The sequence below is a fragment of the Capra hircus genome, chromosome 10 (genome assembly GCF_001704415.2).
Source record: "Capra hircus breed San Clemente chromosome 10, ASM170441v1, whole genome shotgun sequence".
In the NCBI taxonomy this organism is placed as follows: domain Eukaryota; kingdom Metazoa; phylum Chordata; class Mammalia; order Artiodactyla; family Bovidae; genus Capra; species Capra hircus.
The window spans coordinates 34,150,134-34,294,312 of NC_030817.1; the positions used below are offsets into that span (position 1 = coordinate 34,150,134).

Below are 144,179 nucleotides of genomic sequence, written 5' to 3' on the forward strand. Positions count from 1 at the left end.
TAGGATGTTTTCAGATGTAAGTCTCAGAAATCCCACCTCACACTGGCCTAAATAATAAAGAAATGTGATTTCGCTGGTTCAGCTGCTCAGTCGTGCTTTCCCTGAGCTACACCACCACCACTATTGGCTCCATCCTCAGGCTGATAGCAATATGGATGCCGCAGTTCCGGGAGTCATACATTCAGGATGACCTTCAGAGCAAGGCAGGAGCTCATGTCTTCCTGTGACTTTCACTTAGGAAGGAGGGAATTTTTTATTGCTGCTGTCCCCACCCCATTCAACAGACTTCCTTTTTCATCTTACTGGCCAGAATTGGCCCACATGCCTGTTCTTGATTCAGTCCTGGCAAGGGGGATAGGGCCACCCGTAGACCAAGTAGGCCACTCCTAGAGTTCTTGGCCAGGAGGGGAAGGAGGATTCTGGATCAAAATTGGGGTTGTATTAGGTAAGAAAAAGGGCAGGGGATTAATGGTTGCTGGAGTAGACAGCTAACACTGCCATTTTGGTCTTTAAATGCCCCTCCCTTGATGTCAAGATTGCTGTAGGTGAATAGTTATCAAGGCTGTTGGAAGGTCTGTCTGCTTGGCTTTCTCAGAAAAAGAGCATCCTTACTATGTTCCATATTTTTGAGTCACATTAAACATTTCCCATACCTTCTGCCTTTACTTACTTCTCTCAGGTCTTTGCTCCCACTTGTATACATTAAAAAACAAAAACAAAACCTGACTGGTCTTTTTCCGTCCAATTTTACTCAGATAATAATCCATCTTCCATACTGGTAGAACAATCTTATTAAAAAATAAATGTGCTTTAAGGCTCCCTGGTGGCTCAGTGATAAAGAATCTGTCTGCAAATGCAGAGGACACAGGTTCTATTCCTGGTCCTGGAAGATCCCACATGCTGTGGAGCAACTAAGCTCGTGTGTCACAACTATTGAGCCTGTGCTCTAAGTCTGGGAGCTGCAACCCCTGAGCCCACGCAACTATGAAGCCCATGTGCCCTAGAGCCCGTGCTCCACCACAAGAGAATCACTGAAAAGAGAAACCTGTGCACCATAACTGGAGAGCACTCCCACTTGCTGCAACTAAAGAAAAGTCTGAGCAACTGCAAAGACTCGGCACAGCTAAAAATAAATAAATAAGTAAAAGTATTAACAAAAAAAATAGATGTACTATATTACTCCTTTGTTTAACAACTTCTTCAACTTCCTATTGTCTACCACATAACATTAACAATCTTTGCATTAGCACATAAAAATGAAATATTTAGGTATACATTTGACAAATGTGTATAAGATCTGTATGGGAAAAGCAAAAAACTCTGATGAAAGAAATCACAGAAGCTCTTACTCAGTAAATTGAGAAATATTTAATGCTCATGGCTAGGAAGGCTCAATATTGTCAAGATGTCAATTCTTCCCAACTTGATCTATAGAGATTTAATGCAATTCCTATCAAAACCACAACAAGTGAATATTAACAAATTGATTAGAAACGTTGTATAGAAAGGCAAAAGACTTGGAAGAGTCAATGTAATATTCCAGAAGAGTGAAGTTTGAAGACTGATACTCCCTATGTGTCAGACCCATCAAAGTCCCTATTTTAGAGAAGCCCATAGTCTATCGGAGAAACAGCAATTATAAATATAATTATGAATATAAACACCATTATAAATATTTCACTAAAGAATTCAGCTTCTTTGTCTTGCTGATTGTAGTCCACAGGGTCAGAACTCTCCTTGGGATGACCCCTGGGATGGCTTCTGAAAGCTTCCCCGTTTTCTTCAGATGGTAATGTTGCCACTACCTAATAGTAGAGAGACGAAATGGCTATTGCAATATTAACTGCCATGTGTATTTCCAATGTATTTTTCCATGTAAGTAGTGTGCCCATTCTACAGGGTAGCAAAAGAGACTCAGGGAAGTTCAGGAATTTGGGTAAGATTGTTCTACCAGAAGATAGCAGAGCTGGTATTTGGGGCTTCAGAAGGGAGAACAGAATTCCTACCACCTGCTGGTGGCTTCAACCCACACAGAGACCCCTTAGCTGGTACGTGAGAAGGGAGGATGGCATCATGAATTGCCTGGGCTCAGAGCTCATGCTCTTGATCACATGCCACCTGCCAGCTCCTCACCCAGGGCTAGTGCTCCTGGAAGAGGTGCCTGGAGACGCAGACCAGAAGCTGGAGTGGGCAGTCCCGACTCCATCCCCATAATCAGGGAAATGCATGGTGATCTCAAGAAAGCAAACAGATTATGGTGGTAAGGTGTAAAGGTGCTTTGGGTAACGGCCTTAGTGAGGAATGTTTGAAGGCTCAGTGTGGTTCACTGACCTCTGGAAATGCCTCAGGTTACAATAAAATTACACCTGTCATTCTGAATGTGTAGGTAGAGAGCTATGGGAAGCTTTCTGCCAGTCTCTGAAGCCAAAGAAAGGGGATGGAGCCAGAAAGCAGTTCTGGGTAGGGTGTCCGTTTGTAGAGACCGTGAAACTGTGGACGTTGGGGATGTCCTGCCTCTGTCTCCAGCAGTGAGAGGGAGGAAGGCAGTGTCTACCTTATTAAGTACAGAGCCTGAGCCTGAATGGCCTGGAGGCTGTGGGACAACACTGAATGACCTGTGCACCTCTACATGGAACTCTGAGAGGAAGGGCAACAGCATACGAATGATTTAACAAAGGAAGCAGTGTTGTGATGCTGAGGTCTTTTTATCTTTCCTGGTATTTATCAAATTTCAGAACATGCAGAGCAATGTTAAGAGGTGACCCTGTGATGAGGACTTTCAATTACTACCAGCCTCTGAGGGCTCCAAACTTTCCAAAGGGATCTGTATGCTAAACAACTGAGGCTCCAATGTGTGCTGTCTGAAAACACTTAGGAAAGATGGAGAGAGATGAAATACTTCTTCCTTTCTGTAAAGTAGGGATAAATTGAAGGTCAGGTTGAAGATCAAGCCTGTGTTAACAGGTCCTAAAAGGATAGTCCATGATTGCCACAGGCAGGAGTGAAGAGGGCAGTGCAAGGGTTGATGCAGCCCACGCAGCATGGGGACCCCTCCTATCATCCTGGGAGATGCCAAGGACAGAGGCTCCAGGGACTGTCTGGCAGTGGGGAAACTGCTAAGTCATCTCAAAGATCCCCTTTCAGGTCTGGGCTGAGACATGCTAACAGGGGAAGCAGGCTGTAGGATGGCCTGGGGCTCTTGTTGTATCTTCAATACTTGACTGCCCTTTGGAGGGCAAATACCACCATGCAAGACCTGGAGAAGAAACATAAAGGAGAGGCCCTTCCACCCCAGATGTTTCTCTAACCTCATCTCATCCTCATTCCCCGATAAAGTTTAAATTCCTGCCAACTTCAGGAAGTGGCTGCAACGAACCACTCCAGGCTATCTCCTTGCTACTTCAGTTCTCACACCTGCATGGGCATCACACAGACCTTATCCCCTAAACACAGTGCATTCCTTCAAGCCTCTGTGCCTTTAACCCATGCTGTCCTCTCAGCGTGGACCACCTCACCGTTTTTTAGGGTTCAGTTCAGTCTCTCAGTCGTGTCTGACTCTTTGCGACCCCATGAATCACAGCACGCCAGGCCTCTCTGTCCATCACCAACTCCCAGTGTTCACTCAAACTCATGTCCATCGAGTTGGTGATGCCATCCAGCCATCTCATCCTCTGTCGTCCCCTTCTCCTCCTGCCCCCAATCCCTCTCAGCATCAGGGTCTTTTCCAAGGAGTCAACTCTTTGCATGAGGTGGCCAAAGTACTGTAGTTTCAGCTTTAGCATCATTCCTTCCAAAGAACACCCAGGGCTGATCTCCTTTACAATGGACTGGTTGGATCTCCTTGTAGTCCAAGGGACTCTTAAGAGTCTTCTCCAACACCACAGTTCAAAAGCATCAATTCTTCAGTACTCAGCTTTCTTCACAGTCCAACTCTCACATCCATACGTGACCACAGGAAAAACCATAGCCTTGACTAGGTGGCCCTTTGTTGGCAAAGTAATGTCTCTGCTTTTGAATATGCTATCTAGGTTGGTCATAACTTTTCTTCTAAGGAGTAAGCGTCTTTTAATTTCATGGCTGCAATCACCATCTGCAGTGATTTTGGAGCCCCCCCCAAATAAAGTCTGCCACTGTTTCCGCTGTTTCCCCATTTATTTCCTATGAAGTGATGGGACCAGATGCCATGATCTTCGTTTTCTGAATGTTGAGCTTTAAGCCATCTTTTTCACTCCTCTTTTACTTTCATCAAGAGGCTTTTGAGTTCCTCTTCACTTTCTGCCATGAGGGTGGTGCCATCTGCATAGGTAGCCCCAGATCAGCCAGCTCTGCCTCTGGAAAGCCTTCCATTTCCTCTAACCTGGGGTGGTGCCCTCCTGTGAACTCTCCATGCCCACCCCTAGGGCAGCATTTATTGCATTGTGATTACCCATCGCCCCATCTGTTTGTGTACTCCACTGGAGACTCGGCAGGGGCAGCACTCTCCCAGGTTTCCAATAGGCACGCAACTCCTGGTAGGAGGCCAATCACATATTAGTTGGTTGACAAACGGAGGCTGAAAAGAGCAAACATTTGCTTAGTAAATGTGTAAACAAGACGTATTCATAATTCCAGTCACTATATTTAAGTTCCTATGTAATTTAGTTTTTGTTGTTATTGTTGTTTGATTGGGCTACACTGGGTCTTAGTTGCAGCATGCATGATCTTTTTAAAAATAAGTTTTTAAATTTAATTAATTTATTTTTGACTCTGCTGTGTCTCTGTTGCTGCGTAGACTTTTCTCTAGTTGTGGCACATGGGTTTCCTTATTGCAGTGGCTTCTCTTGGTTACAGAGCATGGGCTCTCAGGCACATGGGCTACAGGCGTATTTGACCATATTGACTCCAGCAATCATCCTGTCTCTTCTCAGTCTGATTTCTTGGAGACTTGTCCAAATCATCTGCTGAACTCCTGTCTGCATATCCTCCCTCTGACTCATTCTTCCACACTGAAATTGGACTGTCGCCTCTACCATCTCAAGGCTACCATTCTTTGTCCGCTTCCTCTCAGTCGTGTTTGACTGTGGATCACTCCTGTGGAATGCTCGGTACCCTTGGTGGTTTGACACCATACCAGCTGTTGCCTCCTAGTCTCCTTTGAGGCTACCACTTTCTTTGTCCTTCTCTTGAAGGTTCATGGGACTTGGTCCTAACCCCCTTTCTCTCTCATTTTATGCCCTGTTCATGGGAGACCACATCCATTCCAGGAGCTCTGTATATCTATTATCCATCTATCCACCTAACTATCTGTCAGTGGCTTCCAATCCTCATCAGCCCAGAACTCACTCCTTAGTGCCAGACCCATAATCTGAAGTCTTAATGGAATCTCATTCCTTTGTCCAACAAAACATTTTACTGAGCACCTCTTATCTGCCAGACTGTTGCAGGTGCTGGATATATATAGTGAACAGAACAGACAGAAAGTCCTGCCCTCATGAAACAAATATCTTACTAGAGAAGTCAGAGAGTAAATTGACCAGGAAAATAAATAGTATGTGGAAACCACAGGCTTCCCTGGTGTCTCAGTAGTTAGGAATCTGCCTGCCAATGCGAGTGATATGGTTTTGATCCCTGATTCAGGAAGATCCCCTGAAGAAGGGAATGGCAATCCACTCCAGCATTCTTGCCTGGGAAATCCCATGGAACCTGATGGGTTACAGTCCATGGGGTTGCAACGAGTTGGACACGACTGAGCAGTTAACACATACACACACATGAGGGCCACCGGAAAGTGGTAAGCAGAGAAGGGATGTCAGCTGCCAAAGGCTCAGCCTGGCTGCTGTGTTACAAACAGACTGGGGGAGGTGGAGAGGCAGAAACAGGGGTGCCAGTTAGCTGGCCTCTACTTTTGAATGACGCACAGGCTCCTCAGACTCAGAAATCCAAAAGCAAACATTCCCCGAACTTGCTCTTCCTCCCGTGCTCTGCAGTTCAGTGAATCCACCAAGGACTGGGGTGGGAACCAGGAATCCCTGACCACTCCAGCCCCTTCCCCTCATACCTAACTAGTTACAAATCCTCTTTTTTCTAGCTTATGAGCACTTCATTCATTCCTTCGTTCATTATTTCACTCGGTTACCATGTATTTACTGAAACTTATGCTTCAGGCCAGTAAGGGGAGGTAAATTGAAACTGAAAATGAAGTCGCTCAGTCGTGTCCGACTCTTTGCAACCCCGTGGACTGTAGCCTATCAGGTTCCTCCGTCCATGGGATTCTCCAGGCAAGAATACTGGAGTGGGTTGCCATTTCCTTCTCCAGGGGAATCTTCCCGACCCAGGGATTGAACCCAGGTCTCCTGTATTGCGGAAGACGCTTTAACCTCTGAGCCACCAGGGAAGCTAAGCAATCAGATACGTTCCCTGCCCTCTTGGAGCTTTGAGTTTACTATGGGAAATAAATAATACAAACAAAAGTAAGCCAATACTCACATGACTTCCTCTCATGATAAAGACTATAAAAAAATAAACTTGTTTCAACAAAGAAGAAGGTGGCCAGTGAAGAGCCCCACAGGGAAGGCTCTGGGCTAAGGAGGGATGGGTCATGTGAGAATGGGGCTGTAGCAAAAGGCACAAACTAGGAGGCTGAAAACAACAGAATTTTATTCTCTCCAAGTTCTGGAGGCTAGAGGTCAGAAACTAAGGCATCAGCAGGGCCGTGCTCCCTCCAAAGGGAGCTCTAGGGAAGAGTTTTCCTTGCCTCTTCCTGTTGCTTTTGTCCACAGTTCTTGGCTTATTGACACACCACTCCAACTTCTGCCTCCATCTTCACAGGGTCCCATTCCCTCCATATCTGTATCTTTATGTGCCTCTTCTTATAAGAAACCAGTCACTGGATGTAGGGCCCACTTTTACCCAGTATGACTTAATCTCAATTAATTACATCTACAAAGACCCTATTTCCAAACAAGGTTACATCTTGAAATTCTGGGTGGACATGAATTTTACAGCCCAAAATTTGGGGCCATGATTCAACCCAAAACAAATGGTGAGATCTTTTCCAGGCAGGTGGAATAGCTTTCACACAGGCCCTGCATGGAGAAAGATGCTTGGAGTGTTTGGAGCCAGTGTGGCTGAAGTAGGCATAAGGAGCAGAATAGACCCAGAGAAGCTTGGCGTGAAAGGCAAAGCCAGATCACAGATGAAAGGAGGGAGGGGAAAGGGAGAGAGAGAGGGAAAGCCTGAGGCACCAATGGTATGGAAGAGAAGTCCAAAGGATCCGCATCCTGGACAAGGTGGCCAGCACAGGATGTCACAGTTGGGACAGGGTTGGTTTGTGATAGCAGGAAGGTTCAAAAGTAGAGAAGGGGAAGATGGGCAGAGGCAGGTGAGTGAGATGGTGAGGAAAAGAGAAATCCTTTCTAATGGCTCCTTTTTGCTCAACTAAATAGGAGATAGCCAGAAGGTGGAGGAAAGGGAGCTGGAGTTTGGAGGAGAGAAGAAACTTGTGATGGTTATCTTGGAGAGAGGGAGATCAAGCTTACCAGGATGGGTAGGCAGAGTTAAGGGCCTTTCCAGGTTCAAGGTTCTCTAGTATATGCCCATTTCCCTGCCTTTCCACAGTCACTCCCCCAGCTTATGCCACATTAGATGGGTGACTGTGACCACACCCAGCTGACAGGTTTCTATTTCCTGCCTTGCCCCTACTCCAGTCTGTTCCCAACATCGCTGTCACTCTGATCATGCTACGCTCACATGGCCTCATGCCCCAGGGTGGACTTCTTTCAATAGTTTCCCGTCACCCTGACATACAACCTGAACTCCTCCATCTGAGTCTTCAGCTCCTTCATGGACTGGTCCACTCTTGCTTTACATTCGTCTTGCCACTTTCATTTCAAATTCTGCATTTCAAATATCCAGAATTACTATAAATTCCTTGAATGTGCTGCACACTCCGAGACTTTGCGCTCACCATTCCTTCTCCCTGAAATTCTCTCTCCCCTCTGCTCTCCCCTCCTCTCCTGTTTGCCTGGCTAACTCTTCTCCCCTTTCAGTGGTGCCCTCCTCATGCAGCTTGCATCTGTCATTCACCCACTCTGAGTTTGGGTAGGTTCCTGCATAACCCTCTACGCTTCCCTTTTCTTTTTTTTCAAAAGCAGGTACCATATAACAACGTAATTGCTTCCTTATGTCTATTTGGCTCTCATAAAACAGCCTCCCTAAAGTACCATGCCTGTTTTTCATGTTGCTTTCTACATAGTATTTTTTTTTAACTATTAAAAAGGTAAATAAATGAAAAGATTAAGATGAATTAACGTTTGTGCTGAAGGTTGTGAGTAACTCAAAGCTTTCGAGCAGATGACTGCTTCCCCTCAAGGCACGACAACGCAACTGAACTATATGCTGGTGACATCAGGGAACCGCACTCTGCACGGCCATTGCAGCTCAGCTTCCTGTCTCACGCTCTGGTTCTCAGTTGGACTCCTGACTTTCCATCACAAATTGCACGCGGCTTTGTAAGGGTTCCCCACAGGATAATCTCTGCTGTGTCTTTTTGCTCTTTCCACCTCCTCCTGCAATCTGAGGTCTCTGTTGTTTGGTTATAGGTTATGCTTTTCTTTATAAGTGGTCTTCCGGCTTCTTAACGCCTTGGGACAGTGTGTGTATTGTAGTCTCTTGGGTCATTGGATTTTGAGTTCTCAGAAATTCTTTTTTTAAGCTGCTTTTTTCTTTTAGCAAAAACAGCTTTGTCCTCGTTCTAACTCTTGAGTAGTACTTCCTGCTCTGCCTCCCAGCAGTGGCCCAAGGATATACTCCCACTCATGCCCAAGTTGTCCTCAGATGGCTTCTCAAGTGACAATGGAAAAGAAGTACGTGTATTTCTCTGTGATCGGCAGGCTTTCTGATCTTGTTGGAGGCATGTTGATTCCACTCCTGCGTGCAGATGGACCACGACCAGTTTACATCTTTAACCCTCTCCACTGATGATGCAATGGTTTCCTTTCTCAGCTGTAGACGTCACAACAGGGCCGTCTATACCAGTCCCTGTGCCATTACTCGGTGAAATAGGCTACTATTTGCCCTTCTGCCCCATCTTCTAATAATGTACTGCTTACCATGTTCCAGATAGCACATAAACAGATACAGTGTACTGACCTTTGTGGATTCCTCTATTGGTAGGATAGAGGAAATAAAAGAATTCCCATCCCCTCTTTCTTTGTGTGTTGACCTCAATACCTGTACATTCTTGTTGGGACAATCCTGCTTTATGAATTTGTCCATTTCAGAATGCTCAGAAGAAACCATGTTCTCTTGTGTAGAGTTTGTAAATAAGCCTTTTCCAAAAAAAGCACTGCAGTCTGTTTGAAATGTAGTAGACATAGCGTATTGATGTTTGACATTTACTCCATTGCCTTCTGGAATGCCCTCCATACTGCAGAGGCTGGGAAATGAGACCTATGTTTCCAGACACCAACCTTGCAGCTGGGGTTCTGGGACTGAGCTCTGTCCAGCCATTCAGATGCATGAGGTTTGGAAGGCAGGAGTGAGACACAGCCCTCACTTCTGCCCTTTTCACTCACATTCAGTTTCACTGTGTCTGACCGCTGCTCTGTGTGTTGAAAGCTATGGTGGGTCAGCTGTTTCTGGTATGGATTCTAGTGGACACTTGGGTGGTTCTGGATGCAGCAGATGCACGGGCTTCCTAACCATGATGGCTCCCCGAAGGCAGCAGTGGTGTTATGGTTCTGGGGCTGGGGCAAGATGTAGCTCGCTGCTTTGCCGGAGAGCTTCCTGGTGGTAGAGGCTGCAGCTCTGCTGGTGACTGAGCTCTGCAGAGCAGTGTTGAAGTCATCCTAGTAACGATCAACCTAGAGACCCAGGTTTGATTCCTGCGTCGGGAAGATCCCCTGGAGAAGGAAATGGCAATCCACTGCAGCACTCTTGCCTGGAAAATCCCATAGATGGAAGAGCCTGATGGCTACAGTCCATGGGGTCGCAAAGAGTCGAACACGACTGAGCAACTTCACTTTCACTTTCAGAGGTTGTCTCTACTAATTCGTGAGCCATTTAATGTCATGTACTAAGTCCCTTTCTGCTGAAGCTAGTTGGAATGGATTCTGGATTTTGCAAGGGGACTCTGACTGATATACAAATGGGAGTAGTTATTTGCAATATTAAACATAGCTTCTGCTTAGAAAGATTTTCGGGCAAGAGAAGCAGCTAAGGAGAGAGGCAAGAATCAGGCTTTTTGTTGGCAGCTACAGCTATGTAGGAACCAAATCGAGGCTCTTGCTGTTTGGGGTTTGTATATATCTCTCTGTGCCAATAGGATTTTGAATGATGGATGGGTGGGGTGCAGAGCTCTGGAGACCCTAACTTTCACATTAAGTTGAATTTATCCTGAAACTCACCCCCAAATGTATAAGCTTTCAGGTCGAATCCTCCTGCCACAACCTTTCTAATGTTGAGCAGCCCCTCCCCATTCTCTCCCAGTCATCTCTCTCTTTCCTCCTCTCCCATCTTGCAGGAGTTCTTCAGCGCCTCCACCTAGTCACACACACACAAGGGAGGAGTCCATTTGTAAAGAAACAGATGATATAAACGACAACGTTTCCGAAGACAAATGATACAAGATCTGCAGTAGAGTTTGCTCCTGGGAGAAAGGATCATTCTTCCTAAGTGAAAAGCACGAGGACGGGGAGGAAGTAAATGATGTGGCAAAGAGAGAGTTAACAAGAGCAGGTCTAGGAGCAGGCAAGCTCATCTATCTTAGGTTCAGGTTCCGTTTCTCTGCAATTTTAAGATTAGGCAATACCTGCTCAGGGTACAAAATTCGAAGCAAAAAATAAAAAAAGGGCACATGAGAAGTCTCCTGCCAGCCTGGAGCCCAGACTCCTGGTTCCCCACTCAGAGGCCAGCTCTGTGGTTTCTTCTCAATGGGCACCTCAGATCTGGGGGTGGCATGGAAACCTCCAAAATGGTGCAGGAAAGCTCTGGGGTCAGGGAGGTGAGGAGGAAGCTCTGGGTTGGAGGCAAGGAGGGGTGATGACAACCAGGATTCCACACCCAGCTGACTGGTGCCTGGCCTAGATCTGATCCCACAGTGTGGATGGTACACCTGCGGTTGCCCCCTCCCAGCCGCCCGATCCTCAGGAAATAGCCAATTCGCTGGCAGGAGGCTGGCCTGGGACTTTTCCTTTTTAGCGTTCTTGTCTGTTAGGCTTATGTTGTGGTTTATTCCCACAGCTTTCCCTTCAGCTGAAAATTAGAGTGCTTCTGGATGAATGTTTGTTTATATATGTCATGTTGCTGTCCTTTCAGGGCCAGGTACGTGCATCTGAGGCAGGAGACCATGTTTGTTTTTTAAACTAAGTGGAACTGCCAAGCACCCTCCCCTAGATTATGGAAAGTTACCCTGCTAGGAGTTTACAGAAGAAGAATCTCTGCCAGTTACAGCAGGTCTTGAGAAAGAAGGAGGGAGGGAATGAGACAGAGACAGAAAACCTGAATAATCCTTGGCAATTCTGAGTGTGACACAGGATTCTCTTCTTTCTTAGCAATTCTGTGCCTCGTTCCTGATAATTTTAGGGTCTGCTATGTCTCTTGCTATGAGAATTAGCATCAGCAGCTTTCAAAATGACTTACCAGTTAACCCCTCCAGAAATCTTAAGACATTATTCTTTTCTTCTCCAAATTTCCCATCCCTAAGCCTTCTAATTCTCCTTCAAATTTCCATCTGTAAAGTTAATACAATCCAATAAGAAAAGAATGTGCTCTTGAGACGTTGACATGCTCAGAGCCATTTTATCCTGCCCTAAAGCCTGGAAAGTTTGAATTTTCTTTAGGATAAAAAAGTAAGAAATAATAGAATAATTCACTGTACTGTAACAATTAAATCCAGCAATTTAACATTATGCATTGGTAAATATAATGCTCACAACGACCTGAAGTCTCCCATGTATTGACAGACAAAAACAAAGTTATAAATCTAAACCTCCTATTCCGAACCACATTCCTAAATGTAAATAAGCATCCAAGCATGCTGCTACATATCTTTACAGAAGCAATTACAAACAAGCCTTATCAGTCGCTAAGTCACCAACGCACACAACGCTTATCTGCTATGCCCTCTACTGGATAGAGTACACAAAGCAAGTCACATTATTTCCAATTAATTTTTGGCATCCTCTCTCCGCATCTGCTTTAGGAATGCAAGGCGTGAAATTTATAGTAGCAGGTTTAATATTCCAGCCAGCCAAAATTATTTTGCTACAAGGACTTACCTTCGGTAGAGTATTTTGGGTTGGCACATTTTTTTTAATGCATAGATTGCTTCTCCTCTTCTTGCAACCCACTGTCCCAACTCTCAAGCTGTCACCAAACTCAGTACGTGGCAGGAATAATTTCATGCTGAGTAAAATGTGTTTAATTTCACATCCTGTAAGAATAATTACTTAGCATAATGCCACTTAAAATGTATTTCTATCTGCAAATGCTAATGAAGCTACAAAAACCTGAATCATTTTTGGAAAGAATTAGGGAATTAAGGGTGCTTCGCCTTCAGTCCCTCTTCCCGGAGAAGGACGCCTGAAGAGAGAAACCCGGACCACAGCAGTAATCCGAGGCGAGACCCTGCTGTCTTCAAACTGGGTTTGAGTCCAGTGGCTTTTCGGGGAAATTAATCTCACAGACCTCTCCTGAGCTCCCCCAAGGTGCAGAACCAGAGCTGCAGGCTCCCTGTTGATGCCCAGTCCTCACCCAGGTCCCAGTGGATGGCCTCTAGAAGGGGGCTCAGGCTCAGGGCCAGTGAGGACCACCTGCCCAAATGGCAGGTCTGTGGTCTTTGCCCTTAAAAATCTTGTCCCTTTGATCATCGGTGCACCCAAGTAGTAAAGAACATGGTGTTAGCTATTGCATGTCTTGAGGTTTAAAGCTTTCAATAAGGAACGAAATGACAAGGACTAAAATAAAAAAGGACCACGTTGCATTAAAAATGTTCTTTAAACTGTTTTATTGAGAAATCATCTTAGAATTATAGAAAAGTTGCAAAAATAGCTCAGAGAGTTCCTGTGTACCTTTCCCTCAACTTCACCTAATTTAATATCTAACATGATTTCAGGGGCTTCCCTGGTGGCTCAGTGGTAAAGAATCTGCTTGCAATGCAGGAGCCAGAAAACATGCTGGTTCGACCGCTGGATCAGGAAGATCCCCTGGGGGAGGGTATGGCAACCCACTCCAGTATTCTTGCCTGGAGAATTCCATGGACAAAAGAGCCTGGTGGGCTACAGTCCATAGGGTCCCAAAGAATCGGACACAGTTGAAGCAACTTAGCGCACGTGACTGCAGTACAACAAAACCAAAAAACTGTGCAATATTATTAACTACACGGCAGACTTGGATTCCGATTCACTAGTGTTTCCACTAACACTTCTGTTCTAGAATCCAACCCAGGATCCCATATTCCATTTAGCTGTCACAACTCCTTAGTCCTTTCAATCTGTACCATGCTCTTGCTGTGACACTTTTGAAGTGTCCTGGTCAGGTATTTTGCAGAGTGTCCTTCCATTTGGGCTTGGGTGCTGTTTTCTTGCGACTACGCCGAGGTTATACATTTTTGGCAAAACTGCCATGGAAGTGTTGGTTCCTTCCCATGGCTTTGTGGATGAGGGGCCTGTTCTCTTCCAGCAATGGAGTGAAGCAATAGCATGTGCTGAGGCCTAAGGGAGCCACTGAACCTCTTAGAACCTGGGTGGTAGGTCCCAGAGAGTCAGGCATTGAGTCTAAAAGCACTCAGCATACTTCTGTTACCTGACTTCTCCCTTCTTGGTTACCAAGCTAGCAATGCAGAAGTGAGGTTTCTTCTGTGTAGGCAGACAGCACTAGTGTTTTTTTTTTTAATCCAGTACTGTTGAGACCAGCAGAAAAACAAGGTGTGGCCAAGGAAGGCAGAGCATTCTGGACTCAAGGGGGAAAAGAGGTGTGGGGAAGGAGGACCAAGGGGAAGTGTGGGGAGAGGGACTGCTCTGCAGCCCAGTACAGCCATGTCTGGGTTCATCAGGGTTCTCTATGTCCTAAGAATGAGACTTGGACATCAAATGGGTGGGAAGCTTGTTAAACTATGTTGAAGCAGTGGCGGTAAACATTTTTCAGTCAGCATTTGTTAACAATGAGAGATTTTCTCCGTGGGGTTAAATGTAGTGGTGGTGCAAAAGGAGCCTCTGTAGATTTTCAGTGCTTGCGTTTGGTTTTCTCCCTGTAGATGGGAAGCTCCCTAGGGGACAGGCTCCTGTCTCTCTGGTTCCTTCCTCTCCCTACCCCTCACCCCTCACCCCGCCCCCGGCCCCTCTGAAAACCTATTATCCAGGCCTGGAACACAGTAGGAACTCAAAAAGTGACTATTGATGAAATGAATTTTAAAAAATGAGTTGTAAAGCAGTGAGTGGATGAGGTCCTCATTTAGGAATCACCCTGATGGGCACTCCACTCCTCCCTTATTGGAAGTCTGTGGCCCTGCCCCCAAGATTCATTTCTTCATCCATCCAGCACTTCTTGATTACACTCGTAAAATTGCCAGGTTTCCTTATAATTTAAATGACATATTTATAATCATTATAAAATGACACATTGTAATTTAAATGGAATTGCTTTTCAGATGCATGTTTAGTGAGAACTTTTTAATTATTCTGGAGAGAAGCAAAGCAACGGGAGGCTTTGAAGACTTGTCCTTGGTGTGTAGAGTGGATGAGCTCTGCTATTCCCATGCATTAATGAGGACAGGCAGCACCGTGAGCAGTTGCTGTGCGCCGGGTCCTCTTCAGAGCATGCCGTCTGCATCAGCTCATTTCGTCCTCACAGACGCACCATGCGGTAAGTGTGTTATAACCCCCTTCTACAGATGAGGACGATAAGGCACGCAGACACTTGCACCAAGTCATCCAGCTACCGAGTGTAGAGCTGGGAGTCCAGCGCTATCCCCTGGGTGTCTAGTGCTGTCTAAAACAGGCCTGTGCTTTCTGGAATAGCCTGTCTCCTGGACATGCGAATGCAAGAGTTGGGAAAGATTAGGTTTCTGCTCTTTCAGGCACAAGTGTGCCCGTGTGTGTGTATGTCCATGTGTATGTGTGGGCGCGCGCTGCTTCATGCAGGCAAGGAGATCTTGAGTTGTCCCTCCCTCTATGGGAGGTCCTAGTGAGTTCCTGCAGAGATTGCACACCACCGGGAGAGCTTTCAGATGAGAGGAAGGTGTTAGTTAAGGTATTTCTTTAATCCAGCAGCACTATAATAAAAAAGAACACAAAGTATCTATCTTACAAAATTTCAAGCAGGTCACATTTTTCACAAGATAGTTATTATTAATAAGCACAATTATTATGAAATCTTATGAAAGTGTTTTAAAATAAAGTTCTAGTTTTGATTCTTATATAGGCTCCCATATTTACCTTTGGACTTCCCTGGTAGCACAGCTGGTAAAGAATCTGCCTGCAATGCAGGAGACCCCGGTTGGATTCCTGGGTCGGGAAGATCTCATGGAGAAGGGACAGGCTACCCATTCCAGTATTCTGGCCTGGAGAATTCTATAGACTGTATAGTCCATGGAGTCTCAAAGAGTCAGACACGACTGAGCGACTTTCACTTTCACATTTATCTTGTACAAATTAGCTCATAGTTTTCGACAAGTTTAGCCTCTGTAGATGAACTATTTCATTGTTCACAAGGGGATATGTGAAAGGAGAAAAGTATTGTCACATAAATTCGTGCAGCGTGGCTTGTGCGGTCACATCAGGAGTCTTTGTCTTATGAGCACCACTAAATGTCTTTGCCTCCCAAAGATGAAAAGCCAGCCTACTTCCAATACTGACAGTAAATGCAGAAATGAAGCCATTCAGTGGCCATTCAGTGGCTATTTATTCAGTGGACTTACTTGTTATGACAATAATTATTGTTATCATTTTTACAAATCACATACATGACTTCAGAGCCAAATTTGAAATAAATCATTATCATCTAGACACTGAATTGGTAAGGCTCATATTTAGGAAACCAGATATTTAGTTCTTCAAAGAGGCCTCTGACTTCATGGACACTGGTTTTTAATAGCGTGGCTGAACCAAATAGAATAATCATGAACACTGGCTCTAGCTGGTTTTAGTTTCTGGGAGGAAAAGTATAATTCCCAATGAACACTCCAGTGGAGCTAAGACATAGTTCCTTCTGCAAAACATAGAAATACTATTATGTTTGGAACCCTGCATATGAGTGGGAAGGAATATATAAACTACTGGGACATTTTTCAAATGGAACTTTTGTAGCTGATTCAGCTGGAATGTAATTTATGCTAATAAGTTCCTGGGTTTCAAAGTGACTTTTTCTTATCACACTAAAACCTTTTAATTTGGATATATATTCCTAAGTCCAGAATGGTAGAAAAATTCTCTATCAAAAGCCAGGGATACAACTGGCCCTGTGTAAAAAGGAAGGAAAAAAAAATGAAATTATATTCCAGAATTTTGGAGGAGGGCAAGAAAGAAGTTCGGTGTATGGCTTTTAAACAATTTCTTATGACATAGTTCTTGATTTCACACACCATTTACTGCAGGAAAAGTTTATCATAATTTTAATATGACTGCATAATTTGGGGATTTCAGTGTGACACAGAGTTGAGAGTAGAATGTAACTAGTTTCATTTAACTGTGATGGAAGAAGGGAAAGTATACCAGATTGAGCCAAGAAGCTTGTGCTCTGGTTCCTAGCTAGGTTAGTTGCACTAGTTACATTAGATGATCCCTTCACCAGTCTTTTTGGCATTAACAGTCAATGAATTTGGATAAATTCTCTGAGTCCAGTGGTTTTCAGATTTATTCTTTACTGTGATCCACAATAAGAAGTACATTTTATATTATGACCTAATTTACCTACCTTTATAGATTTGTATGTAAATGTTATATCTACATCTCTGTATATTAATATCACTCATAGTAAGATATGCTGGACATAAACCACACATACATATATGGGAAATGAAACAAAGTTTTATAAAACAATAGTTACCCTCCTTACCTCTGGTGCATTATGATATCTTTCACTAAGAAAAAGCTTGTCAGTTTCCACTAAACTGACTTTGTGACCCAGTTTGACAGTCACCTTAACACACACAATTGGTGACAGTCATAATCTCCTTAACTAGGCAGTCTTGCACTCCGAAGAACTGCCTCCAGTTGAATGCAGGTAACTCTGATTACTGAAAGAGAAATTTTAAAATTGTGTAAATACCAGTCTACATATTGAAGGAATATGCTCTAATTTTAGTGAAAAATTATGACACACTAAATAAAAACAATGCCTAACTACAAGTACTCTCTATTAAGCTCTGCAGAACTGAACTTTGGTTTTTCATTTTTCTATAAGTGAAATTATTTTTGAAACTTCTTTTCACCTGTTAGATTGGCTTTTAACTCCTCAAGCAAAGGAATCTAGTGTTTTGATAAATGAATCATATTTTTTAAATTAATTTTTATTGGAGTAGAGTTGCTTTACAATATGTTTATCATCTTGTTTATAAACAACGCTTTTAAAAGTTCCTGTGGCTTTTGCCAGAGTATTTTAAAAGAGCCTTTGATTTTTTTAAAAATATTAACTTTTAAAGGCACTGTTAATAATAAAACAATTGTAGGGAATTCCCTGGTGGTCCCATGGTTAAGACTCTGTACTTCTACTGCAGGGGGGCCTGAGTTCGATTCTTGGTCTGAGAGCTAATTCTGCAAGCTATGTGGTGCAGCCAAAAAAAATTATACAATGCTTTCCTTCTACTTTCAAAACCCATTTGGGGGAAGATACCATAGCAAGATTTTAGTCCTTGCATCTTTTACCCTGTCCTCTAATCCTCTGTTGCAGTTTTTGAGTTCAAGTGTTAGAATGCCAGGGATTTCTTGTGTTTCAGACAGTACACAAGGATGTAGGGTAAGAAGTGATTTATTCAGGTTCCCTCACACTACAGTCTAAGGGAGGGAAAATTGAGTCTAACTTCCCAAGCATTGTTCCCTTTGTGGCTTTAGTCACACATTAGTTATTTAGTTGCTAAGTTGTGTGCGACTCTTCGAAACCCCATGGACTGCAGCCCTTCAGGCCCCTCTGTCCATGGGATTTCCCAGGCGAGAATGCTGGAGTAGCTTGCCATTTCCTTCTCCAGGGCATCTTCCTGACCCAGGGTTTGAAACTGTGTCTCCTGTATTGCAGGCAGATTCCTTACCACGGAGCCACGAGGGAAGCCCCTTTAGTCACACATACTTACGCATGTAAGTGACAACCACAGGTATTAAGGGTATTTCCAATGGTTCAACCATTAGGGAATATTTTATTTATATGCGAAAAGCTCCAAAAAGATTTTCTTTAAAAGGTTACATTATTTTAAAACACTCCTTAAACATTTATTTATTTGGCCGTGTTGGGTCACAGTTGCGACACTCAAGATCTTCCGCTCTGTCATGTCAGCTTCTCTAGGTGTGGCACCTGGGCTAAGCTGTCCTGCAGCATGTGGGAATCTTAGTTCCTCCACCAGGGACTGAACTTGCATCCCCTGCATTGGAAAGTGGATTCTTAACCACTAGACTACCAGGGAAGTCCCCAAATAACTCCATTTCAGATAACATTTCTAAAATAGAAGATGGTGATGGTTTGCATATTTTAAAAAAGGACAATCTCCATTTATTAGTTTATCATATATAGTATATAAAGAACTTGCCAATATAAGAATTATACCTCATCTATTCTTACCATTTCATACTACTTATAACGAATTCTAAACAACATTCTGAATGGGTTAAAACTTAGACATGGCTTATTTCTATTTATCTTTTATTAGACCTTTAACATAAACCTCATCTAATGGCACCAAAAAGACCTGTGACTACTTGGGTGCTCTGTGAAATTGGAGCACGTGGATGGCAGCATGGTCCATTTATTTGCCTTTGTGTTCGATCTCTATTTTGAAACTTTCCTAATCTTATCAACTTAAAAAAAAAATCATCACATTATCTGTACTATTGAAAATTAACCCTCACCAATAACACTTGGGATTGGTGGAAGAGATCCAGATAATTCCATTTACAGGGCAACAATTTCAGGCCCTATGTTTACAGTTTTGGAACCTCTACCTGTCTTTCCCCACCATCTTTTTTTTTGTTGCAATATGATATAAGCTAATCTTTCCAGTATATGCAAATATATATTACATTGTTGAAGAGCAATCAGAATTTTTTCTTCAGAAAAATCCCTTTCTCAAGATATATTCCTATTAGTTTACTTTCCAATATCCAGGTGAGCACATCGTGCTATTCCTGAGGCTTCTTCTATATCGTCCACGCTGATCCAAATCAAACAGACCTTTAGAGAGCACTGACAATGACGTCTTCATTGAATATGATCGCTGCTAGGCTTCAGCTCCCTGTTTGCTCTGTAAGGCTGTGCCAAGATCTTGGCCTTTAGATGTTCCCAGAATCCCTGGAAACATTAGTTACTTGTTTGGAAGTGTAAGTCTTAGGATGGGCTTGCATCCACAACAAGATATGAGGATGAACAAAGCAGTGTGAATCTCCTACTGGGTTAGAATTTCTTTACCGTTTTACCATAGGGCTCGGAGCCAGTTAGAAGAACGGAATTTTAAGTATTACTCCTCACTGGTGCTTTCACAAAATATACCAGAATTAAAACAGAATAAAAGGATTTGCTTTAATAGGATCCATTTTTTTCAATCTTTGATGTTAACTTTTTTCGTAAATATTAAAAGTATTAATATTTCTAAATTCTGAAAGATATTGATGGGAACTCTGAAAAATGACTCACATTGTTTAACTTTCAAAATATGAATTTAAAAAACTACTCTTCATATCCTAGTCTGATGTCTTAAAGAAATCAGCAGGGTATCATACAATAATCCTAATACTCAAAAAGAGCTTTATTTAAGTATCATAATGGGTATAAACATCCTGGTTCTATCATTAGAAAGTACTAAGAATGCAGGCAGAAATAACATTTCGCTTCTATTAGAAGACTCCAAAATAGGACACAAGTCATTGATTCCCTTCTATTTTGGCTACATTTTGAATCACAGAACAAAGGCATTAAAAAAAAAAAAAAAGGATCCTTTGGAAAAACAAAGAGGAAAGTCAACAGCAAGAAGCAAGTATATCTCCGATCAGCGGGAAAAGGGCTGGGGAGGTTTGTTAGGGAGCACGGAAGCCACTACCCCCTTCTCCACTGGCCCTCTGGTGTGTGCCAGCCTTAGTGCTGGGCATGAGGGCACTGCAGCCTGTGGAGAGGCAGACAGTGCTTCTGGCTCCAGCTTGCTCCTTAGGCCAAAGTCCAGGCAGAAGTTGGCCTTGTGGGGTTCCTGTCATACTGCCAACCCACGGCACTCTAGGGACACTGCTAGGGGAATGCTGGCCAAATCCTGCATGAGCAGTCACCTCCTTCACATTCTCTTCCATGTCAGGGGTTAGACTGAAGGAAACCCCTTCTGTCAGATTTTATGGTGTTTGTGCACTAGCCCAGGAGAAGGAAGGGAAAGAAAAGAAAGCAAATGGTTTAACTTCACAAAACAGAAAGGAAAGAATTCTTCAAAGTAGTTGATCTTGGAATGAAGCCCAACATCCCCAAATCTCAGCTCAGTTTGCTCTTTTTCCATTCACTGCTGGTTTTTAGAAATTCAAATAATTATGACCCCATCTACAGTGGGCCATCGTATCACTGCTTTCTCAAAGAGAGTGGTCCAAAGTCACTGTTGCACAAATACAGAATAATCTATGTACCATCTGACAACAGTCAATATACAAAGCATATTCAGATGTATATGAGGAATCATACCATAGACAGACATTTAAAATGCAGATATTTTTTAAAAAGAGGCCTTCATTTGCCATACTTAGGGCCATAAGTAGGAAATATTACTCTAAAACAAGATGTGTAGATAGATGCTAAAATGAATATTTACATATCATTCCCTATACAGAATATACATTTCAAAACTCAACATGATCATCTCACACACACACAGTGTCTCTTCTGAAAAAATAAAGACAGTGCATTTCCAGGGAATGAGTATATGAATTTTATTGCACTGTTTAAAAAGAAAAGTAGAAATCATAATCTTACATAATTCTTTCAAATGGATCAACTGAGACAATTTCTCAATGCTTCCTTAAATTTTTACACCACACTGAACTCCAACAGGTTTTTTGTTTTAAGGTAAACCAGGTTTTTGGTTCTTCCCTGTGGAGAAGTTACTTTCAAGTCAGTGAAAGTTCTTGGCCCATGATTAAAAGTCTTTGCCAATTAGTACTCAACAACTTCAATTCATTTTTTTCTGGTTCAAGATGAGTAGGAGCCTAATAAGGCTGTGATAAAAGGGCAAAAGGCACTGAGAGCCAAAAGCGGATTAATGAGCTCCTCCATTTATTTGTCTTCCTAACAGCTGAACTGTTACAACTATTGACACTCTTCAAAAGGTTCCGCTCTGAACCCTGTCCAGGCACTGCAGGCTCCGATGGACATCTTCAAATCCAGAGAATGGAGGGGCAAGGGCTTCCCCTGTGTGGTGCCAAAACCAACAAAGCCCCATGGATCAGGTAATGAAACTTCAGCTTTTCCCCCTTTGAGATTTATTTACTGGCAGCTGACAAGGGGCAAATTCAGCTCGAATTGTGCAGTCAAGGCCCTGTCAAGCTTTTAGAGGCACCCTTGTCTTGAAGCACCTTCATGACTGGCATTTCACTCAAAAGCCCTCGGCACTGGTCCTTAACAGCTTATGACATCACAAAGGACACTCCAGACAGATGCCTACATGGCATCCTGCAGCATTTTAAAAGAGAATTAGTGGTTTTAATTATGGTCGTAGTATGAAAGGGAACCATGCAAGCTCCACAGGAGACCTTTGATCAGACCCTTTCGCTAGTACAATGCCACGGAACTGTGACTATTCCTGGTAAGGGGCCTTTTCTTGCTGAATGACTCACCAGTGATCTTTGAATGCAGACAAGCTTCTAGCCCTCCCTCTTCATTAGTGAGCATTTCTATACAGGGGCCTATATAGTGCTTGGAGTTTAGGAGCTATACAATTGGGGGGAAAAGAATCCCTACAGATTCAGGCCTCTACTTAGGAAGTGCTGAAGGACTCTGAGTGACTTTATTCATTAAAACAGGTTGCTATTAATTAACTGTCATAATAAAATAAAGAACTATTATTTGCATTTCTTACTATGTTCTCTTTAGTAATATGTATAAAAGATGCTTGTAACAGAAATGAATTTATTGAGCCACTTCCCCACACCCCTGAACACCCCCTGCCCCGCTTTTTGGCAGCAGGAAGCCTCCTAATTATTGGGTACAGATTTATGAGCCCAAATAGAAGTAAAACATGAATATAAAATTAATTAAGGAAAGACAAAATCCTTTTTACTTTCCAGTTTAAGCAACTGGAAAAAAAAAAAAGCAAACAACAATTAGCTTACTTTTTTAGTGATTTCAGAGAATGATCGAACACAATAAAACTGTAACTTTTTTCCAAAATATCATCTGGTTGGTATTTAGTTTGAAGTGTGAGATTATGTAACAACTACAGCTACTCAAAAAAAATAAGAAAGAAAGAAAACCAATGCCCCCCCCATCCCCCGTACCCCAAACAGTACTCTAGCTTGAAGTGTAACAAGATTCATTAAAAAAAAAAATAATAATTTCATTTCTGGGAGCCAGAGAATGTCTTTGGTCTGGTATTAACATTTTAAGAATTTAATTTTAATACCAATCCCAATAAGCAGGTCCCTTAAGATTCATGGTTGATATTTTAAGTATATGAAAATAGTTCATTCTCTTCTAGAATTTAATCAAGCAAGTCATTTGATGAAAGGTTGTGGAAGTAGGAAGATTTTTCAAAATATTCTCACTGAAATGCTAATTCAGTAACACAGGCTAAATAGAATTTGTGGAAATAGCACATCTCAGTTTCTAACTCTGCCGTAAAACAGTACCATGACACCATGTTACTTATATCTGGGAGATGACCTAGTCTTCCATTCTTTAATGGCATTTCTTTTCTTAGAGGAAAGCGTCTGGACTTGGGAATTTTGGAAGCTGAAAGCCGAGCCAGTTTTTCAGTTTGCTGTCTCAGCCATTTTTCATATTTCTCAGACTTTGTAGTTCCTTTCTTAGGTGCTTTAGAGCAACTGAAATATCGGCCAGCTGGGGATCATTCTGGGCCTTGCGAGTGTAGAGACGGAAGTGTCTGATGGTTTCAGATAACAAGACTTCAGGGTCTGCACTTCTTTCCTGAAGGCGCAGCATCCGTTCACAGGAGATGGCGTAGTTCTTGTGCCAATTCACCGGGTGTTCCTTTCGTAAATAGACAATCTCTTTATAAAGCTGGAAGACAGCAAAAACATTGGCATTCCATTGTTATCCCTTGACTTTTTTAAAAAGAATAGAAAACACAGAGGAATTAATAACACAAGGGAAAAAATAATGCAAGCAGCCTGTAGTAAAAATCTAATCATTGCTAGGCCATGCAGAAAATGCAAGGATGACACTGTAATTATTACAGTAGCAGGAGGCAAATGCACTTCATATAAAACTGTTTCTGGGGGTTTTGTGGATGTTGCGGAGGAAACTTAAGACACACTATGTCAGGACAGAATGCTTTTCCTCCATAAAGATGTTCTGGGAAAGGGATTTGGTTCTAATTCATGGAAAGCTATTTATGCAACAGGCAGAAAGGTTGAAACTCTAAATTTAGCTACTGAAGAAAAAAAAAGTAACTTTCTTTAGAAAACTGCATGGAAAAAGAACTTGAAGAAATTTAAATTTTGTCCCTCATTTTACATAAAATTCTCTCTACATTATAAACAACAGTATTAACAATAGCAGCAAGAGAAAACGTCTAACAAATCCAGCATCCAACAGGCTGGGCATAATATAATTTAAGAGACATCCTTAAAGTGAGATGTTGAAAATCTCCACAGTGTCCTAAAATAACAATTTTCATAGTTAAAACTCTGCCCGCAGGAATTCAGAATTTTGTTTTTCAATATCAGAGATAGTGTTGATTGGATAGAATTAGAATCTTTAATATTGCGTTTTCTAGAGGAAAAAGATAAAAATTTAACAAATAAACCAAAAAAGTAGATGCAAATCTACAAAACAATATTCTGCTTGCTTATTGGGGACTTTCACAGCCTTCTTGGGGATTATCAAATTGAAGTCAAATCCACAGGCACTTGAGTTAACCGGTAGCTCCCGCCATGAGAGCACAGGACAAGTAATGATGCTTTCTCCAGGGACAAAGGCTTTTTGAATTAGAACTATGCTTACTACATCATTCAGTTGAAAGGGACCCAATTATATTATCTATTTCCCCAACTCCTACTCTAGAGTAGACAAATGCATACCCAATCTTTTTCAAAACAACATCCCCATGAAAAGTTCCCCAATCTGTATTTTTTATGTCATTTTGATATTTAATAACCCTTAGTCCTGAAGCTGCCTTTTAAAGCTCTTTTCCCCTTGCCTTCACTCCATAAAATAGGAAAGAGTCACCTCGTACTTTTCATAGACTTCAAAGCTATTAAGTCAGCATTTTATTTTCTAGGTAAAATGTTCAAAGCTTCTCTACTTTTTCTCATAGGCTTTTTTATTTTCCCTATCTGCTGCTCCTCTTCTTGAGCCTCCTTCCAATGAGGGACATGCATAAAATGCATGGCGGGCTGCCCTGCACAAAGTCAGTGCTCAAGAACTGCTCAGGTTCTTTTCTTAGCCGTTTTCAAAATCCTGATTAGATTTTGGAGTGCAAGATGGATGCCAGTAGCTCAGTAAGCACTTTCCAATGGCTCAAGAGAATAAAAGGCTCCTTCGTGACCTCCCTGCTACGTCTTTGGACATCAGAACAGCCACACTACCCTTTTCTAAAACATTCTGATCCTGATGTCTTATCAGCTCATTCTGGATGGCCAATTAGTCACCTGTGCTGTATCTTAAGAAGCTGCATCTTACCATTTTTCATCATGTGAGAATTGTATTTCCTCCTCTAAGCGTGAATTTTTGTGACATTAAGTTTAGTGGAGCTTAGTCTAGTTTGGGGGGACATCTTCAGTGTATCAACTGTATTCCTAAAGATAACAGATCATTCTTGCTTTCCCAGTACACCTGAACTTAATGTTCTGGATAACTATTGAGCAGGACAATGTAAATAATAACAAAAATATCTTCTATACCTAATAAGAATGTTCTCGAAAAACCTGTACAAGGAGGTGATTTGTGTTGACCCATCAAGTATTTGAGCTGCTTTGTCTTGCAAATGATGTCACACACCTGGAGACATACGTGAAGGAGATACCTATAGACTATGCTATAGACTTGTGTTCACTGAACAGAGTAATGCCTGCAGGCCCAAAGGGACAATAAATCCATGAATTGGCTTTAGTGGTGGCCTAAAGACTGACCATGGAACGGATCACTGATGAGAACATAAAATATTACTAAGTCTCGGACTCCTCCCAACTAAATACAACTTGTTTTTCACAGAATCACAGGGTATTAGAGATGAAATGGATCTGACGTGGCCAGGATGTGAGAGATAATCTATAAAGTTTATAATCCACTTTTTTTTTTTGGAAAGAAAAAATAGAAAGGTTAATTGGCCCACAGTTAACAATGAATGGTGGAGCAGGCCTTGAACCGGGACTCCCTGACTGCCAGTCAGAACTCCAGAACACTGCTTCCTGTATCTAGTCCCTGGCTGTCCTTGATGGGCACCTCAGAGGTGTGTACCTTTATCCCTGTGGTCTCCTGCACCACATGTGTCTGGCTGGCTTCCTCTGATCTTTCAAGATGACACTGCAGTGACACCTCCTCTGGCAGCTTTCCCTCCTTCCATGCCACCTCTCCCCTGGAGGCTGTGCTCATATGCCTCTCTCTGTCCTGGCACCTCTGCACACCTCCTGAATCTCTCACTACTAGCTGAGGACTTTATCTTCTATCTCCCTCTCTGGCATGTGCCCATTTGACAGCAGGGCCAATGCCTGATCATCTCCATCACAGTATTTGGTACAGACTGGGTGCTCCATAAATGCTCTGTGAGTAAATGCATACATGAGTAAACCATGGGCCAATAAGCACACAATTGAGGAGTGAAATCTGTCACACTAATTGGTCACCATGCTATTTTGACTCAGTCCCAAACAAACGCCCTGGCTGAGCAGATCCACAGCAGCCCAGAAACAACCACTTGCTTAGACATACAGCTCCTGGGCTCTGTTCTCATTGGCTTTTCCCAGGAGGTCTGTTTCCTATACTGCAGGCTCCAAGACTATCTCAGAAGGTGGGGAAGAGTCCAGTGCTATAAATCACAGAAAAGCAGGGCCTTGTTAACACAGTGCTACAGCAAAGCAAGCCTCTGGTCTGTACTCTCGTTCCCATCACAGAGGACCAGCTAAGCAAGAGCCTTAGCATGGCTGGATGTGAAGGCTGTCTGGCTTCCTGGGGTTATTCTCCACGACCCTTTATCGCTCTCATGAAATCTCAACCAGCCATGGTCCAATCGTTTCAAGTGTTGCCAGGGTCATGACTTTTGTATAGAGGGCGACCCATCAGAACTGCTTTTTAAGAAAATAAAGCCATTGTATTAGTTTCCTATTACTGTTGTAACAAATCACCACAAATGTAGCGGTTAAAACATAGCAGTTAAAACAATATAAATGTATTATCATATATTTTTAGAGGATCTAGAATCTGTTTGGTTTTTTTTTGCCTTTCCTAGCTTTCAGAGGCTGCCTGCACTTCCTAACTTGTGGCCCCTTCCTCCATCTTTCAGGCCAGCTACCTGGCAATCTTCAAATCTCTTTCTGACCTCTGCTTGCAATGCCATGTCTCCTTCTCTGACTCTGACCTTCCTACCTCCTTCTTCTAGGGACCCCTGTGATTACATTAGGCCCACCTGGATAATCTAGGATAATCTCCCCACCTCAGGATCCTTAATCACATCTGCAACGTGCCCTTTGCCATGTAAGGCCACATATTCACAAGTTCTGGAGATGAGGACATGGACTTCTTACATTATTTTGTCAACCACGGTCATTTACTTTGAATATTATTTGAGAGACACATGATTCTTTTTCCATTTGTATTGTTTTAGAATGCCAAATAAAGCTGGAAACAAAAAAGTAAAAACTCTGTGATACACTCTCTTTACATCCCAAACAGTCACCACTACCCTCCCACCAAATGTATTTATATATATAAAAGTGCAACATACGTTATAGGCGTGAGTGTAGAGTTGAGCTTTCACATTTGAAGGCAAACTTGCACTTTCTGCCAGGTTGAAGATGAAGAACGGTGTTTTCATCCTGGGAGTAGGAGGGTGTTCGCGTCAATTTCACATTCAAAACTAAATCAGCCAGACTTTTCCGTTGATGAGGATCATACAGAATCCTTTATTATACTCTTTTCACTTCTTTCATACTCACAGAAGTTTACTCTGAACCAACAGTAACCCTCCCCCCAACCCCAAGACACTGCATTCTGTTCATCATCACTATTGTGCATCACCTTCCCTCCAGATCTTCACTGTGCAAGAGCAGCTGGGAACGGGGCCGCGGGGCTGGGGGTGGCGGGGAGACTTGCTGAGTCTGTCAGCACATCCCTGAAGATACCCATCACGACGGCTCATGCCGTGTGTGACCAGTTCTTCAGAGGTGGCTGGACTCTTTGACCACATGAACTCATCCAAATTGTATTCAGCACACCAATTAAATCAATACCTGCCCGAATAATGACCTGCTTTCTTCCTTTATGTGATTTCTCCCCCAGCTTTCCCACACTGTCACACTGAAGAATCATGCAAACATTTGGTATATCTTTGATTAGTCCCTCAAAGCAAGCGTTTGTTCTTATAACAAATTTTCTGACATTTCCAATGTCAGAAATGCAATTTTCTGACATTTCCAAAATACTACTACAAAGACTATCTTTTTTGTAATTGTTATTTTGTCAAGAACCATATTCCCTGACAATTAAAACAAAAACCCTCTTTAAATGTATTACACCCTAACTCAATTCCTGGTGCACTCAGCCCCTGGCCCAGAGTGGGCATCAATCCATTTTTCCTGGAGGAAGTACTTCATACTTGGTACCCCTGTCTGCATCACTTAGGCCTTTTACATTTTAGGCCAAAGTCTGTTAGTGTTAGATATTTTGAATATTTTAAAATAATGGCAGGAACACAGAGAGACAAGAGCATCACTGTGAAGTGCTCATTTCACATAGGAACAGGGAAGTCCAGCATCTAGCACATGAACAGTCAAACCTCTTGGAATATGTCTGTCTACTCCACTGACAACAGGAACTGTGTCATATTCCTACGTGTAGCCAACAAGCCTGGCATGGTGCCTGGTCTCTAGGAAGTTTTCAATAAGTGCTTAAATAACTAGCTAGCACATTACACATGGGTCAGGGCGGTAACTATCAATTTCTCCTCAATCAATTACACTGACTTTGGTTCAGTGGAGGCAGGAGAGCACAGGAGTGAATGTTCCAGTCAGAGAAATGGGAATTTTGGACTCTATTGGTAGAGCTATGTGGCCTTGGACAAGTAACCTCTCTGCTTTCAGTTTGTTCTTTGTGTAAAATGGGGTAAGATTGACTTCTTCACAGGTTATTGTATGGATGAAATGAGATTATGCCTTAGTAACAATTAGTACAATGCCCCAAACAAAATAATTGCTCACAAATATTACTTTTATTGTCACCATGCCCCCCTGCTCCCCAAATGAAAAGCGCCACAAGCTACTTCTACTACATTAAAAATAAACTGTAAACCGAAAGCATAATTAGTCACCTTGCTTGCCACATCTCTTCATTGGCCACAGATTCCCAGGAAGAAGGATCAAACCTGTAGTTAGAAGAAAATGGTAACATTTTCCTGCCAGTTATCTTTATTGTTATGGACATGTAATTTTTCTTTTATAATCTTACAAGGCAAATAAAATATGTTGCATCTTGAAGTACGGATAGAAACCAAAATAACAAACTTATTCCCCTAGAAATATTTGATGGTTAGGAATTTGAGGTTTTGGTAAATGTATTCTTAATCTGCATAGTGAGCCCCACTGCCTCACAGGAGCACACGAAAGCTCAGTGGGAAGAGGCTGGAGGCTTCCCGAGATCTGTCAGGTGGGCAGTGGGGTGGGGGTGAGGCCTGGGTCCCTCTGTGGGCACAGCTGAAAGCCATAGAGCTGTGAGGAGAGGGGACTCCTGGCTTTGATAAATCGTTGTTGGAGCTAGGATACTGCTCAAAGAGCACTGGCTAAACCATTCACTGATTTTTTTCCCACTTAATTAAAATTTCTCTTAGCATGTGTCTACTTTGATAAAATGGAGGCAGTGAGTGATGCTGTGTACCTGTACTGTATCAGCTGTTGGGAGAACAGGGGATTTTCCAGCTTTTCCTCACAATGATCACAGAGTACTTTGATACACAACTACTTATCCAGCTCTGGCTGGAGCACAGCAGCGGGGTCTGTTTGCTCACATTGACTCAGAAAACTTTGGCAGTATTTGTTCATTTGATTTTGAGGGTTGCTCTTGAATTACAGGCTTCCCTGATAGCTCAGTTGGTAAAGAATCTGCCTGCAATGCAGGGGACCCCAGTTTGATTCCTGAGTCAGGAAGATCCTCTGGAGAAGGGAAAGGCTACCCACTCCAGTAGTCTTGGGCTTCCCTTGTGGCTCAGCTGGCAAAGAATCTGCCTGCAATGCAGGAGACCTGGGTTCGATCCTCGAGTTGGGAAGATTCTCTGGAGAAGGGAACGCTTACCCACTTGAATTATAAGCAGTAATGATCTAATCTTTGCATAATTCATAATTTAATTTTAAAAATGGGCAATAGAGAGCCTATCTTCAGATGGTGACTCATTTTCCATATGGGAGAGAGTCAACTATAGGTAGAGATGCTTCCAGGAAGACTAATCAAAACAACAGAACGAGGCTAACGCCAAACAGTTGTGAAGAAAAAGTTACTTAAATCCCAGTCTTCCTACAGAGAAGTGATCCGCCATTCTTTTTTTTTTTTCTTTTCTTGTTTTGGCCACACCATGTGGCATGTGGGATCTTAGTTCTCTGACCAGGGATGGAACCCGAGCCATTTGCTATGGAAGTGGGGAGTCTTAACCACTGGACCACCAGGGAGGTCCCTGATCAGCCATTCTTAAAGAAGAAAAAAAAAAAAAGTGACAAGTTTATGTGGGTGGGGACTATTAGGGACAACAGAGTGAGCTTTAAAGCTCTGCTTCAGTTCATGAATCTCTCCCACTTTTAGGGTCTAAGATACAGGATGATGGACCATGTAGCATTACAAGAGCTGGATGTGGATGGTGGCACATATCTAACTACATGGTGCCCGCTGAACCATCACTGCCTTTCCTCCACCTCTCCACTGTTCTTCAAGCCTGAGCACAAGAAATATATGCTCTCCTTCTCTATCACGATACTCTGTGGGCAGCAAATAGCAATAATAACTACTAATAAAAAACAAAAAAAAATCAAAAAAATTAAAAGGCATTTCAAAATTTAGTAAGTGTTTTAGGCAAACAAAACAGCTACACACTGATGGGGAACAACTGCCCTCCATACCTTCCATAGTCTTCAGTCCAGTTATAAATATTTCTCGTAAGTTTAATCCACTCCTCAGGGTTGAATACAATCTCTGAAGAAACTAATTTGTCACAAGAACCCCATGGCCAAAGTGAATAATTCTTTTTCCAGGTTGGGTCGCCTTCGTGAATTCCTATGCAAACAAATGTTTCTTTTCTATTGAAGACAGAAAAATATGTATTATCAGCTTAAAGTTCTAAAGGCCAAATACATATAACTCAGGAAGGGTCATTTTTGACTCTAAACCTCAGTTACCAATAAACCATTTGTGAACACTTTGGTTTCTTTAAATCTCTGCCAACAGGTTGCTTTAAATTTATATTAGTGGGGAAAAAAGCTGTCTGGGGATTGAAGGGAAGCACACAGACATAAATAATAAAACCTACCTGTTTGTGACATGGTAAGAAATCAGTTGGGGACAAACACAAGGAAAGAGTCTGTGGTTCTGTCTCATGTGTAAATATACATATTTGCTACCTTCTAAATTTTATAGGTGGAAACATGTCTTCATATTAGTAGTACTACTAATACTAGTAGTAGTCTTTCTGTCCTCCAATTTCCATTGCATTTTACTTTTAATCTCTTTTAGCATTATTTTATTGAACCTACTGTTTTCATTTACAAATCCTTCTGAGTAGCCCAGAAGCATCCTGAGGATAGGCGCTTTATCTCTAAATTAATTCTGAAATCTAAACATGGAAAAACTATCTGAAGATTCTGAACAGTAAATGTAGAAAGAAGACTGAGGGAAGAAAGCAGAACTCTGCTGCTGATGCTGCTGCTAAGTCGCTTCAGTCTTGTCCGACTCTGTGCGACCCCAGAGATGGCGGCCCACCAGGCTCCCCGTCCCTGGGATTCTCCAGGCAAGAACACTGGAGTGGGTTGCCACTGCCTTCTCCAATGCATGAAAGTGAAAAGTGAAAGTGAAGTCACTCAGTTGTGTCCGACTCTTCCCGACCCCATAGACTGCAGCCCACCAGGCTCCTCCGCCCATGGGATTTTCCAGGCAAGAGGACTGGAGTGGGTTGCTATTGCCTTCTCCGAAAGAAGAATTCTGAGTTCCACCAAATCTGTGGTGAGTTTACTCCTTTTCATCTTCCAGGATTACCTGGCCTGAACTCAAAGGAAGCCTGAAACCCAAAATACATACCAAGTGAGAACAAAAAGATCTCAAGAGAAGCCTTCCCCTCTCTTTTTTCCCGAGTCCAAGGAGCAGGAACAGGAAATTGTACGGATTAGAAGAACAGAGGAAATCCCCAGAACTTTTTCCCTTGTCTCCTTCCCTGGGCACCAGGCAACACTGCGTCAGCAGCAGAAGCAGCAGCACGGGGGCAGCTGGGCAGGCTCCTGTAACTCTGTGGAAGTGGACACTTCTCGCTAACCAGAGGAGCTGTGGTTCCAAGAACTGGGAGCAAACTCCCATTACTCCTCCACTGGATGGGCTTCATGTAATTTTAGAAAGACAGAATGTGTGTCAATGAGCTTGAAGCTAGATCAGGAGAAACTGTATAATTTAAACAAAGAGGAAAAAATATTGAAAGTATAGAGTCTTCGGTACCTGTGGAACAATATCAAAAGGTCTAACACTGGAGTCATCAGAATGCCAGGAGAAGAGAAAAAAGGTGGAGCAGGAAAAGTACTTCAAGAAATAACATCAGAAAACTTCCAACTTTTGTGAAAGACATAATCTTTCAGATTCACGAAACTTAGTAAATCCCAAGCAGGTTAAACTCAAAGAAATTCATGCCCAGATACATCATAATCAAATTGCTTAAAATTAAAGACAAAAATTCTTGAAAGCAGTCAGAAAAAAATAACACATTTCACACAAGAGAAACAATGATTTGAATAACTGCAGATTTCTCAACAGAAGCCATGCATGGCAAGAGGATATAAAATAACACTGTTAAAGTGGTGAGAGAAACAAAAGAACTATCCAACCCAGAATTCCATATCCAGAAATATCCTTCAAAAATGAAGGTGAAATAAAGACATTTTTGGGTAAAGAAAGACTAAGAGAATTCACTGCTAACAGTCTTTCTCTGAAAGAAATGCTAAAGGACTAACTTCAGAAGGGAGAAAAATGATACAAGTTGGAAAGCTGGAACACCAGGATTGAAGGAAGAGCAACAGATCTGGTAAATATCTGAACAAATATCTAAGACTACTTTTTCTCTTAAATTAAAAAACATATGTTGAAAACAAAAATTATCATATGTCTAATATAACATGTTTGACAACACAATCAAAAGTGGAGTAAAGGAACTAACATGCCACTAAGATTTCTACAGTTCACTTGAAGTAGTAAATTGGTTTAGTCACTAAGTGATATCCGACTCTTGTGACCCACGGATTATAGCCCACCAGGCTCTCTGTCCATGGGATTTTCCAGGCAAGAGTACTGGAGTGGTTTGTCATTTCCTTTTCCAAAAGTAGTAAATAGATTGTGAAAGTTAAATATGTCTGTATACTGTAATTCTAAGAGCAACCACTGAAAAAATTTACCAAGAGACACCGTAACATGGAATGCTAAAAAAAATCAAATTCCCAAAAGAAAGCAGGAAGGGAAACAGTAGAATGAGAAACAGAAGAACAAACAGAAAACAAATAATAAAATGATAGCTGTACATCTAAAACATGTCAATATTTACATTAAATGCAAATATTCTGGATATAAATGAAATGATAGACAAATTGTCAGAATGGATAATAAAACAAGAGTCAAATATGTGCTATCTACAAGAAACCCACTTTAAACATGACATAGGTGGCTAAAAGCAAAAGGAAAAAAAAAAAGATATGCCATGAAAACACTAATCAAATTAAAACCAGTAAAAAACCCCAGAAGTATTTTTTTTTTTTGGTAAATATAGAAAAAGGTACAAAGGCAATTAAATGAAGAAAGAATAAATGTTTTCAACATGATATTAGGACAAAATAACATTCATAGGCAAAAATATCTTTGTTCTAAGCAACCCCCTTGCAAAAATTAACTCAAAATTGATTTTTGATCTGAAATATAAAACATAAAACTGTAAAACTCTTAGAAGAAAACACGAGATAATCTTTGTGACCTGGCATTAGGCAAGAGTTGTTTGACCAGAGATTAAAAAGTATGATTCATAAAAGAGAATAAGATAATTGGATTTCATCAAAATAAAAAAAAATTACCTGCAAAAGACACTCTGAAAAGAACAAAAAGACTGGCAGAAAATATCACATATTTAATAAAAGATTTGAATCTAGAATATACACAGAACTCTCAAAACTCCATAGTAAGAAAACAAACAATCCAATAAATCCAATAATCCCATTTCTAGGTATGAAAACACATTCATACACAAACCTGTACATGAATGTTTATAGCAGCTCTATTCACAAATAACTGGAAACAGCCCAAATGTCCTTGAATAGATGAATGGATAAACTGCAGTACATCCATACAAAGGAATACTACTCAGTAACAAAAAGGAATAAACTATTGATACACAACAATAACTTGGAAGGATCTCAGAGGCATTTTGCTAAAGTAAGGTATGCTAGTATCAAAAAGTCACATACTTTATGAGTCCATTTATATGACATTCTGGAAAAGGTAAAACTATAGTAACAGGATAGATCTGTGGTTGTGAGGGTTAGCGGTCTGGGGACAGTACAACAAAGGAGCAGAAAAAGGGAGTTTCTGAGGTCGTGGATCTGTTCTGTATCCTAACTGTTCTATCTACTTGGCAAATTCTTTCTTAGTCTTTAAGTCTCCAAATTTCATCCATACCAGTATCATCATGCTTACCAGCTGATACTATAACTTATCTGTTTCACATTTAAGGCATCATTTGACATCTGTCTCAAAGATGGTAACAGCAGGGATCACACCTGTCCATCTGCAGCTAGTACAGGTGTTGGGACATTTTGAATACCCAATATTTATTAAATAAATGCTGAATGAATGCCCCTCAGCAGAATTAATTGCTTCCTCATCCACTGTCCCAGAACATTTGGCTTATACTGTCCATTAAGTCATCCATTTAGTAAACACACATTGAACATTTACTGTGTCTCACACTTTACAAGGCTTTGTTAGTACAGAGCTTACACCATTATGGCCAACTGCATTCATATCTATGTATATATACAACTAGATTGTAGTCTACTTAAATCTGGAACTGAGTCTCACTTTATTGCCTAATACAAATTGGTACATAGTAGGTTCAATTAATGTTTAAGAGGTTCAATTAAATAAACTGCACCAAAAATGCCTATTTGGAGATGTTGTTAATATTTTATTCCAAAATACAACAATTAATTATTACTCTCACAGCACATTTATATCTATTACCTTCATATTACTTCATGAGCCAGAGTAAACTTCAGGCTCTGAACACCAAAGTACCACTTAATTATGTTCTTAGTAAGGGACAGTTTAACTTTGGAATTTACAAAAATTTCTGAAATCCCCTTTATAAAAGGATAGAAATTATGAAATAAGTTTTCTTCTTCAGGCTCTGGACAATCCCAAGTGTTTCACGGACAGGAAAAATATTCAACAGTATACCACTGAAGGAGTTATTTATTCTTGACCTTAACTATGAATAATTTTATGTTCTGAAGTATAGAATTCACAATTCTCATATGTTATCTCAGTCAGCATAACTGTAGGTGTTTTTCTTATTTATAAAAATGCCTTATCCTTTAGAAAAAAATCCTTAAGCTATTTTTATATAGTGATTATTCCCAGAAAACATTTGCATTAAACTTAAAAGGGGGCCATGGTGTTGATCAGGGGGAAACTATAATTGCTTGCGATCTACCTGCAATGATTTCAAGTAGGCAGGCACATCTCCAATTTCTCTGAATTGAACTAAGATCTTATTTGCTATTCTTGCTAATCTGTCTTTATTTTTCTTTTACCCAGAACAATAACATTTATTTTTGCCTGGTATCATTTATGCACAGATATTCCATTTAATTACAAAGATAATCTCACCGGTGACAGGGAAATAGTGTAGAAAATTGGTCTTTTGGATGAAGCACAGCTGCTACATAAACAATTTTAGAAAAGCTTAAGATTTTAGAAAAGCTATTATATGAAAAGAATGCTTACTGTTTATTTACTTCAAGAAAACGATAAAGATTAAATGTGACCATTCCACTAGGTAATATTCCTTCCACAGGATTCCACCGGTTCCCAGGAAACTTGACGCCTGGTAAATGCTTTGCCATCTTGGGTAGATACCACTCATAAGTCATCATCTGCCAGAAAGATAACATGTGATATCATGCTTTTAATATGTTTCTTTAAAAAGAACCAAGTTTATCAAGGATGATGAAAAAGTTACCAAATGCGGAGTTACTCATTAAATATAAACATAATTGAAAAATACATACAAATGCAACCAAGGTATGTGCCACTATTCTTCTAAAAATCTTAGATTTTATGTCTTAAGTTATAATTATCAGCTATCAATAAAATCAGCACCTAGTTTATGACCAGAAGGACCTCCTGTTCTTATACCTAGGGAGTGTACTGAACACTTAGGCATCACTTCCTCTAGGATGCCCTCCCCAGTTTTCACAGCAGAACAAGATGCTCCTGTAGCACTGTGTACCTACCTTGATTATGGCTTCTAGCCTATTGCTCACTAGACTGAGAGCTCCTATAGGAAAGGGACTGTATCTTTTCACCTCATTGCCTCTGCACCTAGCACAATGCCTGGCACAGAATAGTTCCCAAACTATGTTTGCTGAAGCTGAAATGCCTTTTTGATGGCCAGACTAGGCAACCTAGGCAAAATAAAGAGATGTGTCATTACTCTGTTCTTTCATTGATTTATTCAGAAAACAAAAACAAGTAGTGCTTAACCTATAGTGAAGAAGATATAATCCCTGCCCTTGAGAAGTTCAATCATATAACCTAGGTGTCAAAGTTAAAAACCCCTTGGCTAAATAATCTGAATTTATTAATAGCTCCAAATTAATTACATGTCCTTACATATTCTTTTGGTTAAAATAAATCATTAGTATTAAATTTTTTCTTAATTCTATACTTAATATATACTTCATTCTACAATTTTATATGTACAGATTTCATTTTTAAAGAAGACTTCATTAAAGTTTGGATATTATCACTTGAGCAATTATGTTTATGTTTTACCTGTCTCTACAAGTCATTTAACTAGAAGTAATAAATTAATTTTAATCTAAGTATGTAGAGAGTGCTTCCCTGGTGGCTCAGTGGTAAAAAATCCACCTGCAGTGCAGGAGATGTGGGTTTGATCCCTGCATTGGGAAGATCCCCGGGAGAAGGGCATGGCAACCCACTTCAGTATTCTTGCCTGGAGAATTCTATGGACCGAGGAGCCTGGCAGGAAGCAATCCACAGTGCTGAAAAGAATCGGACATGACTTAGCTACTGAACAACAACAACATATTGGAAATACTCAAAAAATACTTATTGAATTAGAGTTTATTTCCCAATAGTTTCAGTATTTGAGAATCAAAAGTCAAAGTTGCTCAGTCATGTCCGACCCTTTGTGACCCCATGGACTATACAGTCCACGGAATTCTCCAGGTCAGAATACTGGAGTGGATTCCCTTCTCCAGGGGATCTTCCCAACCCAGGAATCGAACTGGGGTCTCCTGCATTGTAGGCAGATTTTTTACCAACTGAGCTATGAGGGAAGCCCCTATTTGGGAATAGTAACATTCATTAAATAACCACTTTGTACTAGGACCTTAATGTTTCTCACTCAATTCTCATAATTACCTCATGTGAGAATAATTATTTCTGATACTGTTGATTGCCCACTCAACAGCCAATCCTTCTTTCAACTAACACAATCCTGGTTTTAATCAGGGAGTTACAGTCATTCTCCTTTGCTAGTGAGTAGTTTTTGGAGGAGTCATGTGACCCAATACTGGTTAGTGGGGCCTGAATCGGGTCTGGTGGGGGCATCTGGGGTGCATGTTATTCCCAATACAGAAAGAGAGAGAGAGAGAACTCAGAAGAAGCACTTTGCATGCAATGTTTGGAACCAGGCATCCTTCAATTCAAGAGACCTGCAGAAAAGCTGCCCTAGAACACGGCCATCATGGAACTGCTTTTGTTATCAATCCTAAAAGCTCCTTTCTCCAGACTACTTGTTTTGTGAGATTAAAAATTCCATAGTTTAAGCTACTCTTAGTCAGGGATTTTGTTTCTTACATTCAAAAGCATACTAACTTACTTATCTAATGATTATTTCCATTTTATAGACAGGGAAACAGAAGTTCTGAAAGGAAAACTCTTTAGCCCTAAGTCACACATCCAGGAAGTGAGAGGATAAGGATGTGAATTCAGGTTGAATTAACTTTGAAATCCAAGCTTCTCAAACACAGTACCTGTATTTAAAATCATGGTATACCATATCATTAACAAGTGATCTAGCTTTTGTCAGATTCTAGATCATTACAATCAAGACCAAATGAATCATCAGTGTACATGACATAAATGCAAACTTATAAAAATATGCATGATTTTCAAATTTCCCTATATTTGCAAATCTGTTTAAAGTGTTCTCAAAAATTTTCATTATTTATAAATTGAATGAAATTTATTAAATAAGTATTGTTTTTGCAAAAAATTTTAAAAATCAGTATTGTGCCTATAATTTGCTCAATCAAACTAACAGTACTTTTTTGAGGTTAAGAATTTCTCTTTTCCTGATGACAGTTCTAAAAAGACCAGAGATAGTTTGTTCCCTTTAACTATTTATGGCTTAAACGATAAATCCTATAGTTTAAACATATTTTTTTAGTTCCAGAAGATTGTTTTAAAAGACCTTGAAATTTTCACAAGTCCTTTCCCAACACACTTTTGTTATAAGATCTAAAAAATTTACAAATTCTATAACAGAATTGTGGTTAATAATTTCTATTTTGAGTGAAATGTTTACTTACTTGCAGTATGACTTATTTTATAGTCAGCCTAATTTATTTAATCCCTGGACCAGTGAGCAGCGTTAATTTGAATGGCTGAGCTGACTGGATGTAAAAGAACAGTTTAAAAATAAATTTACAACACAGTATTGTCATGGTCTACCATGTGAACTAGAGACCTAGGATGTTGTTTGAATCTGAGACATATTAATTCTTAAAACACTCTGTTTAAAAAAGAAAGAAGAAACACATGACTTATCCTATTAGTTACAGTAAAGGAAAGAATGTGCTTTATATTTTACCTCAGAGTGATCATGAAAACTGTACCCATGCACTGTTACAAAAAAGAAATAGTTCTTTAAAATACACGTTTTAAAACAATTGCTACTACTGTATTTTAAGTTTATTTCTCACATACTTACTTCCTGATCCACTAATGAAATATCTGGCCTCAGTCCCTCACAATAATGCATGTAACGGAGAGAATTCCCTGGGAGATCTCCTCTGAGTAAGATAATTGCATCACGAGGCATGGAGGATAGAAGGTTCTTTGCAAATTTATCAATCACATAGTTGGTCCTTTGGTCACAAATGCTAAATAAAAGGATTTAAAAATATTAGAATAGCAACACATTGTTTTGGTTTTAATTAAGACTAGGCTTATTCCCCACTCCATTCCTTTCCCATTATACAATCTACACTTAGTGTTTTAAATATTCTAACATATCTTCTAAGAGGACGCATATATTTCAAAGGGAACACTACTAACTGGGGAAAAAAATGTAGAACTAATTGTGCGAGTGAAAAAAAGCAGCGTACTGCTTTACTTCTGGAATTTATAATCATTTCCATAAAAAGGGAACCAGTTAGTACTCAATAATGAGTACGTTACCCCTAAAAACATATCCAATTTCACTAAAAAGAAGTAAGGTTTCTGATTCCACTTGGACTATAAGGTAATTTCATGTTAATTCCATTTGGTTCAAAGGGATTTTCAGAAACACAAAAGGAAATTTGCCAGTTTCTGGCACAAATTTGCACATTTGTCTGACTCTCTTGCATGTAGAGGTTGATCCTTTCTACCACTTCCCTGGATCACTGGCTCTGTGTTCCTCTCTCCCTTCTAGGCTGAAGCTGATTATCACTAGGGGATGAACCCAATGAGAAAGAAGGGAAGGAATAATTTGTTGAGATATTTACTTCTCTTCAGGCATTATTTACTGTTGCCAACAACAGCAGTATAGCTCTTTTCGATGATGAAGTGGACTTTATAACTTCAAAGGAAAAACTGGCATGAATTCTCAGAGCCTTTCACAAAAAAAGAAAACGAATACAAGAGAGAAAAAGCATCAAAAAACTGAACAAGCAATGTCCTTCCTCTTATTATCAGGTCCATTACATGTAATGGTGATAAGAAACACAGCCTAAAGCTGAATGACTGAGTTAGCATCACAAAGCAAATTAATACTTCCAGGAACAAAATACTATCCCTGCCTTTGTAATTGATGATGCAAATGTTTCCTACTGTGATTCCCTACTTTGCAGGGTGATGCCTCACCTTTTGCCACCCAGCAAAGTTCCATTCACCTGGGGGCAAAAATAATCCAAACCAAACCAAGCCACCCAGTCTGTGCAGGCATCCCTGGTGTGGAAACTGAGTTGCCCTAAAGACCTGAGCCAGGAGAAGAATGGGATAAAAAAGGGGTGGGAAACACACTATGGGCCTGGCAAACCCTTCTTGACCCAGCTATGGAGTTGTATCAGGAATCCGCCTCCCCTTCCCACAAGGCCCCTAACATGGCTGCTCCTCGGCATTATGAAGTACATTGGCTTTTAAAGCACCAATCAAATCTCACTATAACAAAACTCCAGCGGACTCTTCCACTTCTATAAAGTTTATTCAATATTACTGCAAATAAAAAAACTATCATCCAAGCCTTTACATCTTTTACGTTTGACTGACATTTACATTATAATGGTCATTAAGCAGATTTTGAAAAATACAAACAACATTAATAATACATAAGGGTTAAGAAACTTGCAGATCTTTGAGTATTCAAAATATTTAATATACACTACTACACAGAATACTAGATAAGGGCCAAGGATTACTCAAAAGATAAATTCTTTGAAGCACAAAGTGAATTATTTTAGGGCATACAAAAAAAGCCCAAATTGGGACTTCCCTGCCAGTTCATGAGATGGTTGGATGGCATCAATGACTCCATGGACATGAGTTTGAGCAAGCTCCGGGAGTTGGTGATGGACAGGGAAGCCTTGCCTGCTGCAGTCCATGGGGTCACAAAGAGTCAGACATGACTAAGTGACGGACCTTAACTGCCAGTGCATTGGTTAAGACTCTGTGCTTCTACACAGGGAGTGCAGGTTCAATCCCTGGTTGGGGAACTAAGATCCCACAAGCCTAGTGGTATGGCAAAAACAAACAAAAGCAAAACTTCAAATGTCTTTACTCTCCATCTAAGTGGTATTTTAGATCATGGAATTTTACATATACTCCACAGAGCTTGCTCAAACTCATGTTCATGGAGTCATTGATGCCATCCAAGATTCTACAAAGTAGCTCTAGGATCCAGATAGTTTACAAGCACCACTTGAACCCCTGTTTGCAATGCCCTGAAACTACACATCACTCATGCCAAGATTCTTGTTCAAAGGTTTAACATCCACTGCATTCAGATCAAGCTTTGAAAGCTAGTGGAAGGTAAAGATAAAACAAAGCCCTAGAATCTAAATATCCCAAATGTCTCTGGCTGGAAAGACACTTTTCATAAAAATAACCATGTATTACCTATAGTTAGAATATATTTGGCAAGTTACAAAAAGAATAGCTGAAAGCCATTCCAGATACTGAAGCCCGTTGGTGTTGAGCACTCGGTTACTCTCAGATACAAGGGCAGCCAAACCGATGCCAGCAAGGACAGCCACCACTGCATTGCTCTGCATCCAGAATCGTTCCACCTGTGAACGAGGCATGGGAACAGTGCATCCAACTGACTGTTTTATGTAATCAATCAGGTATTTATATATTTAAAAAATATACTGCATACATCTAGTTGCTTATGCCTGCGTCATTTATGGCTTCTTAACTGACCTCCCCAACTCAACTCCATGTCACTTGATTTTTCCATTTTCAAGCATTCTTCCTTCCCTGTTTGACATGTGGATCTCCCTTTTTGGATCCACAAAGTCTTTTCTATACTGCATACTTTACCTTGAATTCTTTATCCTAATGTGCAAAGTTGAAGAGGTAGAGAAATGCTTTTGCTTAACTCCTGATGTTTCCTTCCATGAGAGTGAAGTCACTCAGTCGTGTCTGACTCTTTGTGACCCGTGGACTGTAGACCACCAAGCTCCTCCGTCCATGGGATTCTCCAGGCAAGAATACTGGAGTGGGTTGCCATTTCCTTCTCCAGGGGATCTTCCCGACCCAGGGATCAAACCCAGGTCTCTCACATTGCAGGTAGACGCTTTAACCTCTGCACCACCAGGGAAGCCCACCAGTCCAACACTCTTTCCCTTCACTTATTTCTCCTGGAAGGATTGTAGGGACTGAGCTTACTGGAGAGTCTGGGAGTTGGGCCTGAAGAGCTCTCCTCCGTCCTCTCTCTTTCTCTTGGAAGTGAGTTGCCCACAGGAAGTACTTGTCCAGGGGCAGACTCTGGGGTGAGGTGAACTGGGGAGGGAAGAGGCCTGTCCTGAGCAGCACTGCTTGTGACTAGATTGTTTAGGGATACAGGATGAGGAGGCTCCATTGCCCACAGATATTAACCACAGTCTCCAGCCCCATCATTATTGGTAACAAAGGTGATTCTCCCACCCAATGTACTGGTTTATCTTGTTCTCAACTGATTCAGAACTCAAGTACTCAAATAAGGTATTATTCATCAGGTCTCTTGGAAATACACACACACAGTTGGTTTCAGCTGCTATCTACATTTACATAGTTTCTGTTATAAGGAGAAGAAATACTCTAATTTCAGATATCGTAGTCAGGGAAAATTGAAATATACTTCCTGTTTTGTACAAGTGTGGACTGGTGAGGTAAGAAAATAAGGGAATATGTTGGTAGAGACCCTAAGTACAACCCATATTTCTCTGCTATTTAAAAAAGTTCCAGAAGAAATGTGAAAAAGAAAGTGAAAGTGTTAGTCACTCAGTGGTGTCTGACTCTTTGCGATCCCATGGACTGTAGCCCACCAGACTCCTCTGTCCATGGGATTCTCTAAGCAAGAATACTGGATTGCGTGCCATGCCCTCCTCCAGGGGATCTTCCCAACCCAGGGATTGAACCCGTGTCTACTGCATTGCAGGCAGATTCTTTACCAGCTGAGCCACCAGGGAGGCGCAATCCCCTAAAACATTAAATTTAAATACAATTTCCAACTTCTCATCCTTCAATGTGAAAAAACCATTGAAAACACTATAATTAAACCAGAAAGGAATATTCCTAAGACAGTCTTACAGGATACTGCTCAGTAGCCATAGCCATTGTATAACCAAATACTACCAACATTCCCCACTAAAAAAATTAAAAACACCATTAATCCTAAAAAAGAACCACCAAAATTTAATACAATACCACAACCAACACTGCCACTTACAATTAACATGAGCCCCCCATAAATAGGTGAAGGTTTTGAAGAAAACCCCACAAAACCAATCACAAAAATAGTACTTAAATATAAGGGATGTTATCATTATTCTTACATGGAATTTACCACAAGTAACCAATCCATTCTGAAGGAGATCAGTCATGGGTGTTCTTTGGAAGGAATGATACTAAAGCTGAAACTCCAGTACTTTGGCCACCTCATGTGAAGAGTTGACTCATTGGAAAAGACTCTGATGCTGGGAGGGATTGGGGGCAGGAGGAGAAGGGGACGACAGAGGATGAGATGGCTGGATGGCATCACTGACTCGATGGATGTGAGTCTGAGTGAACTCCGGGAGTTGGTGATGGACAGGGAGGCCTGGTGTGCTGCGATTCATGGGGTCGCAAAGAGTTGGACACGACTGAGCGACTGAACTGAACTGAACTGAATGATATGAAAAGCCATCATTGTTATTCAACTATAAGAACACTAATGACCAACATTTGGAATCACACCCACTAATAAAAATCATCAACAATGCATTCATTGATCTCCCCTCACCGTTAAACATTTTCATCAAGCTATTTAAAAACATTCCAGAAGAACTGTAGTGGTTCCTATTAACCTATCTGCAAGCACACATATAAAATGACTAACTTAAATCTACCTTACATTTATTTTTCTATTTAACTATTGTGCTAATGAAACAATTCTTTTTTCCACCCCCAAAAGAGGCCTTAGCCTTACCTATTCAATAATTTAATTTTGATTTGTGATCATGTATACACAATATCAGGGCTTCACTGATAGCTCAGTTGGTAAAGAATCCGCCTGCAATCCAGGAGACCCTGGTTCAATTCTTGGGTCATGAACATCCCCTGGAAAAGTGATAGGTTACCCACTCCAGTATTCTTGGGCTTTCCTTGTGGCTCACCTGATAAAGAATCCACCTATAATGCTGGAGATCTGGGTTCGATCCCTGGGTTGGGAAGATCCCCTGGAGAAGAGAAAGACTACCCACTCCAACATTCCAAAGAGTTGGACATGACTGAGTGACTTTCACTTCACTTCACTTCATGTACAATTTTAACTATTTCTGAGACAGCTTGCCCTTCTACAAGATTCATGAAAGACAGATTTGTACATTCTTCACAAACTTTCTGGTCAAAGGATATATCTAGGCAAAACTTACCACACCCATGAAAAGCGGTTTTGAAATATCTAAATTTGCCCTCCAGGCAAAGAACAACGAATAAATGCAAAACATTCCAGTAAAAAGCCATATTAATGATGGGCTTTGTCTGTCCCTATAAAAAAATTAAAATATGTCCAAAATTACTTATGTGACATGAATATTAATAATATTAACAGTTACAAGCTATAGGAAAAATATTTGAAACTAAAAACCTTTCCATTTTTAAATAGGAACAAAGAAAGACCTTAGGCTTAAAAATGTGAGTTGGAATAGATAACCAGCACATAGTAATAAGCCACACTGCACTACTTATTATAAGCATAACTTGGAACTATGCAGCAAAAAATATGAGATTAAAATCTGCAGAAGAAATATAAATTACTAATCCTATTAAATTTAAGCTTAATTAAACATGTAAAACAAAAGAATAATTTCATGCATCAAAATAATAAAAAATTTTAAAATGACAAATCTCAATGCTGGTGAGAATGAAGTTATACGAGAATGTATGTTAGTACAATGTTCAAGAAAAATTAATTTGATAATATATCAATATATCAATATATCAAGAGCCTTAAAAAATATTCACATTCATTGACCCAGTAATTTGATATGTGGGCATAAATCTTTAAGTAAGAACCAGAAATACTGGATAAGAATTAATCTATAACAATGCCTTGGTATTTATTTACAGTAGTGGAAAAAGTAGAAGCAATCTAAGACTCTTAAACAGGAAAACATTTAAATTAATTGTCCCAGGTTTTAGAATGGATTATTATACAGAAATTTAAATGATCCTAAGTATTTGTTATGGTATGGAAATATACTCACTATAATGTTAAGGGTTAAGGAAATAAAATAATAAGTGTATATTCAAATATACATTTATATAAGAATATACTCAATAGACTAGAAAGTCAATAAATGAGAAATTAACAGAGGTTCAATTCAGTTCAGTCGCTCAGTCGTGTCTGACTCTTTGCGACCTCATGAATCGTGGCACACCAGGCCTCCTTGTCCATCACCAACTCCCGGAGTTTACTCAAACCCATGTCCATTGAGTCAGTGATGCCATCCAACCATCTCATCCTCTGTCGTCCCTTTCTCCTCCTGCCCTCAATCTTTCCCACCATCAGGATCTTTTCAAATGAGTCAGCTCTTCACATCAGGTGACCAAAGTACTGGAGTTTCAGCTTCAACATCAGTCCTTCCAGTGAACACCCAAGACTGATCTCTAGGATAGACTGGTTGGATCTCCTTGCAGTCCAAGGGACTCTCAAGAATCTCCTCCAACACCACAGTTCAAAAGCATCAATTCTTCAGCGCTCAGCTTTCTTTATGGTCCAACTCTCACATCCATACATGACCAATGGAAAAACAATAGCCTTGACTAGACGGACCTTTGCTGACAAAGTAATGTCTCTGCTTTTTAATATGCTGTCTAGGTTGGTCATAACTTTCCTTCCAAGGAGTAAGTGTCTTTTAATTTCATGGCTGCAGTCACCAACTGCAGTGATTTTGGAGATAAAATCAGCCACTGTTTCCCTATCTATTTGCCATAATGATATAGTGACTATATTAATTCAATTAATGAACATGCAAAAAATAACAGAAAAAGGAACTACTTTACTCACTTTCTTGTTAAACATATATTTGCCCAAACTGCAAGGGCTTGAATGTTGAATGAGAGTTGGGTCCTCATATTTGTCACTTGAGAACTGTAAGAGACAATTTAATTTATTATTGGCAGAAAACAAATTTGCTAGTTCCAAACAAAGCATTCTTTACATACTACACCTAATTATGCAGTAAATAATTTTAAGACTGGGAGTCAGATTTTAAATTATTTTGTGTTCTTTTAAATTTGGGAGAAAAAGTACCACAAGAAAGAGCTAAACAGTTGTAAGATGTTTTTCAGTTGTAACACTGAATTACCAACTTATACTATTTGAGCTAAGAACAAATAATTATTTGGTGTTTTTGATATTGGTCTACTATAATGATTTATGAGCCAATTTGTATCTCAGATTAGTTTGATAAGAAGTCATGTGAAACTGAAAACAAAACTAATTCAAATAATTTTCTGGAGATCCAGTCATGGTGAAAAAAGGAAAGAGAATTGATCTCCAACCATGCTTTTTGAGGTTATCTCCTTTCTTAAAAGTCTTCCCTGTTTTCTGTATTATTTGGTACAAAAAGTGTTTATCTCCAAGAAATGTATTTCCCCTTTATAATTAAATTCTTTCATTAACTAATAAACATTTTCCAAGTATTATCTGAGTTTTCAAATAGCTCTGGCAATCTCCAACTTTTAATGAAAAAATGACTCTAAACACTATCTCAAAGAACTTTCTTCGCCCTACTGGCAATTTTATTGGAGAAAATGTAATGCCATAATTATGGAACCCACACAATGTGTATTTTACTAATGGAGACTCATCTACTATGAGAAGATAGCCTTACTCATTTTCAAATACACTTGAAAAATTGATTCCAGCATGAGGCCCATTTCAAACTATCCTTCAAAAGGAACGAAGTCAGTCTCAAAATCAATTTGTAGAGATCTGTTGCTTAAATGTAAGCTTTTAAACATGGTCACTGCCTAGGGTTAGACTAAATAATTTCCATTATGTAATCCAACAGGATGGCAATTTAAAGATACGCATGGAGAAAGAACACAATTTGCTTGACTGGAAGAGGATAGATGATTAGGTTAAATCATGTTCAAGAATTTTTTAGTAGGTTAATTATGAGTTGCCTTTCTTAACACTCCTGTCCACTGAAACAATTAAAGATTAGGAATTCTCTCCCTCAGAGAGTGCTAGGATTATATCCCCATCCCACATATGACTTCATTGGAACAAACAGTGTGGGTGTGCGTGGGCAACACTTTGGTTAAGCCTTTTTTTCTGAGTATGTGACCTAACTGCTATTACTTCAATGTAAAGGAGACCTTTGAGTTCTCCCATAGAGGACTTTTACATGCAGCTAGTGAAAGTTAGATGTATGGTCTAGGATTACTCGTGAGGCATCTCTGGAGTTCATGTGAGGTTTGTTAAGACAAAATATATCAATGATCCTGAATGTGAAGACAGTTTTGGCAGGTAGGTAGAAAACAGCAGGCTGGGAGTCTTGGCATGGAGAAAATCCCCAAACGAGAAGCCGACAGACACTGATAAAGTTGTCTTTATCTTTAAAAGGGGAACTGAGCTTCTTGCTACCTTCTCCCCAACAGAAAAGAAAAAGGAGCCACAAGTCTTCATCAGACATAAACAGAAATATTTAAAGTCAATTGTAAGAATCTTCAAAGGTTATACAAGAATAAATGGTGGCAGGGAGGTATTTTCAAGATATAGTATTAAATGAAAAACAGCAGGCTAACAAAACAGAGTGTATATTATGATTCCATTTTTAAAAACAAGCAAAAATATTAAAAATATTGGAAGGATATAGACAAGAATGTTAATGGATTAAGAACAGTAGTTATCTCTGCATGCTGGAATTATAGGTAATTTTAATTTTCTTGGTTTTCTTACCTGTATTTTCTAAATTTTCTATAATAATTATGTGTCATTTATTTAGAGTAGAAAGAAAGTAATTTAGAACTTCCCTGGTGGCACAGAGGATAAGAATCTGCCTGCCAACGCAGGGGACACGGGTTTGATCCCTGGTCTAGGAAGATTTCCTATGTCTTGGAGCAACTAAGCCCATGCACCACAACTACTGAGCCCAAGCTCTAGAGCCCACAAGCCACAACTACTGAGCCCATGAGCCGCGACCACTGAAGCCTGTGCTAGAGCCTGTTTTCTGCAACAAGAGAAGCCAATGCAATGAAAAGCCCGTGTACCACAATGAAGAGTAGCCCTCACTCACTGAAACCAGAGAACGCTCACACAAAGCACCGAAAACCTAGCACAGTCAAAAAATTTAATGAAAGTGATTTAAAAAGAAAAGATCAGAGTATGGAAGGAAGCAAGAAAATCAGCAAATGAACAAGATAGAAACTGCGAGAACATGTTAGCTACCTCACATATAGATTTAAAATATTTTCCCCATATTTTTAAAAGTTTGCAAGTTGTCCTGTGAATCCCATATTAATACTGAGATCACTTTAGTGTCAGGTAAACCTATTCATACTTAATTTTATATTGAAATACTGTAATATTACAAAATTGCTATAGATAATTTTGTTATTTAAACTCCATAGGTTTTAAAGCAAACATTAACCCATTTTTCAAAGAACACTGAGAGATAATATAGATGAAAATATATTAAGCTGGTTCTAATAAGGCTGGATTTTTAAAAATGAGTAAGTCAAAAACAGAGCTTAAGGACAGCTTACAGGAAGTCTTAAAACATTAAATAAATTAATATTTGAAGAATTAAATGAATATTGTTGTTCAGTCATTCAGTTGTGTCTGACTGTGACCCCATGACTGTAGCACACCAGGCTTCCGTGTCCTTCACCAACTCCTGGAGTTTGTTCAAACTCATATTCCTTGAGTTGGTGATGCCATCCAACCATCTTATCCTCTTTCATCTCCCTCTCCTTCTGTCTTCAACTTTTCCCAGCATCAGGGTCTTTTTCAATGAGTAGGATCTTTTCCAATGAGTCGGCTCTTTGCATCAGGTGGCCACAGTACTGGAGTTTCAGCTTCAGCATCAATCCTTCCAATGAATATTCAGGACTGATTTCCTTTAGGATTGACTGGTTTGATCTCCTTGCAGTCTAAGGGACTGTCAAGAGTCTTTTCCAGCACCACAATTCAAAAGCATCAGTTCTTCAGTGCTCAGCCTTCTTTATGGTCCAACTCTCACATCCATACATGACCACTGGAAAAACCATCAGTTCAGTTCAGCTCAGTTGCTCATTCATACCTGACTCTATGATCCCATGGATTGCAGCATGCCAGGCTTCCCTGTCCATCACCAACTCCTGCAGCTTGCTCAAACTAATGTCCATCGAGTCGGTGATACCATACAACCATCTCATCCTCTGTCATCCCCTTCTCTCCCTGCCTTGAATCTTTCCCAGCATCAGGGGGATGAGTCAATTCTTCACATCAGGTGACCAAAGTATTGGAGTTTCAGCTTCAACATCAGTCCTTCCAGTGAACATCTAGTACTAGTCTCCTTTAGGATGGACTGGTTGGATCTCCTTGCAGTCCAAGGGACTCTCAAGAGTCTTCTCCAACACCACAGTTTAAAAGCACCAATTCTTTGGCACTCAGCTTTCTTTATGGTCCAACTCTCACATCCATACATGACTACTGGAAAACCATAGCTTTGACTGACAGACCTTTGTCAGCAAAGTAATGTTTCTGCTTTTTAGTATTCTGTCTAGGTTGTCATAGCTTATCTTCCAAGGAGTAAGCATCAGCTAATTTCATGGCTGCAGTCACCAAATGCAGTGATTTTGGAGCCCCCCAAAATAAAGTCTCTCACTATTTCCATTGTTTCCCCATCTATTTGCCATGAAGTGATGTGACCAGATGCCACGATCTTAATTTTTTTAGTTAGTTTTTTGAATGTTGAGTTTTAAGTCAGCTTTTTCACTGCCTTCTTTCACTTTCATCAAGAGGTTCTTTAGTTCTTTGCTTTCTGCCATAAGGGTGGTGTCATCTGCATATCTGAGGTTATTGATATTTCTCCCAGCAATCTTGATTCTAGCTTGTGCTTCATTCAGTCCGGCATTTCACATGGTGTACTCTGCATATAAGTTAAATAAGCAGGGTGACAATATACAGCCTTGATGTACTCCTTTCCCAATGTGGAATCAGTTTGTTTTTCCATGTCCAGTTCTAACTGTTGCTCCTTGACCTGCATTCAGATTTCTCAGGAGGCAGGTCAGGTGCCTGGTAATTCCATCTCTTGAAGAATTTTCCACAGTTTGTTGTGATCCACATAGTCAAAGGCTTTGGCATAGTCAATAAAGCAGAAGTAGATGTTTTTCTGGAACTCTCTTTCTTTTTCTATGATCCAATGGTGTTGGCAACTTGATCTCTGGTTCCTCTGCCTTTTCTAAAACCAGCTTGAACATCTGGAAATTCATGGTTCATGTACTGTTGAAGTCTGGCTTGAAGAATTTTGAGCATTACTTTGTTAGCATGTGAGATGAGTGCAATTGTGTGATAGTTTGAACATTCTTTGGCATTGCCTTTTTTGGGATTGGAATGAAAACTGACCTTTTCCAGTCCTGTGGCCACTGCTGAGTTTTCTAAATTTGCTGGCATACTGAGTGCAGCATTTTAACAGCATCATCTTTTAGGATTTGAAATAGCTCCACTCTAATTCCATCACCTCCACTAACTTTGTTTGTAGTGATGCTTCCTAAGGCCCAGTTGACCTCACATTCCAGGATGTCTGGCTCTAGGTGAGTGATCACACCATCGTGGTTATCTGGGTCATGAAGAACTCTTTTGTATAGTTCTTCTGTGTATTCTTGCCACCTCTTCTTAATATCTTCTGTTTCTGTTAGGTCAGTACCTCTTCTGTCCTTTATTGTGTCCATTATTGCATGAAATAAAAACCACAGCTTTGGCTAGATGGACTTTTCTAGGCAAAGGCAAAGTAGTGTCTCTGCTTTTTAATATGCTATCTAGGTTTGTCATTGCTTTTCTTCCAAGGAGCAAGCATCTTTTAATTTCATGGCTGCAGTCACTGTCCACAGTGATTTTGGATCCCAAGCAAATATAGTCTTTATCTGTTCCCACTGTTTCCCCATCTATTTGCCATGAAGTGATGAGACTGGATGCCATGATCTTTGTTTTCTGAATGTTGAGTTTTAAGCCAGCTTTTTCACCTTTATCAAGAGGCTTTAATTCTTCTTTGCTGTCTGTCATAAGGGTGCTGTCATCTGCATATCTGATGTTATTGATATTTCTCCCCACATTATGGTTCAAAGTAAAATAACAAGAAAATGATTGTTTAAATTGTGCTAAATGCAATGTTCTAAAATGTCTCCAAAAGCAAGAAGATATAAACAAAGAAAAAGTTATTTATAAAGCCACAATATATTGGGTAATTTTGTATTCAACTGAAAGTTGAAACATTTTCATTTCATAGATTCTATTTAGTCTCCTAATAGTCTTATTCACTGTTGTATTTAGTGCTCATTTCAAGCTTTATGTTATTGATGGGATGCTAGAATATTTGACATTATACACAAAAACTGTTAACCACAGAGGTGAGAACTACTTCTCAGATGTACTGCTTCACAAAGTAATAAATTCAGAAATCCCTAAAATCATTTAAAGGAATTAATAAAGAATTCATTTAAAAATAGTTTAAAATATTTCATACTCACAGCAATATTTCGGACATACTGGATCCTATTTCAGATTTGGCCTGAACATAAAAGAGAAAAGTTTATTTGCACAAGTGTTAAACTGAAACTTTGGAAGGCTATTGTATTTTAACTACCCTGATTTAAAAGCTACATGTTTTAAATATATGATGCAACTCCTCTTCATTCAAAGTGTTTATTTCAGAGTCTATTTGGATTTTTTAAGAGAAGTCAATGAAAACTAAGCACAGACATCCCTTAGGAATCATTTCAGAAATAATACTTGGCTAAAAATCAGTTAAACTCTTCCAGCAGGAATGATTAACACATTAATGAATTAACAGACTTTACACTTTCATTACAAAGTCTCTTTAAGCTCTTTTTTGGGCACTTTGATTAGAGCTCATTATCACCTGCCTATAATTTCACAATTATGTGTGAATTATACACGTTTTCAAATCTGCAATGGCCCTCAAGCAATATTTCAATGGAATAACCAATGTAAGTAAACCAGAGTATAAATTTAAAGCACCAAACCTTCTCAGTCAAAGAATAATAATTATCCTTTTATTAAATGATTTTTAGGAAATATCTCTTATATATAAAAACATATATAATCTATATTTAGGGGATAAAGAGTTTTAAAAAAACCTATAGACTCACCATTCATTGACGAACCAGAACTGCACAAATACCATATTTCACAGAGCCCTTGAAAGGGGCTTTCTTATCCCCTAGTGGTAACTATTACCTTGAATTCTGTGTTAGTTATTACCCTACATTCTAAAACTATATAGGTTTACTACCTTTTATGTATTATTGAGTAATAGATCATTAGTTTGGGCATGGTTTAAAATTTTGTATAAATGGTATGCTTTAATATTGTAGTCATCTGAGATTTGCCTAATTCAAGTAAGACACAAAAAGCACAAATCATGAAAGAAAAATCAGATATAACTGTCTATTTAAAAATAAAAACCCATCTGTATATCCTTTCACTTTTCAGATAACCATTACTCACAAGTGCATTTAGTGTTTTACCCTAAACTATGTCTTAGGGAAAGCAAAGTCTTTTGAAATTCTCTGGAACATACTGTTTCCATTGAGTGAGATCATATTTTATGAAGCATTAACATATTTAGGTCTCCTACTAAATACTAACATGAACACTGTTCATCAAATATTTGAAAAAAAAAAAAAAAAGAAATGTTTTGGTCAAGGTATATTAAAATTTTTGAAGTGTTTTTCCTCTAATTGTTTTCAGATATTTTTAATCATAGACCAAGGGCCCAAAATGATACCCGATGATAAAAAGACTGAAAAGCTTTCAGCTCCTCGGAGCAGAGGCTTTTGACTGCTTGTTATCTTGAAGAATATATTCAGGATACACAAAAGGATGATGTCAGATTAAGTGAGTCAGTTTTTTCAAACTCATGTGAAAGGCTACATTCCAAGGGGCAAGTCTGCTAGATAAGTAACGAAAGAAAATTCCACATGCTGTCATGTGTCTTTTTTTTTTTTTTTCCACTCATGGTCCAGGCAGAACACTGAAGTTTTGCCACTTATTTCCTTAAAAGTGTTTGAAATATAAATTTACCAGACTGAATGTTCCATATTCTTCCCTGAGAAAATGTGTCAAAAATCCTAGCAATGTTGTCTGGTCTCCCCAGGTCCAACGAGCTTGATTGAGGTAGGATGAGACAGGCAGGTAGATATAGGGCAGCAGACCAGCAAAGAAGCACAGACTCAACTTCAACAGGGAGCCTGGGGAGAGTTCCTGCATTAGAGCACAGGGATCACAGTGTTTATTTTAGTCAGATTCATCCTGGAACTTCAAGAATATATTGAGGAAAACATCAAATATGTTTACTCAGAGCTGATCTCTCAATTTATATCAAGTCACCACGGAAGATGATGTTAAACCTTCTGATTACTGTGGATTACTAGGAAATTGCATCAGCCTGAACTCCTTTGCATGGCAAGTGAAATCTGAGTGAAGCAAATAATATTAGCAAAGACATGATTCTCATGTTTATTGCATCCTCTACACTTAAAACCATGTCATGACATGCAGCACTGCACAGCTGAGACTACCCACCTGGAAGTGATTAGTGTTGATTATGGTGTTTGACTGTTTTCAAAACTGCCCAAGATATTGTTCTAATACTGATTCACTTCATTATCATCATCAGGAGTAGGCTTTAACTATATATTATATTATGACTGCACATTAATAACATATTGTTTCTACAAGGGTTTTGGACATTTCATGGAAATCAGCACAAATGAAGCTAGTTTTTAAGTAACACTCAAGTTCATCCAAATGCTATTTTTTTTCTCAGTTTACAAAGGAAGAAGGAAATTTGTTGTTGAATGCAATAATCTTGCCTCAAACAGAATATATTTCTCATCTGCAAGTTTCTTCTTTGCTTTTTTCTTTCTTGGCCATGTCATGTGGCATGCAATTTTAGTTCTCCTACCAAGGAGCAAGCCTTGAAGTAACTGAAGCACAGAGTCTTAACCACTGTACTGCCAGGGAAGTCCCGCTTCTGCACGTTTCTAAAACCAAGGGAAACTGCCAAATTTTTACAAAGATTGAGTCCAAAAGAATTCTATGGTTGCTTTAGTAATTGGAAATGTCATTTCCTACAAATATCATGATCGGAAATTGCCAATTTTTTCTTTACAAAAAAGGGAAATTGATAGGTGACAATGAATATGAGAACCAAGATTTCCATTCATCAGAAGCAGAAAAGTAGTTGACTTACACTAGCATTTTCAAGTTAGCATTCTTCATTGAAAATGGAGTATTTTTACTACAGTAGATTTTGTTTGACATTTCTAAAGTGGTAACGAGATTCATACAAAATGATGGGATGAAAAAAATGGAAAAAATAACTAATCGAAGAATATGCCTTTGCTATTCTTAAAAGTAGCTTTAAAGAAAGTAAATGTTTAGATTTTAGCAGTTTCCGCACACTATAAAGTTCAGTTTAGAATGGCAAGACATAGTTGCTGCAGAATTTTCCTTTTGTGTGGGAAATAGAGAAATCAACACATGAGAACTATTTCGGAGAGTGCAGGAGAGTGGCTCTGAGTCCTAGCTGCACGTACACTGGAATCACCTGGGGAACTTTTAAAACTATCAGTCCTAGGGCCTCACACCCAATCAAATAAATCAGAATTATTTTAGGGTAGTGAGAGCACACAAAGGCATACACACACACAAACACCTATTTACTTTCTTAAACCTTTCTAGATAATTTAAGTAAGCAGTTGGGGTTGCAACCAACTAATTTCGCCTTAGATCACCTGAGCAGTCAGATCCAATTCCCTATCACTTCACTGGTAGATCTTATTTTCTAGACTCTGCTCTTTAAATAATAAAAATAAAAGGCGCTCTTTCCCAAATTTCATCATTCATCAGAGGCTGATCTAAGTACAGGGTAAACAGGCTCTCAGATCAGGTTCCTAACTTGTCAGCTCTGGGTCTTGTATGTTTTACATGAGAATATGGCTCTCCGTCCAAAGACTTAAAACAAAAGATTTGCTTTTTAAGTCCATGCCAGAGAATGTATATCTAGCTGCACCTTCTCTGATATCAGAAGCCTGGCTAAGAGTGACACCATCAAGATGGCAACATAAGTAATCCCAACTTCAGTCCTTCCCACTAAACACCATCAGCAACTACCTGAAGACAAGATACTGTTGTGAAAATCCCAGACAATGGGGTTGAGGCTGAAGTCCTGGACCACAGAGACCAAGAAGGACTGCACTTGAAGCTTTGAGGGGCACTCTGACCATTTTACTCCTCCCTTAGGCCAGCACAGCGGTACATTAGAGGACTCCCCTTGGGGTACACTTTTTCCAGTGGGAAAAGAGCCCCCAGGGTGGAAATCCAGCTCCCCAGGCATTGCAGGATGCTCCGCAGGAGACTCACTCAGTTCTCACTCGCGGGGACCACAGCGGCGGGGGAGGGGTTGGGTAGGCGTAGATCTTTGGGGCTCAACCACTGGGGATCAGACAGAGATGGAGAAGGGAAGCAGGGCTTACAGCGACCGGTCTCCACTCTTGGGAGAACACATTCCTGTCTGCAGCGGTGCCAGAGCAGAGGTTGATCAGCCAGCAGTTCTGCGCATCTACAGAGCCGAGCCAGTGGCTGATCCTACTCGAAAATAATTTTGATTTAATTGATGTGGGGCACATATTAACATGATGAAAGTCACATATGACAAGGCCACAGCTAACACAGTACTCAATGGTGACAGACTGAAAGCTTCTCCTCTAAGATCAGGAATAAGACAAGCATGCCCACTCTCACCTCTCACATTCAACATAGTACTGGAAGTCCTACTCAGGGTAGTTAGGCAAAAAAAGAAATAAAAGGAATCCAAACTAGAAAGGAAGTGAAATTGTCTCTGTTTGCAAATTACATGATCTTAAATAGGAAATCCTAAAGATTCTATCAAAAAGCTGTAAAACTTAACAAATTTAGGAAAGTTACAGGATACAAAATTAGTTGTGCTTCTATATACTAACAATGAACTATCTTAAAAAGAAAACTATTTCATTTACAATAGCATAGCATCAAATATAATAAATTGCTTAGGAATATATTTAACTGAGGAGGTATTAATGAAATATCTGTATACTGAAAACTATAAGACACTGACGAAAGAAACTGAAGAAGACACATATGAAAAGATGTCTCACATTCATGGATTAAAATAATTAATATTGTTAAAATGTTCATACTACCCAAAACCATCTATAGATTTTACAATATCCCTATTAAGCCTGTATGAAACTAATAAGTAAACCTCATGTTTTCTGGTGCCATAAATGTCATATTGGGCTTTTTTTCTCAAAAACCTACCTTCTCTTTTAAAAGTCGAAAGAGAATCCATGGTATTATGCACAAAACATAGAGTACTATTGTGTGCTGATTACATAAGCTAAGGCCACAGCATAAAGCACCAATATTAGCTATCTGAAAAATAATAAAAGAAAATAATCCAAGTTAAAAATTCACTGAAAACTAAGAAAGCACAATAGTAAAAAGCTATTCTTTTTATTAAAAGTAAGCATTTATACAGTAAGCCAGGTTAACATCAAACTTTTAATGCAAACAATCAGCTTTAATACTCACTAATATCACCATTATTTTATTAATATTAAAGTTGAGCAATTCTTTTAGATTTTCTTCTATTAAATTAATTAAATATAACACTTTTATTTAGAAACCTGGTTCCCTATGGTGGTCTTTTTGCTATTTTTGAACATGTTATTTTCATAATCATAAAAGGGTTTATGTTAAACAAAAAATAAACTCTAATATCATCACAGATTTGTTTATGGAAACCACAGATAAACCTTGATGTTCTTTTGTTTCTAAATTCTTTAATAACACAAGCTGCCCAAATATTATGATAATCTGGCATTCTTCAATGTGTAGATGGTAAGCCCTTAGAAGACAGGGTTCCCCGACACTGCAAATTATTTTGATGATTAGTCATTATAATCTCTTTAGAACTACTTCATTTTACATCTGATTACTTTCCTTTTAGTGAAAAAAAAGTACAAATTATTTGATCTTTTGTGAAATTAGAGAATAAGCTAAGGCACCATAATGGTAAATAATTTAAAGTGGTCACCCTAGAGCTTGGCATCTTAAGATCACACACACACACACATACACACATATATGACAGTGGATTAGCTAACAAGCCTTTCTTTCCCAGTAAGACTCAAAGGGGATTTTGTAACACCCTCATTCTCCAAAAAACTTTTGAACTCTGAGATAGAAAAAAAATTCTCATGTTTTATAAAGGCTCTCATAGTTTACAGTAAAAAAACTGAGAGTGTTTGGAGAGTGCTTTTCTCTCAACATGCCTAGATTACTTTGACAGTAATCAGAATAGATGAACAGTATCTAAACCAAAGTTAAAAAGAAATAGAGCATCTGTCTAAAAATTAAAACAAAAAGTGATTTCACTTTGATCAAAATAGGTTACCTTTGATCTTTCTTGTGCAGTTGCTGCCTCCTCAAAATGTACAGTAAGAGCCATAAGCAGGCCCACAAACAGATTGTTTAAGCTAAAAACCTCTGCTGCAATGGACCACTGCCATGTTAGACGAGAAAATGAAAACACCCCCGCAGCAAGGATTCCTCCAGCATATGAGCCAGAAAGCCTGCAAATACAGATAACATGAAATCTTCTTTCTCAACAAAAAGAACTGACTTTATTTTCCTTTTTATAAACTGTAGCAGCAGAAATTATGACAGCCGCCCAGCACTATCCCAACACATTAGATGGTTAATACATTACTTCGTGTAATAATTCCTTTCAACAGATTTTAATTACAAAGTCCATATATTAACCTATTAAGAAACAAATGAACAAACCTGCTTGGTATCTTATGAACTGAATGAGGTTTAGTTCTCCAATGTACTCGTTAGGATTCAAGCCATTTCAGAAAGCCTGAAGAGACCGAGACTAGAGAGATAACAAACCTGGGCCACTTTTCTTGCTATATCTAAGAAAAAAAACGAACATGACTGATTAAGACTGAAAAATTAATAAAATGGCAGAGTATCTGCTTGGTAGAAACAGGCTTACAGACTTAGAGAATGAACTTATGGTTGCCAGCGAGGAAGGATGCACTAAAGGGATAGTTACGGAGTTTGGGATGGACATGTACACACTGCTATAATTAAAATGGATAACCAATAAGGACCTACTGTATAGCACAGGGTACTCTGCTCAATGTTATGTGTCAGCCTGGATGGGAGAGGAGTCGGGGGGAGAAGATACATGAATGCGTATGGCTGAGTCCCTTTGCTGTTCACCTGAAACTATCAAAATATCACAACATTGTTAATCACCTATATCGTAATACAAAATAAAAAGCTTTTAAAAATGAATAAAAGAAAAAAAAGGAATATCTGTTCAGGAACACTCACTCTCACTCCTTGTGGAATGTTTGGGTCTAGGTATTTTTTACATTTATCTCCCAACATATGGCAAAGTATGTCTTGGTCACAATATTTGGTGATTTTAAGATCTTGTAAGCTAAATTCTTAGTTTCAAATGATTTCTTCTTCACACAAAGTCAAAGTTAAAAATGATATTTTTTTTTTTAAAGAGAAGGGTAAGAGTGTGAATTTTAGTAACACAGAAGAATCAAATGCTATACTTGGAAACAAATTCCTCACTCCCAATGCCAACAGAAGCCCATATTTCAAATTAATTGAGGAATCTGGATCTCAATCTAGAGATATGATTTGAGAGGTCAAATCATAGGTCATTACTTTTTAGCTGTATTGTTTTGCATAAAAATTATGGAGTAACTGTATAGCTTTTAATCAACCTTAGTAGGAAAAAAAGCTAACAAATTTCAATATCACCAAACCTGTTTTTCTCTGAATTTCTGTTTACAATTTTCCTGTTCTCTTTCCCTTATAAAAATCATCAGTTTCCTATTTCCTGCAGAATACTCCATTCTCCCAGTTTTCCTGATTCAAGAACCTAGTTATTTCTTCCTTCCAAATTCCTTTTCAGATTCCTTTCCATTTGTATTCCTTTTGCCTTAGATTCAAAGTAATAGTTTCCTAACTTGCCTTACATTTTCTAATTCTTCTGCAATATAACATCAGATTAAACTTTCTAAAGCATACTCTTTGTGAATACTCTTTATTCCTACAGGATGAATTAGAATCAACCTGGAATCCAGGCTCCCAATAAACTGGGCCCCCTAAACACTAATTACCAACATGACCTCCTACCAAGTAGTCAAGCTCCTCAAAATTCCCTAATAAGACTCGCCTATTCCTAGCTCCATACGTTTGCTCCCTGAATTGAAGGTCCTCCCTGCTCCTTTATTAAAACTCTACTCTTCTCTCAATTTTCTCTTCAATTCCCAGGTTTTTAGCCCATCTCTGCATATCAATGATTTTTACATTGTTTTTGGAAATGTGAACTGGAGCTAAACTTCACTTAATTGGAAGCATCTGGCCCCAAGCACAGAAAGGAAACTTAACAAATAAAAGAATGAATTAATCTTAAAGTATTAGTAACAATTTAAAGAAACCTCTAAGTTCCAGCTGTCAATATGACTTTTTGGAAAGTCAGCAAAAGATACAAGATTCCTTCTTCTACTTAAAACATAAATTAGCACCCTTGAAGAAATGGCTGATTCCAGGGTTGGGAAAGCTCAAGTAGCAAAAGAATCAGAAACATTTTGGGACACAAAGTAAGGAAATGTTCAAATGGAGACATTAACAAAGAGCATATTAGCCAGCTTACAGGACTCTTATTGGCCAAATTGGGGAAAACTTGAGCATAAAAATAATTAGAGTAACAGACTGTAACCCAATGAATAAACAAGAATCTATGAATGTAAAAAAAGAAAAGCTATGGATCTGCAGTGATATAAAAAACTGGGTGAGAAGGAAAAGTCCATGGAAAGTCAACTAATAACTATAGAAGAAATTAGAAGAATTAGAAATCCCCACTTGACAACCATCATAATAATAATCAATGGATACCAAAGTAGAGGGTAAAGTTTGGAGTAACAGAAATATGTACACTGTCTAAAGGTATTTCCCTGTAAATAATTACAAAAGAAGAAACTGTAATTACAGTGGCAAACTGGACCAACAGTCTTAATCACATCATCAAAGTTAACGCCCAGTAATGGGACAAAAAATCATCATATGCTTCTTTATCTATTGCAAAAAAAAAAAAAAAGAATACAGCATCATTTCTGTGGTATTCCTACCAAAAATACATTACCTGAATTTAAGCAAGAGGACAGACAAACTCAGACTGAAGGACATTCTATAGAATAACTGACCTGTATGTATCAAGAAATGTCAAAGTCTTGAGAATAAACAAAATCACCATGAGAACTGTCCCAGATTAGAGACCAAAAGGATGACGACAGAATAAAAGGCATGATCTAGGCCTTCTACTATAGTTCAGTTCAGTCGCTCAGTCGTGTCTGACTCTTTGTGACCCCATGAATCACAGCATGCCATGCCTCCCTGTCCATCACCAACTCCTGGAGTTTACTCAAACTCATGTCCATCAAGTCGGTGATGCCATCCAGCCATCCCATTCTCTGTCGTCCCCTTCTCCTCCTGCCCCTAATCCCTCCCAGTATCAGGGCCTTTTCCAATGAGTCAACTCTTCATATGAGGTGGCCAAAGTATTGGAGTTTCAGCTTTAGCATCAGTCCTTTCAATGAACACCCAGGACTGATCTCCTTTAGGATGGACTGGGTGGATCTCCTTGCAGTCCAAGGGACTCTCAAGAGTCTTCTCCAACACCACAGTTCAAAAGCATCAATTCTTCGGTGCTCAGCTTTCTTCACAGTCCAACTCTCACATCCATACATGACCACAGGAAAAACCATAGCCTTGACTAGACGGACCTTTGTTGCCAAAGTAATGTCTCTGCTTTTTAATATGCTATCTAGGTTGGTCATAACTTTTCTTCTAAGGAGTGTCTTTTAATTTCATGGCTGCAATCACCATCTGCAGTGATTTTGGAGCCCCAATAAATAAAGTCTGACACTGTTTCCACTGTTTTCCCATCTATTTCTCATGAAGTGATGGGACCAGATGCCATGATCTTAGTTTTCTGAATGTTGAGCTTTAAGCCAACTTTTTAACTCTTTCACTTTCATCAAGAGGCTTTTTAGTTCCTCTTTACTTTCTGCCATAAGGGTGGTATCATCTACTATTAGCATGTGGAAAAAATTGGATCAGGTCTGAAGATTAGGTAACAGCCTTGTATCATTTATAATTTGTTTTGAGACCTACACTGTGTATATGTAAGACAATGTTGGTTTAAAGAAACATATCTTGAAGCATTTAAAGGTAAAAGGACATCATGACTGCAGCTTATTCTTAATTGGTTAAAAAGCAAAATAATACATACATATCCACTGAGTCAAGGATAAAGCAAATGTGGTAAAATATTAATATTTGGGAACCTGAGTAAAGGGCAAACAGTGAGCCATTTGTGCCACTTTTTTATAAATCTGAAATTGCATCAAGATAAAAAGTTTAAAGAAATCAGCAAATTTCCAAGATAAGTTGCTGACATTTGTTGAGTTTCTTGTTAGCCATGTTTCAGGTATTGTTCTATGGCCTTCTTTATATTCATCTAATTTTCACAATAACCCTAGGAGTAGATGGTGGTTTGTCTCCTTTTCTCAAATGAAGAAAATGAGGCTCAGGGAGGCCAAATAATTTTTCCAAGGTCCTATAGTAGGTAATTAAGTGGCAGAACCAGGATTAAAATTGTTAGTCTGGCTATTTAAAATAATTACATTATGGGTAAGAGATGGCTATTTTAATGTCAAATCGTTTATCCCAGACTAATGATATACTTCCCTGGTAGCTCAGATGGTAAAACGTCTGCCTACAATGCGGGAGACCAGTATATGATCCATGGGTTGGCAAGATCCTCTGGAGAAGGAAATGGCAACCCACTCTAGTACTCTTGCCTGGAAAATCCCATGGACGGAGGAGTGTGGTAGGCTACAGTCCATGGGGTCGCAAAGAGTCAGAAACAACTGAGCGATTTCACTTTCAATGATATATTGTACATTTATTTAGTTAAATATGCACCTCTTTGAGTGAAGAACAGAAGTTTTGTCAATTATTAGAATTGTATTTATGTCTATGTGTTATCTAAACAACACACTACCAACTTGAATTGTACATACCTCTCAAGACTGATATTAACCTTTTTTTTTTTTTGAAAGGGCAGTTAAAGTTTAAAACCAGCAAACAGTTAATTAAAAAGAACTGATATGTACAAATCCTCAGGAAGAAAACTCAAGACTCACTAATCTACAATGATTTTTAGCACATTATTATGCTCAGGAAGACATCCTAAAGCGTTTGAATTATTGACATTATTGGAATTATGAACTATGTTAACTGCCTTTTCAAATATTTCATAAGGTTTTAGAAACTGAAGATAGTATAAGTAAAATTATCAGTGGTAAAATTTATCCAGTCACCTTAGACTATTACAGATACTTATGTACATTAGCATTTTATTGAAGACGAATCCTACATCAGCAAGGTCTAAAATCTGAATTTTTCCCACCTCACTTCTGTCCCATATCACCCCCCCCCCCCCCCCCCCCCCGCCAAGGACAAGATTGTTTTACAATGAATAATCCATATACTCTTTCACCTGATTTTTCTGGGTACAAGGTTATAGAAAAGAAGGTAACTGATTATAAAGCCAGTAAAGAAAATCAAACCTATAATCTTGATCTTTTCAGCATCTCAAAACAGCTTGCTTAAAAATCAACTCAGCCTATAGACTGAAGACAAGAGTATTGGACCTTCTCTTTTCTTTTGCTACTCAACATCTAAAATCCTTTCATATGCCTGAGGGATACAACCTTATGAGGCAAAGCCCTTCTTATTACACACACTGAAATACAGAATATTTTTCTAGTCTCCAAGCAGTTAGAGCATGGGTATATGACCTAGGCTCTGCCTGTCAGAATCACCTGCTCCATTCTTTGAACTGGAAATTCATGAGGTCAAAAAGCAGGTATGGAGGCAGAATCAGACATGGTGGGTGGGATTTGTGTATCATTTTCACAGACAATAATGGCAGCACTTTCAGGATTAGTGCTCAGAATCCAGGTCAGTGTCGATGATGTGAGCTGGGGTGCCTGGGGCCCACGGATGGCAGCCACAGTGGTTTCACCAACACATACGTGCCTGGGACTCTGAATATTCTGGGATCAGAGCCTGCTAATCCAGCCTTCCCAGAAATTCTGCAAGCTTTCCAACTTTCTTCTTTTTTTAAAATTCTAGATTTGAATATTTCCTCTTTTAAAAAGCTTTCCGTTCGGCTCAGTTCAGTCGCTCAGTCATGTCCGACTCTTTGCAACCCCATGGCTTGCAGGCGTGACAGGACTCCCTGTCCATCACCAATTCCTGGAGATTACTCAAATTCATGTCCATTGAGTTGGTGATGCCATCCAATCATCTCATCCTCTGTTGTCCCCTTCTCCCCCTGCTTTCAATCTTTCCTAGCATCAGGGTCTTTTCAAAAGAATTATTTCTTCAAATCAGGTGGCCAAAGTATTGGAGTTTCAGCTTCAGCATCAGTTCCTCCAATGAATATTCAGGATTGATTTCCTTTAGGATGGACTGGTTGGATCTCCTTGTAGTCCAAGGGACTCTCAAGAGTCTTCTGCAACACCACAGTTCAAAAGCATCAATTCTTCGGGCTCAGCTTTCCTTATAGTCCAAATCTCACATCCATACATGACTACTGGAAAAAACATAGCTTTGACTATGTGGACCTTTGTTGGCCAAGTAATGTCTCTGCTTTTTAACATGCTGTCTAGGTTGGTCCAGAAATAAAGTCTGTCACTGTTTCCATTGCTTCCCCATCTATTTGCCATGAAGTGATGGGACCAGATGCCATCATCTTAGTTTTCTGAATGTTGAGTTTTATGCCAATGTTTTTGCTCTCCTCTTTCACCTTCATCAAGAGGCTCTTTAGTTTTTCTTCACTTTCTGACATAAGGATGGTATCATCTGCAGACTTGAGGTTATTGATATTTCTTCTGGCATTCTTTTTTAAAAAAATATAAATTTGTTTATTTTAATTGGAGGTTAATTACTTTACAATAATGTATTGGTTTTGCCATACATCAACATGAATCCACCACAGGTATACACATGTTCCCCATCCTGAACCCCCCTCCCTCCTCCCTCTCCATACCATCCCTCTGGGTCATCTCAGTGCACCAGCCCCAAGCATCCAGTATCATGCATCAAACCTGGACTGGTGATTCATTTCATATATGATATTACACGTTTCAATGCCATTCTCCCAAATCATCCCATCCTCTCCCTCTCCCAGAGTCCAAAAGACTGTTCTATACATCTGTGTCTCTTTTGCTGTCTCACATACAGGGTTATCATTACCATCTTTCTAAATTCCCTATATATGTGTTAATATACTGTATTGGTGTTTTTCTTTCTGGCTTACTTCACTCTGTATAATCGGCTCCAGTTTCATCCACCTCATTAGAACTGATTCAAATATATTCTTTTAATGGCTGAGTAATACTCCATTGTGTATATGTACCACAGCTTTCTTATCCATTCATCTGCTGATGGACATCTAGGTTGCTTCCATGTCCTGGCTATTATAAACAGTGCTGCGATGAACATTGGGGTACATGTGTCTCTTTCAATTCTGATTTTCTCGGTGTGTATGCCCAGCAGTGGGACTGCTGGGTCATAAGGCAGTTCTATTTGCAGTTTTTAAAGGAATCTCCACACTGTTCTCCATAGTGGCTGTACTAGTTTGCATTCCCACCAACAGTGTAAGAGGGTTCCCTTTTCTCCACACCCTCTCCAGCATTTATTGCTTGTAGACTTTTGGATCACAGCCATTCTGACTGGCGTAAAATGGTACCTCATTGTGGCTTTGATTTGCATTTCTGATAATGAGTGATGTTGAGCATCTTTTCATGTTTGTTAGCCATCTGTATGTCTCCTTTGGAGAAATGTCTAGTTAGTTCTTTGGCCCATTTTTTGATTGGGTCATTTATTTTTCTGGAATTGAGCTGCAGGAGTTGCTTGTATATTTTTGAGATTAATTCTTTGTCAGTTGCTTCATTTGCTATTATTTTCTCCCATTCTGAAGGCTGTCTCTTCACCTTGTTTATAGTTTCCTTTGTTGCGCAGAAGCTTTTAAGTTTAATTAGGTCCCATTTGTTTATTTTTGCTTTTATTTCCATTACTCTGGGAGGTGGGTCATAGAGGATCCTGCTGTGATTTATGTCGGAGAGTGTTTTGCCTATGTTCTCCTCTAGGAATTTTTTAGTTTCTGGTCTTACGTTTAGATCTTTAATCCATTTTGAGTTTATTTTTGTATATGGTGTTAGAAAGTGTTCTAGTTTCATTCTTTTACAAGTGGTTGACCAGTTTTGCCAGCACCACTTGTTAAAGAGATTGTCTTTAATCCATTGTATATTCTTGCCTCCTTTGTGAAAGATAAGGTGTCCATAGGTGTGTGGATTTATCTCTCAGCTTTCTCTTTTGTTCCACTGATCTATATTTCTGTCTTTGTGCCAGTACCATACTGTCTTGATGACTGTAGCTTTGTAGTAGAGCCTGTCTCCTGGCATTCTTGATTCCAGCTTGTGCTTCATCCAGTCCAGCGTTTCTCATGATGTACTCTGCATATAAGTTAAATAAGCACGGTGACAATATACAGCCTTGACATACTCCTTTCCCTATTTGAAACCAGTCTGTTGTTCCACGTACAGTTCTAACTGTTGCTTCCTGACCTGCATACAGATTTCTCACAAGGCAGGTCAGGTATCTGGTATTCCCATCTCTTTAAGAATTCTCCACAGTTTGTTGTGATCCACACAGTCAAAGGCTTTGGCATAGTCAATAAAGCAGATGTTTTTCTGGAACTCTCTTGTTTTTTGTGTGATCCAATGGATGTTGGCAATTTGATCTCTGGTTTCTCTGCCTTTCCTAAATCCAACTTGAACATCTGGAAGTTCACAGTTCACATACTGTTGAAGCCTGGCTTGGATAATTTTGAGCATTACCTTGCTAGCGTTTGAGATGAGTGCAATTGTGTGGTTGTTTGAGCATTCTTTGGCATTGGCTTTCTTTGGGATTGGAATGAAAACTGACCTTTTCTAGTCCTGTGACCTAGTCCTGCTGTTTTCTAAATTTGCTGGCATGTTGAGTGCAGCACTTTCACAGCATCATCTTTTAGGATTTGAAATAGCTCAACTGGAATTCCATCATTTCCACTAGCTTTGTTCATAATGATGTTTCCTAAGGCCGTTGACTTTGGATTCCAGGATGTCTGGTTCTAGGTGAGTGACCATATCATCGTGATTATCTTGGTCATGAAGATCTTTTTTGTACAGTTCTTCTGTGTATTCTTGCCACCTCTTAATATCTTCTGCTTCTCTTAGGTCCATATCTTTACTGAGCCCATCTTTGCATGAAATGTTCCCTCAGTATCTCTAATTTTCTTGACAAGCTCTCTAGTCCTTCCCATTCTATTGTTTTCCTCAATTTCTTTGCACTGATCACTGAGGAAGGCTTTCTTATCTCTCCTGGCTATTCTTTGGAACTCTGCATTCAAATGGGTATATCTTTCCTTTTCTCCTTGCCTTTCACTTCTCTTCTTTTCTCAGTTATTTGTAAGGCCTCCTCAGACAACCATTTTGTCTTTTTGCATTTCTGTTTCTTGGGCGATGGTCTTGATCCCTGCCTCCTGTACAATGTCATGAACCTCCGTCCACAGTTCTTTAGGCACTCTGTCTATCAGATCTAATCTCTTGAATCTATTTCTCACTTCTACTGTATAATCATAAGGGATTTGATTATAGGTCATACCTGAATGGTCTAGTGGTTTTCCCTACTTTCTTGAATTTAAAAGTAAAAAGCTTTATTGAGATATAATTCATATACTATATAATTCATTTATTTAAAATGTACAACTAAAGATTTTCAGTACATTTAGAAATATGCAACTATCATTATAGTCAATCTTATAACATTTTCATCACCTCAAAAAGAAACTCTATCTCCTTTAACTATCTCTCCAATCTCACTGCCAGACTTAAGTAACCACCAATCTACCTTCTGTCTGTGAATTTCCCTCTTCTGGGTTTTCATATAAGTAGAATCACATAATACACGGACTTTTGTGTCTGACTTATTTCACTTAACATGATGTGTTCAAGGTTCATCCAACTTGTAGTATGTATCAGTATTTCACTTCTTTGTACAGCTGAATTAATATTCCACTACATAGCTATTCCACATTTTGCTTATTCATTCTTCCATTGATGGACATCCAGACTGTTTCCATCTTTTGCCTACTACTAATAGTGCTTCTGTAAATATCTGTGTACAAGATTTTGTGTGGACATGTTTTCATTTCTCTAGGGTATATACCTAGCAGTGGAATTGCTGGATCCTAAAACAACCAATTTAATCATCTGAAACTGCTAAACTGTTTTCCAAAGTGGCTACATAATTTTACGTTCCCGCGAGCAATGGATGAGGGTTCTGATTTTTCCACAACCCAGTGAACACTTGTTATCTTTTTGATTCTAGTCATCCCATTGGGTGTGAAAGGGTATCTCACTGAGATTTTGATTTGCATTTCCTTAATGGCTAACAATGCTGAGCACCTTTGCAATTGCTCATGGGTCATTTCTACATCTTCCTTGGAGAAATGTCTTTTCAAATATTTTGCCCATTAAAAAAATTGCTGTATCTTTCTTATTACTGAGTCGTAGCATTCTTCCCAACTTCCTTTCAATATTCTTCTTTTCTGCTAAACATAGCCAATCGCTTGCCACTGAGAATCCTGACTAAAACTATCTGCCTTCCTTCTTTATTATTTCTATTGTCTTCAAGAAACACTGTGTGAGGAAATTCTGAAAATAAATGCTGCAGTTGTCAAAGCTTTGGGGAACATAGAAAAGAAGGCAATATGCCTAAGGGCAAAAAGCTATGCATGCATCCATATAGAGAATATAAAACATTTTGGAGGCCTCATTTTATTAATACTATCTGATTTCCATAAAATGATGTATATAGGCTATACTTTTGAGAGTCTCTTTGTTTCCAACAGCCTTTTATATATCAAACCGTTCATGTTCCTTCAAATGCACAGGTTTGAACACACTGCCTTTAAAAGCTTGTTTCGTGCTAAGACTCAGAATCAATCAACATTTACTGACCATGTAACATGTACAGTCTAGTGGATTAAGAAAAGTGGAGATAATTTGAATCGTCTGCTCTGAGAAAACTCTGCAAGCTAAGGAGGGCTACAGAACAAGGACTTGTAGATAGCAAATAATGTGTAATAATAAGCACTCAGCTGAGGCTGGAGACTGTAGAAGCTGTGGATGTGGGGTGGCAGCCTTGGTCCACATGGCTGTGGCAAGGTCTGTGGCAGCCTGACCTGGGCTGGGGAAGGCTGTAAGGAGCCAGGTTGAGTTTTACTAGGTAGGTAGGGCAGAAGGACAAGAGGAAAAGGTGTTAAAGCGATGAACTACAGGGTCTACACTGAATGGGGAAGGAAGCAGAGCCAGCAGGGGGCTGATGGAGGAGATCAAAAGGATGAGCAAAGGGATCTAGGTCTCAGTTCAATGGAAGACAAGTGTAGGGGCACCAAGAAACTGAGCAAACTGAAAGCTCAAATCACGCAGGGAGTGGGAAGGGAGATGGAGGAGTTTAATAAAGCTGTTCTCAAAATCATAAGATACCCATTAAAATTAAGCATTTGTCTCAAAAGACAAGCAGTACATGGTATATTAGTAAGTCTGCAGGGTGAGTGCAATGTAGGAAGAGAAGTGTGTGGTCTAGTGCCACAATGTCACAAGCAGGCAAACAAGCAGATGTGACATCCCACATCAGCCTACAGCAAGCTGCATCTGTGACTGGCTGACAGGTCAAAGGATAATGCCAGCAATGGTGAGGATGAAGAGCTTCTGAAGACTTCAGAGATGGTCTCCAGTTCATTCACTGGCTCTGCAGGTCGGCAGTCTTGTTACATTGTTCACGGTATGTGACGATATCTGTGCATGCTTTGTTTCTCCTTACTGAGATGGAAATAAAAATGACTGGTGGGCAAGCTGATGTCGAGAACACTTTCCTGAGGGCAATTTTCAGGGTCACAGTGACGTTCAGGATTGGCCTCACATTGTCCACATCTGCAGCATCCATCCTCTGTTTTCATCCTAGTCCTCTATTGGAATTGTTCTCACTGGGGTCTCCAGTGACTGTCTAACCACCAAACAGGGCAGGCTCGAGAAACCTCTCTGCTGTGTTGATCACTGCCCCAGCCACACTCTACCAAGTTGACCATGTGGACTTCACATCCTCTGGTTTTCCTTTTATGGCTCTGTGTCTTCCTTCTGTGTTTTCTCCAGATGGCTCCTCTTCTTGCATTTAAACACCTTTCAAGCCAGTGTTTCTCAAAGATTTCATTATCAGGAAATTGTTCTCGCTCTACTTTGCCTGGGTGACTTTATTCACTATCTTGACTTTATGTGCCAGCGACAAACTAAAGAAAACAAATCTGTCTCCAGCACCGCCTCTCCCTTAGTTTTGAACTTAATCTTATCCCCAACTTACTGTTGTAGCCTCACCACAAAGCCACCCCAACTCTGGATGTCCCACAGAACCTCAGGGTCAGTACATGCAAAATTAATTTCTCATCCTCTTCCCTGAAATAATTTCTTGTGTTCCCTTAGTGAATTCATTATCTTCCTTGTTTCGTTATCTAAATTAAGAGCCCTAGGAGTCATCATCAGAGTTCCTCTCCCTTTCCAACATCCTGCCAACTGGACTTCATCAACAATTTATAAAATCATACTCTTCTCTCTACCGAAACTCACTTCCCCAGGCCAGCCCATCTGACTCACCACCTCAGGCTCACACAATGTTGTAGGTTTATGTGCTGCCTGCTTCCAGCCCTGGGCCCACCACTGCCACCAGAGAGAGGGATCTACGGCATACCTGATGTTGTGCTTTTGTTTCCAACCCTTCAAGGGTTCCTCTTTGATTATAAAACATACTCTAAGTGTCCCATGACAACAGACACGAATTTTCATGATCTGGTCTCAGCCCACCTGTAGCTTCATTTCGATACAACCTATTTTGAACTGTGTTCCAGCAACACGGAATGACTTGTCCCTGTGCTTACAGGCTGTTTCTCTTTCACCTCAGAGTTTCTTAGCACAAGAGATTCTCTATATCTGGAACACGGCTTTGCCTTTACTTGGCCATTCCCACTGATTGATTGTTTACAACTCAGCACAGGCTTCACCTTTTCAAGAAGTTTTCCCAGAAGCACTTTCACAAAGACTAGGGTAACCACCCCTTCTCCAGACTCTCATTAAATTAAATGTATTAATAATCTTTTATTATTATTAATTATTAATTATTAATTAAATGTATCAATAAATCTGAATAGGGAGATTTTTCTGTATTTCTTAATAAAAACAATCTGAGGAATAAAATATTTTAACTGTAACTTAATCAAAACATAGTTAAGAAACCAAATGTGAGGAACTTAAAACTCTCTAAATAAAGTATTAACAAAGCCAATAGAATTTTTTGGACTACTGATACCACTAGATAGCTGTGTCAGTATATTAGCACATTTAAAAAAGAATATCTCATTTTAGAAATATTTGCATGATCTCCTGGAGGTGAAAATAGCAACCCACTCCAGTATTCTTGCCTGGAGAATCCCATGGACAGAGGAGTCTGGAGGGCTACAGTCCATGGGATTGCAAGCAGTCAGACATGACTGAGTGACTGAACACACATACACAGAACAAAGCTATGAAACTTTTGGAAACTAAATGTTTATATAATATATATATATAATTTCAGACATACTTTACCTTCACTTTTTATTGTTTTCTTTATTCATATTGCCTTTCACACTGATGTGTAAAGGGGGTTCCTTGTATTTTCTCAAATTTTTGTTAATCTCAAACAAAATACCTCAAAGTTTCCACTTTTTATGTCTTTTTGAGCCAAATATCAATGAATCTTTCATATGGACAAGCCACTGTGAATTCTGGATAAAGACATTAAATGTGCAAAAGACTTATCTAAGTATTGCTGCAAAAATCACATTGCCAAATATGTCTGAAGGTGAATCTGGTCTTAGACTTGTTAAATAAGATGACTTAGCAAGCACTTTTATTGTCTGCTAATCAGTAGTTTTTTTTAAGGCATGAATTCTATGAATCTGCTGACTTCTGAAAACCTCCAATTAATCCATTATCTGTTTTGATTGCTAGGGTCTTTGTTATTTTATGAGTTTGACCAATAATATTCCCAATGTGGGTGACTGAACAAATTAGTTATAATTTGCTCTTTTGGGCAATAATCCTATGCAGAACACACACTCTACAATTTTTTTCCCCTGAAAAGGCTACAACATACCTTTGCAATTTTTTGGTAGAATTAGATTATATAAGCATAGTGAAACACTATGCATGAATGCTGGTAAATGAACTGTAGTCCAAATTTCTGGCTAAGCAATATTTCTTTAAAATATATAAGGAAGGAATATTTAATCTGACCTTGTTATTTAAACATGAGTTTTAAGTGAAAATGTTGTTCTGAACCCACAAAATAAGCTGTTTGGTATTATCCCTAAAGTCAAAGGAATAGATGAAGAGTAAATATAAATAACTCTCAAATAAGAGAAAACAACTGTCTTCTGCTGCTGCTGCTACTGCTAAGTCGCCTCAGTCGTGTCTGACTCTGTGCGACCCCAGAGATGGCAGCCCACCAGGCTCCCCCGTCCCTGGGATTCTCCAGGCAAGAACACTGGAGTGGGTTGCCATTTCCTTCTCCAGTGCATGAAAGTGAAAAGTAAAAGTGAAGTCGCTCAGTTGTGTCCGACTCCTAGTGACCCCATGGACTGCAGCCTACCAGGCTCCTCTGTCCAGGGGATTTTCCAGGCAAGAGTACTGGAGTCCTATAGACTAAGCCTGACTTTTTTTCCAAAGAAAAATGACATAATCAAAAAACACCAAGGTGTTTTCACTTGGCAATCAAGGAGGCCTACTTTTAATTTTCATTTCATTCTTTTAAATAAATATGCTTGTACACCCATGGCAGATTCATGTCAATGTATGGCAAAACCAATACAATATTGTAAAGTAATTACCCTCCAATTAAAATAAATAAATTTATATTAAAAAATAAGTATGCTTAAGTAGTTGTTATTTTTCATAAAGCAACTGAAGAACTGATATATTCATTTACATTTAATGTGCTAAAAGTGGTATCTTAAAATTAGCTCATTTAAATTTAAAAGACAAACAGCTTTCTACTGAAATTGATGAAACTGCTACTAATAGGAACCTGGAGGAAAAAAAGAAATTCAAATGAAGTTGTGAATAAAATGAGAACTGTTTTCAGCACAACTCACTAATAAATTGCAAAATAATCTAAAATATTTTCCACTTTAATTAAAGAGTGACTTATGATAAATTTTATATATATAATATGAGGAAAATGTTTTCTATTCTCAATCTAGAGGCTCACAGAGCCTCACAGAAGGATATCAAGGGAGCTATTTCTTCAAGCAAAATATGTATTTTACAATCTAACATGACTTATAGAAAGATAACATCTTATGAGGCCATATAAAGAACACACACTTTAAACTTACTATGAAATTTCAGTAAGACAGCCATTGTATTTTAAAAGATAGTCACATGTCAACAATCAAAATCAAGTTTTTACACTATTAGAGAGGCATGCTTAATTTTCAAGGTCTCAAACTAACAGAATAATGTAATAATACAGATGATTCAAAATAACAAATAATCTAAAAGTTACTGAAGTTTGTTTTGTATAAATAAATATGCATTACATATATGTGACACATAAAATGTATTTTGCAGTATATTTGCAATAAATAAATTTTCCTCATTGCCTTTTACTTGGGCTAAGGCTAAAACCATGGAGTTCACATTCCAGGGGATCACAGTGGTCAGTCACTGAGGAAAGATATACCAGGAGTATGACAGATAGGATAAGAAGGGTTGCCAAGTATTTAAAATTTCACCCAGAGAATGGAAAAATTCTCTTCTAGGGTGAGAAATATGTGATGCTTCTCAGAGAATCCTAACAAATGTTAGGCTCAGAATTCTATGAGACCTAGACGAGATTCCTAAGAAAGGTACTGATTGTGCCATAGTTTTCTCACTGATGGAATGCTATTCATCTGTTGACACAATGGATAAATTGGTGGGAGGGGGTTACAATTTACACCACTGACACAGGTTTGCTATTGATGATAAGGTGTATTTTTCTTTCTGCTACACAGTATTTGATTTTCTTGTGTAGTCACATGTTTGTCTAACCCGCAATCAAAAGACAAATAACAGAAAACTGAAATTCTTTCAGAACATATATTTGGCGTGCTTCATAAAATTCATGAATGTATTTGTCTTCACTGTGCAAACAACCCAACATGGAGGGCACACTATGCTCCTTGAACATATAAAACTCCTACTTGAAGTAAGTACAATAGAATCAAGTAGGAAGGCCACAATGCATCTCAGCATTCTTGTTAAAAAAAATTGTTTTTAGTGTCAACTCATATTGATGACTTAAAATGCAGCGGATTACAGGGAAGAGATACAGTAAAGCAGGATACAATCAGTGGCAAATCTACTGCCCCCATCCTCCCAAGCTCTTATCTTTCTGAGTCCTGTTCATGGAGAATAGACGAATGTTACCTCTGGCTCTCATTCGCAAAATCATCACCCATAGATTTCTCTCTTCAATGTACCTGGAGATGTCAAACTGGGAAATTAAGCTATTGACAGAAAAGATGTTCAGTTTCAGCTGAAATTCTCTCATTCAGTGGCACTTCACTCAACACTCTTTCAACAAATATGTGCCCGGTGCTCTATGGGCAAATTATGCACACATGTGCTAAGTCGCTTCAGTCATGTCTGACTCTTTTCTACCCTATGGACTGTAGCCTGCCAGGTTCCCCTGGCTTTGGGATTCTCCAGGTAAGAATACTTGAGTGGGTTGCCATGCCCTCCTCCAGGGGATCTTCCCAATCCAGGAATAGAACCCACATCTTTTATATCTCCTGGCAGGCGGGTTCTTTACCATTAGTGCCATCTGGGAAGCCAGGGCAAATTATAGTCAGTGGGTATTTGGAGAGCAGTAGAATCTAAATGTTTTTCTTGTCATTTTCAAGTTTAGATCTAATGAATATCAATCAATAATTTAGGGTCTGGTATATTAAAGTTCTATCTCTAAAGCCACCACCACCATAAGTAAAAAAATGTAAAACATTTGCATCTTTAATAAATTTGTAAGTAAGTCCATTTTCTCATATTTTATAAAAATTTACTTTCACTCCAGGTGAAATCCTACCAAGGTTTATTCTATTCCATGAGACTCTACCAATAGGAAAAAGACTGTTCTACCCCGAATTTTCAGCTACATAAATATCAACTACCAGTACGCTGAAAGGAAAATTACAAAGTATTAGTCTTGATTTTAAAACCACTAAATAAAGTTGGGAAAAAAATGGGAAAGCTTTCATAAAGGAAAAGGGCACAAGTGAAACAGAGGGAACAAGATTATGAATAGTTCTTGTAAATAAAATACAATCATGCAATTTCCATTAGAATTAAAATTTGTAAACTAACTAATAAATGATGAAGCTATTCGAGGCTTAGAACAACTCATCTCATCAATTTATACCCAAATACCTAAAAGAAAAACACTGAACTGAGCCTAACCAAGTGTCCATAGTATGCCAAATAACTTGCACTATGCAAGGCAATATCCTCTCAAGGTACAACCTAGCTTAAAATAACTCCCAAACTACAGATTTTCATCAGTTTTGCTTGAAATGTTTAAAACCATGCAAGGCCTCAAGATGAGCTTATTACTCAATCTTGATAGTATATTTTGTATTCGGTAGCAAAACTGAAATTGGTTAAGGGTATAGTTCAGAATTATTATCCTCAAAGTCCTTTTAAACCGAAAGCTTAGAAGTTTTAAAATGTTAAGATTCTAAAGGTAAATGAAGTAAACTTAAAAGATCCAAATAACTAAGATCAACAGAGTGGGGATATTCAACTATTTTCACTAGAAACACTAACCAACTTACTAAACAATAGAGATTTAATACAAAGTTGTCTTATTATGCAAAGTTATAAAGTATATAGTAATATTTCAATTTGTTGAGTGTTTTCTACTTTTTATGGCTTTGAAAAGCAGGAAATCTATGAGTTATGATTTATCATTTTATTTGCAGCTTTAAGAAATGTATACATTTATTATTGTAGCCATAATGACAGATGACTAGTTCCAGTGGCAAAAATCTCGGCAGGAAACAGATTTAGCAATCTAAATGTTTTATAAGTTTTTGTAATTGGGGAAACTTTTCATAATCTGACATTTGTTAAAACCACTTATTAGAAATTATGCAGCACAGTAGCTGTGGAAATATGAGCTAGCTTCACAATTATAAAGTCAGCCTATGTAGCCCTTTCCTATTGTATATAGTGGCATAAACCCCACGGCGGCCTATCAGCTAACTGGCAGGCAGGGGGCTGCTCTATTCAAAGTGAGAGATACAAGCTGCAGGGCAAAAACCTGGCAGCTCCCATCTGACCCCACAATCCCCTACTGGTGACAGCTCCAAGCTCCATGGCAAATTAGGCCTTCTCATATTACAATTGGAGAAGACAGATTCCATTAGCAGTATCTGAAATTGAGTGGAGAGCTGCACTGTTATCAGACTTGACTCATAAGCACTGCTATTAATCAGAGCTATGATAGCATTTATATATTTCAAGCTATCTGCTGCCGCTGTGATATTCTGCTACAAAGGGTTGATGGGACTTAGGAAAGTGAACAATAGAGCTTTCTGGGAAAAGCAGAGTAAATCAAGAAAGTCTATGACTTCCGCACATTCTGAAGGGATTGTGGTTTACATAAATTTTCTCCCAATTGGAGATTGAGCTCTTCCTCATCTTACACATGGGATTTAGTTGTCACTCAATGGTAACAGCTGTGAAAAGGTGAAGCGGCCCACCGCTCAGAATATTGCCTTTGCTTTTAAAGCAATTAACCCATGAACAGGAGGATACCTGGTGATATCAAAGGGATTAGGCCAGGCAGTGCATTATTAACATTTCCTTGAACTAATTCTAACTCTTGACTAGCTGTCAGAAAAGACTCTACAGTCTTAAAAAAGAGTTTTTGCCCTGCTTTTTTCCCTTCAAAATGAAGTGCTGCTATTTGAGCCTAATATGGCCCTCTACTTATAAGAAAATGCAAATGAACCAAGCTTTTAATATGCTTAGCCAGTCTGAGTCAATGCAATTTTAATACAAGTATGAGAGAAATATATGATCAATTAACCAGGGATCAAGACAGATATTCTCCTGAATGGAAATTAATGCTCCAGTACTTTCCATTCTTCTTCAACTACAAAAACTTGGCGACTATTTGTTACTTATGCATAGTTACCTCTGAAATTAGGAAGAGCTTCACATTATTCTCTATGGCAATAATCTAAAATACTCTTTGAGCTGGAAAATCCAAATGTCTCTTAAGCAGGAGATTCTACATACTCTAAGGTATGGCATTTTAATTTTCAGTTCTTTATTGAATGGAATCTTAGCTGAAACCCTAAGAATAGCAGACACAGTGCTCAGAATCAAGTGTTCCTATTCCAAAAGTTTAATCAAATTAATTTTTAGTAGCGGCAGAATGTTTAGAAATGTTTACATAACTTATAAAAAAATAAAATATTGCATAAACAAAATACTGGCACAAAACAATCTACCAGGAGATATTTAAATATCACTGAAATTGGCTGTAAGTACTTTGTAGCAAGCAGGCAGTTTCAAGATACCTTTAATTATAATTAATATTCACATATTCTAGGGAACCTGCTTGATATTAAGAGATCTGATTTCTTACTGTAAAGCCTTAATGGAGTTATAAAGTTTTTTAATGCACGCTTCCTAAAACAATGCCTTTTAGAAAAAAAAATATTAAAAAAATATTTTATCTAAGAGTAACTTTGCCTTTCTCTAAAATAAGCACTGAATTTGATGATAAAAACTAAAAAAATTTTACTTTCAATTCAAATGAGTGCACAACAAATGTTGCTGAATGAGTTCTGCTACAGTTCCATTTGGCCCATACTAGTTTGTAAAGGATATGCTGACTCTCAAGCCTGTTGAGAACATATTCCCTGCCCTGGAACTTACCAAAAAAATAGGACACTAGAGATGCTTTCATCTGAGATCATAAGCAATTTAAATCTTCCCTCAAGTAAAGGATTGTTATATGATACTATCAACAGAGTCCATTCTCTGCCAGTGATACCAGAACATATACAATGGAAGCATGTTGATATTAATGACAGTGAGTTCAGTACTCCTTCCTTACTAAGTACATGTTGATAGGATCTAGTTTGAGGTTTTTAGAAAATAAGTTTGAAATTTATGTACTAAACAAAGCTAAACAATGTTCGTATTAGTGATTTATAGGACCTATAACTTTTACATTTTTGTATTAATAGGATTTGCAAATTTCAAATATAACACTTTTAAATACCCTTCTGTCAAACTAAAAAATCATTTACTTCATTGGCCTTCAAAGAAAAACAAAATCTCAGTTCCTCTAAATCACTTAACTGTAGTACAGTCTTAAATGCACAGATGTACACATTAATAAAATGAATACTATTTCCTATAAATGAAATGTATTAGATTAAACTCCTTTAACATAATCATGCTTTAAAATATCCCCAAAGGGGACAATACATAAATAAATACATGCAGAAATAACTGCCCCAATCTTACTATTTTTAATTCAATAAAGTACAGTGACACATACAGCTTTCAATGTACTGTTTTACTCATATCCTTTCTACCTCAGCAAATATAAAAGAATTCTTGACAACCATTAGGAAAGATTGACAAAAAATGCAGTGTTAATGACATCTTATAGGCTTTTAAAAGCAAAAGAAAGATGAAAGAAAAGCAAAAATTACATAGTAATTGGAAACAACGAAGTAACCGGTCTTTCAATCCAAGTCATGTTTACTGGAAAAAATGGAGCTTTTTACATCAACATATTTAAACAGAAATTTGCTTTTGAAATACAATCTTTGTTTAAAAGGTATAGAAGGTCTTTATGTCCACCCCAAGAGCTAAATATAGTGAATGCTCTGTGAACAATTACCTGAAAAAAACCTAAACCTGTTAAAAGAATTAATTTCCTGCACACCAGTCAGCACTAATCCTACATGTACAGTAATGCTCTCTTAAGTGATGGGGTTAAGAAAGAATACAACTGTCTCCAGGATCAAAACCCCTCAATATTCAACAAGAAAATGGAATGATGACTTGGTCGGTAGACAAACAAAGTAGTGAAATGTCTTCTGAATGAGTTCTGATGAAGGAGTCAACCTGTGAAGGAATACATTTACTGTACGCTAGGACTGGAAAAAAGCCGTCACTGTGCTGCACAAAAACCACGTCCTGCTGTTGGGTTTATATTCACAGAAGGAAGGTTTTAAAGGTTAAGTTCAGGTCATTTGACAAATGAAATTGTAACAAGCCAGCTGACATTGTATAATGTCTTCTTCCACTCGATCAATAGGCTACTGTTAGTCCTATTACCATAGAGATGGCTTGCTCTTTCCCGAAGGGTGGCCATTGTTTGACAAAACAGATTTGCCACTTGAACTAGGTTGTTCCCAAAGGACGTGTACCTTGTCAATTATTTGTATTCAAAATAATGAAGTATTTTCATATTAAAATCACATGAGAGATAATATTGTTAGGATACATTTCAGAAGAAAGTAACTTTTCCAAAGTACTAGATTACTAAAACTAAGCAAATATCCAATCTATAAAGAGTTTTTGTTTTAAAACATGTCAGTAAGTATACGAATTTATCATTAAGACCGTATATTAAAATAAAATGGTCATAGGTCTGTGTGCTGATCTAAAACCCATTATAATCAAGCATAATAATTAAAGCTATTTTAAAATGCAGACAACTCAAAGGAAAATTACTGTCCCAAATTATTCGGATTCTGGAAAGACAAAGAATTTATATATGATTTTTGCAGTGGTTTTTATGTGGCAGGGCATCAACAATTAATATAACAAAAAACCATGGAAAAGTTTTAGAAAACAAATAGCTTTACTTGCTTTAAGAGATAGCTACAGCATTTAAATATGTGTATATGTTGCAGAAATAATCTAAAATACAAATGAACTAGCAAAACAAATATTAGTATTTTTTTTAAAATGGCTTTGTCTTAAATGTCTTATGAAAATTAGTAATTCATACATTTAATACAGAACTGGTAAGTTCTAAATTTCATCCTAGATATTTAAAATAGTTTTTCTCTCAATGAAAATAATGATATAGCCTTAATTATAAAAGACCAGAAGGAACAATTCTAATAATAATTACTCTAATCATTTAGAAAAAGTATTCATAATACTAATTAATCCACGCAAAAATGTTAAACATTTAATACTTAAAGATATGGCTATCACTGAAAACCTGTAAGACTGAAATAAAAACAAATTAAATAATACAGATAAATGTTTAGTCAGTGATCAACAATCACAATTTTGAATCTGGAACTTTCCACAAATAGATTTAATAGTAAGTTTTAGCCATAGTTAGTAACTTTTACCTTCTTACAAACAAGCAAAGGAGAATTTAGAAAGAATTTAGTCAAAGGGCAGTAATATGACAAATGTAAATAAAACAGTCTCCAAAAATGACATTTGAAATTTTCTATTCAAATTATACTATATTTACACACAAAATTATTTGTTTTTATAATAAAATCTGCAATACTTTTTGAAAGAAGTGTTTTAACTTGGTTTTCCCTTTGCAGAAAGTATAATTTGTAGTTTTGACTATAATCCTTTCAGGCATAGTTAGACTGAGTTAGTAGTGAAAGCGAGAAACAGCAAAGACAAACATAGATTACCAATATCCTAAACTAATGACCTGTTTTTTTAAAAGCAGGGTAGCCTTCCAAACCAGGAAAGCCTTTCATTTTGAAGTGGTGTCTCATTTGCTTGTTTTCCCTACAGCTATACTGTAACAAAGTGAAACCTGAGTAAAACCACATTCCCAAATTGATTTCCTTAGTTAATAGCCTCATTTCAAAACGTATGCATGTGCATATTTAAAATACAATATAATTAGGTATTAGCTCTGGACCTGACAGGCAGCTGCCTATCAGCAATACTGTGAGTAATTAAATAATATTTACCATTTACCAAAAGAAGAACTTCATACTGTTAAATTAAACTGGCCCACCTGCATCTTCCTAAAATGACAAACATTACTAATTCTGCCTAAACAGAGAATTGTGATAATGAACTGGTGACATCTTCTCTCCACTGATGAAGCAGAACCAACTGTGTAATCATTTGAGGGTCAAACGCATATGAAATTACTGTAAATTGAGAAAGTGAAATCACATGAGTGATTAGGAAAACCGTTCAAGCAACAAAAGGTGTTTGTTTTTTTTTTTATCATGTATGTACATGGGCCATAAGAAAGCTCCATCTCCAATTAGTCAAAATTAATTTTAACTAATCAACTACTTTACCTGAAAACGGTGAAAAAAAGTAAAGCTGCAGCTGCTGCTCCAAATAAGCCACACAGCAGATTGACTCGGTAGGCAACCGAACCAAAAGGAAATAGTAGAATTGCCAGTTTAGCCACCAGAGTAAACAAAGGGTAGCCAGGAGGGTGGGCAACCTAAGGGAAAATTAGCAACAGTTAGAAGGTTTCCATCTAGTTTTAAAGGAAGAGTCACACTGGCTTTCATTGAAAAGTAGCCCTTTTCCCAGGCAAGTATAAAGATTAAGAGACAATGACTAAATGTTTGAATAGTGGTTTTCTATTGTAATCCTCTTGTGCCAATACAAATAAATATTTTCTTTAGTGGATTTGGCAGCGTCTATCACATGGTGTGTCACCTAGAGAAAGGGTGACATATTTCATTGTCAGTTCTTAAGCAGTTTGTTCTCTGGGTTCACAGTACATTAGGGTCATTTAAAAGGCTATTGAAAAAAAGCAGGTTCTGAAATATCACATTGGTTAGAAAGTTGAAAGACCACACTGCTATCGGATTACCACCATGCTGACAGTCCTAAGGTCTTGCCTAAAGGGATCATACACCATAATAAAGTTTATTAAATAATAAACTTATTAAAACTGTTAACCCGATTTATTTTATTCTCCATAGCTTATACAAAATTTGGGGTGATAATAAGCCAGCTACTGTATATATAGTAAAGGCTTTGCTTTATAATTTAGTTTAATTGGATTTAAAACTTAAAGTAAATTGTCACGTACTGTACTTATAAGTTACTAAAAACTGGGGTTTGAAAATAAATTAATCTACTTTACTCCATGCTTAATTAAACTTTCTTAATTCCTAAAACTGTTAATGAGAGCATTGATTAAACAATAAAACTAATACTTACTCCAAGCTCATGTGCGGCTGTGATCAGTTCCCCTGTGAAAAAATAATGTAAAACCAATAATTACTATTAGAAAATGACACTCCTCCAAAGTTTTCAAAATCCAAATGCTTGCATTGGGGTTTTGCATTAATTTGACTGGATAAAACTGTAAATCTGTAGAGATTTAACAGCATGAAATAGTCTCAGAGTATTTTCTCCCTTAGGTCTCATTGAACAAACTATCTTTGACAGTTTTTAATAACTGGTCAGTGGAAATATAGGTGAATTCTAGTTTCTAAAAATGCTTATTTTAAACAAGCTCCTACTATAGGAGGGAATAATATTCAATATCTTCCAATAACCTATAATGAAGAATATGTAATATGTATAACCGAATTACTTTTCTGTACACCAGAAACACAACATTGTAAATCAAGTATATTTCAATTTTTAAGAAAAGCTTACTTTCCGTCCTGAAGGTTGTTTACACTTGCAAATATATAAAAACTCTTACAGAGCATTAGTGTAAAATGCTATGTTATCCCTCAAGAATTTAGTGCAAAACTGCCTGTAAAAATGCAACCTTATATGTAATATGTGCAGAAGCTGGATTTGAACAGTCTATAAAATGTGCCTTTCCGTCCTAAGCTGGCATTTAGATACCTTCTCTACATTAATTACATTGGATATTTTTAAACAATTGCCAAATGCTTATTAACTGCAGGTTATTTTGGCAAGCTTTGATTACCATAGCACATTTTTTTTCAAACCATTAAATCACCATGTCATTTACATAGTTCTTTGTAACTCCTCAGCATTAGCAATTACTTCTAAAATTATGATGTAGTAGTTCAGTGCCTATTTGATAGTCCTTTTAGTATCCAGGGACTATTTCTGACTCATTCCTATATACATAATACTGTACAGTTTAAGAAATCAATCAATATCAACTGATTTATGAAAGTTAAAAATTATCTATTGGAAAATGTATGAATGTCTATTTTCCATCCTTCAGTGGCTATCAATTTCCTTCATTTCTAGAACCCTGATCCTATTTTAGACCTTTTCTCTTGTCCTGGGCTATGGCAGTAGCTTTTGACCAATATTCTATTTCAATTCATCTTCCTACTGAAATCACTAATTATTGCCACCCTCCAACCCCCCAGAGGTCAGATTGTTTTCTTAGTCTAAAATTTCTCAATGGCTGGTCTCTGCCCACTGAATGAAGTTGATTTCTCATCGTGACACCTAAGCCCTCTACACCTAAGCCCTCTACGGCTTCTGGTTCCTTTCCCAAGGCTTATGTCCATGAAACTTAGGCTCACCTCTGTCAGATCAGACTCCCCACTGTTACTCTGAAATGGTCCTCTTTTGAACCTCTTATCACTCACTTTCTCACCCAGTATTCGCTCCTAAATCCTTCAAGACCTGGTTCAATTGTTACCTTCTCAGTGACACCTTTCCTTACACATACCCCTCCCCAGCTTCACCTATCGGAATTAATCACTTCTGCCTCCTTCATAGAACCTGCCTGAAGCCTATTAAGCACTTCTTTAGATTGCTTTCTATTCTGGTTAGTTGTTTTGTCTTTTCCACTAAGTTATCCATTTCAGAGTTCTGTCAAGAAGACATCGGCACCTCTCCCTTCTTGTGCCACCGAGAAGTCTCGCACATAGAAGACGACAAAAAGACCTATCATGTTGTCCTTCTTGTTACTTAGACATCCCCATCAGGTGGGATAATAGCTCACTGCAGAGAAGCCCCACAAGGGCATGACAGACAGATACTGCTTAGTTAAATCACTTATTTAAGGACATCTTTGAAGCCTTCCAGAAAAATTCAAGAACATCTTAGAAGACAAAAGCCCTTTTTGTATCTTACACAAATCATGGTTTTAAAATGCTTAAAATAACTTTCCCTTTGTAGGAACTGTTACCAAAACTGTATTTATCATTTTATACTCTAGAATGGGTTTGCTCTTATGTTTTCAGTCCCAAAAGGTTTTAATTAATTTCTGATTCTTACATTTCTGTAGGTGCAATGAAGCACAGTTCAGTTCAGATTTTCAAGGTCGCTATTCATTCTCCTCAAATAAAAATGTATTTAGAATTACATTTAACATTAAGAAAAATGCCCTATTTTCTCTTCTTTTTACCATTGAAAAGTCAATATACTGTTATTCTTTGCGGGAGTTGGTAGAAAGATGAATCTTGAATGTTACAAACCTCCATCACCAACTCTTTTCGTATGTAAATTAAAATCTAAATAGAAAAGATGCTAGTATTCAAAGTCTATTATGTACCCTTGATAAAAAGCTAAAGAGAAGCACTACTCTTAAAACTGAACATGATAAAAAGAGAAATAGTTAAAAAAAAAAAAGCCTTCTGGCACCTTGCTTTCCCTCAATCAACCCTTTACACCAGGGTTGGATGGCTCAGTGGTAAAGTGTCCACCTACAATGCAGGAGATGTGGGTTTGAGCCCTGGACCAAGATCCCCTGGAGAAGAAAATGGCAACTCACTTCAGTATTCTTGCCTGGGAAATCCAATGGACAGGGGAGCCTGGCAGGCTATAGCCCATGGGGTCCAAAAGAGTTGGACAGTACTTAGCAACTAAACAACAAACAATTTGTCAAATGTAAGTCCTACTATAACCTGAATCAGAATTACCTGGATGCCTTTTAAAAATGAAGATTCCTTGACCATAACCCAAATCTACTTACACGACACCCTCTGGAATTAGGGCCCATGTTTTCCAAGCAGTCCTCAAATATTCAATATAGTCAAGCTTGAGAACCACAGCTTTGTCTGGGACACAAATGGGTGGCAAACTCAGAGTAGTTAATAGATGCTTCACCTTTACATAACCCAGATCCCTCTATATGTTAAAAATATATAAATACACATATAAGCTAATTTATTTTTCCCAAGAATAACAAACACAAGTGAAGGCTAGATTCCCAACCTCTCCTCTAAATGACCAGGAATGCTTTTGCCCATAAATCAACAATGTGTATCAAGCGGTACAAAAAGTAGTTTTGGCTAGGCCGCACAATGTGATGGATTCATGAAGTATAATGTAAGACTTATCAGGAAGAAGAGTATATACTTTATGTTGGTCTTGAGATGCATTCTGTTTATTGGTTAAAAAAAAATTCATTAACATGAAATTCAAAGAGAACAGTACATTAAACATATAAGCAAAATTATCAAAGATGTGATTATACAAATTTTACTGGCAACACTGGAAAAGTTTATTTAGCATTCTCAAAAAATGAACATAAAAATATTAGAAGCAACTACTATCCAGTGTCAAACAAATCAGAATACCTAAAAAATCTGATAACTCTAAGTGATTAGATAACTTTATTCTTTTTGGGGAAAAAAAAAACACATTATTAACGAAAACAAAGCAACAATTGTAATGGTGTGGGGCAGGTACCAGATACAGTAGCCCCGCTCAGCTACTGGTCAGCACCACAGTGGACCCTCCCCCTCTTCTGTATAAAAGGAACCCAAATTCAGGTTGTTTTGTGTGTGTGTGTGTGTGTGTGTGTGTATAAACTTTTTATTTTGTATTGGGGTGGTGGTGGTGTAGCCCTCATAATCAACTAAAGAGTACGAAATTGTACTTATACAGTACTTGGGTGTAACCTCAAAAATGACAGAATGATTTCAGTTCATTTCCAAGGCAAGCCATTCAACATCACAGTAATCCAAGTCTATGCCTCGACCACGGATGCCAAAGAAGCTTATCAGTTCTATGAAGACATAGAAGATCTCCTAAAACTAACACCGAAAAAATATGTTCTATTCATCACTGGAGATTGGAATGCAAAAGTAGAAAATCAAGATATATCTGGAGTAACAGTCAAGTTTGGCCTTAGAAAACAAAATGAAGCAGGGCAAAGGCTAACTGAATTCTGCCAAGAGAATGTACTAGTTATAGCATACACCCTTTTTCAACAAATCAAGAGACTACTTTACACATGGACATCACCAAATGGTCAATACTGAAATCAAACTGATTACATTCTTTGTAGTCAAAGATGGAGAAGCTGTATACAGTTAGCCAAAATAAGACCTGGAGCTGACTGTGGCTCAGATCATCAGCTTCTCATAGAAAATTCGCTGGTGGCTCAGATGGTAAAGAATCCCCCTGCAATGTGGGAGACCTGGGTTTAATTCCTGGATTGGGAAGATCCCCTGGAGGAGGGCACGGCAACCCACTCCAGTATTCTTGCCTAGAGAATCCCCATGGACAGAGTCCACAGGGTTGCCAAGAGTCGGACACAACTGAGCGACTAAGCACAGCACAAAGAAAACCGGGAAAAACATTAGGCCAGTCAGGTATGACTTAAATCAAATCCTGTATGAATTTGCAGTAGAGACGAATAGATTCAAGGGACTAGATCTAGCTAACAGAGTGCCTGAAGAACTAAGGACAGAAGTCCACATATCGTATAGGAGGTGGCGAACAAAACCATTCCAAAGAAAAAGAAAAGCAAGAAGGCAAAGTGGTATCTGAGGAGACTTTACAAATAGTGGAAGAAGGAAGAGAAGCGGAAAGCAAGGGAGAGAGGGAAAAGTATATCCAATTAAATGCAGAGTTCCAAAGAATAGCTACAAGAGACAAGAAGACCTTCAATGAACAGTGCTTAATAATAGAAGAAAACAGCAAAAGGGGAAAGACTAGATCTCTCTTTAGGAAAACTGGAAACATCAAGGGAGTATTACACCCAAAGAGGGGCACAATAAAGGATAAACATGGTAGAGACCTAATAGACCCTGAAGAGGCCAAGAAGAGATGGGAAGAATACATGGAAGAACTGTATAAAAAAGATCTTAACAAACCGGATTACTATAATGGTGTGGTTAGTCATCCAGAGCCAGACATTTTGCAGTGCAAAGTCAAGAGGGCCTTAAGAAGCACTGCTGCTAATAAAGCTAGTGGATGTGATGAAACTCCAGCAAACTATTCAAATCCATAAAGGATGATGCCATCAGGTTTTGCATTCATTATGTCAGCAATTTGTCACTGTGCTTACTTAACTTATATCAGAGTACATCATGCAAAATGCTGGGCTAGATGAAGCACAAGCTGGAATCAAGATTGCCAGGAGAAATATCAATAACGTCAGATATGCGGATGACACCACCCTTATGGCAGAAGGTGAAGAACTTAAATGCCTCTTGATGAAGGTGAAAGAGGAGAGTGAAAAAGCTGGCTTAAAACTCAACATTCAAAAAAGTGAAGATCATGGCGTCCGGTCCCATCATTTCATGGCAAATAGATGGGGAAGCAATGGAAACAGTGAGACTTTATTTTCTTGGGCTCCAAAACCACTGCAGATGTTGACTGCAGCCATGAAATTAAAGGACACTTGCTCCTTGGAAGAAAAGCTATAACAAGCCTAGATAGCATATCAAAAAGCAGAGACATCACTTTGGCAACAAAGGTCCATCTAGTCAAAGCTATGGTTTTTCCAGTAGTCACGTACGGATGTGAGGATTGAACCATAAAGAAAGCTGAGCACCGAAGAATTGATGCTTTTGATTTGTGGTGTTGGAGAAGACTCTTGACAGTCCCTTAGACTGGAAGGAGATCAAACCAGTCAATCCTAAAGGAAATCAGTCCTGAATATTCATTGGAAGGACTGATGCTGAAGCTGCAACTCCAATACTTTGGCCACCTGATGCGAAGGACTGACTCATTAGAAAAGACCCCAATGCTGGGAAAGACTGAAGGCAGGAGAAGGGGATGACAGAGGACGAGATGGTTGGATGGCATCACCGACTCAATGGACATGAGTTTGAGCAAGTCCTGGAAGATGGGGAAGGACAGGAAAACCTAGCATGCAGCAGTCCATGGGGTCCCAAAGAGTCAGACATGACTGAGCAACTAAACAACGTCAGCAAATCTGGAAGATCCAGCAGTAGCCACAGGACTAGAAAAGGTCAATTCTCATCCCAATTCCCAAGAAGGGTAGTACAAAAAATGTGCTAACCATCGGACAACTGTGCTGATCTCTCATACTAATAAGGCTATGCTTAAAATCCTGCATGCTAGGCTTCAGCATTATGTGAACCAAGAACTTCCAGATGTCCAAACTGGGTTTAGAAAAGGAAGAGGAACTGAAGATCAAATTGCTAACCTTAACTGGTTTATAGAGAAAGTAAGGGAATTTCAGAAAAACATCTGTTTCATCAACTACACCAAAGCCTTTGACTGTATGGATCATGACACACTGTGGAAAGCTCTTAGATGGGAATACCAGACCATCTCACCTGTCTCCTGAGAAACCTGAATGTGAGTCAAAAAGCAACAGTTGGAATCCTATATGGAACAACTGATTGGTTCAAGATCAAGAAAGGAGTACAACAGGGCTGTCTGCTGTCACCCTGTCTGTTTAACCTACATGCTGAGCACATCATGAGAAATGCCAGGCTGGATGAGTTATAAGCTGCAATCAAGATAGGTGGGAGAAACATCAACAGTCTCAGGTATGCAGATGATACCACTCTAATGGCAGAAAGTGAAGAGGAACTAAAGATCCTCTTGATGAGGGTAAAGGAGGAGAGTGAAAGAGCCAGCTTAAGACTAAATATTAAAAAACCTAAGATCATGGCATCTGCCCATCACTGCATGGGAAACAGAAAGGGAAATGGTGGAAATACTGACAGATTTTCTCTTCTTGGGCTCCAAAATCACTGCAGATGGTGACTGCAGCCATGAAATCAGAGGACAATTGCTTCTTGACAGTTAAGCGATGACAAACTTAGTGTGTTGAAAAGCAGAGACATTACTTTGCTGACAAAGGTCCGTATAGTCAAGGCTATGGTCTTCCCAGTGGTCAGGTACAGTTGTTGAGAGCTGGACTGTAAAGAGGGCAGAACGCCAAAGAATTGATGCCTTCAAACTGTGGTGCTAGAGAGGACTCCTGAAAGTCCCTTGGACGGGAGATCAAACCAATCTTAAGCAAGATCAACCCTGAATATTCTCTGGAAGGACTGATGCTGAAGCTCCAGTATTTTGGTCATCTGATGTGAACAGATGACTCACTGGAAAAGTCCCTGATGCTGGGAAAGATTGAGGGCAGAAGAGGAAGTCAGAGGATGAGATGGCTGGACAGCATCACTGATGCAATGAACAGGAACTTGGGCAAACTCAGGGAGATCGTGAGGGACAGGGAGGCCTGGCATGCTGCAGTCCATGGGCGTAAAGTCAGACATGACTAGGTGACTGAACAACAACAAGCTTTTTATTTTGTATTGGGATGGTGGTGGTTTAGCTGCTAAGACGTGTCCTACTCTTTCGTGACACCATGGACTGTGTAGCCTGCCAGGTTCCTCTGTTCATAGATTTCCCAGGCAGTACTAGAGTGGGTTGCCATTTGCTTCTCCAGGGGATCTTCCCAATTCAGGGGTCAAACCCTTATCTCCTGCATCTGCAGGTGGATTCTTTACAGCTGAGCTGCCAGGGAAACCTGGTATAGTGGATTAACAAGTTTGTGATAGTTTCAGGTGAACAGCAAAGGGACTCCGCCATATGTATACATGTATTCATTCTCCCCCAAACTCCCCTCCCATTCAGGCTGCCACATAACATTGAGCAGAGTTCCATGTACTATACAGTACGGTTTTGTTGGTTATCCATTTTAAATACAGCAGTGTGTACTTGTCCATCCCAGACTCCTAATCTATCCATTCCCCCTGGCAAACCGATAAATTCCTTCTCTAAGCTTGTGAGTCTGTTTCTGTTTTCTAAGTAAGTTCATTTGTATCATTTCTTTTTAGAGTCCACATATAAGGGATGTCATGTAATATTTCTCCTCTAACTTACTTCATTCAGTATGACAATCTCTAGGTCCACCCATGTTGTTGCAAATGGCATTACTTCATTTTTTAATGACTGAGTAATATTCCATTGTAAACCTGTACCAAGGTTTTTTTTTTTTTTTTTTTTTGAGATGCTAGTCTGTCATCTTTTCAGTCTGCTAGCTTTACAGTTAAAGTAGTTACTCCTTGCTCCAACAACTGTTTTCCTGATTTACTGGCCTGCCGAGAGCAAAATGAACTTGAGCTTGGTAACACAATCTCAAATTTTAAATAGACTTCATCACTAAATACATGATGATAGATTTAAAAGAATTTAGAGCAGAGGCTAGTTAAGAGAGCGTGCTCTAAATTCAATCTACTTGGGTTTTTTCCTCTTGACTGCCTCTATCTTCTACTTGTGTGATTCTGGACAGAGCTTAATCCTAGTTTTGTCATCTATAAAATAAATGAGTACCTACCTTACAGGGTAGCAGCTGGGAGAATTAAAATGGCAATCTATGTAAAGCACTTTGAACAGTGCCTGGCACATAGTAAGTGCTCAACAAGTGTTAATATTATTCATTCTAATCTCATCCTTCAGGCTCAAACAACCATAGTCAAGAAATATCAATGTTTTTTTTCAAAGGTACAGAACTATTCAACCTGTAAGTAATACTCTTCAATATCAAAGCTCTCACAACTATAAAGTTATTTCTATTATTTCGTATAAAACTTGAAAATAACTCCATTCCCCACTATACTAATGAAACACTGCTCCTATTCAATAGGATTTGAAAGAAAAAATAAAGGTAATGATGTGTAAAAGGAACATCAGGGATCTTTAATGTGGTAGGCAGCCTTGAAGACGACCTCTAAAACTCCAAAATTCCAGTATACTCACTGGATAACCCTCTGCCGCTGAGTATGGGCTGGACATACTGACTCACTTCCAAGAATAAAACAGGGCAGTGGTCTGCCACTGCCAAGACTTGGTTACAAAATGACAGAGCTGTAGGCAGTGGTGCCATCTCTCTCTCTGTGAAACGCCCACATCAAAGAGCTGGATGAGGTTTAGAATTCAATCCTTGTTAGGTTGAACCTTTGAGTTGACTGCACCCCAGCCCACACCAGGACAACAAACTTGTTCTGGATAAGAGCACCCACTTAAACTCCACCCCAATTCCTGATCAATAGAACACGTGAGAGAATAACTGTTTGTTGTTTTAAGCCACTCAATTTTGGGGTATTCTGTTATGCAGCAACTAAGGTGTTCAGTTTTTTTCAGTCTATGGATTCACTACCCCAAATTTCAGCACCATTCTGACAAAATTACTGATCACTATTAGGCAGTATTAGATGCTCAGTTTGACAACAAAACAAAACCTGCATCTGCCTCTCATCCCAAATACGCAACGATTATTCATGTTAAACAGCCCCCAAGTCACGCTTTTCCATAGAAGCAGCTTCAAGCTGTAACTGGTTTCCACTATTTTAAGTGTTCTCCCGCAAATAGTCTGCAAGGCTGGTTGCTTTTCAACGTTCAGATTTCAACTAAAATGTCACCTTCTTAGAGGCCTTTCCGGACTAGCCATCCGGATAGAGCCACTGCTTACCCCACTATCAATCACATTTTCCTCTTACTGTCTCCAATAACTTCTCCTCCCAATACGTTGTGTTTATTCAATAGTTTGTGTATTGTCTCTGCCCGCACTGCAACACTCTCCATGAAACTTGTTCGCGGCTCCTGTCCTCCCTTTTGTCTGGCACACGACAAAGACTCTGTAAATAACACTGGTATCTGTGGACGAAAAAGGAATGTAAAGCTAGGAAGATGATCTGGAGAAGTGGAGCGGCCAGTTAAGTCCCATCAGGCGAAACCAACCAGCCCTGTCTCGAAAGGCTGAAAACTACGAGAGACCAGAACTACAGGAAAATTACAGAAATGAAAACACACAAAGTGGTTTTGAAACGCAAAACCCTGCGGGGGGCGGCGGGAGGATGGAGTGGGCGAACTGACCAGACCTCGTGGGAACGGTGAGGATCAGGGAGGGGGCAGGAGGGACGACCTTGAGAGTACATTACCCGAGTCGCCCCCCGGCAGTGAGGGGGGCAGCGTGAGGGTGAACACGGCGGCCACAGCGGCGAACACGGCGACGCCGCCGCAGAGGCCCCCAGCGCGCCGCGCCCCCGCTCGGGCTGCCTGCCCCCCCAGCCGGGCCCCCGCCGTCGCCATGGAGACCCATGGGCCAGAGGGGACCAAGGAAGGAGGACGCGGCGGGCCCCAGGAGTCGGGGCGCCAGGAGCCCACAGGGTGAGAGGCGAGCTCGGCACTAGGCGGCCGCGGCAGCTTCCGGGTCGGGCCGGACCGCACCTTTCTGCGCCGGCGCGGGGGTAGAAAATGCGGGGTCTCGCGGGAGCCAGGCCCGGGCAGCCGTCAGAGTGCCCGGGGTTTACAGAATTACAGTGTGCTTTCCACTAGCGCATCACAGGGGACAGCCTTCTTTGAACAGAGGAAGCCTGGGCCGCCGTCGCTATGGCCTCCCCCACTTCCTGGCCACTTGGTCGGGTCTGACAGAGACGGGAGCCAGGTCGCCGAGCGGGCCGAAGGAAGGGTAGTGACTTCCCCCTGAGGTGTGGGGTGGAACTGCACGAGGGGCCCCAGCCCGCCAGCCCCCTGTGTGCGCCTAGTTAGGTCAACATACAGCTAAATCACATGTTTACTGCGAGTAATTATATGCCCGTGTGCTAATTGTTCAATCGCCGAGTTATTTTCAGAGATGAAAGAAAGCTAACTGGTCTTTTTTTTTTCTTTCTTATAGGATGAGGAAAACTTGGGAAATGAGTTGAAAAATTTGAGTTTCTGAGGTAGTACAAATAATTTATATCATGATAAAATTGTCTCCTACATTGATGAGGAGGAGTGTTTCTGTGAAGCTTTGACCACGCAGTGGAAAATGAAATGAAGTCACTGCGTTTTCCAGTTGGCTGCAATACCAAAAAAATGGGGACTCTTGCACCAGCACAGAGAATGGTTCTTGGTAAGGTCTTTAAGCTTACTTTATATAGTATTGTAGCAACTATTCTGGAGTGGGAGGGGAGGTGGGATATCTCCCTGGAACGCATCTCAAAAGACACTGAAGATCAGTGATGGTCTAAAACGTGTTATAAGCAAGCTGACGGGAACATAGAGTCTCGAACGTAGAGTGACTTAACACACCTGTGTAGACCAGCAGCCATGGCACCAGCATTACCTTGGTCTTTCTCAGATACTCCATAAGGCTTTCTCTGCAGGGTTGCGAGTCCCTGGAGAACCAGTAGGAGGCCTCTAAAATGCTCCCCATGATCTGACTCCCTGTATTCACTCCCTAATGTAAATCCTCTCCCCTTGAGTGTGGGCAGAACCTAGTGACTCACTTCTAGCAATAGAATAAGACAAAAGTAATGGAGGTCCCTTTGGAGAGGAGGTTATAAAAGACTGACTTTTCATCTTTCTTGTACTCCCCATCATGGGCACTACCTTGCTGCCCTCCCACTTGTTCACTCTGATGAAGCCACTTAACCAGGTTATGAGCTGTTTTATGGAGCCATCCACATGGCAGGGAACTGAGCGTCACCCCCAGCCAGACAGCCCACACAGAGCTGAGGCCCTCAGTCCAACAACCTGTGAGGAATTGAATCCTGCTAATCCCTCCTGAGGGAGCTAGGAAGCCCATCCTGCCCCATGGGATCCTTGAAGTAATGACTTGCCTCCGCCAAGGCCTTGATTGCAGCCTGCAAGAGACCCTGCTAAGTCTCACACAGATTGCTGTCCTGCAAAAACTGTGAGATAATAAATGCTATTGTCCACTAAATTTGGGGATACTTTGTTGTTCAGTAATAGGTTACTAAGACAGCCTTCCTTCTATTTCTTTTTCTTTTTTTTTTTTTCCTTTTTTTATTTTTCTGCACTGCATCTTGGTTGCTGCACAGGCTTTTTTTTAGCGGCCAGGAGCAAGGGCTACTGTTTTGTTTTGGAGCTCAGGCTTCTCCTTGCAGTGGCTTCTCTTGTGGAGCATAAGCTCTGGGGCTCCCTGGCTTCCGTAGTTGCAGCTCAAGTGCTCAGTAGTTGCAGTTCACAGGCCCTAGAACCCGGACTCAGAAGTTGTGGTGCATGGGGTTTAGTTGCTCCAAGGCATGTGGAATCTTCACAGACCAGGGATGTCCCCTGCACTGCAAGGCAGATTCTTTATACCAGGGAAGTACTGTTCCATTTCTTTTCTGAAAGAACACGCTAGTGAGTAATACTGACTGAGCCAAGCATATGCTTCTTTCCCTTTTTATCCATTTCATCTTTTGCTCATGAGCTTTATAAAAGGGTAACTTTTTATCACGGCAAATTCCACAAGAGCATAAGTATTTGCCCATATTTGAGAGGTAGAGCTCAGTGTTGGAATTTGAATTTGGGAATTGTCACGTAAGAATGAGATGAATGAATAAGTTCACAGAGCAATAATGTAGGGAGAACAGGTTGAGGTCAAATATTCACCATCTTCATTTAGGGCATGGCAGGAGAAGAAAAGAGAACAGTGGAAGAGAGGAATGCACCACAGGGAACTAAGGAAGAAATGACATCAGTGATGTTTACCTGGGCAAACTGTTAGAGAGAGGAGAAGGATGGTGAGGAGAACCACATCTAGGTTTATGGGGCTTAAGTTTATCAAGTTGGAGAATCCTGTAAGCAAAAGGATACAAAACTGCAGATACAAAATTAACTATGGACATTGGAAGGAGCTTATGCTAGTGACAGGCTGTGAAGTTTTTTTAAATTAAAGTATGGTTTATTTTCAATGTTGTGTTAGTTTTAGGCATACAGCAGTTTTTCAGATAAATATATTAGTGTGTATTCTTTTTCAGATTCTTTTCTGTTATATATTGTTACAAGATATTGAGTAGAGTTCCCTGTGCTATACAGTAGATCCTTGTTGTTTATTTATTTTATATATAGTAGTGTGTTATGTTAATCCCAAACTCCTAATTTATTCCTCCCTTCCCCTTCCCTTTCGGTAACCATAAGATTCGGGTTGTGAAATATAAGCTTTGTTAGCTTCATGGCTAATCTCTTTTGAGGATGGAGAACAACCAGTTCTCTGTGTATCTGTGTCTGACTGCCTGACTCGTTTCCACCCTGAAACTGTTTCTCCTTCAGGTATCAGTTAGAGCACAATTCTTTGACTTTCCTGGATCACTTTTATCAAGCCTCCACCTAATGAGAGTGCACCAGGCCTTGGCTGTAGACTTTTCTTTCTCTTTCTTCCTTCTTTCCCAAGATAATCTTATTGAGACTTTAAATAGTAACTCTAGGCTGATAAAGGGCTTCCCCAGTTAAAGAATCCACCTGCAATGCAGGAGACATGAGTTGATCCCTGGATGGGGAAGATCCCCTGGAGAAAGAAATGTCAACTAACTCCAGTATTCTTGTCTGGGAAATCCCATGGACGGAGGATCCTGGCGGGCTCTAGTCCATGGGGTCACAAAAGAGTCAGACATGACTTAGCGATTGAATATCAGTAATCAGGTCCTAACTGTGGTCCTAACTGGTTGACCTGCTTCTTGAGAAACCTATATGCAGGTCAGGAAGCAACAGTTAGAACTGGACATGGAACAACAGACTGGTTCCAGATAGGAAAAGGAGAACGTCAAGGCTGTATATTGTAACCCTGATTATTTAACGTATATGCAGAGTACATCATGAGAAACGCTGGGCTGGAAGAAGCACAAGCTGGAATCATGATTGCCGGGAGAAATATCAATAACCTCAGATATGCAGATGACACCACCCTTATGGCAGAAAGTGAAGAGGAACTAAAAAGCCTCTTGATGAAAGTGAAAGAGCAGAGTGAAAAAGTTGGCTTAAAGCTCAACATTCAGAAAACGAAGATCATGGCATCTGATCCCATCACTTCATGGGAAATAGGTGGGGAAACAGTGGAAACAGTGAGAGACTTTATTTTTCTGGGCTCCACAATCACTGTAGATGGTGATTGCAGCCATGAAATTAAAAGACACTTACTCCTTGGAAGGAAAGTTATGACCAACCTAGATAGCATATTCAAAAGCAGAGACATTACTTTGCCAACAAAGGTCCGTCTAGTCAAGGCTATGGTTTTTTCCAGTAGTCATGTACGGATGTGAGAGTTGGACTGTGAAGAAAGCTGAGCACCGAAGAATTGATGCTTTTGAACTGTGGTGTTGGAGAAGACTGTTAAGAGTCCCTTGGACTGCAAGGAGATCCAACCAGTCCATTCTAAAGGAGATCAGTCCTGGGTGTTCATTGAAAGGACTGATGCTAAAGCTGAAACTCCAATACTTTGGCCACCTCATGTGAAGAGTTGACTCATTGGAAAAGACCCTGATGCTGGGAGGGATTGGGGGCAGAAGGAGAAGGGGACGACAGAGGATGAGATGGCTTGATGGTATCACCAACCCAATGGACATGAGTTTGAGTAAACTCCGGGAGTTGGTGATAGACAGGGAGGCCTGGTGTGCTGTGATTCATGGGGTCGCAAAGAGTCAGACACGACTGAGTGACTGAACTGAACTGATGTTTTGGGCAAATCATGGTCCCAGAGCTTGAATATGTGGTTGTGTGGGTGGTGGGGGTATGTTGGAAGGACGGGATTCATTCTATCAGTGACTTCAGCTGTCAGGGGCAGGGAGTGGTGGTGGTAGGAATCCAAGCAGTGGGAAGAATGATGGGCTCCCAGTGGAAGAGGGACTGGAGGACAGAGGAGGAGCAGAGATGTATATCTGTGAGCACAGATTCATAGGAGCACATCATGAAACCCCTCAGCAAGGAGTGGGAAAGTGATGGAAGAGACCAGGGTGAATTTGAAGGAGATTCCTTTCATCAGGGTGAGAAAACAGGCTCATTAAAGAAAGACCGAGAGTGGCCAGTTTTCTGAGGTAGTCTTTCTTAAACCTGGCTGATCATCAGAAACATTTGGCAGTGCTTTAAAAAAAATGTAAATTTCTGGGCCCACTCCTGGAGATTTTAATTAGTAATTTCAGGTAGGTCTTGGGTATCTGTACATTTTCAAACCTTCCCAGGTGAACCTGTTGATTAGCTTGGTCTGGGGCCCACTGATCTAAAGTTACAAACCCTCCATTTACAGATAAGGAAGCAGACTCTAGGGAGGTTAAGCGTCTCACCTGAGCCACACAGCTGGTTGATGGTAGAAGTAATGGAACCGGGCTTTAATACAATGTTCTTTCCACAATACTCTACCCTCCTGTCACTATATTGAATGGGTAAAATCCTTCCAGGGGGAAAACTCTGAAATATAAGGTGTTTTGGTATGCAGTTATCAAATAGTATTCATCGTTTTAAACTGCAAGTAACCATAGTTATGCACGATAAAGTCAATGAACTATCTGTCTTCACAACTTCATAGTGTTAGTTCTAACTCCAAGGGGAATGTGATCGGCTCAGAAGTTGGAACCATATATTTAAAAATTTTTATGTCATCAGTGTCTCCCATGTTAAATAATTGCAACTAGTTTTAAAAAACCAACATAAGCGAAAGCTCTATAAATGTAGGAAAACATTTATTTTTGTGCAGATCTCAGAGGTTTTTTTTTTTTAATCTGTCAAAACTTTGTTGCTTTTGAAATTACAGCTTATTTGGTAAATAATATAAACGCAAGGAGGAGTAATACTCTTCTTCCTTTTTAAAGGCAGTTTTGACAAATGGGATTGAGTAAACCATTCTGTAGATTGAAGAATTCTGAGTTAACAGCGCCGATTTTTCCTTTTGGTAGCGTTATGCTACACTCAGCCTGCTTCTCATATCACCTCTCTTTTACAAAGAAGGAAACTGAGACCCAGAAAGTTTGAGTAAACCTTGATCACACAACTGATGAACTAAGGAGTTTGAGGCCCGTGCTTTCGCCATACACAACATCACACTGTGAAATTTGTGTTCATTTTTTCTGCCCAAGGAGTGCAAGTCACAGGAATACAAGGCTGAGGAACCCAGAGAGCAAGAGAACAAGCAAGACCTGCCAGGGGCCTTTGCTCTCACACAGATCATTCTCATGTGTGTTCTCAGAAGCCAGTGAGGTATTTGAGGGGCTCCTGGCCCTCCCTGATAGAATCTCGGTGTCAGGAGTAGGACCGGTAATGCCCCTTGAGGTTTAGAGACCATCAGGGCTGGCTGCCCCAGGTTTCTGGAAGAGGAGTCTGAAGGACCGACTATTCAGAGTTGCATTGGAAGATGGCTCATTGGTGTCTACATTGATGGGGCTTTGTTTAGAAGCTGGAGAGGCTGCTCATCGTATAACTCGGCTTAAAGCTGTATTGATATAGCAAGTGCACCGCCTTTATTTAGATTCTAATTTTATTTAGGGTGGTTCTTTTTAAAAAGATATATTTTTATTTATTTGGCTGTGCTGGATCTTAGTTGTGGCATGTGGGATCTTCAATTTTCGTTGTGGCATGTGTGATCTAGTTCCCTGACCAGAGATCCAACCCAGGGCCCCTGCATTGGGAGCACAGAGTCTTAGCCACTGGATCACCCTGGAAGTCCCTATTTGGGGTGGCTCTGAAAGGGCCTTCTCAAAGAAATGCCATCTTACTGGCTTCTGTGAGGTTCTTGTAGCGAGCCCTTGGTTGGTAACATTTATTGCGGGGGGAAGGGGGCCTGAAACCTTCCAAGCTACTTCTCTGTGACTTCATTGTGCTGCTGCTGCTAAGTCGCTTCAGTCGTGTCCGACTCTGTGCGACCCCATAGACGGCAGCCCACCAGGCTCCCCCGTCCCTGGGATTCTCCAGGCAACAACACTGGAGTGGGTTGCCATTTCCTTCTCCAGTGCAAGAAAGTGGAAAATGAAAGTGAAGTCGCTCAGTCGTGTCCGACTCTTAGCGACCCCAGAGAACTAAAAGAGCATTCACCACCACCTCCCAGCTGAAAAGGGGGCTGGAATACTATCTATTTCAAATCTGAAGTTCATAGGAAGAAGCATAGGGGTGGTTAAACACCTATGTGGATCTCTCCAGGGGCAAAGGAAGCCTGGTGCACTGGGAGATCTCAGATGGTTCTCTGGGCTGCGATCTCTTTATGGCCAGTCTGCTTTAGGCCTCCGGAGCAGGACCTGAGATGAGTCTCCAACTGTCCAGGCCGACCCAGCCACATAATGCTGTGAAAGTGGTCCTGGGCTGTCCTCTGGTCAGAAGGGGAGTGTGAGCCCTAGAGTTGGTGGTCACAGAACTCTGGGCTACAAGGACCTTGTTGCAGACTTTGCAGAAACAACTATACTGATGCCCAAAGAAGGAAGTTGTGTTGAGTCTCAGGCTGTTCAAAGACCCTTAAGCAAGAGGGATCCGTGATGATACAAGGGGGACTAAGGGGCCACTTCCTCTGGGGGAGAAGTAAAGATGAAAGCACCCTGTTCCAATGGGGGAGCTGCAGGGGGAGGAGGTGCTGCTGAAACATGCTAGAATCACCCTCCAGCATGACTGGCCCCCAGTGGAGACTGAGGCTGTGCTCCCATCACCAACGGAGCATCCAGGACTAGGGGAGGGGTCTTCTGCCAGAGACTCAAAGTGTGAATTCTTCCTAAGTCCCTGCCACTATGCATCCATGCCCTGGGGCCGTAGTGATGGTTATTTTATAAATCAAAAGAGTTATTGCCTGAAAACATAGCTTGTAGATGGACAGGGAAATATTTTTACCATTGAACCTAAACAAGGCTAATTCAGATACAAAAAATGAACTCACCCAAAACAGAATGCATTAATATTGAAGATAAAGTCTCCAGATCCACTCTGATCAACTCCACGAACATAATCCAGCCTTACCAAGACACTTAAAAGGACACTTGTAAAATTAGATGCCAAAGGTTTTTTTTTTCCTAGGTGGTTCATCCATCTACCTTTCCCACTTCCGAAAGAAGACGTTCTGAATCTTACAGCACTAGAGCACACTCCAGTGGTGGTGAGCACAGCAAACACTTCCACACTGTTGAATTTATCCACTGAGAGGGCACACTAGATAAACACTCCTTGTTTGGAAAAGGTTATGTAGGCTTGCCTCAAAACAGCCAAGGGAATTAATAGAACATTTACAATGACTCCAAGCCTTCTAATTCTCTAAGAATAGGGCAAGTTCTGTTTTATCCAGTGTTCAATGCCAAAGGCAAACAAATAAGAATTATTCAAAATCGTAAAACAATCTGAAATAACACCTTACCCAGTGAGGTTTTAGGAAAGCTTTTGTTTTTCCTTCTTAAATCCAAGCCACATGCAGACTTTCTCCTTGGAGATTCTGTTTAAAGAAAGGAAAGGAAGCAGATAATAGATATAATACCTAAAACAAACTCCCTTCAGCCATGACAGTGTTATTACAAACTCGAGTGAGTACCATTATTGCAGATAAATAAAAACAATGGACCAGAACCAATTTTACATAAGGAAATATTCAATTTGTTGCAAGCCTTGGTTTAGACTTTTCTCTGATCTGTCAAGTGATGGTTAATATAAATAAGAATGTCTGTCTTTGCTTATAGATAGCATTCTTAGAAAAGAGCTCAAATTCATTTAGCCAAGTAACAATGTTACCATTTTTTATGCGTGTCTCTCAACCAAAAGAAATAGATTCACTAGTTTGAAAGGTAAATTATACTCTTAAAATCAAACAAACACAAACTGGAGGAAAAAATACAACAACACATATAAAAAAAGAAAAACTTTTTTTAAAAGCCAGAAGCTTTGTGTTCTATTGTGTTTAGACTTAAAATATGGAACTATTTAGAAAGAATTAAAGAGATTATGTTTATTTGATTTCAAGTTATCTCAGCAAGAAACACATTTTTCCTACCTCTTTGGAAGAACAGCAGGTCAAATGACACATTTGTGAGTGCCTGCTTGAAATATTGCAGCCACGCTGCAGGGTCCACCTGACCTGAGCACCATAGATTGAGGGAACAAAGGCTCGTGTTTTAAATGTTCCTTTAAGAGCCTTTCTGGGGAGTGGAGGGAAAGTGGGAAGCTGTCACAGGCCTTGCTTTTTATTTTTATCCTATGACACTAATCAGTTTAATTGTATTTCTAACCCATGACTTTAGGATCATAATTAATTTTTCCAAATGCAAACATTATATAGCATAATTCTGCAACTTTGCAAGAATAATACAGTCAGTTTCAAAGTCACCCACATCCTTAAACTCCAAAGAGTTTCCCAATATGTGCACATTCATTCCCTGCTTTGAGTAGGTTTTGCTTGTGAATCTCTTCAATAGCAAAGGTAGGTCTTTTATTCTCAATGCTAAAACAACAGAATTGGTTTATGAAAGAAGAGATCTGGGATCTGAGAATGTGATTCCCCTTATTACTTGACTAAATGAAAATTGTATCCATGTCAGGATCGGTGGGGCTGCGGTTCCCTTATTAAATGGAATGATTTAATAATTGTGTGTCCGAAGATCATGCTAGAGAGGACTTCTCTTGACATTTCGAGAGTTATCATTCCAAACACAGAGCAGAGCACAAGCCCTGTTTAGGGTGTAACTCAGTATAAGGACTTGTGTGTCAAATGTTGAACCCTTTAGAACTACAAACCTTTGTCTGTGGCCTTGGTAAACAAATTCTCACATCTCCATTTAAAGAGATAGCTTGCCAAGGCCTAACTAAAACGCCGGGACCTAAAATGAAAATGGTTTGACCTTGCTGCTACACTTGATACTTCCAAGGCTGATTTCCTCCAAGCTCCCCTTTCTTCACCTCCTTTGCCCTAGGCTTTCATAAGCCAGAGAGAGAAAAAGGAATTTCACTTCCCAAATGCAAGAATTGCTGGTGCAGAACGTAACTAAATATCAGCAGCTGTGCCAGGGCACCTGGGGCCATATAAGGAGACTGACAAAAGACTTATGAACAAGATCCCAGTTCTCTGCTCATCATGGCTTCATGTGCTTCAAGAAGGGCAGGAAGAATTGGAGATTTGCAGCTATGCTCTTTTTAAAAAAATGTGTATGAGAGACATTCTTAGGAAAAAAGATAAAACAGATATTCCTAAAGCAACAAAGTGGGGCAGACATAATGTCAATATTGCTCCTGACTACTGCTTCCAACTTTAATGTGTAAATATTCTATCACCTGGGGATTGTGTAAGATACAGATTGTGAACCAGTAGGTCTGGAGTAGGGCCTCAGACTCTGCATTTCTGACAGGCTCCCACAGGATTTTGGTGCAGCTGGTCTGAGGACCATATTTTATTTTTTAAGTTTTTTTTTTGATGTGGACCATTTATAAAGTCTTTATTGAACTTGTTACTCATGTGTGCTACCTGTGTGTTACAGCTTTTGCTTTATGTTTTGGTTTTCTGGCCGTGAGATATGTGAGATCTTAGCTTCCAGACCAGGGATTGAATGCATACCCATTGCGTTGGAAGGCAAAATCTTAACCACTGGACCACCAGGGAAGTTCCTGAGGACCTCATTTTAAATAATTAGGGGCTAGAGCAATTTACTGGCCTTTCGAATACTTCCCCTTCAATACTGTTTCAAAGAAGTTGCATTTAAGAATTGTTACTCAAGTCAACAACAGCTCTCCTGAAGACAAGCACTGCATATTCTAGCTCCCAGGTAGATCTCTTAGCACCTAGCATGGCGCCACCATCAGAACAAAAAAGATGAAGTAACCGTTTCAGAAGCAAACCTTTCCAGAGGCAATGCAGCACAGATGCAAGGAAGAAGACCTCGGTTCAAGGACAGTTTGTGATATTGTCAGAAAAGGTATCAGAGAGCCCTCTTGTCTTCACAGTCTCTCATGAAGAATGTTTGAGAAGAGCATCTCTGGTCTCTCTCTACTTCTCTTTTCAGTGTTTTAAATATGGTACTGTCCTTCCAGGAGAGCAGCAGTTAGACCAGGAAAGGATGAGGTTTGGGAGCAGGCAGATGGGCTAGACTGTCTATGACTGATTTGAGTGTACTCACAGAAGGAAATGGCAACCCACTCCAGTACTCTTACCTTGAAAATCTCATGGACGGAGGAGCTTGGTACAGGCTACTGTCCGTGGGGTCGCAAAGAGTCGGGCACGACTGAGCGACTTCACTTTCACTTCTCAAAGGGGGATGAGCACACCTATCTGCAAGTCAGATGTTAAGGCCTGGAAAGAATCCGTGTAAAGTGCCCAGTGCAGTGCCTGGGGATAGTAGTTGCTCAATAAACATCAGGTACAATTAACTCCCATCAGGGCTTGCTCTAGTACACAGTTTTCAAACTTGGCACCTTGGCAGCTGCATGTAAGAATCACCTGAAAGAGTTTGTAAAAATCTCGATTCCGCCTCCCCACTTCAACCATACTACAGTCCAATTAAAAGATACTCCCTGAGGGGGTCAACAAGGCAGGGTATTTTAAAGCCTCAGGTGGTTCAAATGTTCAGCCTAGATTGAGAATTGTTCATCTACCTGTAAACTACGGAGCCTAGTAATAGGCACTGGCTAATTAACCTTCCCTAGGGATGGTGTAGAGAGAGGAAGAGGCTGCCCCTCTCCTCCCATACCCACCCTTAAGGCTTCTCTTTCTTCTTCTTGATCTTACCAGAACAGCAATCTGCCAGCCATCAGTGCTAATCAGTATCTCCCTAGTTATATCTCTGTTCTGGGGACATCAGCACTGCACAGCTCCATCTCTTTGGATATTTGAGCTAGAACTACATTGTTTATTTGTGATTTGTGATTATCTTCTCCTTAACCCAGTATGGTTATTATATTGTCACCTGTGTTTTCTGAGGTTTATCCAGCCAATGAAATCAAATGGGCTTTGATTAAAATAGCAGAATTTTCTGCGGTTTCTCCAGCTGATGAAATTAAATGGGCTTTGATTAAAACAGAAAAACTTGCCCCAATATTTAGCACCTGGGAGATCACCCCACAAACATCTGTTTCCTGAGGATGGGGTTGGGGGCGGTGCTCATGTGTGTTCTTGAACAAATCCAGTCTGTTACCTTCCTTGTTCTGTTGCATTGTATCTAAGGCCTCAAGCTACCTCAAAGGATGTGAATAGTAAATAAATAACATACCTAAATTACATTAGCCTAGTATTTGGAACAAGGTATGTTTTCAGTAAATGTTAGGGTTTTTCTTTACCATTAATAGGTGACACAGGCTGGGCTCAGCCACCCTACAAAGCCTCACTTGGTTGGCAGGCCCCTAACACTGCTGTTTCTCCCCCATCAGATTGTTTCCTCCCGATGCTCCTACCATGGTCTGGAGACCACACTGGGGCTCATGGCAAAGATGGGCAGAGTCCCAACCTTTTGGGAGATGAATTTTGTTACACTGTTCTTAAGGCAGCACTACTTGGGCTCCAAAGTCTCACTAAGCTTTTACTTTCTTCCTTTTCTCTTTCTGACCCAGGCGCAAGTCCTTACCTTGTACTCAGAACTGTATTCCGCTCTTTATTCCTTAAATGTTTTTACCAGATCATACTTAGTGGCCTGACTTCCTCTTTGCCCCACCTGCACTCATTAGACATTGCTGGACACGCAGAGCTGAGTCTCTGTAGGGAACACAGCTTGAGTCAGGCTGGGACGCTGATGCTCTTTCCCTCTGCAAGAGGATTAGGGCCTCTGGGGGCATTGGTCTGCACATCGCCATCCCCACCTTCTTCCACCACCAGCTAAACAGTAACTGTGCACCAGTTAAGTCATTCAGCAAGTGATGGATGCTGGACCCAGACCTGTCCTTGTTCTGTTCTCTTTGAGGAGGAACAGGATATATAGAAAGGAGTAATTAGCATTTAAGTTTGTGTTTAGATAAGGGCTAGTGAAGATGGACAGAGTATGATGGCTACAGAAGATCTTCGCAGACTAGGAGTTGGCTTGACAGGGGCTGGTCAGAAAGGTGTGAAGATGAGATGAACCTAAGAAATTAGCTGAAGGAAGAGCCATGGTGTACCAAGGGGCAGGGAGAATGGTTACCCCGCTGCACGTAAAAGGAAGGTGTGTTCTCTGGAGAAAATCTAAAAACAATAAAACCAACTAAAAGTCCACTCTTTATTATCACAGTGTATCAGCGATTCTAGACAATAAAAGACTGTCTTGTAGTAGTCCTTTATTGCCCTAGTAATTCTCATGAAACAGTACGAGCTGTGTGCTTTATATTACTCTCAAAGAAATCAGTAGTCTTTCTTAAGTATTTGATTTCCCAATTCCTTCTGTCAGAAAGTTAAGCGTTTTATTTTCAATCTCTCACCTCACCTTTTCTTGAAAAGTCTAGTGTAAAAAGTCAGATCATTTGAAGTTAGATTGAAAATGTGACATCAGTGAGAGGACTGTGTATGTAAGCAATATTCAGGGAAGGGGCGATGGGTCTAGAATCCTATAATTTTTCTTTCAGTTTTACTTTCGGCTCCCCTATATAAACCTGCTGTACTGTCCAAAAATCAGTAAGCCCGTGGTGTTGTGGATAGCGGGGATGTAGCCCCATGTGGGTTGGTGTCCTTTGTATTGTTCACTTGTGTCCCCAAAGCATCAAGGTTGGTGCTTGGCCAGAGGAGATACTCAATAAATATTTGTTGTGTTGGAGGGAAAAAGAAATCGTTCAAGTGACCCAAACAGAGGTTAAAGGCTTTGTTCAGCTGATGCAAATCTGGCCCTGAAGACCCAGAAACTCTTGAAAATGAAGCAGTATTGGCATCTTATAAATTGAGAAGCAAGGAGTTTGTGGTCCGGCCCAGGTTGCCATTTTCTTGATCTCTAACTGTTGCAAAATTTTCCTTGCAGCAAATGGTCAGAGATTGCTCTGGGTGTTCCTGATTCTTGCTGGAGATCATTGAGCAGTCTCATCCCAGCAACTATCAGAACAGTTCTTTCAAGAGCTGTTTTTGTAAGCTTAGAAGTTGTCTGTTAATCAGAGTCATGAATGGGGGAGGTAGCCACAATGGGATGGGCTGGAGAAAACAAAACGGATAAAAGGGAAAGAAAGGAGGCAAAGTTTGAAGCAAGGAAAATGAAGTCTGTTCTAATCCTTTTAGAACCAAATGAATGACTTGCCTCTTTAACCCCTTAGCCATGCATTTGCACTTGGAAAGTTGCTAGAAGTATCTGTTAGGTTATTTTTTGGATCCACATATATATCCAAAGCAGCTGGTGCAGAATATCCTCCTATGAGCTCTGATTTCACATAGGAAATTGCTACTCCTTTAGTTTTCAAAGCCTCTGTTTTAGCAGTCATGGTGAATTAAAGTCAGATTCACTAGAGGCATTTTAACATTTCCTGAGTGATGAGATCAGAACTTGGGGTCCCCACTGAACACTTCAGATGTACAGCTGAGAGAGCAAATTAGCCAAGTTCTACCAAGTTTTAAATCCAGTCTAATTTTGTGGTTGTGTGTAACTTTGATCTGTTTTAGGAACACAGCCTGCACTTCTAATCTGGGCCCCATGGCCCTGCTAATAAGAGATGCAAAATGTGTGTCCTGTTCATAAGAGATACTGAGAAAGAAGGGGTAAATCGATCAGGGCAAGACTACCACCATCACCCCTGGGAAAAGCACCTCAAAGGCATTGCTGGTGATAGGTCAACATTGAACCATTAATAGGAAAGAGTCTTCTGTAACTTTCAAAAGTATTCAATTTATAATTAGGTCTGTGCTTTAATTGGAGGTTGATAAGGGAAAAGAGGGAAAAGGGAAAAGGCTTCTCCATCCATGGGATTCTCCAGGCAAGAATACCGTAGTGGGTTACCATTTCCTTCTCCAGGGGATCTTCCCGACCCAGGGATCGAACCCAGGTCTCCAGCATTGAAGGCAGACGCTTTAACCTCTGAGCCACCAGGGAAGCCTAAGAGAAAAGAGATAGGCAAAAATGCTATTTTACTTTTTAGGAAGACCTCAAAAAGCACGCCAGCCTTTTCTTCTTGTCAGATACTTGTTGAATGAATCTTCATCACTTGTAGATGTATTCGGTGATATCAATATCAGCTTGCACTGGCTCACAAGAGCCAGTTGTGAACATTTTTTTTCCCGCCTCACTCCAGTATTCTTGGGCTTTCCTGGTGGCTCAAATGGTAAAGAATCCGCCTGCAGTGTGGGAGACCTGGGCTCGATCCCTGGGTTGGGAAGATCCCCTGGACGAGGACATGGCAAGCCACTCCAGTGTGCTTGCCTGGAGAATCCCCATAGACAGAGGAGCCTGGCGGGCTACAGTCCATGGAGTCGCAAAGAGTTGGACACAACTGAGAAACTAAACACAACACAGCACTCTCCCACTTCACATCCAGTAAAATCAAGTTGGTAGCTTTCCCAACCATGGTGAGAGTACTTGTGGAAATCACAGATGCTACAAGTCAGGCTACCCCAGCCCACCAGCACACCCCTGCTCCTATCCATACATCTTCCATGAACCAGCTTAATACTCATTTCCTTATAAAGCTCGAACTCCCTGCCTGCCATGGCTTGAGAGCATGTGTACAATCTATTCCATTTAACACTTAAGCAATATATTGTGGCTTAGGATATTTCAGAGTTATCTTCTTAACATTTTTCCATTTAACCTTAAAAGATTCTTCATGTGGATTGTAAGCTCCATGAGAACAGGATGAGTGTGCTATCTATTTACCACATGGGGTTTGTCAGCATGAAAGTGAACAGGTGGTGCTCAAAATTGTTGTTCAGTCACTAAGTTGAGTCTGACTCTTTGTGACCCCATGGACTGCAGAATGCCAGGCTTCCCTGTCCTTCAGTGTCTCCTGGAGTTCGCTCAAACTCATGTCCATTGAGTCAATGATGTCATCCAACCATCTAATTCTTTGTCACCCCCTTTTTATCCTGTCTTCAGTCTTTCCCAGCATCAGGGTCTTTTCCAGTGAGTTGGCTTTTTGCACCAGGTGGCCAAAGTATTGGACCTTCAGCATCAGTCCATCCAATGAGTATTCAGGGTAGATTTCCTTTAGGATTGACTGGTTTGATCCCCCTGCTGTCCAAGGGACTCCCAAGAGTCTTCTCCAGCACCAGTTAGAAAGCATCAGTTCTTTGAAAGTCAGCCTTCTTTATGATCCAACTCTCACATCTGTTCATGACTATTGGAAATACCCGTATCTTTGACTATATGGAACTTTGTTGGCAAAGTGATGTCTTTGCTTTTTAATATGCTGTCTAGGTTGTTCACAGCTTTTCTTCCAAGGAGCAAGCATCTTTTAATATCATGGTTGCAGTCACTGTCCACAGTCATTTTGGAGCCCAGGAAAATAAAGTCTGTCACCATTTCCATGTTTTCCCCATCTACTTGCCATGAAATGATGAGATCAGATGCCATAATCTTAGTGTTTTCAGCTCAAAACAAAATATGTTAAAGAAATGAGTTACTTACTGATAATTACATGCTAGAAAAACCGAGGCAGTTGAATGGAAAATGAATACATTTTAAACACATAAAATTATATTTTCAGACGATAATTTAACCATATAAATAACTGTTGTAATGCTACTTCCAATTTGTTAATAGAACTGATTTATGCATTTTTAAAATTCAGTATTTCTTTATAACTATTTCTGTCATTATAGTAAAAATTGGTTTATGCTTTTTGGAGACTTTGACACACCTTTTGTGCTTATTACCACATTGTTTGGTCATGAAATCTGAACACTGGTGTGTTGTTTGATCATGGCAGATGTCCTTCATTGCTGTTGAACACATTCCAAGGCAGGGAAGCAAAATATGTCACAAGGTACTCTCTTTTTAATCTATTGACTCGCTAATCAGCTCTTAAATGCCCATCAAATCTTTGCTACTAACTGAAAAATTGATGTAAGTCATAATCTGTATCCCCTACCCAACTTCACATATAGTCATGATTTCTACTCAGTGTTTTGGGGGTCAGGATATGTCTTAATACCAAGAAATAAAGCTCCATACATAATGTACCAGTAATGGATACACATGTTTTAAAATATATTTTAATACTAATGTCAGATTATTTAGGTCTAATCTGTCCTATTGATTGGACCTAGTATCAGTGGAAGGATAAAGATTTCTATCCCTACATTAACACATTTTATGGGTTGCAAAGCCACTTTTTCTCCACTAAAACATAAGGTCGTGAACTAATAGTATCCTCACTTTCTGAGGGTTTCATTTGGCTTTAAAAAACATTTTTAGAAAAGATTAATCTGCAGAATAGGCTTGTAGAAGAACTGGATAAATAAGACATCTGAGTTTTAGGAAATGTTGCTCTTAAAGTAATGTCTGCTCTTCAAAATATTTATGTTAAATGGAGTAAGTGTTAAGAAGCACTCTGCTCAAAGCTATTTATGTAACTGTGCTGTCACAGATTAGAATTGTGACTTGAGGCAGTCTCCCCAAAACAAAACAAGACTAAAAGGGAAGACTGGATTTTTCCATATCCTTTTTCCTTCTAAATGGCTAAAATGTCTATCTTATGGTCATTAATAGTTATACTACTATATGAGTGATTTTACTGATTTCATTTTTCTTTTCAGTTCCCCCTCTATTACATGAGTCTTCTCTATGTGTCCATTTTTACATTCAGTAAATGACAATTTTATGGATTAAAAGAAAAGCAGGACAACAGTATAATTAGCACAGTTTCCAAAAAGAAGATGGTCTCCTCTCCTTTGTGAGCAATTACTCCCAATCTCCCAGCTGACATTACAGAAAATTTTCTTTCTTTTCTCTGTTTTTTCCCTTCCCAATTTCCAGAGTTCTACTATATTCTACTAGTTTCTTGTCTCTCCAGAAAGACCCATTTGTTCTTTTCCTTGGGGACTAGGAACTGGATGACCTGACTCTGTTTTACCACTGGTCCTTCCTATCTGCTGCTCAGGCTTCTGACAGCTGGTTCGGGGCTCACATTCTTAGACCATCCAAGTCCATCTCCCAAGAAAACCTGGGGCCAGGTATGTCTGTGCTTTATCAATTTGCTCTGATTGTACCAGGATGAATAAATTGCAAACTTTTTGCATCTGAGGTAAGAAAAGGCTACTGTAGGGCCATTACCAGAGCTGAAACAAGTTTCAGGTGCCTAAGAAATTTTATTTGCCCTGTAAGAATTTAGTAAACACTGGATTTTAGTTTTCAAGGAAAAGGAAACCCTTTACAGTTTTCTCCCAGAAGTAGTTTTCCCAGTGAAACAATGGAGATAGAGAGACATCCTGTGATTTGTCCCAGTAGCTTTGTGTTGCTATTTTTCTGTGAACTGTTATGCAGCACATTTTCTTTTCTCCTAAAGCATCTGTTAGCAGTGCTTTCCTTTCTATCCCCATTCCCGGGGCATTTTCTTTACTCCTGTTGGACCACCTATATCTGGTCTTGCCACATTCAGAACCTTCCTCTGCATAGCCACCTGAGGGATCTTCCCCACACAGAAACTTTATATGTTATTTCACTTTTAAAAACTCCGTAACATGTAAGTTCTAGCTCCTTAAAATGGCAATCAATGGCATGGTTGCTTGAGAAAGTGAAAACATGTGAAGTAGCTCACCTGTGATGTTCTCAACTGTACATAAACTGCTCACAGAACAGTAATAAGCTTCCCTCTATGACCTTGTCTAAAACAGGCAAGGATGCTTTGCAACCACAGAGACAACTAAATATCCCCTTTTCCCAGCTAACATGGAAAACTTTACCACAACAGTGTTAACTCTGATTTAGTCCATCCAGCTCCTTGATCACATTATCAAATACCCAACCACCGAATAGCCCCTGTTCTGGATGGCATTCCATCCAGAACAAGTCTGCACTTTCTTACTCCCTCCTTAGACCTGCTCAGCAGAAGCCAGAGTGAATCCCTCACAACTTCCTTTTACCTTCCCTGATCATTCTCTCTTGCTGCAACAAGCCTGATAAATTTGCCCTTTTTGCCCAGGTTTAGGTTCTCGATAATTTTGGTCCATGGCTTTAACACATCTCTCCCTGCCACAGCAGATGCTCTCGTCACAGCAAGCCCACGGGCAGTTTCTCAAACTTGTGTCATTTAGCGCAGGTAGCTCCCTTGGCTTCTAGGAACTTTTTTCTCCCTGTCTCCACATAGAAAACTCTATCTTTTCAAAATCCAGCTCCCATGTCTACTCATGTGTGAACACTGCCAAGAACCAACATTCTTCCTTGGGTCAAGTTCCCATTGTTTGGTGTTGAGTCTCAGCCAGAGCCTATGATGGAGAGGCTCAAAGTCTGTGGACCTTGAAATCGAGGAAGACCAGATTCAGGTTCTGGCTTTGGCAATGCATGATGTTGAGAAGCTTACTTATTACTCAAATCAGGGCTGAACTAGCAAATGCTATTCCCCCAACAAATTCTGTTTGATATTACCACCATCATTGACACTTATGAAATGACCCTGAAACCAAATGCACACATATTAAGAGTCTTGAGCCTGAGAACACTACATCTTTTTCTTATTTGGAGTTTAATAAGACAATGCCCAAGATGGCTAAATAAATCGTGTTCCTTTTCTTTGCTTCTCTAGTTTGTGAACTGGGAATTATCAATTTGATTTATTCTAGCACACAGGTGTTGGAGAAGGCAATGGTACCCCCACTCCAGTACTCTTGCCTGGAAAATCCCATGAATGGAGGAGCCTGGTAGGCTGCAGTCCATGGGGTTGCTAAGAGTCAGACACAACTGAGCGACTTCACTTTCACTTTCATGCATTGGAGAAGGAAATGGCAACCCACTCCAGTGTTCTTTCCAGGAGAATCCCAGGAATGGTGGAGCCTGATGGGCTGCCATCTATGGGTTCGCACAGAGTTGGACACGACTGAAGCAACTTAGCAGCAGCAGCAGCACACAAGTGTAAAACAACTATGAAGAATTGGCTCTTAAGAGGCATCAGTAGAGGGTCCGAGGATTACACCCAGGTCTTAATCCTCAAATTCTGTCCTGACCACATGACCAAGCCAAAGGGTCGCCACCTGAAAATTTGTGATTAATACCATCTTCCCCTGAGAGTTAATCGATGAGCTGTGTGAACTTTCTAAATCAACTTGACCTGTGGTGCACATTAGGATCACCTAAGGAGCTTTTGAAACATGCCTGGGTCTACCCTCTAAATTCTGGAGGGTTACCTGGGCATGAATAATGTTTTAAAGCTTTGTAAGTTTAATTTATGGTCAAGGCTGAACATCACTTATCTAGATCTTGGCAGGAAAGTTCCTCTGAAAACATAAAGCATTTACTAGGACTGGGGAATGGATAATAAAACAGGCATGAAAATCTATATCCAATAAGTGATTGATAAATGATCAAATTTTATGAAGACCCCAGGTACACCTTCATAAGGGCAGTGCTCCTTCAAACTAAAAGGAAGTAAATGATGTATAGATTCACAATGAAATACAGGTGGTAGAAATTTAAGACTTTAACAAATTTGGAAATGTATACTGTTGCATAGATCAGGGAATGTTGAAATGAAATGGGGCCAGAAGCTAATTACATGGAAATATTCTTATTTGCACATTTCTCCAGAAGGCAAAGTAGAGATTGCAACCAGTATATCTATACAAGTGACAAGAATATTAAGTTTTCTGTCATACCCTTAGTACACTACCTTTCTCAGCATGTATTCTGTCCTAGTTCTTGTGAAGGTGAGAATAATATCAAACTCATTAATTGTCTACATTTTAGATATGATAAGACTTTAGTGGATGGTGTTAATTAAACTACAAAACAACTCCTCTTGCTGTGGTGTGCATTCCAAGTTAGAGCAATTAATTCACTCACTTAAACTGATCAAGATTTAATTACCATCACTCTGTGCAATTACTCCATAATTAAAGTAATTTGGTTCATTCCACTTGCTGACAGTGTCATTGAACAGCCATTCACAGAACCAAAAGAAGTGATAATTAACTTAAAGAATAGCTCAAGGCAGTTTTACTCAGACAAGTTCACTGTTAGTTTTTCCTATAATACCTAGAATGAGATAAAGTGTGGAAGGAAAATCCTGTAAGAATTTTAAAATAAAAATAATGATAAACAATACTTGAGGGATTTTTCTCTCCCACAAATGAAGTCCCCAGCAATTTAAATAGCCAGTGTTATATAACCTAACCATAAATTAGTGTCATGGGCAAAACAAACAGAGCTTGAAAAAAATTAAGCACTTAAATATTGGTTAGGGCTAGTCACTGTAGGGGATTAGTACCTACTTGGGGGTTGGTAGGTGTGGTACAAAAAGAACACCTAGAATCTTTACAGAAGCACTGAGAAGGAGTTTGAGACTGGCAAGACTCAAGTTTGAAAGCAGCAGCTTTGGCGCACACACACACACACACACACACACACACACACACACACACACGAAGATCAGGAAGATGAACAATTGTCTCTACTCAACCAAAAGAGTCATTGTTTTCTGGGGACTTCCCTTAACACGTCTCAGCCTTCTCTTAGAAAAGTTCCTCCTGAAATCCTTTCTCTTTTCTGATCTCATTTGAAAATATTAGAAGGGCATGATGTTAAAATATCATTCAGAGGATAAAATATATACCCTTGGAGTTTTACTCACAAATTAGTTAAATCATCTATTTATTATTAAATTTTTTCCTGAATATAAGGAAAAAGGTTTTAGGAATCTATGTAATGATAAGAAAGGAGAGTGGAAAAGTTGGCTTAAAACTCAACATTCAAAAAACTAAGATCATGGCATCCAGTCTCATCACTTCATGGCAAATAGAAGGGGGAAGAGTGGAAGCAGTGACAGATTTTATTTTCTCGGGCTCCAGAATCATTGCAGATGGTGACTGCAGCCATGAAATTTAAAAAATGCTTGCTTCTTAGAAGAAAAGATATGACAAACCTAGACAGCATATTAAAAAGCAGAGACATCACTTTGCCAACAAAGGTCCATATAGTCAAAGCTATGGTTTTTCCATTAGTCATGTATGGATGTGAGAGTTGGACCATAAAGAAGGCTGAGCACTGAAGAAATTATACTTTTGAATTGTGGTGCTGAAGAAGACTCTTAAGAGTTTCTTGGACAGCAAGGAGATCAAACCAGTCAATCCTAAAGGAAATCAGTCCTGAATATTCATTTGAAGGACTGATGCTGAAGCCAAAGCTCCGATATTTTGGCCACCTGATGCGAAGAGCTGACTCATTGAAAAAGATTGCTGGAAAAGATTGAAGGCAAAAGGAGAAGGGGGCAGCCAAGAATGAGATGGTTAGATAGCATCACTGACTCAGTAGACATAAATCTGAGCAAACCTCCAGGAGATAGTGAAGGACAGAGGAGCCTGGCGTGCTACAGTCCATAAGGGACTAAACAACAACCACAATGATAAAACTAAGGTTTAAATAAGATAATCTCTGAGTGAGGGATTAGGATCATAGGACTTCATAGCTAGATGTGGTTGTGGGAATTAAACTGACAACATAATTTGTATATGAGGAAATGGTTGCCTAGAGTGGTGGTGTGGCTTGCCGAAGGGCAAGTGGCTAACTAGTGGCAGAGCTAGGACTAACTCAGGTCTCCTCACTCTAACCCAGGATACAGTGGTGAAAGTCAGATATTTGAATTAAATATAAAACTTTAAGTTTTCTGAGGAAATATGCCCAGACTTCCGTGTGTTAAAGGCACAGGCTCTTCAGCCAGACCACTGGAGCTGGACCCCAGACCCACCATTTCCTGAGCTTTGTGTACCTCAGTTTCACCATGGGTAAAAAAGGGTAAAGACAGCACCTCCTCACAGAATTACCATCGTATTAAATGATTTAATTCCAGCAGAAGGCTTAGCAGACTGTCTGGCTCATGACACCCAGTAGACAGTGGCTACTCTTCTCACTCTACCTTGGTGAAGAGAGGCTGTCTCAGCAGCCAAGTGCTGCCTCTGTGCTGGTGTCTCTGGCTCACTCCAGCTTTGCTATTTTCTAACATAGACTCCTGAGCTTCTCAATGTTCTGACACTTCTGGGTTGGAACAGTGTACTAGGAGAATATGCCAAACAGAAACCTCAGATGTCAGGTCAGCTTACTCATGAAATCATTAACCCAGATCCACTGATATGGCCACGGTTCCAGCCAGGTTTATCCACTGATTGAAAAACCACAGCTGTTTTGCCACCAACCTTAATGGGCCTCCTAGCTAATGAATTCTCTTCATGTAACGGTGCATGCATTATCAGTTGCTTAAGTCATGTCTGACCCTTTGTGACCCTGTAGCTTGCCAGGCTCCTCAGTCCATGGGATTCTCCAGGCAAGAATACTGGAGTGGGATGCCATGCCCTCCTCCAGATGGACTATCTAATCATGACTTGAGTTCTAAAAGTACTTCCTGCTACTTATAAAAGCAAAATTCTCATTGAAGTACGTTGCTTCCCTTTTTAAAATGTGTGTGAATGTGCCAGTGTGGAACTGTACACACGTGTACAGTGTGCAAGAGCACTGAAGGTAGGAATTTAGGGACTTGGTTTCTGGTACTGATCCATCCTTGACTGGCTGTGTGACCTTAAGCAAGTCACTAATCTCTCTTCGCCTTAGTTGATTCAACTCTAGAAAGAGGAGGTTGGATGAAAAGCCTTCTGTATTAGTCAGGGTTCTTCAGAGAAATAGAACCAATAGGATGTTTATTTATTTATTATAAGGAATTGGTTCATGTAATTATGGAGGCTCGTGAGTCAGCAGGGAAGTTGATGGCATAGTTCTCATCTGGAGGTGAGCAGACTTGAAACCTGGGAAGAGCTGACGCTTCAGTTTGAGTTTGAAGGCAAAAAAAAAAAAAAAAAGCTGCTCAGTTCTAAAGGCTTCAGACAAAAAGAATGCTGTTCTGTTTAGACCTTGAACTGATTGGATGAGGCCCACCCATATTATGCAGGGCAATTCAGTTTACTCAGTCAACTGATTTAAATGTTAATTGTATCTGAAATTTCCCTCACAGAAACATCATCATGTTTTACCAAATACCTGGATACCCCATAGCCCAGTCAAGTTGATAGATAAAATTAACCATCCCACCTTCTGAAGCCTCTTCCAATGTAAGCCTCAGTGATACAAAATTATACTTATCACTAGTGAATAAGAAAAAATCTCTCTTATAAGCAGAATTGGTGCTCTGTCTCTCTAGCTATTCCCTGTGTGCAGAAGGGCCAACAATTACAGTAAGGCAGGTGCATATAAAACATGATGGGGAGGGAGAAGGCGCCCTTAGTTCTGAGTAGGGCACTCTTCATAAAACAGGTAAATGGCTCAAAAGTAGGAAATATTTCCTTCATTTTTTATAGTCAGTATTAAATAATACATATTTATTACATTGAAAGATATAAAATGAGTAGAAATTAGCTTGAGGAAGGAAACACTTTGAAACATTGAAAATGGTATGAAATTATCTGGTCAATAGGATAAGTTGGACTGGGAGAAAGAAAGTCTGGCCACTAATGGCTATTGCATATTGAGATGTACTGTTGTATACAAGACATACTGGAACAAAGACTTAATCTGAAAAAGAAAGTAAAATACCCCAATTTTTCATATTAATTATGTGTTGAAATAAAATATTGAGTTAAACATAATACTAAAATTAACTTTCTCTTTTAAAAAATTTTTTATTTATTTTACTTTTGGTTGTTCTGGGTCTTCATTGCTAAGCACAATGAAGGGGGCTACTCTCTAGATGTGGTATGTGAGCTTTTCGTGGTGGCTTCTCTTGTTGTGGAGCATGAGTTATAGAGCACAGGTTCAGTAGTTGTGGCTCGAGGGCTTAGTAGCCTCTCAGCATGTGGAATCTTCCCAGATCAGGGATCAAACCCGTGTCTCCTGCATTGACAGGTGGATTCTTAACCACTGGACCACCAAGAAAGTCCAAAAAATTTATTTAAAAAATCATTTGTGTGCATTCATATGTGATCAACCATGGCATGAAATTTAGTTTCGCTGACATAATACTCTAACAATATGTGTTTCATTTGATTTCAAATTGAAAATGATACAGAGAAGCATATGGGCCTGTTTTTCTTCCTTTCTTCCTTTTATCCTCCCTTCCTACCTTCCTTCTTTCCTTCTTTCACTGCAAAGGAAATGGGTATATCTTAGCACTGATTTTTTTTTTAATTGGAAGGGAAAAGAGCAGGAGGGGAGACTTGAAACTTTTCTAGAAGATAGCATTTCCCCAGTGATTACACTTTATTATCTGTAATAAATGATAAACTACCAGAAACTTGTATCTTCATCCGGTTGACTCAATTGTATAGCCCCTCATACCATGGACTTAAGTACTGAATTGTATCAGGAAACTTGTGTCCACAGGTATACTAGTCCATATTTTAAAGGCTTCAAAGAGTATTTTAGAAAATAGAAAAGATGATTCCACAGAATCGATTCCATAAGCTTTCACACAAGAGTAAGGCACCTCTAGTAATAGGTGGATGTGGACATAATTCCCACTAACCTTGCACATTTAATACCATTAATTTGTCAAAACTAATAATATTAATTAATTCAAAAATGAGATTAAACCCAGGCACCCCTTGCAGCCCATAATCCATGACTGATGGCTCTGTGACACGGACAGCACAGTGCCTCCAGCAGAGCGAGCCACACACGTGTGGCCAATTGCGATGGGAAGCCATCTAGTAGCTCCTGTCTTCAGCTAAAGCATATTGTTAAATTGCCCCTCTCTCTGCACTCCTTGAATGTTGTATTTTAGCAGCCAAACCAACGATTTATATTTAATGCCAACAGGGCAGAGTCACACAATTATTTTTCTAAACAGCATTTAATGAAAATCAGCAGGTATGAAGAACCCGACCAGGCTCACAAAATGATAGTCGCTGCAGTTGACTTTATTTCTGACCATGTAAATCAGGTGTGGACATCATTAAATGTAGCCATCCAAGGACGGTGTGGTGTGTTCTGTGGTGTCACTCTGAATTATGAAGGACAGTCACTTGTCCCTTCTCTCAATCCCTCGATTGCTTCTTTGCAACACACCCTGTACTATTCTCCTATTATTCATTCTATAAACATTTACCGAGCACCTACTATGAGTGAGGGACTCCGACTAGGACTGGGTATATGAAAATTAATAAGAAAGGGCAATCCTTCCCATGGAGATCTTTGCCTTTTGAGAGATAACTGTGGTACCTGGAAAGGAGCACAGGTACTGAAGTCAGGTGGCTCCAGCTTCTATGTTCCAGATGCTGGAATTAGGATAACTAGCTATTTGACCTAGGGTAAGTGACTTAGCCTTTCTGAGCTTCTACTTCCTCCTCTATCTCCTATTTCCATCTCCTATAATGCTTCATAACATTGTCATGAGGATGAACTGAAAAAAATAGATGTAAGACAATTAGTACAATGCCTCAGTTCAGTTCAGTCACTCAGTCATGTCCGACTCTTTGCGACCCCATGGACTGCAGCACGCCAGGCTTCCCTGTCCATCACCAACTCCCGGAGTTTGCTCAAACTCATGTCCATCGAGTCGGTGATGCCATCCAACCATCTCGTCCTCTATCATCCCCATCTCCTCCTGCCTTCAATTTTTCCCAGCATCAAGGTCTTTTCCAATGAGTCAGTTCTTTGCATCAGGTGGCCAAAGTATAGCAAATGCTTAGTTTTTAAATGATAGCTAATATTGTTTTTAATTATAATAAAGTACTAGCAAAGTATATGTGTGAGGTAGATACTCAATAAATATTCACTCCCTTTTTTCTTGTTATTTAAGATGATAATTTTCTCAGTGCCAACCTTAGAGAGGGATGAAGGGGGAGAAATTTGTTTGGGCACATTCCTTCTTCTCGTGCTCCTCTCCCTCCCTGGTGAGCCTCTACACCCCTGTGTCTTCTGTTTAAAGCATCTATTTTCAGGAAGAAAAATCTAAACTTTCTCTAGGCTGAAATATGTAGGTAAATGACTGTCAAGGGGAAAGAAACTCTAACAGCAGCCTAGTTACCAGGCTATATCTAAGGGAGCTTCCTGCTTTTACTAGATACCAGGCACTGGAGATAGCAAAATACCTCTACCCTCTGATTCTAATCACTGGTGGGGTCATCACAAATGGTGTATTCTTGTGATATAAAAAAACAAGTTAAAAAAAAAAAAAGAGGCTCTTGTGGTCCCATATTCTATAGTAAAAAGTGAAAGTGAAAGTCACCCAGAATACTGGGGTGGGTAGCTTTTCCCTTCTCCAGGGAATCTTTCCATCCCAGGGATCGAACCCAGGTCTCCCGCATTGCAGGCAGATTCTTTACCAGCTGAGCCACAAGGAAAGCCCAAGAATACTGCAGTGGGTAGCCTATCCCTTCTCTAGGGGATCTTCCTGGCCCAGGAATCAAACCGGGTCTCCTGCATTGCAGGTGGATTCTTTACCAACTGAGCTGTGCGGGAAGGCATAATCTATAGTAGGTATTTATTAAAGTATTTTTTCCAGTCAAAGAGAGTTTTCTAAGACAAATTCCTGTGATAGTTGTTAAAATTAAAAATAAGCTTATGAAATTACATAATAATACTACCATTTATATGTTCTGTGTATGTATATAGTGTGGAATTTTTCATTAAATCCTTCAGAACTTCTAGGAGGTAAGTAACTTATCATCTGCTTTTTACAGATGAGAAAACTGAGGCCAGAAGCAAAATCTCTCTTCTAATTGAAAAAGCTAGGATTTCCAGGCCCTTTTGAATGAATGCAGAGGTGGTGTTCTTTATACTGTCCTAGGAGTCATTCTCACAAAGCTGAGCCTCAAAAGACTATATGAAGTGAAATTCAACTTTTATTTCATGTTGTGTTATGGATGAACTTTTCTTTATAGTTACTTTTACTGATTAAGCAGATCACACAAATAAATTGGTTGGGAGCAGCTGAGACTCAAAAGCTACCTGTTATGTCTGGCATGGCTGATGGAGGGGATTGTGCACGCCCCTGGAGGGAGAACTTGTGGACAGTGTCCTGCATGGTAGTGTCATTTAATAAGTTCAATTCAGTCTATCGTTTCTTCTAGGTAGGAATTAGGGGCAAGCCATGTAGAGAGTAGTGTCCATAAAGGTACCATAGAAACTTCCCTGGTGGTCCAGTGGTTAAGAATCCTCCTGCCAACACAGGGAACATGGATTCAATCCCTGGTCTGGGGAGACTCCGCGTGCCACAGGGCAACTAAGCCCTCTCGCCACAACTACTGAAGCCCAAGCACCCTAGAGTCCAGGCTCCTCAACGAGAGAAACCACCGCAATAAGAAGCCCACTCATCACAACTAGAGAGTAACCTCCACTCACTGCAACTAGAGAAAGCCCACACAGCAATGGAGACCCAGTACAGCTAATAAATAAATAAATAGATATTTTAAAAAGAGGTACTATGGCATGAAGGTGCTAGGTTAATGTGGGGTGTATGGTTGGAAGGAAAGTTATGACCAACCTAGACAGCATATTAAAAAGCAGAGACATTACTTTGTCAACAAAGGTCCGTCTAGTCAAGGCTATGGTTTTTCCATTGGTCATGTATGGATGTGAGAGTTGGACTATAAAGAAAGCTGAGCGCAGAAGAATTGATGCTTCTGAACTGTGGTGTTGGAGAAGACTCTTGAGAGTCCCTTGGACTACAAGGAGATCCACCCATTCCATCCTAAAGGAGATCAGTCCTGAGTGTTCATTGGAAGGACTGATGTTGAAGCTGAAACTCCAATACTTTGGCCACCTGATGTGAAGAGCTGACTCATTGGAAAAGACCTGGATGCTGGGAAAGATTGAGGGCAGGAGGAGAAGGGGACGACGGAGGATGAGATGGTTGGATGGCATCACTGACTCAATGGACATGGGTTTGGGTGGACTCTGGGAATTGGTGATGGACAGGGGGGCCTGGCATGCTGCGATTCATGGGGTCACAAAGAGTCGAACACGACTGAGTGACTGAACTGAACTGAACTGATGGGAAATAGTTTGGAATGGGGATACATGAGATTAGGTGAGTGAAGACTAAAATGAAAGGACAGCTTGGGGCTTGATTTTTAAGGGTCTTGATTACCAGTCTAAGGGATTCAGGTGTTACCCCATAAGAGTAGGGCGCAGTTGGAAATGTTTAAGACAAAAAGTCATAAATAAGCTCTGAGTTCTATACTGCCTGGGCAGCAGAGTGGAGGATGGAGGGAAGCTAGAGGTATTGGAGTCTGAAAGACCCATTGCACCTTGAATCTGATGGGCTACCTTAGATCTGCCAAAGACCTGGATGAGAGTTTGCACAAGGTACATGAAAAAGACAAAAATATATATTCAAAAGATGTTTTGGGAGTAGAATGGTGGGAGAGAGGGAGGCAGCCTCCTGATTTCTGTTTAGATTTTGGGGATCATGTAGAAGGCTCAGGATAGCTTGGAGTTTCTAGACCAGAAGTAACAAATCAGATTTCCTCTGGAATGCTAAGAGATTCTGAGGTGGAGAACTGGCTTAATGATCTTGCCACAGGCACAGGGAGAGCAGTGGCAGCACACTTGTCAGGCTTATGTCATCCTTTCCAGCCTAAATGAGCGGTTTGCCATGGAGAAGGCCTTTATCTTTGAAGGAAACTCATAATATTGCCTAATGATGTTTTATTGGTCATCTTCAGCATGAATGCTAAAAACCAGAAGTTCCAACAAGATAATGCAGAACCAACACATATAACTATCTGCAAAGCTGAGTTAAAGATCAGTACCAGGAAATATAAAAAATATTAACCAAGTAAGAAAATATGTTACAAAGTTACCACCAAACCTTTTCAGGCAAGGTAAATGTAAATTACAAGGTGCTATAAATAGAAATGTTGGAAAGCTAAGAGCTTATTCCAAATCCTTCCAGATATTTTGAAAAATTGACTATTAAAGACTCATGCATTCCTATTATACAGAGCGAAGTAAGTCAGAAAGAAAAACACCGATAAAGTATATTAACGTATATATACGGAATTTAGAAAGATGGTAATGATGACCCTATAGGCAAGACAGCGAAAGAGACAGAGATGTAAAGGACAGACTTTTGGACTCTGTGGGAGAAGGCGAGGGTGGGATGATTTGAGAGAATAGCATTGAAACATGTATATGTTTCATATGTATGTATATGTTTCATATGTAAAATAGATCGCCAGTCCAGGTTTGATGCATGAGACAGGGTGCTCAGGGCTGGTGCACTGGGATGACCCTGAGGGATGGGATGGGGAAGGAGGTGGGAGGGGGGTTCAGGATGGGGAACATATGTACACCCATGGCTGATTCATGTGAATTTATGGCAAAACCCACCACAATATTGTAAAGTAATTAGCCTCCAATTGAAAAAAAAAAAAGGCTCATGCTATTGTTTTGCTTGTCTTCTCTTAATCTCGTGGATAGGAGAGAGAGTCTTACCCCAAGGTTCCAGGGAGGGCTGAATATGTGATACTGGACAGCACAGATGATGCTGACTGCAGTTTACTGGTCCCATATACTCACAGCCTGGAGGAGGACACCACATACCATGCAGCGCCACACACAGGTTGCAGAGCGAAACAGCAGGAGTCGTAGGAGGCTGGCTTTGTAATAACAAGAGGGTGGGATAAGTCTGGTTCCCACAGGAGGATTGTTTGAAAAATGCCACAGGCTTGCAGAAAGGTGAAACTCATTAGATGGAGGACCATGTGGGGAGCAGCTGGTCTGGCTGCCAGGGGAACTAGCTGGATAGGAAGCCTCTCCCCCGAGGGGGAGAGAGGCATATCTGGCAAGAGCAGGAGAACTGAGTTAGGACTTGGCCTGTGAGGCTCAAAGAGATCAAGGCAGCACATGAAATTTTAGTGCTTACAATCTAAGATGTTAGCCACTGGCCACCTGTGGCTATTGAACACCTGAAATGTGACTAGACTACACTGAGATGTGCTGTAAGTATAAAATACACACTAGATTTTAAGTATTTATTACCAAAAAAGTAAAAAAAAATTTCATTAGCTTTTTTATTGATTACATGTTGGAAGCGTAATATGTTGGATATATTTTTAGGCAAAACATATTATTGAAATTAATTTTACCTGTGTCTTTCTATTTTTTTAAAAAAATATGACTACTAAAAAACTTAAAATTACATATGTGGCTGGCATTTGTGGTTCATACTGTTTCTGTTGGACAGTGCTAGCAGTACAACTTCCTCTAGGAAACTGAGCAGCTTAAAATACCTCAGAATAGTGGACTGGAATTTTTATAGTATGGAAAACTCTTGCTTTACTGATGGAGAGACTCATTATAGCTTTTTTCTCTAGTTCAGTTCAGTTCAGTCGCTCAGTCGTGTCTGGCTCTTTGCGACCCCACCGACTCTTTGTGACCCCGTACATTCTAGGCCTCCCTGTCCATCACCAACTCCTGGAGTCCACCCAAACCCATGTTCATTGAGTCGGTGATGCCATCCAACCATCTTATCCTCTGTCGTCCCCTTCTCCTCCTGCCCCCAATCTTTCCCAGCATCAGGGTCTTTTCAGATGAGTCAGCTCTTCACATCAGGTGGCCAAAGTATTGGAGTTTCAGCTTCAACATCAGTCCTTCCAATGAACACTCAGGACTGATCTCCTTTAGGATGGACTGGTTGGATCTCCTTGTAGTCCAAGGGACTCTCAATAGTCTTCTCCAACACCACAGTTCAAAAGCATCAATTCTGTGGCGCTCAGCTTTCTTTCTAGTCCAACTCTCACATCCATACATGACCAATGGAAAAACCATAGCCTTGACAAGATGGACCTTTATTGACAAAATAATGTCTCTGCTTTTTAATATGCTGTCTAGGTTACCACTTCTCAAACAGGCTGCCTAGCAAATAGGTGCTCTTTTATCTGTCTTAGACCAAATCTCATCCTTCTTAATTCACTTAGCTGAAGTTCAGAAAAAGAGGTGTTACTGTTATTGGGCTAAGTTGTAGGGATGTTCTATATCACCCCACATGATCTATTTTTGAGTCCCTTGTAATGTTTGTGCTAGTCCAAAAATCAACATCCGTCTCCTAAAACTAATTTATACAAGTTGAAAACGCCACAATTGATCATTTTGTCCTCAAAATTGAAACCAGGAGGCCTAAAGCGTATTACATTAAATAAAGCAGAGTTATGGCAATTGTACGTACTTAAGAAAAAAAAAAAAAACGAAGAAAAAAAGAAAATGTTATCTTTAGAGGCAAGAATCTGTGGTCCAGAGAATATTTCTCTGGCTTTTAATTGAAATGCCCTATTAAATGTTAATTTTGTAGTTTGCTGCTATGATTATTGTGTCAGGAATGAAATATAGTCAAGGAATTTGGTTTCACTATAAACAAAGCAACAGCTTGCTCTCTGAGTGTTAGAAACGGCTAGTATGCATTAGCAGTAAGCCAGAAAAATCTCCTAAAGTAAGAACAGAAGGATGAAGTTTTTGGATATTGACTATTTATAGAACATCCTACTAAACTAAGGCTTCCAACTCAATATGACCTCAACTTTTTGCCCAGAACAGTCCCCAGTTCAGGGAAAGCTGAGCTCTGCTCCTCTAAGTTTCTGGAAAGAAAAAGAAATACTCATTTCAGTCTTACCAATAAATAATAATAATAACAGCCTCTAACTATTATGAGTTAGGCATTGGGCTAAGAATTATAGATATATCAACTAGGGCTTCCCCAATGGCTCAGCGGTAAAGAATCCGCCTGCAATTCTGGAGATGCATGAGACTTAGATTTGATCCCTGAGTCAGGAAGGTCCTGGAGGAGGGCATGGCAACCTACTCTGGTATTCTTGCCAGGAAAATCCCATAGACAGAGGAGCCTGGCAGGCTACAGTCCATGGAGTCGCAAAGAGTCAGACACAGCTAAAGCAACAGAGCATGCATGTACAATGAGGCTTCACAGCGAATCTTCAAAGTTGATAAAGATTAGATCCCCATTTTATAGATGAAGAAATGAAGCTCCGAGACACTGGTTTATCACTGAGAAATGCCTTGGCTGCAAAAATACTAGAACACCTGACACCTGGTGGCTTATGCAAGTTGGAATTTACTTGGCCTATGCAAGGTATTGTGGGGAGGCCATCTAGCGTTGCTGCATTGGCTCAAAGACCCAGGCTCTTTGTATCTTTTCTCTCTGCCATTCAGAGTAAGTTGGCTTCTGTCTTTGGATTCATCATTGCTGTGTGATTGCTAGATCTCTAGCAGGAAGAGGGGAGAAGGATAGAGAGGTGAAGGACCCTGCCAGCTGAGACTGCCCTTCTTATAATAATTTAAAAGTTTCCGAAGAATCATATCCAGCATCTCATTGGACAGAACATGTCTCATGGCTACTTCTGCCTGCAAGAAAAGTCAAGGGCAGTATTTCTTGTCTGAACAATGAACTTAAAGCTGGATTCTTTAGCAAGAAGTAAGAAGAGACTGATTAGACAAGTAATTTAACACCTGTCACTTTGGGGTTGGATTCCAGGGTTATCTGTGTCCAAAACCCATACTCAGGTCTTAAGTGTTTTGCAGGCTCCTAAGGATCCTACCACATTCCCACACTTGACTGGCATAAGTAGCCACACAGGTTTTGTGACTTCAGGCACCATGTTGAAATCCTACCAGAGAAAGTTTAGTGTCTCACCTTCCTTATAATCTCCCTTGGATGATGATGAATGCAGCAACATTGGCTATATAGTTCAGTTGTACAATATTAAGATAGTCTCTGTTTAGAGATTTTTTTTTTTTAAGGCAAGAATGCTAGGACTTCCTTGGCAGCCCACTGGTCAAGACTCTGCCTCCAGTGCAAGGGACGCTGTTTCAATCCCTGGTTGGAGAACTAAGATCCCACATGCCATGTGGTGTGGCCAGAAAAATTAAATAAATAAATAAAATAGTCTTTTTTTTTTTTAAAGCAGGAATGCTAAGTGATTTGTTTTTAAGGTTTGGAAACTTTCTACATAAAAAGATTTTTCTCTAGCTAGTAGAGAAAACAATTCCAAAGCTAACTTTTGTTCCTTATTTTGTCTAAGCTTTTACTAATATGTTTTTAGCCCCAAAGAGCTGCCTTAAATCCTTTGCCTTTGGGTGGCAAGTTACTGGAACTAAGCTTCACATTTTTGGTAAAATAGCATTTTCTTCTTAGGAGACATGGGATGCTATAGATAAAAACAAGAAGTATTTTAATAATTAGGAAACAAGTGGGTGATTATTGTGAGCCTGTGTAAGCAAACATGTAGACATGGAAGCTGTGGAAGAGAGATTTTTTCAGAGATAGCAGTTGATGAGTTAGACCCTGGATTGCAGAACTCAGGCAGGAACAATAGAAATCACCATAAATATGACTTCTAAGACAGCAGCAGAATCCATTGTAGGGAAACTCACGGATTAGTCAGACCTTCTGTGGCTGTCCCAGTTTTAAGTATCCTGTCCTGTTGCAGATCGAATGCTTGATAGTGTGTCCTGATCAGTCGGTCATGTGTGAAATACGGCCCCTTAGCTGATGATAATTGGGACATTTTCAGTTAAAATGATCTGAACCTCTTCAGTCTCAGTTTCTGTGAGGGATTCAAAGTTTGACTATTCCCTCTTCTTTGTTCTTTACTCTTTTCCTTTTGTTGTAATAAGTTCCCAGGTGTAAAAGCTGCATTTTCAGGTCAGGGCAGTTCTGCAGTTCAGACCACAGAGTTTGCTGTGGCCACAGTGCCAGGCAATCTTTTTGAATGGAGGATCATCTTGGAGTCGCTAGTCATCAGCAAACTCACAGAATGTTTTCTCTGAAGTCACTGTACCTGGTTGCAGATATGCTGATCAAATGGATGTAGTTATAGCTTCCCCCCGAAATAGAATAAGCAAAACATAAATAAAAGCAAAAAATAAGCAAAAATAAATAATTATTTTAATTTAGAAGTTAGCCTGATGAAATGTTTGAATTTTTTCATATAAGAGCACGAGAATGCACATTTATGGGCTGTGTGGCTATTAACTAGAATATTACAACCACTATAGGAATTTGAGTATTAATTCATGCTTACAGGTCAACTATATTCATTTGAGATTTGCTTCTGATTTCATTCAGACTGTGGTATTTTATATTAAAAAATGCCCACATTATCTTCATATAGGGCATGGAAAGTGCCATTTTATGATAAGCTGATAAAACTTTATTCCACAGTGGGCTTTTTTGTTTTACTTCAGTTTTTTTTTTTTTCCCCTTTTCCCTCCCACCCTGTTATTCAGGAACTTGGATATTTTAAAATGCATATTTTAAAAGGTACTATAGTAATTAAGGCTTTCTTTCCCATTGTCTGCTGAAAATTACAATGAACAAGACTAAAAAGAGCAGTTAATCAGTGCTATGTCTCATCTTCTGGCTCATCACTACCAAATTTTCACTCCAGCTAATATCCGTTTGGGATGTTTCTTTAAGTTGGAATATAGCTGAGGGATTCTGGAGACTCTCTAGTCAGAACCACACCATCTCAACACACTCTCATCCATAATCCAAGGGTGGGCTCAAATGGGACTAGACTGTGAAATGTTTTCATTTCCTATTGACTGGTTGTGTACTTCCCTTGTGTTAATCCCTTGTTAATGGACACTTTCTTTGAGCCAGCTGAGATCGGAGTTGTGTCGTCTTTGTGATTCTAGCAGATTTTACTACTTGGATATCTTTGTTTTCATTATTTTGAGATTTTGGGATTTTGTCTGTTTCATTGATATTGATTCTCTCAGTTAGAGATGGCCTGGTCTCCCACTGTTTCTGTTTGTGTTTGATCTACAAACAGTGGGAGGGAATCCTTAGGCTGCAAATGTTTTGGTTCTGTGCTTCAACTGGGAAAGGTAGGGTAAGAGCCATTAGCGGCTTTCTCAACAGAAAACAGATGAACGTGGCTTTATGCCTAGACGGGGGACTTATATTTTGTCATTTAAATGATCTCAGGTCATTGTTCTAGGGCATTCATTTTAGAGGGCAGTGTGGAATTTTGGAGAGCTCTGACTTTCTGAGAAATCCAAACACAAATACATACAGTTCCTTTATTTATTTGCTCTGCCTCTTCCTAGCTATGACTTTGGGCAAGTCATTTTACTTCTCTGGATCTCAGTTTCCTTATCTTTAAAATGAAAGATAAATAGACTGGATAATCTTTAAATTCTTTCTCCCCTTGATTAATAGATGGAAAAGAAGTAACATTTCTTGATCTGTTACTTAATGCTTAGGTTATTTAAATATTTTGTTTCAAAGATGTATAGTTATTTTGCTTAGTAGTAGCCCAGTGTGTAAGCATAATTATTTTGCAGATAAAATAACAGTTAAAATGTAGGTACATGGTGTATCCTCTAATCTATGCTGAGATAGACTTGGCTCTATAACTACTTAGGGCTTCCCTGGTAAATAATCCACCTGCCAGCCAGGTGACATAGGAGATTTGGGGTTGATCCCTGAGTTGGGAAGATCCCCTGGAGAAAGAAATGGCAACTCACTCCAGTATTCCTGCCAGGAGAACCCCGTGGACAGAGAAGCCTGACATGCTACAGTCCTGGAGTCGCAAAGAGTCAGACATGACTGAACACACACACATACAGTATAACTGATTAATGTGGATAAATGTACTTTCTCTCCCCATCAAGATTTTAAGCTCCTAGAGAGAAGGGAAAACACCCGCTGAACACTTTCTTCAGGGCTTGGTTTCAAATAAAATCAGTTGAATTAGTTTGCTTAGTAGTTTATAGGTAAGGATAAGGGACCTCTTTGGCAGCATCCCAAGAAAATGGGGTCATGACATTAAAAATGCACTAGCTGTGTGGGTGCAACCAGGTTGACTTCAGCTGGTTGTTGCAAGACTCCTGATGCCCCCTCGCTGGGAACTCTAGCTGTTTATCACCTTGTCATCCAACCAGTTGCCAGAAAGATGGCATTTTCTGCTCAGGATCCCTTTCCAGGCAACCTATCCTTTTACTTTTGTGCCTGTTAAGTAAGATTAATAGTTGACTAAGAAAAGAAATAAAGTTTTAAAAAATGCTTAAGTATCAGCATTAGTAAGGATTTGTTTTGAAACACTGAAACATGCTCACAAATGTACTTTATAATTGCACAATTAAAAAAGTAATCTCAGTTGGCTAGAGGTTTTACAATAGCTGTAATACAAATGCTACCTCAGAAGGAAGAATATTTTGATATTTCCTTTGTTATCAGTGGCAGTCTCAACAGGTTGTCACTGTTTGTGCCGAGGCAGGTCCTGGACTGGAGCCTTTTTTTCAGGGAGGTAGAGGAGATGATGGGCAGATCCTACCCCTACTTCCAGGAATGACAAGGAGCCATGGAGTGCGAGCATTCCCTTGTAAGGACCACTGCATACAGCATGCTGATGGGTGTAGTTCCTCCAACACTCACTGTTCCAAGAATGTGTGTGTGATAGGAATAGCACAACAGGGCTGTATATTGTCACCCTGGTTATTTAACTTATATGCAGAGTACATTATGAGAAATGCCAGGCTGGATGAAGCACAAGCTGGAATCAAGGTTGCTGGGGGAAATACCAGTAACCTCAGATATGCAGATGACACCACCCTTATGACAGAAAGCGAAGAGGAACTGAAGAGCCTCTTGATGAAAGTGAAAGAGGACAGTGAAAAGGCTGGCTTAAAGTTCAACATTCAAAAAATGAAGATGATGGCATCTGGTCCATCAAGTAGATGGCAAGTAGATGGGGAAACAGTGGAAACAGTGAGAGACTTTATTTTCTTGAGCTCCAAAATCTCTGCAGACGGTGACTGCAGCCATGAAATTAAAAGCCTCTTGCTCCTTGGAAGAAAAGCTATGACAAACCTAGACGGCATATTAAAAAGCAGAGACATTACTTTGCCGACAAAGGTCTGTATAGTCAAAACTATGGTTTTTCCAGTAGTCATGTGAGAGTTGGACCATAAAGAGAGCTGAGCACCGAAGAATTGATGCTTTTGAACTATGGTGTTGAAGAAGACTCTTGAGAGTCCCTTGGACTGCAAGGAGATCAAACCAGTCAATCCTAAAGGAAATCAGTCTTGAATATTCATTGGAAGGACTGATGCTGAAGCTCCAATACTTTGGCCATCTGATGTGAAGAACTGACTGGAAAAGACTCTGATGTTGGGAAAGATTGAAGGCAGCAGGAGAAGGTGACGATAGATGAGATGGTTGGGTGGTATCACTGACTCGATGAGCATGAGTTTGAGCAAGCTCCAGGAGCTGGTGATGGAAGGGGAAGCCTGGTGTGCTGCCATCCATGGGGTCGCAAAGAGTCAGACATGACTGAGTGACTGAACTGAACTGAATTGTGTGCCTGGCCTGTCTCTAAGCACTTATACTAGTAACTCATGGGCTCTACTTGTCAGGTGAGGAGACCAAGGCACAGAGTGCTTACTTAACTTGCCCAAGGGCACATAGCTTGAATCAGCAGAACTGTGACCCAAGTTTGAGTGACCTGACTCCAGAGTCTATGTTTATAACCACCACATTCTTGTGATTCTCTCTAAATACTGAAAAGTGTTCATTTCAGGGCAGAGAGGGTCATCACTTGTGGGGGACTCAATGTTTTCATTTTATTACATTTTTATATCACTGGAAATCATTTAATCCCATTTGCTAATGCATCTATGGCAGTGACTCTTCATCATCTTCAGGTATTTAATGCCTCCCCCAAATCTATCTATATTAATTCACTAAGTTGAGACTTTCAGAATTCAACATTTTTGCTTACCTCTTTAGCTGGTACATGAGAAAGAAAATGGACCATGCAGAATCCTTTCCAGTACTTCCTATGATTTAATAGAATAAATTATTTTAGTTATTTAAGCTTAAATAATTTTTAGTGATAATTGCCTAATACTCTCCACGGAGCTTGCCTTTTTACCCTTTTCATTGCTTTGAGGTATCCACTAAAAAGGATTTAAAATTATTGCTTAGAAGGCTCTTTCCCTCAACCAAGAGTAAGGGGCATTATACATCTAATAACCTGTTAACTCACCTTTTCCATTTAACTTTTCAGAAAAGTTTCCTTGTGCTTAATACTTGCAGGCAGTCAAATAAAGAAAAAAACCTTAGATATTGATGATTTTTAGGAATCAATGCAAGTGAGTTCAGGGAGAACTGGCAGGAGCACAGCCCAGCGGAAAAAAACTCTTCAGAAAGGCAGATAAGTGTGCTGTCTCTGAAGCACCCTTGGCTGGCAGTGGGCTAGGGGCAGAGGTCTTGGAGGAAGCCTGCATGGGAGGCCTGTTACCAGAGCCTGCATCAGATAGATGTCTCCTGTGACTGTAAGCGGGCCACTCTGCTTCCTCAGCAACCAAAGAACCAGAGATTTAGGGCTTTTGCATTTGTTAGGAATTGTGTACCAACTATGAGTCTTTTGTGATGATTTAAAGATGGGAGGGAAGGAAGAAGGAAGAGAAAAGAAAGGATTCAGGACGGTAGAGAAATACACCACCCCCGAAAATAAATCAACTACACACACTCACAGATGGCAGAGAGAAATGACAACTCTCCTAAATTCTACATTTTATCTATAATGACCGAACTTCTAAACTTTGTCAACAATTAGGTAGAAATTTGCATCACTTGGTTTAAATTTGCATCACTTGGTTTTCTTTTCCTTTTTAGTGTTAAAAGATAAGACATAATGGATTCTTAGTCCAGAAAGTTGGGGTAGGAGGACAGGGATGGTCTGGGACTCCCTGGGAAGCACAATAAAACAAACATTGCCCAAGTGTTCTGAATGTGCCTCCTTGAAATAGTTGAAACATTTCACATTTGATAGTGAGAGTAGCATTAGTGCTCGAAAACAAAATTCTAGCAAAGAAACTCTGACTGCATTCCTCCAAGGATCCGCTTAAGTATATATGTATTCTCATAGTGTCAACAGGGGAATTTTGAAGGTAAATACAAAGATTACCTTCTCTTAAACTGACCTCACAGATTATGAATATTCTTTTGAGAGCAAGAAGGTTATTTACCTCTAATATTCATTATCTTTAACTTCTTTAAAAAAATTAAGGCTTTATAAAGAGCAGTTTTAGGTTTACTGTAAAAGTGAGAGGAAGATGCAAAGCCTTTTCCTATATTCCCTGTACCCCATTGCACAGTGTACCCTATTGCAAAGAAACATTGCCCTTTCTTTGACTTCTTTTATGAGAGGAAGAAAGATACCTCTATCTTGTTAACGCCTCTGTTTGTTAAAGCTAAACTGAGAAGATATATTTGCTTTTTATACCTATTTATGGTTCTGTTTTCTATGAAGTTACACAAATATGCTCTTTTTAGATGGGCAAAGATTTTCTTAGAGACCTAGAGCTAGAAAACCTATTGATACACTGAAGTATATCTAATAGCTCCATTTTACACAAAATTGACAAACAATAAAAACAACACATTTGGCTAAAGAAATAAGGCATGAAAATGATAAAGAAAAGAAATTTCTGAAAGGATGTGTAATTTGACAGTTTTAAATTTCCCTTTTTTCCATCAGCAAGTCTCCAGAAGAAGAACCCATTCTGATACCCTGATGCTTAGTAACAAACATGATAATGTATCAGACTGACCTTCTATTTCTTAGCAATAGCTGGTGAAAGCATCAGTCTTAACTATTTCATGATATTTTTTTGCAATCAATGCAACCCAGCTGCTGTTTCCTCTTGCACCAAGTGAATTGCACCTCAACTGGAGCACATCACACATGTGTGGAAAACTGACACCTGTAACATAAATCACCATTCCTTTCTTTCCTGGGACCATGCACATGATTCAACATCCACATTAGGGTTGTCAGGAGCATGCCAGCTCAGTGTTGGGAAAATAATCCAACACCTCTCCCCCAAACAATATGTCATTCTTCAAAATATCTTTAACAAGAACTTTACACTTTCTTTAAGCAGGTGGATGTTTGAAGTAACAAGCTGACTAGCTTCTAAGAATGAGCTTTTCAAAAGAAATCCAACCCAATTGTCACAATTATTGTTTACATTTCTTTAGAAAGTCGATGAGCAAATAGGATATTCTGCAGCAGAGAATCCTGGGGTAGATCAGCAGGATCTGTGGGACCTAATTTACTTCTCTTACAAGGCAAGGGGTATCTCATTCTGATCATGAGTAGGTGCCTGTAGGATTGAAACGAGAAGGGTGTTTTGAGGACTCCTGCCATTTTACTTGAATAAGGTAGACTTGGGCTTAGATCTGGCAAAGAATTCAAAGAGAATAACCAGCAGTTAGTATGTCTGGTTTTTAATTTGTGCTTATCTTTTACCGGAACACTTGTGGTGAATATGTGGTACTTTTCTCACTCTTTTCCTTTCATACTCCTGGAAAACATTGATGATTCTTTGTACCCCTGCTTACTGAGTTCAAATTTAATTTGAGGCTCCTTCTCAGCTCAACACCTAAGCAGCTCCTACCAATCCATTGGCTGTGCCATAAAAATGACTGTTGGTCCTCTGCTCTGGATGCTTGAAAGTTTTGTCGAAGTTATATATTTTATCTAATGTGGTTGGATGGGAACCATGACCTTCCTGTTGCGTTCAAGTTGGCTGAAGTTTCCAGTCATCTAGGTTTAAAACATGTTCAGGGTTTCTCCTCCCTGGTTTCTAGTTTCAGTGTCTTTCGAGTAAAGTATTGATAAAAACATTGTAGACACATATAAATTAACCTAAATTCAGAATTCCTTTTTATTTTTGTAATGTTCTCCTTCAATTTAACTTTACTTTGCCCACACCTAGTACATCTGCAATATTTTTTTAGAACTCAACTTTATCAAGTTTTACTAAAGCATTCAATCCAGTTTTCATAGTAATAACTTTGTTAGCTCACATTTCATCTACTTATGTAATATTTAATTAAATTGCATAATTAAAATAACTTGATCTAAACAGGTTTGGGAACAGTCTTAACTGAATCTTAGAAGGCATTCAACAAACCAGTGGGAGCAGAATGCACAAGTATATGTAGTGGTGATAAGCATCAGCTTTTCCTGAGCCTCCATCAGTAGCTCCTACAGATGCAGAGGGTGGTGTTAGTTAATCTCCTGAGTTAGTTAAGCAGAGGTCAGTTAGAGACTGCACTGTCAAACAGAAGCCCCAGCTCTCACTATGGAAGACACTACGGCATGTTTCCCTTTGTCTGTGCTTTCTTTAAAAAAAAGGAGCCAATTTGCTGTATATGGTTCAGGAAAGTCAAAGAGGGGCTCTGTGTCAACCTAGAAGGGTGGGATGGGGAGGGAGATGGGAAGGAGGCTCAAAAGGGAGGGGATATATGTATACCTTTGGCTGATTCATGTTGAGGTTTGATAGAAAACAACAAAATTCTATGAAGCAATTATCCTTCAATTAAAAAATAAATATATTAAAAAAAACCAATTAGCTTTAATATCTTCATTACTTATTTCTTGGGGGACTTGGACCAAATAATTCTTAATGGGATTTTTTTTTTTAAACAAAAATACTGGAGAATCATAACAATGCTGCCAGCGTTGGACACAAGTCTGTTCATGCCTTTGCAGCTGGCCTTGTGATGGCAGAACCTTTCACTTAACCTTTACTGTTTATTATGACTTTCACATGATGGCCAAAATAAAGGAACACACCATCTTTCTCTGGGATGACTTCCATTGTTGAATTACCACTGCTGAATGCACCTTCCTCCTGAACTCTGCTTTCCTCTCTTGACTGTGGTCATTATCATGTCTCCTGCACCAGAAGCAGGAATCTGTTCGTCTGTCCCATGATCCACTTCACAGAGATAGAATACAGAATTCTGGCTTCTGTGCTGTTAGCACAGTTGATCATGGCTCCTACCAGAAGACACCAGGAAATGCAAGATTTTGCACAGGAGGAACCACCGTATCCTTGTTTCTACATCTTGAACATGATAAAAAACCACATTGCTTTTTTTCTTCCATTGTGGTAAACTCTATGTAACAACATTTACTCTTTTAAGCTTTCTTGGGTATGTAATTTAGTGGCATTGAATTCAGTCTCATGTTGTGCAGTCATCATCACTATCTTCAGAACTTTATTTTCTATGACTACTAACAAACTCTGTACCTATTAAGCACGAATGTTTCCCCATTCCCCTCCCCTCAGCCACTGGCAGCCACCAAGTTACTTTCTGTCTCTATGCAGTTGACTATTCTAGATATTAATACTTCATATAGATGAAATCTACACTATCTATACTTTAGTGCCTGGCTTATTCCACGTAGCATGTCTTGAAGGTTCAAGCATGTTGTCTCATTGCTTTTTTAAAAAAACATTTTATTTCATATTGGAGTGTAGTTGATTAACAATGTTGTGTTGGTTTCAGGTATACAGCAAAGTGATTCAGTTATGCATATGCATATATCTATTCTTTTTCAAATTATTTTCCCATTTAGGTTGTTACATAATACTGAGCAGGGTTTCCTGTGCTATATAGCCTTTGTTGGTTATCCATTTAAAATATAGTAGTGTGTGTATGTCAATGGTTTTCCTACTCAGACCACACCATCATAGCCTAGAGTCTCTAAACCCCATTGTACAATGATGAAGACCATTTTGAGGTTGCCTTTCTTCCCCCAATCTCCTGCAAAGTGATGATCATCTGCCCTCCCCCAAAGTGTGAATGCCACCTGTGGTCCTTTTATGGAGACCACCCCACAGTCCCCCAGACTTGGTTGCTGGGCTCTATTCGTCCTTTCTAATGTTTTAGGATTTTCAAATGCCTGCTAAATCTTCTGCAACAATCAATTCAAATACACAAGTTTGGCTATTCAAATTACTTTTTCCAAAAGTACTTTAAAATGCATTAAGTTATTAATTGCCTGCTGGCACTTTAATCAAATGGGAAAATTGACATAGCCAGAGGCATGTATTTTTGTGGAAAGAAAATTTATTTAAGAAGAAACAGCAGCTCTTACTGCTTAATTTAAACTGAGAAAACTGTGGAAAATCAACTGCTATGGAAAATTAATAAAACATTTCCAGCTGCAAACAGTGACTAATTGTACAAGATGAAGACTGCCCGGAATTAATAACTTGCAGTCTTCTGTGTGAAGAACCCCCCACCACTTCAATTTACTGGGAGATTAAATTACTTCTAAGTTTGCCATATTAAAACAGAACATGAATAAAACGTTAGTGAACGCACATCTATTATTTACTGTCTGTGATATGGATATAATTATTTCCAAACAACTACAATGTGACGTGACCAGTAATATTTAAATGACTCTTTTAGCAAAAGAACCTACTGCAACATTTTTTCCCCAAAGGGGAGAAATATCCTTCTCTTACTTCTAAGGTAATAAAACAATGCCTGGACTTCTGCAGAGGGTATGTCCCTGCCCCAGTGGACTGACATGTGCTTGGTGTCCGAGTTTATATGTTTCCCTCTTTGTGTCAGATAGTACTTTGGGGGAGTATGTGCAGCAGAAAATCTCAGCAACTCATTTATGAGTTCTGATCTTAAATGGACACTGAGCCATAGTATACCAGCGTAGATGCTTCAAGGCTTCCCCTGGTGCCTGGTGTGATCATGAGCATGTGAGTCTAATAGATTCCTTTATAGGAGAAGAAGGAAGGCCAAGAATGATTTCCTGAGACAGGGGGTTTCATTCAAAAGGGACATACATTAGCACAGGCCCTGTCAACATCATGGACACATCCTCTAAGTTTGATCATGATATCACATCACCTTGTAGGCTGTGATTTCCTCAGCAATAAAATGAGGATGAAATAGCATAAACCAATGTTGTCCCTTTTCTCACTCTTTTGCCAGGACTGGATTAATTTTCCTGCCCCAAAGGGCCACCAGGAGGGTCTGTCAGTGTTCCTAGTGCATCCAAACTCTGAGATCCTATGAAACAAGATACAGCAAAAAGATGCCATTCAATGACTAGGAGAGATTTAAAGTGAGAACTAGGAGCTCTATTTTTATGAAGTGACAGGATGTTTTAGAGGTTGTTTAACTTTTTGGTTTGTTTTTCAAATTTTAGAGATTAGCAAATAAGAAACTGAGAGGGAATGAGCAAACTGGACATGTGTATTTAGGAGATGTCTCAGAGATGGAGATTTTCATGTTAATGTTTGACAGAAAACAACAATATTCTGTAAAGCAATTATCCTTCAATTAAAAAATAAATAATTAAAAAAAAAAAGATGGAGATTTTCTCAGCGGAGAGGCCCTGCCACCCTTGGCAGCTTATCCTTTAATGCTCACACAGAGGGTACATTCAGCCTCTTGCTATTTGATATTGCTGGCAGGAAGGTCCGAGTATTGGCCTGGAGAGAATAAAGGCATGTTCTTTAGAAATGCAGAGGCTTAACCTGAGGCATAACTGGTTTGGGGTTTACCACAGAAGTTATCTGGACATATCATTTGATTTCCAGGTTTTAAATGTAATTCTAAACAAGATCTGGCCACATAGCCCTCTGCTGTATGACTCAGAGAGACTTTATCTGCCACCAAATGCCATTCAGGCTTAATTCTGCAGCAGTGAATTGTATAAATTGGGACATTCTCTGAGGCCCTGGAGCATTATGGCTCTCAGAGGAGGAGAGATGAAGCCTGCTTCCTCCTCCCTGTTGCTCAGGCAAGACACTTTTTTAGGTTGTCTCTCTCTATTTGGGTTCATCTTGGTTTTCCTTTTTTAGAAACACTGAAGACTTGTGATAGCAGGTTGAGCTTTATCTACAGGCAAAGTGTCCAGCTGCAGATACCACTGGATCAGAGGAGTCCTGGGCAGGGTTCCTTGACCTGACAAAGCTTCCTCTCCCTGCTGGAAAATATTCCCTGGAGAGGCACTGAATTGATTCGCACTTTTTCCAGTGACTGCGCTCCAGCAGGAGGTGAAAGGGTAGACCTCCAGACCCTGAGTGGGAGCAGCGCTAGGACAGGAACCAGACAGGGAGAACAGGATACAGGATACAAATCAGCCTGCCTGGGCCTCGGTGGACTCTGCCTTTTGAGAAGCAGCAGACTGACCTGCCCTCTTGCTTTCACACGTCATTTCATGTTTGGAGTTTGCCCCAACCTTGAATGAAAAAAGGATATTTGAAAAACATAAATTTGCCCTCAACAGCTGTCTATACTCAGTATCTCCAGCTCCCCTCCTTTTCTTTGAACTCACTACAGTCAGAGTCTCATCACTGCTACTCCTTCAGAACTGCCTTTGCCCAAGTCATCATGACCTTTACCTTGCTGAATCCAGCGCATACTCCTCATCCTCAGTTTATTTGACTGTGAGGAACATCCGATCCAGTTGATCTTTTCTCCTTTACACTTTTGTTCTTCGAAATTTAGACACAAAAAGAAACATCAGAGGGGCATGCACACAGAAGACCTTGTAAATCCACAAGGAGGTGGTCATCCGCAAGCCAAGGAGAGAGGCCTGAGAAGAAACCAAACCTGCAACACCTTGATCTTGGACTTCCTGCTCTAGGAGAAAATACATTTCTGTTGGTCAAGGCATTCAGTGTATGGTGTTTTGTTAAGGCAGCCCTAACAAACTAACACACTTGTGAAGATGCCAACCACGGATAAATCAAGGGTTAATCAGTTAGTCTTTGAAAATTATACTCAGGCAAAAAATAGAAGGCAGACTTTGGCCTCAAAAAGCTTGTCATGTGTTGCTTGTGCAGAGGTACTTGCCTGTTAGGGGTGATTCTCCACTTCCCTCTCTAGCCCCAGCTGCCATCCCATGATGCTCTGCTTGGTGCTCAGAGATGCTGAACTGGGGGATTGCATCACCTAGGCTCTCTTGCTCTTAGGCTTCCAGCTGGGCTTGGTCAATGGAAATTAACAGCAGGGGATTAGAGGTGGAAAAGAGAGATAAATTAGTTATTGTAGCCCCTCTCCTTAAGGGCCAGTTTGTGCCAAATCCTGGGCTTCTTCCCAGCCAGAACTATCTCTAGGTCTTGTCATCTGCATCCCCTCTCCTTGTTTCTGTAGGCCTACAGTGGTCACGGCTTCTTGTCACTCCTCATCCACAGATGCTCTCTCCTCTTGTCGATTCTCTTAACCCCCTAACCACACCTCTATAAAGGATCCTAAGTTTACTAAGCTCTCTTTGATTAGACCTGAGTATGCTATTTGTTTCCCATGAGAACTCTGACTAATACAGAGATATAGAATAGTATGGTGAGAAAAACCATCACTGGTCAGACAGTCCTGGATTTTTTTTTTTAATTGAAGTATAGTTGCTGTACAATATTATATGTTAAAGATATACAATATAGTGGTTCACAATTTTTAAAAGTTTTACTCCATTTATAGTCATTATAAAATATTGACTATTCCTTGTATTGTACAGTATATTCTTGTAGGTGGTTTTATATGTAACAGTTTGTAACTCTTATTCCCCTACCCATTTATTGCCCTTCCCACCTTCCCTCTCCCCATTGGTAACCATTAATTAGTTCTCTAGATCTGTAAGTCTGTTTCTTTTTTGTTATATTCACTACTTTACTATATTTTTTAGAATTTATGTATCAATGATAGCATATAGTATGTCTTTTTCTGATTTTTTTCACTTAGCATAACATCTACCAAATCCACTCATGTTGTTGCAAATGGCAAAATTGCATTCTCTTTTATGGCTGAGTAGATTTACATTGTATACACACACACACATACAGTATGTGTATATATATATACATACACATATACATACAGGAGGAGGAAATGACAACCCACTCCAGTATTCTTGCCTGGAGAATCCCATGAACAGAGGAGCCTGGTGGGCTAGAGTCCATAGGGTTGCGAAGAGTCAGACATGATTGAAGCAACTTAACACACACACACACACACACGTATACGTATGTGTGTGTGTGTGTGTGTGTGTGTGTGTGTGTGTATAGATAGGTATTACCTGGTGGCTTCCCTGGTTCAGATGGTAAAGAATCTGCCTGCAATGCTGAAGTCCTAGGTTCGACACCTGGGTCAAGAAGATCCCTTGGAGAGGGAATGGCTACCCACTCCAGTATTCTTGGAGCTTACCTGGTGGCTCAGGTGGTAAAGAATCTGCCTGCAATGCTGGAGATCCAGGTTTGATCCCTGAGTTGGGAACATCTCCTGGAGAAGAGAATGGCTACCCACTCCAATATTCTTGCCTGGAGAATTCCATGGACAGAGGAGCCTGGTGGGCTATAGTCCATGGGGTTGCAAAGAGTTGGACATGACTGAGCAACTGACATTTTCACCACACTATAAAATATATATATATATATATATGTACTGAGCAACTAATATATATATATACATATACATACCACATCTTTATCCATTCATCTGTTAATGGATACTTGGCTTGCTTCCATATCTTGACAACTGTAAATAATGCTGAGTCATATGGTCAGACAGCCCTGAATTTGAATACCAGCCTATCGATAAACAGTTGCACTATTCTGTGCATACTTTTTGTCTCTCAGATCCTCAGTTTCTCCTGAGCATTATAAAGTATGTATAACAATGCTTTTCTTACAGGGTTACTGAAAAGATGAAATAAGATAATATACAGTCTTTGGCAAAGAGTAGGTGCTCAACAGTGGTATTACAGAAGTAGATGAAGTAGTTGGTTTTAGTTTATAGGACATTCTTACAAATACTAATCATAAGCCCAAAGAAATGACTTTCTCATGAGAAAGTTTCAGGTGCCACAGCAGTTTCAAAGAGGAGATCAAGGCCCTGACAGGTCTCCTGTGCTGGGCGGAACTGATGGGTCCAGGCCATGGGAGACACACCCCTTCTCCTAGTTATCCAATGCAACACTAATTAGATGATATTTTGAAGGGATTTTGCAGATGTAATTAAGGTTCCATATCAGTGGACCTTAAGACAGAGAGCCTACTTAATCATAGAAGTACTTTAGAAGCAGAGATTTTTCTCAGGCTGAACATAGAAGGGGAAGGCAGAGGAACACACCTTGGCTGACCTGGCAGAAAGAAAATCATCCAAGTTGTGAACTGCCTGCAGAGGGCCACATGGCAAAGAACTGTGGGCAGCCTCGGGGAGCTGAAAGAGGTCCCCAGTCGACTGCTAGCAGGAAAATAGAAAAACAAAGATCTCAGTCCTACAACCATAGGAAGTGGATTCTGTCTCAAAAAGACCTCAGGCCCCAGATGAGAACCGTGTCCTTGGCTGACACTTTGATTAGAGCCCAGTGGATTCTGCCCTCCAGAAACTATGAGAAATAAATTTGTGTTGTTTTGAATCACCAAGTTGGTGGTCATTTGTTTCATAGCAGTAGAAAACTAATTCCCAGCCTCTATGGCAGCAAGTTCCTTTTCTGGTTATAAAGAAAATGCTTTCTGGTCCCAGCTAGTCACCGCATCGCTCTGTTTCTTGGCTTTCCCATCAGCAAGTGCACATGCTTCCCTACACTTCCAGCTCACTTATCTTGAATGTTCACCCTCCAGGAACAAGATTTCAAACGACATTAAGTAATAACAGCCACACATGAAGCTTCTGCCCGTGATGGGAAACAAAATCATCTGTGCAGCTATTGGCCAAAGGGATAAACAAGTAAGGAGAAACAACACACAAGAATAGTTTCTGATTTCAGGTGACATTTTTAGTAGGCTCACTTAATTTCAAAAATGGTAATAGAAGCCTTTGGAAAATTCCACAGTTCAAGATAGGAAAAGGAAGGCTTACCAAAAGGTAAACACTTCAGTTCCTTTCTGCACATTGTTTCTTTAGGCTACTAAGCTTGCTCTTTCTCAGGGGGTCCATAATGCAAACAACTAAAATCTTAAAGAAACAGTCAAGTAAAATCAAGCATGTAGGAAACTTTGTTTATGTAGTAGAGATGGGCTGCTGCTGCTACTGCTAAGTCGCTTCAGTCGTGTCCGACTCTGTGCAACCCCATAGACAGCAGCCCACCAGGCTCCCTCATCCCTGGGATTCTCTAGGCAAGAACACTGGAATGGGTTGCCATTTCCTTCTCCAATGCATGAAAGTGAACTGTCAAAGTGAAGTCGCTCAGTCATGTCTGACTCTTAGCAACCCCATGGACTACAGCCTACCAGGCTCCTCTATCCATGGGATTTTTCAGGCAAGAGTACTGGAGTGGGGTGCCTCTAGAAAAGAAAAATTGAATTTAATTAACTGTCTTGGTTGAGCAGAGCAGATATTAACCTTAAGAATCGAACCTACTGTTTAAGGAACTTTCTGAAGTGTGTATTTATAAGAGATTATCAGCTATACAGGAGGAGTCTTACTTTGGTGGCACATGTCAATCCACCTCATTATCTATTACACATATTTGATTTTCCGTTTTTTCTCCCATTATTTGAAAATGTGTGCTTTAGGTAGATCTCCATGATTTGGATCAATTTAAAAACATTTTTTATGAGCATATAAGGGACTCTAAATTCTTTTTTGAATCCTTATTGTTTCTCTGTTCTCTGGAATAATATGCAGAATTGACTTTTGCAATATAGTGCTAAGGTCTTTGTTTTATTATGGAGCTAATTATTACCATGGGTCATTATAAGATAAGCCACAAATACATTAGTGATGGCAGAGATCTAAGCAGCTAATATAGCGTACATGCTTGGATAAGGATATATTCTTGCAAAGATATCTTTACATTTCAGTAATTAAGTGTGTCATATTAATTGCATGGCCCTTTCATAAAACCTTGCAAAAAAACCACACACACACCAAGAACATTTCCTCTTGATATCAGATTAGAACTGATTGCATAATTACATTACCTGGATAATTAAATACAAATCTGGTAGGTTCAGAATGGTACAATGTTGTGGTTTCATTTTCTAATAGAATTACCCTGCCTTTGGTTTAGAATCCTTGCTAAGCAATGGAGATCCAATTACTTAGTGACAAGACATCAACTCCTCAGGGACCTTTCCTCAGAGAAAAGGCTCAGATTAAAAATTATTCAGGGAGCTTCTTTCTTGTTCCATTACTGGGATCTAAATCATAGGAATTAGAGATGTGAGAGATCTATTAGGCTTTTTTCTCTCTTATCCAAGGAGCAAGGGAAGAGTGTTCATCAAACATTATTCTTCTAGGTTTGCTAAGGTCCAATTTAGATTAAAAACAAAAAAAGAACATTGTTGGGATGAGACACTCCTCCAGCCCCTGAAAGACACATCTTTTCTGTCACCTCACAGATTCTTTAATGATAATCTGAAGATACATTTATTTGCCAAGATTAGGGTGATAAAATGGCTGTATTTCTGACAGAATAATTACTTCATGTCAAAAATAAAGTTAGGCAGAATTAAATAGGAATATCCTCATGTGAAGGTAGATACCTTCAAGTAACTCTGAAAATAATTCTGTTAGATTTGACAGACTTCATTGTTTGGTTTGATAACAGACCTTGAAGCCATGTTTGTAGGTCAGAGCCCAGTTCTTTTCATAGTTGTTTAAACTTATACCAGCTTCAGCTCTCTGAATGTTTTTCAGTCAGGTGTGCAAAGAAACATCATCCTCACGTCTACCAATGGGAATGACTGGGTAGAGCGTGTTTTCCATGTTTGCTGTCTGGTCAGTTGTATTTTAGGTCCTGCATCTGTGGCCATCTGGAGGTCAGCTTGGAAGTCCTGCTGACCTTGATCAGGCTGGCTTCCCGGTTAGGCGTTAGGCTTGCTGTCGATTGGTCTAGGCTATGTGACTGGAGTGACAGCATCAGGCTAGCCTCAGCTTGTCCCCTGGTGATGGCAGAAGTTCAAGGGAGAGCAAAATCAGTGCATGAGCCCATATCAAACCTCTGCTTGCAGCCTATCTTTAACATTGCCTTGAACATAGAAAGATGTAACTCAGATCTCTAACGATTATACAGTGGAAGTGAGAAATAGATTTAAGGGACTAGGTCTGATAGACAGAGTGCCCGCTGAACTATGGACGGAGGTTCGTGACATTGTACCTGAGACAGGGAGCAAGACCATCCCCAAGAAAAAGAAATGCAAAAAAGCAAAATGGCTGTCTGAGGAGGCCTTACAATAGCTGTGAAAAGAGGAGAAGCAAAAAGCAAAGGAGAAAAGGAAAGAGATACCCATTTGAATGGAGAGTTCCAAAGAATAGCAAGGAGAGATAAGAAAGCCTTTCTCAGTGATCAGTGCAAAGAAATTGAGGAAACCAATATAATGGGAAAGACTAGAGATCTCTTCAAGAAAATTAGAGATACCAAGGGAACATTTCATGCAAAGATGGGCTCGATAAAGGACAGAAATGGTATGGACCTAACTGAAGTAGAAGATATTAGAAGAGGTGGCAAGAATACACGGAAGAACTGTACAAAAAAGATCTTCATGACCCAGATAATCACAACGGTGTGATCACTCACCTAGAGCCAGACATCCTGGAATGTGAAGTCAAGTGGGCCTTAGAAAGCATCACTATGAACAAAGCTACTGGAGGTGATGGAATTCTAGTTGAGCTATTTCAAATCCTAAAAGATGATGCTGTGAAAGTGCTGACCTCAATATGCCAGCATATTTGGAAAATTCAGTGGCCAAAGGACTGGAAAAGGTCAGTTTACATCCCAATCCCTAAGAAAGGCAATGCCAAAGAATGTTCAAACTACCGCACAATTGTTCTCATCTCACATGCTAGTAAAGTAATGCCCAAAATTCTCCAAGCCAGACTTTAGCAATATGTGAACCATGAACTTCAGAGGTTCAAGCTGGATTTAGAAAAGGCAGAGGAACCAGAGATCAAATTGGCAACATCTGCTGGATCATCAAAAAAGCATGAGAGCTCCAGAAAAACATCTGTTT

General features: G+C 39.8%; 1 protein-coding gene across 1 annotated transcript; it reads right to left on the reverse strand.

Annotated features, from left to right (window-relative positions):
• On the reverse strand, positions 21,053-91,923 carry TMEM260 (transmembrane protein 260). The gene is given in 17 exon segments (XM_018054102.1): positions 21,053-23,382; positions 27,266-27,356; positions 28,847-28,900; positions 30,639-30,815; positions 35,761-35,909; positions 38,996-39,167; positions 41,383-41,552; positions 44,379-44,493; positions 46,016-46,099; positions 51,688-51,728; positions 53,264-53,443; positions 56,543-56,656; positions 57,681-57,858; positions 80,898-81,049; positions 81,781-81,812; positions 91,659-91,785; positions 91,787-91,923. Coding segments are annotated over 17 exon segments (2,124 nt in total). The 5' UTR covers positions 91,820-91,923; the 3' UTR covers positions 21,053-23,127.